Below are 144,179 nucleotides of genomic sequence, written 5' to 3'. Positions count from 1 at the left end.
TCTGTATATCTGGGAAAGATACGGACTATATAAAATACCATCAGTACTAAGGCTTTAAATTTTCTTCATATTTTTGATATGTCATCTTTAAATCATAGTCATGCCAATATAATTCTTTGGATAAGTTATCTCACTTGGGTAGTTTACAATCTGCAACCTTGCAAGGAATGTAGAATACATGCTTCTTTTATCAGAACAACTAGGAAGACAGAACCATGTATGTGCACCCACATACGCACACACGTATGTGGAGCGAGTGTAGCATGCTTTGTCGTATATATCTCAGCATGGCCTCACCACTTGGGGATACATCCCAGAGGATCAGAGTTGAACATCCTGCGTCTGTCTGTCCTGCATCTGTGAGTACTTGCCCCAGTTATCCTCTCCAGTTGTCATGTCAAAGGAGGGGTACTGTGCACCCAAAGGGATACTCGAAGTGATGACTGCGGTGGAGGAAAACAACTTCAGACATTATAGTTTGTAATATTAAAGACTGTAATATTAAAAAAGAGATAGGCACTACTTATAGCTTGTAATATTAAAAAAGATAAATGACACTTTGCTAATATTTAATGTACAGGTTGGCACTAGTCTATATGCCACGTGGGGTAACCGGAGGGAGGAATAGAAGCTTCCTAACCCAGCGAGACTTGCAGGGAGCACCTGTGCTCTGACACTCACAAAGTCTGCAGCTCACACGTGCAAGACTAAGCTGTTTTAGGAGTGACATTAGCCGGTTTTAACAAAACGGACAAGTAGATTAAAAAGAGTCTGGCAAAAAAACAAAACAGGAGAATGCATTGACGATAACACAAATAATGAAATACAAGGGAACAATTAAAGAAAATTTTAAAAAGCAGCTGAGACTTCTGTCCCCAGTAAAAGCTCTTTGGAATCACATCAATAAAAATAATGACAGTCTAATTGGATCTGATAAGAGGACCACCAGCAACACTGGACACAATCAAAACTCAGAAGTATGAGTTTTCATCCACTGTATTGTTCAGTGCCTTTACCCTCAATGTGTTTGATGGGCCCTGAGATATTATTTGATAATGGATTTCAGTCACAATGATTAACAAGGCAATTTAAAACCCGAGCACCAAGAACATGAAATCCAAACTGTGACTCTTTTTTTCGACAATTTTGAAAGACACATAATACTCAATCAGGGCTTTACAAAATGTCTCTGAAATTGAATGGGAAAGGTTTTGAAGTCATTTTTGTGGTTTCTTGTATGATAATGAAAGAGAAGAATGCTTTTCTGGCACAAATACGTCATTTGGGACCAAGACTACAGGGATATTAGTACTCTTGACAGAGAAGGCAATGGCCCCCCACTCCAGCACTCTTGCCTGGAAAATTCCATGGACAGAAGAGCCTGGTGGGCCGCAGTCCATGGGGTCGCTAGGAGTCGGACACGACTAGGCGACTTCACTTTCACTTTCCATTTTCATGCATTGGAGAAGGAAATGGCAACCCACTGCAGTGTTCTTGCCTGGAGAATCCCAGGGATAGGGAAGCCTCATGGGCTGCCGTCTCTGGGGTCGCACAGAGTCGGACAAGACTGAAGCGACTTAGCAGCAGCAGTAGCAGCAGTACGCTTGAAACTCGGACCCGCCCCACTCAGAGCTGTTGCAACAAAGTGAAAGTCAGATGCACACCGAGTTCCCGAGGAAGCCTTTCAAGTGCCTCCTTTTCCAAAAATCAGCACTTTCCTATAACAGAATGGTCATCATGCTTTTCATGAGACAGAGTAACAGTGAAAAGGTTTGGCACCACAGAGGTTTCCTCATTGTCCCTTAATTAAGTAATTTTGAAAGTTTCTCAGTTTAAAAAAGTTATATATATATATATTTTACTACAACACAAATGTTCCAAATTTGTCAACATATTCTGTAATAACTAGAAATTCTCAGTTGCATGTTACCTAGAAGATTTATATCATATTATCTCTATGTATTTCTGTCTACCTGTGTGTATGTATGGACTTCTCAGGTGGCTCAGATGGTAAAGAATCTGCCTGCAATGCAGGAGACCTGAGTTTGATCCTGGAGAATGTAAATGTACATATTTAAATTTCATCTGTTCTTTCAAAGGTGACAGTTCAATAATAATTGGATAATGATATTGCTTTTAGAGAATAATTCAAGCTATGAATTTTAAGCATTTGAAAGCAAAAGTTTAAAAATGTTTTCATTGTTACATGACTTGTGGAAGGAAAAAAAATATGTCACTAAGAAAATTAGGATTTATATACTCAAACCTGGAAGAGAACTTTCTAACCTGGTTCGAAATCTTCCAAATGAGAAACTTCAGAGTTTTTTAAAGTTTGTTAAAAATGTAAAAATTTAGCAATTTTTTATTAATTTGAAAAATATTAAATGACATCAGAGAATACAGATATTTATCAGCCAAATTTCATATTGCATGATTGATGGATGGAATTTAAAAATGAATATCATAGTTTAGAAAGCCCAGCCATGGACGTATGTTTTCTTTTGAATCTGTGCATATTTGAAAGGTTTTTCTTCCAGCTATGAAATCTGTTATAACCAAGGGTCAAAATAAACTGAACTTTGAGATTATTTTTAGATAACTGTTTCATGATATAGTTACCATATTTTCAAAATAATAGAGCATGTTTGATCACATGGCTCTCATTAAAACATAATTAGTATTAACTGAATTAAATATGTTAATAATAATTCTAGTGAGGGCAAAAAGAATAAACTATATAAAATAATGAATAAGATAAGGCTCAAAATTTTATAAAATATAATCTGTTTCTTCTTGAGAACATCCTAAAATGTTTAACTTCCATTATTATATATGTTTTATGATGAACAGAATGTGCGTACATAAAAAAGCAGTATGTAATTTTAGGTAATTTATAAATAAAGTTACTTTATTTACAAATAAGATTACTTTATTTGTAAATAAAGTTACAAATAAAATTACTAATAGGAGTTTAGGTTTAAAAAAAAGGAGAGGTAGATAACCCATTCCAATGAATATTTCTTAAAATGTAGTCCATGACCTACCTGCCTCTGGATCACCTAGGGTGCTCGTTAAAAATTAAAATTCCAGAATTTCACCCCAGAACCGTTGATTCAAAATCCCTAAAGGTGCAGCTCAAGATTTTGCATTTTTAGCAAACTCTTCAGGTGATTCTTGTACATGTTACAGCTTGAAAACCAAGGCCTCTGGGCCAGAAAATATGCCTATCTCTAAGCTACCATATGCACTGCTTGTGCCCAAGACCAAAGAGTGAGTATAAAAGGCCCATCCCCTTTTATAATAAACCCATTAGCCCATTCTCAGACTTACTAAGATTAATTGTCAGGGTAAGTAGCAGCTATATGTCCAGGAAAAAGAGATCACACCATGTATACTCACCTGAAAGAGAAAAGAATTGGCTTTATTAGGAAATTTTTAACTTTTCTAAAACTTATCCTTCCTAGCATTCATGTTAATTCATGGATGTTAACTTCTTCAACCACACAGAATCCTATGGGCTTGTCAGAAGGCAAGACTATGAAATTCTGAACATATTATCTAAAGGATAATATCATAAAGAAATATATATATATTTAAAACAGGCATTTATACTAGTTTATCTCCAAGCAAAATTACAAGGAAATAAAGTGTCTTTTGCATCCAATATCTTGAGAAACTTGTAAATACATATTTCCCCCCATTTTAGAAATAAATTGGACTTTGCTTCAGTAATGCAGAACCAAGCATAGCAATTCCAGTGCTTCCTGAGCGCCTCCCTGGCCTTATAACCACAAAGTCATATGCTTTTGGGATCTTACCTTACAATTTGAAGGAAAATCTCAGTTTTCCTCGTCAAGCAAAGACTTTCTGCATTTTCTTAGTCCTGTTCTGTGTCATCTGCCTGTCAAGAAAGCAGTTGCCTGTTTGATTGTTAATTGCCCTTGTTTTTATTATAGAACACATTTGAATTTTGGTAAGTAACATGTTCTTCTTTGTAATTAGATACAGTAGTTAAAACATCTTTCAATTCACCATGCCATTTTCCTTTAATCAGCACGTCAGCCGGGCTTTATGATGATGGAAGTCTATCTGTATTTTGCCATAGCGGTACAGCTCAAAGAAAATTGTGTTGTGAATACATGTTATAATTGGAATGAAATTCAAAGGTAGGAGTGCTTTTATTTTACAGGCCTGAAATGTGTCAATACATAAAATAAAATGCAGATATTTCAATTATTTATATCTCTAAGATTCAAAGATTTTCTACAGGCCTTAGGACATTGATAGCTATAGTTACCTAGTGACCACGTACAAGGTCCTTCTGAGAGGTAACTTAGTAGAGCAGATAGGCAAGCTGGAAATTCTGGCAGGAGTCTATGCTGCTAAGAGAATTTCTCCTTTTCCAGGAAACCTCAGTTTTTGCCTTTAAGGCCTTCAACTGATTGGAAGAAGCCTGCCTACATTATCAAAGGTGGTCTCCTTTACAAATGTCAATGAGAAATAAGTTTATTTATTCCTGTAGTATAAAAATCTGTACCTTGGGATTTGGTGAACTCTCAGAAAGCATGCTCTGCCTCCTGCTGGGTGTGGAAACGTTTTCCCTGCAAAAAGTTAAGATGCTTGAAGAAGTGGTAGTAAGTTGGCGAGAGCCAAGGTGAATATGGTGGCTGAAGCTTCGTAGCCCAATTCATTCAGTTTTTGAAGCGCTGATTGTGTGATGTGCAGTAGGGCATTGTCATGAAAAAGAATTGGGCCCTTTCTGTTGACTGGCGCTGGCTGCAGGGCTGCAGGGCTTGCAGTTTTTGGTCATTCTTTTTTGCTGAGTATGCTTCTCAGATGTAATGGTTTTGCGAGGATTCAGAAAGCTGTAGTGGGTCAGAAAGGCAGCAGACCACCATACAGTGACCGTGACCATTTTTAGTGCAAGCTTGGCTTTAGGAAGTGCTTGGAACTTCTTCTTAGTCCAGCCACTGAGCCGATCATTGTTGGTTGTCACATAAAATTCACTTTTCGTTGCACATCACAATTGAATAGAGAAGTGGTTCTTTGTTGTTGCATAGAATGAGATAATGACACTTCAAAATGACGATTTTTTTTCTTTTTTTTCTTTTTTTTGGTCGACTTACGAGGCACTCAAGGGCTTCCCTGGTGGCTCAGACAGTAAAGAATTGGCCTGCAATGCAGGATACCTGGTTTCAACCCCTGAGTCAGGAAGATCCGCTGAACAGGAGAATGGGGTCCTGCTCCAGTATTCTTGCCTGGAGAATCCCATGGACCGAGGAGCCTGGCGGGCTACAGTCCATAAGTTCACAAAGAGTTGGACGCGACTGAGCAACTTTCACTCACTCATGAGGCACCCACTTATCAAGCTTTTTTCACCATTCCAACTTGCTTCAAATGCCTGAGGACCATATAATGGTCAACACTGAGTTCTCTTGATGATGCTCTCAGTTGGTCATTAACAACTTCCAGTGGCCTGCCATTATGTACCTCATCTTCAAGCCTCTCAACTCCTTTGCAAAACTCCTTGAACCACCACTACACTGTATATTCATTAGCAGTTCTTGGGCCAAATGCATTGTTATGTGAGTTATCTCCACTGCTTTACGACCCATTTTGAACTTGAATAAGATGATTGCTTAAATTTGCTTTTTATCTAACATCATTTCTACAGTCTAAAATAAATATAAAATACATAGCAAGTAATAAGTCATTAACAAAAAAAATAAATGGAGAAATACACATTAAAATGGTGTATAACATAACCACATTTATTTAAGAATGTATTCCAGTATCAAACAGCAAAGTTCAACAATGCAAAACCGCATCTACCCAAACCTCATAAAAAAAAGATAGTGGGAAGCTGCTGTTTAGCACAGGGAGCTCAGCTTGGGAGGTGCAAGAGCGAGGGGATATGTGTATGCATAGAGCTGATTCACTTTGCTGCACAGTAGAAACTAACACAACATTATAAAGCAATTAAACTCCAACAACAACAACAAAAAAATCTCAGGGTAACAGCCTAGCTAAGCTGACATGGAAAACGAAGCATCACAGAAGATGAGAACGTTTTAAACACTTCTCATTACATTCCTTTTCACAAATATTTTATTAGCTGCATTTTAGAGGTAAAGAAATTGAGGATTAGAGAGGTTAAGTGATTTGTCCAAGATCAACCGCAAAAGGAAAGAATAAGCAAATCAGTCAAGCTTCCCTGAGTCAAGCTCAGGATCCATGGAGCATCCATCTTATGCGGTTCTCTCTCTGTCAATCCAGAAACCATAGGAATGGGACTCTATCACCCTTGCTTCCTGTGTTTATCTCCGAGTGAGCTAGACCCACTTCCTCCCTTTACCTTGGAAGGAACTCGTTCATGAATGATCAATCCTAGTGACAAACTGGAAAATGGGAATCATTGGATACAGGAAGTGACTGAAAAAATTCTGGAGTCAGTTTCCTATAGTTCAAATTTCAGTTTTGCCATTTACTACTTGTGTGATCCTGGGCAAGTAACAGAATCTTTCTAGGACTGAAAAAGCAGGATATTCAGTGCTTAGATGCTAGAGCAGAGACTGCCTGGATTTGATCCCAGCTCTCCCTCTGATCAGCTGAGCAACTCTGGGCAGCTCCCTACTTCTTTTTGCCTCTTTTTGTCTATAAAATGAGGACAGTAATACCAATCACATTCTTTGCATGCATGTTCAGTCATTTTCAACTCTTTGTGACCCTATGGACCGTAGTTCACCAGTCTCGTCTATCCATGAGATTCTTCATACTGGAGTGGGTTGCCATGCCCTCCTCCAGGGGATCTTCCTGACCCAGGGATCAAACCCGCATCTCTCGGTCTCCTGCATTGACAGGTGAATTCTTTACCACTAGTGCCACCTGGGAAGCCCAGGGGTTTTAATGAGAAAATATATGTGAGGCACTTAGATCCAAGTCTTACACAGACTAAGTACCCAGTTATCATTAGCCATTACCTTAAAGTTCTACTTCCAGTCTGTAAAATGAGAATAAAAATAGGACATCGAGGGGTTATTGTAGGAACTAAATATGATGTTGAGAATGGAGTGCTGAACCTAGTCATGGCTCATTGTTAGACGTCAATAGCCAACATTGACTGTCCAGTTGTCCACTGAAACGCAAGTTCCTAAGAGTAATGACGTGTCACCCCTCCTTGCCACTGTATCCCCACCACCTGATATGGGTCAGGCAATTGGAAATGTTGAGAAAGACACGTAATATTATCTGCAACTGAAGGTCACACCTAGCAGAAGGGTGAACTGGGATTAACACTCACTGGAAAAGAAGGGGGCTAGAATGTATTACTGTGAGTAAATACACAGATAATTGTTTTTTTTTTAATTAAAAAACAAAAAAGAATTGGAGACAAACTATAATTTTCCTTCACACATACACATTTTTAAACATGTATATTTCCCTACTTTTTTTATGCCTCTTCAGAAAGCAGAAACAAACACAAACACAGCACTTAGAAAGAAATGCCTAGGATGGGTTCCTTGGTGAAACACCTGAGGACCAAATCCCACCGCCACCTGTTTGCATATGACCCCCTCAGTCAAGAAGAGGTCCTACAAATGAACATTTACAAATGATTTGATGATGAACCGCTAACTTTGAGCCCCAATTAAATGAAATGTTGAGTAGTAGTGGTGGTTTCAGAGAAGGCAATGCCACCCCACTCCAGTCCTCTTGCCTGGAAAATCTCATGGATGGAGGAGCCTGGTGGGCTGCAGTCCATGGGGTCACTAGAGTCAGGCACGACTGAGTGACTTCACTTTCACTTTTCACTTTCATGCATTGGAGAAGAAAATAGCAACCCACTCTAGTATTCTTGCCTGGAGAATCCCAGGGACAGAGGGCTGCCGTCTTTGGGATCACACAGAGTCAGACATGACTGAAGCAACTTAGCAGCAGCAGCAGCAGTTGTGATTTAGTTGCTAAGTTGTATCCAACCCTTGCAACCCCATGGACTGTATCCTGCCAAGCTCACCTCTCCATGGAATTTCTCAGGCAAGAATGCTGGAGTGGATTGCCATTTTCTTCTCCAGGGCATCTTCTCAATCCAGGGATAGAACCCAGGTCTCCTGCATTGCAGACAGTCTGCTGCATTGCAAGCAGATTCTTTACTGACTGATCCACCAGGGAAGCCCACAAATGAAATGCTATCCCACCCCCCAAAAAATACATTCTTCTCATTAGTGGGCCTGCATTACAAAAATTATACACAGTGAGTATTATGATTATTATATTTTTAATCTTGTCAATTAAAAAATCTATGGAAAATGTTTCTGTCTTGTGACATGAGTACCTACATAATATCCCTGATTTTGCCTACTAGCCTGAAAAAATTAAAATGTTTATTCTCTGCCCCTTCACAGAAAAAAATCTGCTGTCAGAGAATCTGCCTCGTGACTTTCTGTTTCCAACAGCTGGTTACCATGAACTGCAAGCTTCTCGCTGAGGAGCACATCTGCTTTGCAATGGGAGAGTATAACAGGGCTTCAGAACACTTCTTAAACCACAGGAAAAAACAAGTTCTATGCCTTGGTATCACTGACTCAATGGAGATGAGTTTGGGTAAACTCCGGGAGTTAGTGATGGACAGGGAGGCCTGGCGTGCTGCAGTCCATGGGGTCGCAAAGAGTCAGACACGACTAAGTGTATGAACTGAACTGATGCCTTGGTAGTTTTAAACTAAGGAAACTTTAAATACCCAGTTCCAGTCCCACGCACTTAGGCGTGAAACATATTTATGAAACCATGTGATCAGAAATACTGTGTAGTGTTTTCTGGTCGTGGGAAACAGGGTTGCCTTGTTGCCTAAATGGACCCATTCTTTGGAAAGAAGTTATCTCATATCACATGGTTAAAAATTAACTTCCAGGAACCTCTATTGAGGTTCAGGAGGCTATCATCCTCTAATTTATTTCATTTATTTATTTCAAATGTCACCTTTTCCCAAGAGCACTTAAAAAGTACACTCTACTTCAGTTTCATGCTGGATTAAGACATTTGGGCTGTTGACATTTCTTAAATGATGAAAGCTCTTCATTTCAACCAGCTTCAAACATTAAAAGTCTGTTAAAGAAAAACATGAGCTGAATCTTCTGTGAGGGAAGACAGCTCTTGCCCAATAGCCAGAAAGTAACAATTTTGGAAATCTGAAGCCTGAAAGGAAGAGAAATTACAGAAACAAAGTCCTTTATCAAGATCCTTATGACCCAAACAAGGTTCTTGCTGGAAATTCAAAAATCAGGATCTACACCAAGTAGAAGAAAAAAGGGACCACCAAAATGAGCTAGAAATTTGTAGCAGTCTCCAGTGAAATTGTATGTATATACATATACTACTTGTTTATATACACACACACACATTATATTAATATACATTAGCAAAATATCCTAAAATATGTCAGAATATGAGAAAAGCAGGAGTGCAGAAGTATAGAAAGAGAAAGGCTGTACCAGATGGGCTTGTCTTGTGTTCCTCAGAAAGTCAGTAAGAAAGTGAGGTTGAATGCTAATTATGACACTCCTCACTGTCAGATGTGCAGATAATAAGAGAACATTGCAAACACTGCTCTCCCAAAATAGAAACTCTTCACTTATAAGAAGGCATAGGTCATGACCTCCAGGGTTTTGGCCCCCTTATGTATCATCCAGTCCTAAAATTACCCTCCACTTCTGCCTGCGGGGTCCATGCTGGGAAAAGAAACAAAGAGGTTTTGATGACTCTTAAAAAGTAGAAAAAGAAAAACAGCAAAGTCTTTGCCTTTTTTTCCCCCCTTTTCACCCATTTGGATAAGGAACGTTAAATTCTATATGTAGATAGTTACAAATAATTTATTAATACATCCAAGTGTTTAAACAGTTTTGGGGGGCTTAACATGTCCTAAGCACCCATACGTCTTTTTAAAAAGGCAAATATGTATAATTTCTCACCACAAAAATTCAAAATATACATTTGAACTAAATAATGTAAACTGTCAAAAGACCTTTAATGGTGCCTTACATTGACTTGAAGTTCTCATAAAAGGGTCTCCATAATTCCATTGCTTCTATAACAAGTTTTACTACAGAAAGAAACAAAATCAAAGAGAAGCCACAGAACCACAAATTGTAAAGATGAAATTGACCTTGAGACATTAATTACTTCCTCCCTCCCTGCTTCTCCTGCCTCCACATTTACCCCACACCACAACCCAAAGAATATCTTTCTGTTTAAGCCTCAAAATATGAGATACCACAAATTTCCAAAACATGCAAATGCCTCTTATAGAAAATTCAACTTACTAGTGACCTATGCATATAAATGGCTGCTTCCTGTTCCCTTTTGATTCCACACTCACAGGTAGCAGTGCTAAACCTTCCTAAGGAAGCCCTCAACCCCCTCACCCTTCCTGAGAAGACTTTCCCCCATCCCACTGCCCTCCTTCAGCCATTCATGTACCAATTCTCATGGCAGCACCTTCCTAGAAGTCACTGGAGTTTCCAGACCCTATTCCCGGTGGACAAATCTCTGCCTCACATCTTCTTCAAGCCTGTACCTGACTACACTTCTATACTACAAGTTTGTCTAAATAGACTAAAAGGAGAATGGGAAAAGCACCAAAATTAAAAGGCATGTATTTATAACCATACAAAAATACAAGTGCACAACATATACATAAATACAAAGATTCATAGGTATATCTTTACATGTGTTATATGCACGTGGAATTTATAGACATAGATAAACATATGTAGAGGAAAGAAAATTTTCTTGATGTGTCAAGCTAGATAAAAGTGTAGTAGACATAACTGGTCCTCCACCAAGATCCTCATTACTGAAGTGATACTCCCCAGCTAGTTGAGATGAGGGCTAACAGTTCAGCTCTGTACCCTTCTCCATCAAATTACCCCTAACTAGAGGAGAGGCAGCTTCCCTGGTGGCTCAGATGGTAAAGAGTCTGCCTGCAATGCAGGAGACCAGAGTTCGATACCTGGGTTGGGAAGATCCTCTGAAAAAGGGAATGGCAACCCACTCCAATATTCTTGCCTGGAGAATTCCACAGACAGAGGAGCCTGGCAGGCTTCTGTCCATGGAGTCACAAAGAATATGCTAAGTTGGTAGAATTCCAAACCAAAGGTCTGCCTCCTTTTCTCAAGATGGGACGACTCTTGGTGTCTTTAACACCCCAGAGGTCCATGTGGGGTCAAACTGAGGTTCGGCTTCAGCTAAAGTCACATTCTGCCTGTCTCCCATCTCACTCTGCTACACTTACTCCCTGCCAGTGTCCACTTGAAAGCACTGCCTCAATAAATCAGTTGCTCAAGAATTACTCTCTCTGGTTTGGCATCTAACAAATCCAATCAAAGCTAGGGAGCTGCAGAGGAAAGAACCAAACATAAAATCAGAAGAAAGATATGTATGTTCATACATACAAAGTCATCTGTTACTTTAGAAGTTTGCTAAAGAACATGTCAACTGGAGAAGAATCACACTGACAGGTATTGCTGCTATTGTTCCCAAGAGGGAACTGAACCCAGGGAGAATTGTAGAAGAAGCACAAGCCCTAGATTGGGGTGAGGGGTGATGGTCGTGGCCTGCTGCGCTGCAGATGACAGATACCCACCCAAAGTGGTTAAAATTAATGCAAGTGGTGGTGGTGGAAATAAAGATGCAGACTTATGAACTCCAAAGGAAAGCTTGACAATCAGCCTCAAAAAGAATAAAGAAAAGGAGAGCACTAGGACCTCAGCAGGATTTTGTGAACTTTTCCTTTCATATGCCACCAAATGTTGTTCCTTTTATTGTTAATAATATCTGATTTAGGCATTTAAAACCTCAAGTAAAACCCCATAGGATTCTAGAGAGATGGCTGAAATGAGAGCAGCAGTTTGGGGATCTTCCTGAATCCCTACACAAAAACTACAGAGCAACTGGAAAGCAAAATCAAAACTCACAGACATTTCAATAAAACGAAGTGACAAGGATGAATGAATAAATAAATCATGATATGTATCTGAAATGGAATATTACCATATTCCATTAAAAGAAATGCAGTAAGAGTACATGCTACAAAGTGGATGAACCTTGAAAACATTATGCTAGGTGAAAGAAGCCAGGCATGAAAGGTCACATAGTGTATGATTCCATTCATATGAAATGTCCAGAGTAGGTAAATTTACAGAGATAGAAGGCAAATTGGTGGTGGCCAGAGGTTGGGGCCCTGGGAGAACAGGGAAAGATTGCTTCATGGCTATGGGATTTTCTTTTGGAGTGATGAAAATGTCTTGGAAGTAGATAGCAGTTGCCCAACATGGTGAGTGAATTAAGTGACATTGGACTGTACACTTTAAAGTAGTTAATTTTAATTTATATGAATTTCACCTCAATTAGAAACAAAACATTCCCAGCCAATGCACTAAATAAATAAACATTTTTTAGAAAGAAACTGAAGAGAAAAACTAAATTATGTGATAAGGCAGTCTTATACCCCAAAATATAAGTAGATGGGGCCAAATTGCCAAAGGCCTCTAGATCTGTATGTTACTGGCTCTGAGTAGATGAAAGCACAGGGAAGCATCAGGGCATCTGATAAACCTGAGAAGAGGAAAATAACACAAAAGTAGACAGATTTCCCTGGGAAATGTGAAGGGTCCATTTGAAGTGCACAACTTGAAAGGGTCATGGCTACCCCAGCACTGGATTCAAAGAAGGAGTTTCCCAAGGATTCTTGAAGAGGCTGGGGCAGGGTAGCCCCTGTGAACTCTCACGACTAGCCTCAGGCTAACTTCCAGAAAAGAGGTCCAGCCTGAAGAGAAACACTAGAAGAAAAACAAAACTGAATAGAGCTGGGACAACAGAGATGAAGAAAAGAGATGGTTCAGATGATGAAGGATGAGAGGAAGAACAGCCAGGAAATCTCAGAAAACAAACCACCATTTTTATTGAATGTGAAAAACGAAAGGAGGAGTTCTGTGAAGTTGAAAAGCTTTCTGAACCCAGTTTCTGTCTAAAGTTCAGGAAAGCTGCATAGGCAGGTAGGTTCTTTGCCATTTGTGCCACCTGGGTAGGGGTTCCCTGGTGGCTCAGACATTAAAAGAATCTGGCTGCAATGGAGGAGACCTGGGTTCCATCCCTGGGTCAGGAAGATCCCCTGGAGAAGGGAATGGCTACCCAATCCACTATTCTCACTATTCTTGCCTGGAGAACTCCGTGGACAGAGGAGCCTGGCGGGCTACAGTCTATGGGTTCACAAAGAGTTGGACATGACGGAGTGACTTTCACTTTCACTTCATTTTGTGGGAAAATGAAACTCTCTTGTTACAGCCCTGGTGATACCGTCCACGGTTCTTTGCCTTCCCCGATCAGTAGAAATTCACACACACACACACACACCCCAAAAAAGAAAGAAATTGGCTAGAAACCAGACAAGAAATTCAGACAAGGCTTTAGTGGTGTTCCTGCTACAGCGGAGGAAAGTGAGAACCAACAACAGGTTTCCTTGCTCACGGAGGAGGGGGTGAGCTTGTGGAATGTCCTTATATGGGATGAGGGTAGGGGTGTGTCCAGGGCTCAGGAGGAGAGGTGGCTTAAGTGGTTTGCCCAGCTCTCTGGTGTTGCTGAGTGCAGGGAACATGCATGGTACCCTACTTTTGCTCCCAACACCCTGCTTGTGCTCCTGGCTCTTCCGAAGTGGCAGTAGGGGGTTTGTTTTTGTATCTTTTGTCCAGAATTTGCCCCAACTGCACATGCATGCAGTTATTTTTAGTTCCATATAGTTTCTTTGTATTTTGTTGCTGGAGGAGAGGCGTGTCCAGGTAGAAGCCCTGCAGCACTGCAGCTTGAGGTCCGAGGTCCCAGCCTGTCTCACTGCCATCCTTGCTGTGCATGCTTTTGAACTGTGGTGCTGGAGAAGACTCTTGAGAGTCCCTTGGACTGCAAGGAGATCCAACCAGTCCATCCTAAAGCAAATCAGTCCTGAATATTCAGTGGAAGGACTGATGCTGAAGCTCCAATACTTTGGCCACCTGATGCAGAGTCGACTCATTGGAAAAGACCCTGGAAAAGATTGAGGGCAGGAGGAGAAGGGGGTCACAGAGGATGAGATGGTTGGATGGCATCACCCACTCAATTGACATGAGTCTGAGCAACCTCTGGGAGATAGCAACAGGGAGGGCCAGGGAGGCAGGTGTGCTGCAGTCCATGAGGTTTCAGAGTCTGACACAGTGACTGAATGACAAATATTTTGTCCTTCATATGTGAAAGATCCAGTGTTTGAATTCTTTGATGTAAACAAATATTTGTTTTTATTTATCAAGGTTATTCCCCCTGTAAAGATCTAACTGGGTGGGTGTCATATTCACATCTGAAGGGCCTGTAGCCCTGTATTGTGGAAGCTTCCCAAGGCCCCCATTTTTATACACCCCTTGATCAACCCATGGTACCGGGCAAGAGAGAGATGCCTTAAAAAGGCACCACAAGCCAAAACATCTCTGAAGATTAAGGATCCGTTGTCATAAAATTCATTTTGTATCTCAGCAGTGCAGGGATTGAGGGTGGGAAAAGTCCCCAGTTTGTGTGTGTGTGTGTGTAAAGTGGATTTTCCTCTGTGATCCAATCACCTAAGTTTATCAGGTGCTTCGCTGAGGAAGCCTAGTTTTTTAACATGATAGCAAAACCATCAGCTCTGTATTTTCTCCTGTTGTTTCATTGCAATAGCTGCTTGCAGGGACTAAGAAAAATTCCTCCAACATATTTTGAGGCCTGAAGTCTTAGCTCCTCATTCTCCCACTTTCATAGATTCTCAAGTATTTCTCACTTGAGCATTACAGATACACATGATTGTTTAAGGAGTTGAATTTAATGAATTTATCTAACATTGTAACCCATCTTGGCTCTAGTAATTTTATCAAGGTGGTGGTTTTAGTTAATATAATGGTGAAGTTAGAGGAAACTAAAGCCTCCTTTTATACTGCTTCTCAACCACAGGGAAAACATGCTGACTGGGTGGTGAGATGATTTTCTTCTCTGTGACTACTTCAGTTCAGCCAGTCGTGTCTGACTCTGCGATATCATGGACTGCAGCACACCAGGCCTCCCTGTCCATCACCAACTCCCGGAGCTTGCTCAAACTCATGTCCATCGAGTCAGTGATGCCATCCAACCATCCTCTGTTGTCCCCTTCTCCTCCTGCCTTCAATCTTCCCCAGCATCAGGGTCTTTTCCAAAGAGTCAGTTCCTCGCATCAGGTGGCCAAACTATTGTAGTTACAGCTTCAGTATCAGTCCTTCCAATGAATATTCAGGACTGATCTCCTTTAAGATGGACTAGTTGGATCTCCTTGCAGTCCAAGTGACTCTCAAGAGTCTTCTCCAACCACAGTTCAAAAGCATCAATACTTCAGCGCTCAGCTTTCTTTATAGTCCAACTCTCACATCGGTTCATGGCTACTGGAAAAACCATAGCCTGGACTAGATGGACCTTTGTTGGCAAAGCAATGGCTCTGCTTTTTAATAGGCTATCTAGATTGGTCACAGCTTTTTGTCCAAGGAGCAAGCGTCTTTTAATTTCATGGCTGCAATCACCATCTGCAGTGATTTTGGCACCCCCAAAATAAAGTCTCTCACTGTTTCTGTTGTTTCCTCGTCTGTTTGCATGAAGTGATGGGACCGGATGCCATGACCTTAGTTTGTTGAATGTTGAGTTTTAAGCCAACTTTTTCACTCTCCTCTTTCACTTTCATCAAGAAGCTGTTTAGTTCTTCGCTTTCTGCCATAAGGGTGGTGTCATCTGCATATCCGAGGTTGTTGATATATCTCCTGGCAATCTTGATTCCAGGTTGTGCTTCATTCAGCCTGGCATTTCTCATGAGGTACTCTGCATATAAGTTAAATAAGCAGGGTGACAATAAACAGCCTTGACATACTCCTTTCCCTTGGAACCAGTCTGTTGTTCCATGTCCAGTTCTAACTGTTGCTTCTTGACCTACATACAGATTTCTCAGAAGGCAGGTCAGGTGGTCTGGTATGGCTCAGATGGTAAAGCGTCTGTCTACAATGTGGGAGACCTGGGTTCAAGTCCTGGGTTGGGAAGATCCCCTAGAGAAGGAAATGGCAATCCACTCCAGTATTATTGTCTGGAAAATCCCATGGACAGAGGAGCCTGGTAGGCTACAGTCAATGGGGTCGCAAAGAGTCGGACATGACATGACTGAGTGACTTCACTTTCACAGAGTCAAAGACTTTGGCATAGTCAATAAAGCAGAAGTAGATGTTTTCATGGAACTCTCTTGATTTTTTTAATGATCCAGCGGATGTTGACAACTTGATCTCTGGTTCCTCTGCCTTTTCTAAATCTAGTTTGAACATCTGAAAGTTCACAGTTCATGTATTGCTGAAGCCTGGCTTGGAGAATTTTGAGCATTACTTTGCTAGCATGTGAGGTGAGTGCAACTGTGCAGTAGTTTGAGCATTCTTTGGCATTGCCTTTCTTTGGGATTGGAATGAAAACTGACCTTTTCCAGTCCTGTGGCCACTGCTGAGTTTTCCAAATTTGCTGGCATATTGAGTGCAGCACTTTCACAGCATCATCTTTTAAGATTTGAGACAGCTCAGCTGGAATTCCATCACTTCCACTAGCTTTGTTTGTAGTGATGCTTCCTAAGGCCCACTTGACTTCACATTCCAGGATGTCTGGCTCTAGATGAGTGATCACACCATCATTATTATCTGGGTCATGAAGATCTTTTTTGTCTAGTTTTCTTTGTATTCTTGCCACCTCTTCTTAATATCTTCTGCTTCTGTTAGGTCCATACCATTTATGTCCTTTATCGAGCCCATCTTTGCGTGAAATATTCCCTTGGTATCTCTAATTTTCTTGAAGAGATCTCTAGTCTTTCCCATTCTATTGTTTTTCTCTATTTGCACTGATCACTGAGGAAGTCTTTCGTATCATTCCTTGCTATTCTTAGGCACTCTGCATTCAAATAGGTATATCTTCCCTTTCCTCCTTTACCTTTCACTTCTCTTCTTTTCTCACCTATTTGTAAGGCCTCCTCAGACAACCATCTTGCCTTTTGGTGACCACTTACAGTGGATATATATCTTTCTTGACCCTTTCATTCCTAGAATGCTGCAGGGGAGGAGGATACCATGTTGAATCTGTGCAGAAGGTCTAAGCACCAGATGTGCCAGCAGAAGCAATCTGTGATTACTTTCGCACTGGTTGGGATTTGAACAGGCCACTTATGACAAATGTATTCTTTCTTTTGAAATGGTGAGGAGGATTGTAAATCAAGACTCCACAATCCACCCCTGTAGCTCAGAGAACCTAGGTATAGTTGAGGCTGATGTGGGAAGCTGCAAACAGCTGAACCTCCTAACATGCATCAGACCTTGCAAGAAACTGAAGGTGAATGCAGAAGACTTGAAATGCCACCCAAAAGCCTTTTAAAAGAAATAGAAGTTTTTAAAATGCTACATAGGGAGTCACTGTGACAGCATGAAAAAAAAAAAAAGACCCAGGACTTCCCTACTGGACCATGGTTAACACTTCACCTTCCAATGATGGGGGTGTGGGTTCCATCCCTGGTCGGGAAGCTAAGATCTACATCCCTTGTGGCCAGGGAAAAAAAAAAAGCACAGGAGCAATATTGTAGCAAATTCAATAAAGGCTTTAAAAATGGCCCATATCAAAAAAAAAAAAAAAATCTTTTAAAAAAGACCCAGTTGGGTGAGGGGCAAGAGTTTACCAAGTAAAAACTTCTGTGGTTGTAAATTACTTCCTCTGTGTACCTTGTTTTGGAACCCTTCATCACCTGTGTCTGCACTGATTACTGATTAGATGGCAGGAAATAGAATGCCAATCTGACAGTTGTGCTGGCAATTACCCTTAAAATTTAGGTAGTTTTTTACTTTGTTTGAGGTGCCCCCGCCTCCCCTTTTAAATTTGAAGCCATAAGTACCCACCCTACCCTTCTTGATTTATTGGTTGTAATTGTATTGTAATTGGTATAAATAAAAATTAACTGTGCTGGAAAGAAGTGGTGACAGGAAGATCTTTAATTTTTTTTAAATAAAAATGTTTAAACAAAACAAAACTAAAACAACATGCCCAGCTCTTCCTCTTAACATTGCCTTCACATTTTCTGGTCCCTTTGCGTAGAATCTTCTTCCCCCAGATCATCACATAGCTAACTCTTTCTTGTCATTCAAATCTCAATATCACCAAAGCTCAAATATCACCTGTTCAGACACACTGGGTCTAACCCCTCCCCTAAAATAGCACCCCCAACCTTAATCACTTATCTTGCTTTATTTTTCTCCTTTCCGTTTTTACTTAACCTCTGATTTATTTATTGTCTGTCTCTTCTCCTAAAAGGTAATCCTCCCTACATCCCCAGCTCCTAGATGTGTGTCTGTCACATAGCAAATAGGTGACCACAACGCAATCACTGTGATGCACTTCTAGACAATGGTAACCATCCTTATTTACTTAAATGTTTGCCACACAATGTTTGTTAATATAGATGATGTTATTATTATTCTTATAATCCTCTTAAGAGTGGCTTTCCCTGACCAACCCAGGAATCTCCTGCATCACCTGCATTGGCAGGCCGATTCTTTACCACTGTGCCAGCTGGGAAATCCGAAATTTCAGATGTTCAAAACAAATACAAAAGGTTTATAAATCTATCTACAATGTCAAAGAAATTGACAAAAAGAGTTAGATAATCTGATACATTGAAAATAAATGTGTATTAAATATACTGTATTTTGCATTAATTTAATCAGTATTTAAAATATATTTTTTAAAAATTCATGGGAATAGCCATGCAGAAATAAATGACCATTAGTGGCTACCAATGAAAATCAGAGGCACACTTGTGTTATAAGATTTATGAATGTTTTCAAGTCATGGAAAGAAAAAAATGTCAGCTTTCAACTCCTAGCTTTCCAGTAAAAGGATATAAAACAGCAGTGTAATTACATTCTGCAGATGTTGTGCTAATAATTTTCCCATTGTATATGAACTCAGCTGAGTAGTGGGGGTGGGGGCATGGAGGGAATTGATATGTTCCCATATTCAGTGGTATTAGTTCATAAAGAAGGGTAAGGCATGTTCTGCAATACTGCTTGTACTCCCAGAGTTAATTTCCAATGAAACCAGAAATTCATGGGCTTTACTACCAGATAATATCATAAGTAACAAATTCCTTCAAACTATTCACCATACTTGAGTCGAGTTGGTTTTTTCTTCTTTTTCTGCCTACCACTTAAAAGAATACAGTCCAAAACGTTCCATTACTGATGCTCCGTGATGAATTAGTGGCATGTTAATACTGATTTATAAAAAGACAGAAAAGCATTACAAGTTATACCTCCTCTTGAAAATTCTTTTGCAAATAAATCAGGGCTTTTTTGTTTGTTTGTTTGTTTGTTTTTAGAAAGTCGGTCTTTTTCCACATTCAGGCAATAATTTGGCTTATCAGGCTGGAATTAGCTGAATAAGGGTGTCTACAGCCCCCCTATGATAGGAGCCTTCTATGAGTATTTAGCACAGTATCCTGATTTCAGTGTTCAAAGAAGACTTTTCGTCTTCAAAGTAATGCTTCTCCACCATCGATGGGTCAAATTCTTGTTTCAGGGCTCACTCTCATTGAACTCCTGGTAAAGATCTTTCTTTGAAATGGCTTTCTTGGAGCAACTATAACCCAACAAGACAGTTAATGCCAAGAAAGAGTAAACCAACATGACAAAGAAAATGAAGAAATAGGCATTGTCATATGGTTTGGATTTTGGATTTTTTTTTCTCTTCTTTAGCATTTTTTACTTCGCTTTCCAGTTTTCTTTCCAGTAGTTGAAAAACCCTGAGAGATGCAAGAACCCAATTCTCTTGATTCACGCTGTAGTTTTTCTCAAAAATGAAAAATGGTAACATCAGCTTGAGGTCAAACTAGCCTCCTGTACATTTACTTCTTTGAAGGTAGTGACCTCTACTTGCTGAGTTCTGGATGAGCTGCCCTAAAACCCTAAGTGTCCTTAGGGTGTCCTAAGAAGAGATCTCATTTTTAAAACTGAAACTAAAAGGCACTTACAGCCTGAATACAAATGTAAATATTCATTACAACTTTAATTAAAATAAGTTTTAACATTAGGGTAACATGCAGACTTGACTTCCCTTTTTTTATTTTTCCTAAGAAAAATAAAGTGAATTGGGAAAGGACACACTGGTTTTCCTTATATTTTTTCTTATATATTTCCTTACATATTTTCTTCAAACAAAAGTCTGAATCAAATTTTTTCTTTCTTATATTTGCCTGTGAACAAAATAAGGTAGAAAAAGCAAACTCTAAAATCTTCAGAATAGGTTCACATTTTCATATTTTCTCTTCAGTTCCTGTACAAACAAAACGGGGTTCTCACTTGACTCCCGAGAAAAGGAAATGCTTTTATAAATTTCTCGGAAACTGAAATCCTGAGCAAGTCAACCACATGGGGATGTTTCAGATATCTTTTTGTGTGGTTTGTCCCAGATCAGTCCCCTTGCTTGATATTAGTGACCTGGGCTTCTGTGGACACCAGCTTCCTATTGAGTTTTATCAGCACAGCCTCCTAAAGTAAATTGTTGTTCTACAAAGTAGTGAAACCCAATCTTGGCTACAAACACGCTCAAACACACACAAGCCTTCCATCTCTGGACAAACGACAATCCCAGCTGTTTCTGCCTGGGATCCGAGTTCTCGTGGCCAAGCACGCCCCCTTTGAAGTGGAGAGCACCTCTGCTGACCTGCATTTTGCAAACTTTGCACTGTTTCTCTAAGCCTGACCCCTGAACTGATTGTCTGATGACTAATTCACATGCTAAGCTCGCAGTATATCAGTATCACTGGTCTGCCTGCATTTGTCATTAAGGGTTTGTAGTAAAAAGAAAGATGAAAGGGAAAGGTGTAATATTAGACCAGCAGCCAAACATCTTATGAGTGTGTTTTGAAAATGTGACTTATAAGAGAAATAGGCAACTCATTTTAAATATGTCTTTCAAGTTAAAAGGAAGGCCTATATATTTTTAAGTTCCCAAGCTTTCATTCCTTTCTTTCCAAACTCTTGGCTACTGTTGAAAGTGTACCTTATGCATAAACAATGTCACTGCTATGTGAGTTTCAAAATTGTGTAAGAAAGTAAAGATTAACTCAATAGTGCTTGCATTTGAAACTAAACTGCCCTTCTGCTCCGTTTGTTGTCACCAAAGTAGTCTAACAGAAATTAAAGACGTATATGGATGCTCCTGATTGAAAAAGCTAAGTGACTTGTGAATTACCAATTTTTCTGAGTTGTTAGGATAACCGTTTGTCTTACATGTGTATTCGGAAGGTGAAAAACAGAATATATTTTAACATTTCATCACAAGAAAATAATTTCATTAAGCATCATTTTGTCCACAAGATTTATGTGCTATTAATACTGTGAAAGATAGTCTGTTGAGACGTCTTGGCAAGTGTTGCAATGAAATTCTTTAGAGAAATAGTAGGGCCTCTAACTGTGGATAATGGTTCTTTGAACAGCCTCTGAAGAACCATTTCCATAGACTGGACCAATTCTTTTAAAGGAGTACATAACGAGAAGTCAAATAAAAGGGGTGGGGCAAAATGAGAAGATTAAAAAGAGAGTAAAAGATTAAAAGAGAGAAAGAATATAAGGAAAATTCAAAAGGAAAAAAGATCAAAAAGAGGATTAACCATGTTACTTGTTGTTTTTCAGAAATTAAAAAAGTATGGTGGATAAGGAATTTGTTTCCTTTTGGCCCAAGAAAAATGCCAATTATGGTAGCTAAACTGCCTGGATCACATATCAGCATGCTTTGGAAATGTGAGAAATGGATGGGAAATATAAACATGGAGCAATAGCTTACAGTTATGTTATGAATTAAGCCAGAAAAATATCAAGATTTAGTCACTGAATCAGCTGCCAACGTTAATTTTCCCTGATGAACTTGAGCAAGATCAGAATAGAAGCGATAGCACTGTAGTTCCATGTTTTGTGCAACACTCCCACTGCCTTCAAGAATCAAGTTCTTCATTTTCTCATCAAACAAACAAACAAAAAATCTCAGGCAAAGAGAACACAGTCAACAATAATGTCATGAAATCCCCTTTCATTTCTTGATTTTTATTTGATCAGTGCCCTAGGTTCTGAGTTGAAATCTCTGATACAGTGAAACCAGGTAGCCAACACTGCCATGTAGAGTCATTTAATAGTGGTCTTTGTATATTATTACCTTTGGGCTTTTTTATTATGTCATTTTGATATCAGGAGTTAATCAATTAAATTTACTTTATAGAAAGTGTTTCAGATTGTATTAATTTTATCAAATTGATTTGACTATCTTAAAATGGAGTATTTAGTTAATCATTAAATATGTATAGGTATAAGACTGGTTGATTTTAGTCCTGGTGAATTCATTGGCAGTTTTTTCATTATGTTTTTCCTGGTCCACATATTTCCTTTGGCTTTTTTGGTGGTTGCTGTTGCTGCTCCTTTAACTTCTATTAACCCAAAACTAAAGATTTTTTAACCACCAAATCCTAATTGCCAAATACTACTTGCTTTAAAAATACAAAAACTAAGTAACTTAGAAGCTCTAAAAGATAAAACTAAGAACTAGTAAATCATGAAAGAGAAACCAGGATAAACAGACAAAATCAAAAAGGTTATTCTATTACCCTAATGCCAACTGAATTCCAATAAAAATACAGATTTAAATACTAAATCATTTGGTGGAATTATTTAAACAACTGTTTATGGCATTTAGGTGCTCTAATGATGTATTTCATATATTCTTTCTCAAACACTCGGGAGCATATATTCCAGCAACACAGCTGAATGGGACTTGAAGCAGCGGCATTTTCCCCTCCTCTTTTATGAATGAACTATGTAAAAATTTTCCAAACTTCCCCATGTATTTAGTTTTATTCAAAGTTCTCTTAAAGGCAGGTAGTACAGAATTACAACCCAGAAAAGCACATGAATTTTATATTAATTGCCCTCTTTGCCAGTGGTCAAAAGGAGCACGCTGCTTCTGAGGTGGGGTCACTATAAACAAACAGCTCAGGTCAGGAGCCACAATAGCTACTTGACCTCCCGCTGTCCCCATCTTATGTGCCCTTCGGTGGGGCCGTTGTGGTGGGAGCCATGATCAAGCTAAGAAAAGAAGCTAAAGGAGGTCGGTCCCGGGTGTTCACTGGAAGGACTGACGCTGAAGCCGAAACTCCAGTACTTTGGCCACCTGATGTGAACAGCTGACATTTGAAAAGACCCTGATAATGGGAAAGATTGAAAGCAGGAGGAGAAGGGGACGACAGAGGATGAGATGGTTGGATGGCATCACCAACTCAATGGACATGGGCTTGGGTGAACTCCGGGACTTGGTGATGGACAGGGAGGCCTGGCATGCTGCAGTTCATGGGGTCGCAGAGTCAGACGCAACCGAGCGACTGAACTGAACTGAAGCTACTGAAGTGTTGGGACACCGACTGAAAATGAAATAGCTTACCACAGCAAGCCCATTTCTGGAAATCCACCCTATAGAAACTAAAGTGCCAACATGGAAAGAGATATAGATAGAGACAGAGATAGAGAGATAAACTTACCCCAGTATATTTGTGTGGAAGCTATGTGCTCAGTCAGCGGCTTCCCTGGTGGCTCAGATGGTAAAAAATCTGCCTGCAATGTGGGAGACCTGGGTTCAATCCCTGGGTAGGGACAATCCCCTGGAGAAGGAAATGGCAACCCACTGCAGTATTCTTGGCCTGAGGAATTCCATGGACAGAGGTGCCTGGTGGGCTACAGTCCATGGCATTGCAAAAAGTTGGACACAACTGAGCAACTAACACATTATGTGAACATGGTATAGTTATATCAGAAAACAGTGTAATTAATTAAGACAGATCCACCCTCTCCAATATTATGCAGCACACACACACAAAGCACAGTAACACACCAGAAACAACTCCATATGTGCAAATATAGGCTTATACATTTGTGTAAGCATAAGGAATAAGATGCAAGGAGATCCAACCAGTCCATTCTGAAGGAGATCAACCCTGGGATTTCTTTGGAAGGAATGATGCTAAAGCTGAAACTTCAGTACTTTGGCCACCTCATGCGAAGAGTTGACTCACTGGAAAAGACTTTGATGCTGGGAGGGATTGGGGGCAGGAGAAGAAGTGGATGACAGAGGATGAGATGGCTGGATGGCATCACTGACTTGATGGACACGAGTCTGAGTGAACTCCGGGAGTTGGTGATGGACAGGGAGACTTGGTGTGCTGCAATTCATGGGGTCACAAAGAGTCGGACACAACTGAGCGACTGAAATGAACTGAACTGAACTGAACTAAAGGAATAAGATTGTCAGGAGAAATACCAATAACCTCAGATACGCAAACGACACCACCCTTATTGGCAGAAAGTGAAGAACTAAAGAGCCTCTTGATGAAAGTGAAAGAAGAGAGTGAAAAAGTTGGCTTAAAGCTCAACATTCAGAAAACTAAGATCCTGGCGTACAGTCCCATCAGTTCAGTTCAGTTCAGTTGCTCAGTCATGTCCGAATCTTTGTGATCCCATGAACCACAACACACCAGGCCTCCCTGTCCATCACCAACTCCCGGAGTCCACCCAAACCCATGTCCATCGAGTCAGTGATGCCATCCAACCATCTCATCCTCTGTTGTCCCCTTCTCCTCCTGCCCTTAACCTTTCCCAGCATCAGGGTCTTTTCAAATGAGTCAGCTCTTCTTATCAGGTGACCAAAGTCTCATCATCTCATGGCAAATAGATGGGGAAACAGTGGAAACAGTGTCACACTTTATTTTTTGGGGTTTCAAAATCACTGCAGATGGTGACTGCAGCCATGAAATTAAAAGACACTTACTCTTGGAAGAAAATTTATGATCAACCTAGATAGCATATTCAAAAGCAGAGACATTACTTTGCTGACTAAGGTCCGTCTAGTCAAGGCTATGGTTTTTCCAGTAGTCATGTATGGATGTGAGAGTTGGACTGTGGAGAAGGCTGAGCACCGAAGAATTGATGCTTTTGAACCATGGTGTTGGAGAAGACTCTTGAGAGTCCCTTGAACTGCAAGAAGATCCAACCAGTCCATCCTAAAGGAAATCAGTCCTGAATATTCATTGGAAGGACCGATGTTGAAGCTAAAACTCCAATACTTTGGCCACCTGATGCGAAGAGCTGACTCGTTTGAAAAGACCCTGATGCTGGGAAAGATTGAAGGCAGGAGGAAAAGGAGACAACAGAGGATGAGATGGTTGGATGGCATCATCGACTCAATGGACCTGAGTTTGAGTAAACTCTGGGAGTTGGTGATGGACAAGGAGGCCTGGCGTGCTGCAGTCCAAGGGGTTGCAAAGAGTTGGACACAATTGAGCAGCTGAACTGAACTGAACTGAAGGAATAAGTGGAAAGATACAGTAATCTGGGGAGCTGGAGGGAGGTAGGCAGATTCTAGACTTTTTATAGAGGTGCCTTTTTCTAGTATGGTTATAAAAGGTATAGAATCTTATATACATATACTAATAGATGATCATAAGAAAAATATATTAGCTTTGCTCTTCATCCATTTTTTTAGATCCTTTGTCCTAGAATCTAACTTTTTGAACCAGCCTTTAGGCTTCTGAAAATGACAAAGAAAATGGAAGGTTTCTAAGGAGGGTTTCTAAGTAGATAAAGGAAACTGAAGCTGCTGAATATCTGGATGATTAATGATCCAACACAAATAAATAGCAAGTGCAAATGTCCTGAGCTAATGGGTGCTTGGAGTGCTAAGAAACAGCGAGAAAGGCAGTGTGATTAGGGCTGTGAAAAGAAGAGAAGTGAAAAGCAAAGGAGAAAAGGAAAGATAAAAGTATCTGAATGCAGAATTCCAAAGAATAGCAAGAAGAGATAAGAAAGCCTTCTTCAGTGATCAATGCAAAGAAATAGAGGAAAAGAACAGAATGGGAAAGACTAGAGATCTCTTCAAGAAAATCAGAGATACCAAGGGAACATTTCATGCAAAGATGGGCTCGATAAAGGACAGAAATGGTATTGACCTAACAGAAGCAGAAGATATTAAGAAGAGGTGGCAAGAATACACAGAACTGTACAAAAAAGATCTTCATGACCAAGATAATCACGATGGTGTGATCACTCATCTAGAGCCAGACATCTTGGAATGTGAAGTCAAGTGGGCCTTAGAAAGCATCACTACGAACAAAGCTAGTGGAAGTGATGGAATTCCAGTAGAGCTATTTCAAATCCTGAAAGATGATGCTGTGAAAGTGCTGCACTCAATATGCCAGCAAATTTGGAAAACTCAGCAGTGGCCACAGGACTGGAAAATGTCAGTGTTCATTGCAATCCCAAAGAAAGGCAATGCCAAAGAATGCTCAAACTACCGCACAATTGCACTCATCTCACATGCTAGTAAAGTAATGCTCAAAAGTCTCCAAGCCAGGCTTCAGCAATACGTGAACCGTGAACTTCCTGATGTTCAAGCTGGTTTTAGAAAAGGCAGAGGAAGCAGAGATCAAATTGCCAACATCCGCTGGATCATGGAAAAAGCAAGAGAGTTCCAGAAAAACATCTATTTCTGCTTTATTGACTATGCCAAAGCCTTTGACTGTGTGGATCACAATAAACTGTGGAAAATTCTGAGAGAGATGGGAATAACAGACTACCTGACCTGCCTCTTGAGAAATCTGTATGCAGGTCAGGAAGCAACAGTTAGAACTGGACATGGAACAACAGACTGGTTCCAAATAGGAAAAGGAGTACACCAAGGCTGTATGTTGTCACCCTGCTTATTTAACTTATATGCAGAGTACATCATGAGAAATGCTGGATTGGAAGAAACACAAGCTGGAATCAAGATTGCCAGAAGAAATATTAATAACCTCAGATATGCAGATGACACTACCCTTATGGCAGAAAGGGAAGAGGAACTAAAAAGCCTCTTGATGAAAGTGAAAGAGGAGAGTGAAAAAGTTGGCTTAAATTTCTACGTTCAGAAAACGAAGATCGTGGCATCCGGTCCCATCACTTCATGGGAAATAGATGGGGAAACAGTGGAAACAGTGTCACACTTTATTTTTGGGGACTCCAAAATCACTGCAGATGGTGACTGCAGCCATGAAATTAAAAGACGCTTACTCTTGGAAGAAAATTTATGATCAACCTAGATAGCATATTCAAAAGCAGAGACATTACTTTGCCGACTAAGGTCCGTCTAGTCAAGGCTATGGTTTTTCCAGTAGTCATGTATGGATGTGAGAGTTGGACTGTGGAGAAGACTGAGCACAGAAGAATTGATGCTTTTGAACTGTGGTGTTGGAGAAGACTTCTGAGAGTCCCTTGGACTGCAAGGAGATCCAACCAGTCCATTCTGAAGGAGATCAGCCCTGGGATTTCTTTGGAATGAATGATGCTAAAGCTGAAACTCCAGTACTTTGGCCACCTCATGCAAAGAGTTGACTCATTGGAAAAGACTCAGATGCTGGGAGGGATTGGGGGCAGGCGGAGAAGGGGACGACAGAGGATGAAATGGCTGGATGGCATCACTGACTCGATGGATGTGAATCTGAGTGAACTCTGGGAGTTGTCGATGGACAGGGAGGCCTGGCGTGCTGCGATTCATGGAGTCGCAGAGTCAGACACAACTGAGCAACTGAACCAACCAATGGGAGAATTAGAACAAGAGGTTGCAAAGAGATCCAGACGCCAGATTATAAAATTGAGTTTATATATTTTTTTCTATTGCAACTCAAAGTAAGAAAAAAGCATCTGCATCAAAAAATAGCACAGGTTTAGATATATGTATCACAAAGAAATAGACACACACACACACAGACTACAAACCAGTCTGAAAAATACTGAACTTTGTTCTAGGTGTGAGAGAATGTCACTAGATTTGACCTGCATTTAAAATAATCACTGTGGCTGCTGTTTGGAAACAGACTAGGGCGGAGTGCTAAGAGTGGAAACAAAGATCACATTTGAAAAGTATTGAGGTAGTGGTCCAGGTACTGAGAGAGAGCAATGACTGCATTCGATTGTTAACAACAGAAATATTAAGAGGTGATTAGATTTGAGATATACTTTTAAAGCTACTACGATGTGCCGATAATTTGGATGTGCAGCATGAGAGAAAAAGAGAAGCCAAAATGACTCCCAATCTGGGGGCATGATCAGCCAGGTAAATAGTGTTGCTGTTTACTTAGATGAGGAGCAGTAACTGTAGATAGACTCAGACTGTAACCAAAGGAGATTAAAAAGTTCGCCTTCAGGTACATTATGTTTGAAGTGAGAAGGACCATGTGACTTGCTTTGGCTAATGAAATATGACCAGAAGTGAAGTGTGTCACTCTGATGAATGTATAAATTCAGGTGGCATCACAATTTACATGGTTGGTAGTGTGTGTGTTAGTCTCTCAGCTGTGTCTGACTCTTTGTGACCCCATGCTAGCAGTAATGCTATGAAACAGAAGGAAGACTTTGAGGGCAGGATTTTCTGAATTGTTAATTGTGGCCATAAAATGAATGTACATTTCTATTGAAACCACGTGGTCTACACAGTTATAAGACATACTTATTAATGGACTGAAACCTCAGATTACATAGCATGGATGTGCTAGATTATTATGAGTTCATATAACAAACTATGCAATTCTGTTTATTCTTGATCAGAAATGCACTTAAGTTAATTGATACATTTTTAATAAAATAAATGAAAACTATTTAAGATTGGGCAAAAAAATTCAGGTTTTATACAATAAAATAGAAAAAATGAATGAGAAAACCTCCACGGTATTTATACATTTGAGTGCTTATTAACTGCTACCTACCATTATAGTACAATTCTGTATGAATAATCCTTTAAATTCAAGTTCAGTGATGAAACTGTCACACGAGATTTTTATTGAAAGGCCATTAGGTTTCAAGAAATTATCTCATTTACTTCTCCCAAGAGTGCTGTAAAGGATGCGTCACTATATCCTTTTCATAGCTGAAAAAACCAAGATGCATGAGGCTTGAGTTGCCTAGTCAGGTAATCAGTGGGATTTGGGGTTGCAAACAAGATCTTTCTGAAGCCAAGACAGGCTTGTTCTTATTACATCACAGTAGTTTCATCGAAGTGCACTGTGAGCACCGTTGTCAAAGGAGGCGATTGGAAACCTCCTACCATCAAAAGGGAAGTGGTTAAATGAAATGGTTGGATGGCATCACTGACTCAATGGACATGAGTTTGAGCAAGCTCCGGGAGTTGGTGATGGACAGGGAAGCCTGCTGTAGTCCATGGGATTGCAAAGAGTCGGACGTGACCGAGCAGCTGAACTGAACTGAACTAAGTGAGGTATGGTACAAACAGCAATGGCCGCTAATGCAGGAGAACTATATGATGTATAGAGAAATATCTTTAAAAATATGTAGAAATAAAACAATCCAATAACCAAGGAAAGAAAACACAGAATAGCATTTATTGAATATTCTTGAGTACCCAAAAAAGGATGCATGCATACATCTATATACACATTACATATATTTTTATATGAAGAGAAAATTTTTGAGCATGATATACCAGAGCCTGTAAATAGTGGAGAGGCTGGAATGAAGGATTGGGAGTCTAGGGTAAGACACGGAATTACTTTTCATCATCTACCAAGTGTGATATTAACCCACATTATCATCACAAGAGCTCTAGTTAGAGTAATTTCTTTCCTCCATCTTTTTTGAGGTTAGTTTGCATGGCTTGCTTTCGTCAATTAAATGTGAGCAGATATAAAACGTGTCTCAACCGAGCAGAAGTTTTAACAGCCAATGTTCAACTTATCTTGGCCCTTCTCCTGCCCCAGGTTTGTAGAAAGTATGTGCAAAGACAAAGCTTCCATCAGTCAGAGCTCCTGAGTGACCAGGATGAGCAGAGCTCATTGGACATGTAGATTAAGTTAGAAATAAATCTTCGTTGTCTTCAGTCATGAAGATTTGAGACTATATGGGCAGCATTGTCCAGCTTCTCTTGGCTGATACGACATCAGAAAGAAATCCTCATGTAAATCTAATAATTACATTAGTTCTTTTTAGTATTTTTAGATGTTTAAGAGAAAAAAAAAGATGTGTTTGAAAATTATAAATCAGTTCATTTATTAAACTAGACAAATATTTATTGAGGACCAAATATATCCCAGGAGGCACAGGAGAAGTACCATTAAGCAGGAGAGACAAAATCCCTACTGTCAAAATTTACACAAACAAACGAGTGAGCAAAAAATTATCAGGTAATGGGGTGCCCTTGGATGAAAATAAACTGCATAGTGTTACTGGGAGGTCCAAGAGGCCTCTGGGAAGAAACCACATCAGCTGATGGTTGCCGTTGTGATGACAGTTCTCGACCCACAAGGAAGTTTTCTTTTCAACATCTTCGTAGTCTCCAGATTTTCTCTGCATTTCATTTCAAATCAGAATAACACCATAAAATAAATAAATAACAGGAAACGGAAGGATGGGGTGATAGAGACGTCAGTGAGGAAGCCTGGGAAGGACAGCCTTTATTGGAAAGTGAAGGACCAGATTTGGTTACACCTGCAGATGGAAGCGATCGAGTCCTAAGTGGATGCAGAAACCAACGTTGGCACCTCTCTAAGTGGAAGAGGCCACCAATGAAAATGTATCCCATAAAACATCAATCAAGATAGCAGTAAAAGGGGTGAAATGTCTACACACGTAAAAACAATTGAAAACATATTTGCCTAATTATGTAGACAAAGATATCAAGATGAGTGCTGAAAGGAGATGAAAACGTAGGAGACACGGAATCTCTGCTCTAATGGAACCCAACTCCAGGGCTGGTAACATGGCCTCAGGGACAAATGCCACCAATTACAACAACATTAAAGAGTTAATAAAGCCTGTGAAGTGTTTCCAAAGAAAGGAGGATCTGAAAGAAGGAAGCCACAAGTCTGCTTTTATCAGCAATTACTCTTTCATATTTTTGTATCAAGCTAACTTTATTAAATCATTCTGCAAAGGTCAAGTGGGATGTGTCTTTCCTGAACTATTTTCATATTTCATGACACAGACTGAGAAACTGGATAACACACACTGTATTTCCAAAGACTGGAAGACATTTACGCCCAAGTGCTGATTTCCTGTGGTGTGATATTGGTCACTTAGACAATAGGGTTTTATGCAATGTTGTGTGTGTAGTAACTCAGCCAATTCCTTTTTTGTGCTTGAAAATCTTCCAGTTACCAGCTGTCAGAAACACAATTTAACTGCTTATCATTACAAAAATGAATTAATTCCAATTCATCTCTGCAGCAGGAGGGCATCAGATCCTCAGGTTGCCATAGTCAACACTTTTTCTTAAATGAAATAAACGATTTACAAGGCATAATATCCATTTAGTTGCTAGGATAATAATTTATGAGATACCAGAGTTTTCTTCCTCAAGATGTCTGCTTTTCCCTGATATTGAAACAAGGCTTGAAGCCCTAAAATACTGACCAGTCCAAAAGAGAACCCCAAAATTTAAATCTTTACAATAATTCTGAAAGTGGCAATTAAACAACAGGGCATTATATCTGTGTAGAATCGTTCATCCAAAATTTTTGAAATTTTCACAAATATCTCAATTTTCTTTCAGCCTTCCTAACAAGTAGACACTGTCTGCCATATTATCCTCAGTGCAAAGAGACTAAGAAAACAAAAATATTACCAGTGATTATGTTTGGCTTCTGTTTCTCAGTTCAGTTCAGTTCAGTTGCTCAGTCATGCCCGACTCTCTGTGACCCCATTGACTACACCATGCCAGTCCCCATCCATCACCAACTCCCGAAGCTTGCTCAAACTTATGTCCACCGAGTCGGTGACACCATCCAACCATCTTATCCTCTGTTGTCCCCTTCTCCTCCTGCCTTCAAAATCTTTCCCAGCATCAGGGTCTTTTCCAGTGTGTCAGTTCTTCACATCAGGTGGCCAAAGTATTGGAGTTTCAGCTTCAGCATCAGTCCTTCCAATGAATATTCAGGACTGATTTCCTTTACCATTGACTGGTTGGATCTCCTTGCAGTCCAAGGGACTCTCAAGAGTGTTCTCCAACACCACAGTTCAAAAGCATCAATTCTTTGGGCTTCAGACTTTCCTGGTAGCTCATCTGGTAAACAATCTGCCTACAATGCAGGAGACCTGGGTTCAATCCCTGGGTTGGGAAGATCACCTGGCGAAGGGAACAACTACCTACTCCAGTATTCTGGCCTGGAGATTCCCATTGACTGTATAGTCTGTGAAGTCGCAAAGAGTCAGACACAACTGAGCAACTTTTACTTTCTATTAATTTAGATGAGCTTTTTTGAAAAATCTTTCTACTTTTCTATGGTTTCTAATTTTTTTTAATGGTCCATTAGTATTTTTACAATGAAAACATAATTTTTAATGTTGTGAATACTAACAGACATTGCTACCCCTATAATAGACCAGGGGCTTCCCAGGTGGCACAGTGGTAAAGAATCTATCTGCCAATAGAGGAGACCCAAGAGACACAGGTTTGATGTCTGGATTGGGAAGATCTCCTGGAGGAGGAAATGGCGACCCACTCTAGTATTCTTGCCTGGAAAATTCCATGGACAGAGAAGTCTGGTGGGCTGCAGTCCACGGGCCCACAAAAATGTTGGACACAGCTGAGCAACTGAGAACACACATGTACAATAGACCAGATAAGGAAAGCAGTAATATCTTTTCTTTGTTTTACTTTCATCAACCCATTGGCCTCAATGCCACACACACACACACACACACATACAACACACACACACACATCTTCAGTAAGAAGTAGAGTATCAGGTCGTTTATCTACTCCCAGTGGGGATGGAAAGAGAATTAAGATTTCTTGGAAGTTCACTTTATGCAAGTCTGTGTTGAAACACATAGAATTAACTCAATTAATCTCACTATCCTATGAATTCTTATTCACTTAATTTTAAGAATGGCAGCTCAGACAAGCTATTGCTTGGAGGGAATAAGTAAATAATTATAGGAGATTGAATCAGTATTGAAATCCACATCTAGGTATTCACAGCCATACTCTTTCCAGGACAACACGTACAAGTCAAGTCTCACTATGTTACCTCCCAGGATCTCCAGTCCTGCATCCCTCCAATACGTCCTCCATGAAGGATGAAAATTAGATACTGTCCTTCCTCTGCTTGAAAGTCCTCAGTCCCTTCCCACTGCATACAGAATCAAATCCAAGCCCCTTACTGTGGCCAATAGGGGCCCTGGCATGACCCAGCCCAGGCCAGCCTCATTTTTCCACTCTGCATACCATATGCAAGGACCTAATTTCAGTACTTCAAACAAGCAAAGTTCATTCTCAACCCCAGGCCATCACAATTGCTGTGCCCTCTGTTTAGAAAATTTTGCTGTTCCCTTCCCAAGAGTCACTGTTTCTCATTTTCTGCCAGGCCTTCCCTAAAGTCTCAGTCTAAGTCGGTCCTGTTAATCTCTCTTTGCATCTTATTCTTTTCCTTCCCAACACGCAGCACGATTTCTAATTATATGTTTGCTTCTTCTTTCATTTATTTATTTATTTCGGCTGCACTTGGTCTTTGTTGCTGCGTGTGGGCTTTCTCTAGTTGTGGCAAGAAGGGGCCACTCTCTAGTTGTGGTGTGCGGGCTTCCCACTGTGGTGGGGTCTCTTGTTTCAGAGCGTGGGCTCCAGGGTGCGTGGGCTTCCGTAGTTGCAGCGATTGGGCTCCATTGCTCTGTGGTATGTGGGATCTTCCCCGAGCAGTGTCCCCTGCATTGACAGAAATGGATTCTTAACCACCGGACTACAAGGGAAGCCCTATGCATTTGCTTCTTTATTCATGTAGATCTACCTTCCCTACATGAGCTTCTGAAGTCAGGAACCACTATTTGTTGAACAAAACATCATAGACAATAAAAATTCCTGGCTGGCAGAAGACTCTCAAAAAGTGTTTACCAAATAAATGAATAAAAGGGTTAGAACTCAGATCTCAATGGCTCCCAGTTCACATTCTAACTGTTAGCATAATATTGAGCATTTGCCTCACTGTCATCTCAAGAGTGTGTCAGTGGTATTGCTAGAACCCAGGGATTCTTCCCTCCCCATCTATGCCCTGGATTTCACTGGGTTCTACTGACCCCAGTATCTGACTGCAACACAATTAAAAGAAGTTGGGGCTCTTTCAGCAAAGAAGAGAGATGGGAACCACCATTTAGGTCGTCAAACAGTAAACCACCTCCTGCCCTGGATCATGAAGTTTAAAGTCCCCAGACTTGTGCCTGCAAAAATTCACTCACTCTTTCTCCCCTGACAAATACACGTTCCTATAAAATCCAAACCCAAAAGAACTAGAAATGCTTCTCCCCCTCAAACCCTGATATCCCCAATAACTGCTCCTCACTGCCATCATACACTGTTAAGTGTCAATCTTGCAATAAGATAGCCCTCTGTGTATAAACATGTATTGGAGACCACTGTCTCTGACTGACCTTTACTGTACTTCCTTTGCATCTTAGAAACATACCTGTTTTACCATGACAAAAACTGCCCTGATAAATGAGCCATCATCAGTAAGAATTTTTTGGAGCAGAGGTCAGCTTATTATTTTCTTGTTTGTGACTTCAGTCTCATTATTTTGGGAACTCTCAGTGATAAGAGAGAATCACTTAAAAACCATGACCATACATGGCAAAGACAAAAAAGAAACTATGAATATGTCTGCTCAGTAAGTTATATCCACATAAAAGAGCTATTTTTTGACTTCTCTATTCATAGTCATTAAAAAATAATTCCTCATCATTTTAGCAACTTGACTAGGTTATTGTGGAAGTTAAAAGTCCAGGAGCACGTTTTATAATCTGCATATTATGACCAAGGTGATTAACTAATAAAATCAATAGCTAAGATTTATTCATTGCCCACCATCTGCCAGGCATATTCAAGATACCATTTAACCCTCTATAGAGTCCAATAAAGAAATCATCACCATTTTTTTGTTCTTTAGAGTAATTTAAATTAGTTTAGAGAAATTAGATGACTTATTAGCAGCACACATTTTTTAACTGCCAATGGAGAATTTAAAACCTAGGTCTAGCATGCTTAAAATCTATAGCATTAGGCTACACTGCCTTCAGAAAACTACTTTTAGAGCAGTATGTCATTCTTAAATACGCGAGGATGCAAAGGGGTGGGAGAATGGTTTTCTCAGAAGATTGTCTCCTATACTTCGTAACCCTGTCAAGTCTAGGAGCTTGGGCTCCATTTGCTATGCATCTCTGAAATCTCTAGGCAGAGAGGCCATCTCTTCTCTGGGGTGCAGTGGATCCCATTTCAGTTCTCATCCCCAGCACTAAAAGACAGTTTCCAAAAGTGATCTTTCCAACAATGTATGTCTGATTGTATTTCCCCCTGCTTTAAAATACTGCCATGTTATTTTATAGGGAAATAGCTATTTTATAGGGAACTTGCACAGGGAGCTCGTGCTCAGTGCTCTGTGGTGACGTAGGGGAGGGAGGTTCAGGAGGGAGGGGAGATAAATATACGTATGGCGATTTACTTCATTGTACAGCAGAAACTAACACACTGCAAAGCAATTATACCTCAGTTAAAAAAAAATCCGAGTCTAGCAGTCTCATAGGTACTAAGGAGGAAGCTCTTAGAATGCAGGCCCCTTCAGGGCCCTGCAAGACTTGGCCTCTTCCATCCTCTCCAGCAGCCTTTCCTAACTGGCGATGCTGCAAATCCCCCTAAAAGAACCAGTCCAGGCTCCAGTCCACTCAGTCCCCGTGCGTGAGCCACCAAGCACAGCTGAACAAAGTCATCGTGCCCTCTCCTGGGTGCTCAAGTTTGCTCCACATCCTGTGTCCCATGACAGGTCCCTCACTGCTCCACAAGGCTGTTGTAAATGTCTGCCTCCTCCCACTGTGCTCAGCTTCAGAAAACACAGAAGCAGCAGAGGTGAACTCCTGCAACTTCGTATCCACCCACCAATATGTCTCTATTCTTCCTTACTTTCCTTATTTAAGTAGAAAATGTTTTAAAAGCTGCTCTTTCTCCTGAATAAAGCCTGTCCCTAACTGATTCCATTCCTACTATAATTCACACACCCTTGAGGTGGAGATCCTCCTTCAGAAGATCACGTTGGGATAGTTTGAGACACTCTTCATTCACTTATTTACTCAACAGGCAGGCACTGAGTACTCATTTGGGGACACACGTGGGACTAGGCACTTGGGTACCTATCAGGAATACCAAGGAGTGGGTCTATGAAAAAGATAGAACTAGCTTATATCACTGGCATTTGGCAAGAGCCCTAAATCGAGTCCTTTATTCCTATCTTCTCGTATATCATCTAACACTGATTGAAGATCCATGAGTGCTTGTCCAAGGCCAAGGCTTGTCCAAGACCTCTGGATCTCCTTGCATAAATATTGCCACTTGTCATTTGTTGATGTCTGATGCCAGCTCTCCTTACTCCCAGGTGGCGCTGGTGGTAAAGAACTTGCTTGCCAATGCAGAAGGCCCAAGAAATGCACGTTATATCTCTGGGTCAGAAAGTTCCCCTGGAGGAGGGCATGGCAATCCTCTCCAATATTCTTGCCTGGGGAATCCCATGGGCAGAGGAACCTGGTGGGCTACAGCCTATAGGGTCGCAAAGAATCTGACACAACTAAAGCGACTCCATGTTCCTTACTCATAAACGATTAAACACCAAAAAACCAGATTCTCAGAATGATTGAGGCCCAAATCTTCACCGGCAAAATGGATTTCCTTCCAAAGACATCTCGGTTCTGGTTCCATACAGCAATTATGTAGTTTGAGGAGTGATTCATCCATGGCATGTCCACACAAAGGGCATTAATTAATCCATCCGGCCCCCATTTAAGTCTCTTTCTAAATTCACAACCAGTAACCTGGTCAATTACACTGGTTCTGTATGCCAACACTAATGAAGATCCCTTCTAACAAAGGATGTTCTCCAAATATCTAAGTGTGTGTGAACATGCATTTTCAAATTGGGCTAATTAAAAGCCTAAAGCAATATGTTTGTTTCCATCACAGGCGCAAAATGTGTCAGTTTCTAGGAAAATTGCTGTCAAGGAATGACTCAGCAGTTAATATTCATATTCCACTGCTTAATAATTTTAAACTCTAAATTTCAGTTTTTACATTTAAGGTTTTTAGATCAAAGTGTATAACTACACGGACAAAGGGGAAGCACTTCACACAAAGCCAAGTTCAAACTCAGTTGAATGCTGAGAGTTCAAAGTCCTGAGGGCTGCCTGTCCCAGAGAGTGAGAATAGGGACCCCAACTAGGGTTAGGACTGGGGGAAATCAGAGCCCCGATACCCTGGAGATGGATTAGATGCCAAAAGAAGTCAGGGAAAAATGATCTATAGAGACTTTCAACATAAGAAATACAAGCAGAGTAACAGATCTCAGAGACATGTAGAAATAAGAGAAGGGCATAAAGAAGTATCAGAAAGAGGTATGAGCCACATATGGCAAATTCTGAGATCAGGAAGGAAGGGAAAGTGATATGTAAGATCAGTTTCTATTAAGTAATCCCACGGCCTAGTAGCATTTCTCTCGTGTGTTGGGAGTGAATGATTTTTCCTTTAAATACTTTGTTTTCAACTTGAGTTTGGCATTAGGATAGGTTGACATAATGAAGTGAGTACTGCAAGCAGGATTTGCAGAGATATAGTAATAAACAGTTCCACCACCAGACTGAATGGAAGTCAAAGTCTGCTTCTGCTGTTTCTGATGGTGTGTGACCTCACCCAAGCTAATGTACAATTCTGGACCTCAGTCCATTTATCTATAAATTGGGGCTTATAATGGCCATCTCACAGGATTTTATGAAGATTAAGCTAGATTACAGGACTAGGCATCCAGTAAGGATTACCTTCCTCTCCTATTATTTTTGGAATAAATAATTGTCAGAAAAGAGGAAACATATTGACTTGGAAGGATGAATGTCCGTGCTTAAAAGACCTTAAGGTATTTAAAAAATTTGGACATTTTTATCTACAGTACTGTGAGTCCTTGGAGTTTTTAACAATGAGCTCAGATGATTTGTTCCCAGGTAGCGCTAGTGGTAAAGAACCTGCCTGTCAATGCAGGAGATATAAGAGGCATGGGTTCGATCCCTGGGTCAGGAAGATTCCCTGGAGAAGGAAATGGCAACCTTCTCCAGTATTCCTGCTTGGAGAATCCCATGGACAGTAGTGGGCTCCACTGTCCATGGGATTCTCCAGGCAGGAATACTGGAAAAGGTTGCCATTTCCTTCTCCAGGGAATCCTCCAGACCATGGACTTTTAAGATCCAGGCCTCATGGTGGGAGGTGAATGGTAGACTAGCAAGCGAAGCTTCTCTGTATTATAGCCACTCCCCACGGCTCACAAGACTGTCTAAGTTCCACCTCCTGTCAGATCAGTGATGGCATTGGATTCTAATAGGAGCATGGACCCAACTGTGAACTGAGCAGGCAAGGCATCTAGGTGTGCACTCCTCAAGAGAATCATCCCAAAACCATGCCCTCTGCCTACCCGGCCCATGGAAAAATTGTCTTCCGTGAAACTAATCCCTGGTGCCAAAAAGGGTGGGGACTGCTGGTTTAATCTAAAAGGAATTACATTAGAAGTGAAGCATGAGCTTTGATGATTCCACATTTCCACATTGTTATTAATACTGCATTCACCAGTTTCCCCCCAAAAAATCAATGTTGAGCAAGTTTTTCATAACTGTTTATTCATTATAAATAGTAAATATTTACTGCACTTTTTTACAGGAAAGACATTTTTACAACACATCGTTGTTGGTTGAGGCTGCAACACGAAGATAGCTCTTCTCTCAATCCATCACCCCCTAAGACCAACGTAGGAACTAAACTCAGTACTATGTCTAGTCTCACTAACTCACTACATCATAGTTCTTAACTCTAAAAGGAATGTATTTGTGCCTACCTCATTCATGGTTCCAAGAATAGAAAGAAATAAATAACACTGCCTTCCACCATCCTGTTCCTCTGAACATCTCAAAAAACAAATTTATTGACATTCTAAAATGTCACCACACAAACATATGTAAACCTCAGTTCCTATCACCTTTCCATATTGGATATTATTGTATAATTTAAAAGTACATGAGAGCCAACATGGACATCAGTATCGCTGCCCTGCCTTTCATAGAAAAGAGAAGAATGTAAACGTAGTCATTTAAAAAGGATTATTCTCAAACATGTTCTCTCATCAAAAGGGGCAAGCTGGGTGTTGGTTGTCCAGCAAATGGCAAACTTCACTGCATTCTACCACAATGAATCATGGGCTGTGAAAAATAAAGCACCTGCAAAAATAGAATTCTGCTTCTGTTTCTAGGGCCCTGGACTTTACCAAAGCATCCGTGAGGTACACAGTATTGCACTCTGATAAGCAGCTGTGGGAATGCGCACCACTTCTTCACCCCACCCCCCACCCCCACCCAAGGTTGGCTTCCGAATGAAAATAAACTGGGCAAATGTCACACACCTCTTCCACACTGAGAAAGAAAACAAGCTTCCCTCCTGGATTTCCCCACCCTCCCATCCTGTTAGCAAGACGTGTCCACCCAGGATGTATATTGACAACCGAATTACAGATGAGGGTAAGATAACAAATAATTTATTGGGGACGTCCTTTACATCTAGTCTAACTTCCTAAAAACGGTGGCACTTATTCTTATATCCATTTCCAGTGTGTCAAAGACTCCTCCGTTCCGGCTTCATGGAGCGAGCAGTTTTAAAGTTGTCGAAGTGTCAACATCGGACGTCAAACTTGTTCTACTTTCTTCTCCGACTATATTTTCAGAATGTTCTGCTTACCCAAACCAGTTAAAATAAATCACACACACACACACACACACACAAATGGAATGTTTTAGCTCCTTGATCATCTGCACTAGAGTTGGGATATTTGATATGTAGCCATGTTAAATCATTGCCTTAAAATGTTGCATTTGTCTTTTATTGTTCCGGATCTTCCTTTTCTCCACTGCTTTTGTTCGACACGTTCAAAAGAATTTGAAACCAACTACTGGAGAAAGAAAATCAATCATTCTCCTTTGTCTCCTGTAGAGACTGCCCCCCCAAGAGGGTAATTTTTTTTCTGAGAAGATTCTTCATGTCTAGGCTGTGGAGACCGGAAACAGGGCCAGTTTACGCTCCAAGCGGACAGTTCACTTATGCGATATCTGGCTTGAGATAATGAAAGGCACCTGTAAGGAAACACACGCAGCTTTTCAGGTCAGGCTGGGACAATTCACAGCAAGGGGCAAAATCAGCTACAGGCTGACAATGTCATATTTAATACCGGGGTATCAAAGGATCGAGACTAATATTTTTATTCCTGAGACAAGTTTGACAGAACTCTGTGTCCTGGGGATTATACCCCATATGATCCTTGAGCTGACCTCATTAAGAACATGTGTTTCTAATGCCAGGGGTTATTTCGTTTGGGCCAACACTTGTGTTTTACCTAGTGGCAATCAGCTTTCACGTCTCAGCAATTAATAACCGCAAGAGGTTGTTGACATCAGTTAAGAAAATAATTATACAAGGAAGCCCTTGCTGGAACAACCAGCTGGCTTTGCCACAAAATTGATACCGGGATGGAAGGCTTAATCATGTTGGCAGCTCCCCTTTCTCCAGAAAGAGTTAAAGTGTTTCACTCTTCCAGGAATAATCACTCCCTAGAAAGTCCAAGGCTTACTTTGTCCATACTGCCCATATTGATAGCCCGTGACAGGGTCCATACTGTAGCCCGTGGTGCTATAGGTGGGTGGACAATAAGACTGAGAAGTCGGCAGACTGTCCAAGCTCTTCATATGATCTAGTCTCTGACTGCAGCTGGCCGACACCGTGGTGGTAGGTTCCAGGCCCCCAGTGAGAGGCGAGAGCGCGTAGTCAGTCTGGGGTTGATGGGGTACCCCGCCGTGGTTGGTCAGAAGTCCCATTACCTAAAATAAACAGGCAGATGGGGAAGAAGTGAGAATGCAGGGAGGACCAGACCTAGCCTGTAGCTGAAGGGATAATTGGAAAAGGCCAAGTTTGATTTCTTTGGAAATCTGCTGTGAGAGGGCCGTCCCAAAGAGGGTAACCTCAATTCAAAGTGGCAGAGCTATTACATCATGCCCAGTGATAACATCGGGCTGCAGTTTCAGAAAGAAGGAGAGAGGGTGGAAGAGAGCGGACACCATGCCCCTAGTGATAAGATCAGGCTGGAAATTCAAGGAAGGAAGGACACAGGGACAGAAGGATGGAAGGAGGGAGAAATTGTAACTGTTCCTTTTGAATAATGTTTAACCATGTTATAACTGGGAGTGTCACGTGTCATTTTAAACAGGCATTTGCTTATACTGTTTTTAAGTGACATGAATCTAAATCAAATTCTTTTTGTGTATTTTGAGATCTTTGTCTTTTTTCATAGCGTTCCCTCTCAAGAAAATTACTCTCCTTACGTTGGCCATCCTTCAGTAGTTAGAAATAAAATACTCCTTCTCTGACATTCCCTTGTGTTTTCCCCATCCTTCTTACTGTGCAATTAACACTTGGTCACCTACTTTGAATTGTGAGTGTTCTGAGGGGAGTGAACTACTGATTCTTATATTCTCAGCCCCTAACAGTTCTTAGCACTTATCAGGCAGATGATTCTTCAAATAACTTCCTCCATTTACCTAATCCTTTCATTTCTTCTCCAAACTAACATTTTCATAAGAAGTGTCAAAAAAAAAAAAAAGCCTGAAATGCAAACATATTATAAGAAGTCCGTTTGGCTTTTTAAATAACCCTGGAGAGCAAGCAAACTTTTAAAAAAACAAAACTGTAATAACAGAACAACTTTCTGATTAGCACGGTGACGAGTTTCACAAACTCAGGCTCGCTGACCCTTACAACACACTGTGATGGAAGCAAGTGGATAATTAATTTTGCAGCTGGAAAACTGCCACCCAAGAACGGAAGTGATTTTTTTCTCAACTTCGTACAAGTCGGTGGCAGGGCTCAAAAAGCAATCGCAGAAGAAATAGACTGCTGGGTAAAGAGCTTCACCTGCTCACAAAGTATTTCAATGCAGGGGCCCACCACGGCACAATACTTCCATCCTAGTCCCTCTGTATTTTAGGAAGTCTGAAGCATATGGAGATGAAAATGCACAAATAAAAGCAAGACGAAAGGGCAGTAATGGAACTCAACCTTGACTAGAGGCCTCTGTTACCCACTAAGGTAATTCAGGCCACAGAATCCTGGATGGAGGTGCAGGAGGGAGGGGTGAATCTTGCATTCCAGAAAGCTGCCTAAATTAGATTCCAAAACCAGTGAGGCCACAATCCCCCTTGGGAAGGGTTTGCATAATCCTCATAGCTAAACAAAATCTTCTTGAAACAAAGCTTTAAACTGATCCATCTTCAATTAGCCCCAAAAGACCAAAAAAGGGGGGGATGGGGTAAGAAAACAAAAGAGAATCTGTTCACCACCTTCTGGGGATCACGCTTTCTTCCTCCAGTTCTCCTCACCTCCCCCTTCCCCACACCCCCAAGTCTCTGTGCTCCCTTTCCTGTCTCCCTTCACTTGAGTTCTTGTGTAAGATGTGTGAGCCGATGGGAAGTGGAGCCAGTGTAGGGCAAGCAACACAGTTGTTCCCAAATTTTAAAAGACATTCCAAGGGATCTAAATTTTCTTAAGCTTGAAAATTTTCAAAGTCTCTAAAATTATATTCAAAAAAAATAATTATATGTTTCACAGTGTAGTTCTGTTTTCTTGGGGATTAGGGAAAATGAGAGTCACAAAGTAAAGTAAGAATCAATAAGATTCCCAGCTCTAGGAGGATGAAAGTCACCAGAACTTGGGCTCTCATATAATGCTATCTACAGTAAGTTGATTACTTCATTTTCTCATTTAAAAAAACCTAAACATAATGCAAAAGGCATTTATTTCCTGAATGTTCTTCCACCTATACTAGTTGGTTGTTTTTTCTTTTCCTTTTTTTTTTTTTTTTTGCCTTTCTTTGAGCTCATATAGGTGATTTTATGGTATTTGTTGGGAAATTTTGTAAAGGTCAGTTGATATACTAATTTATTAAATATTTTCTTTCAGCCCAAATTACTAATGTCTATTAGAAGAAAAAAGTCTTTAAAATAGAAGTTGCTCAGTACCAAACACAATCCTTTCAAATCAGGAGCACCTCCTTGAATGCCAGACTAATAGACAAGAGTGGATAAGGAAAATAAAAATATTAAAAATGTACCATTTTGGGGAACCCTCCTACACTGTTGATGGGGATGTAAACTGGTACAGCCACTATGGAAAACAGTATAGAGATTCCTTAAAAAAAACAGCAATCCCACTCCTGGACATATATCCAGAGAAAACCATAGTTCAAGAAGATACATGCACCCCAGTGTTCATTGCAGCACTATTTACAACAGCCAAGATATGAAAGCAACCTAAATGTGCATAGACAGATGAACAGCTAAAGAAAATGTGGTACATATATACAAAGGAATATTACTCAGCTGTTAAAAAGAATGAAATAATGCCATTTGCAGCAACATGGATAGACCTGGAGATTATCATACTAAGTGAAGTAAGTCAGAGAAAGACAAGTATCAGATGATATGAAGAATCTTAAAAAATGATACAGTGAACTTATTTACAAAATAAAAATAGACTTACAGACTTAGAGAACGATCTTACAGCTACTAGAAGGGAAGTGTGGGCAGGGAGGGATAGACTGAAAGTTTGGGATTGATATATATACACTGCTATATTTAAAATATATAACCAACACAGACCTGCTGTAGAGATCAATACACTGTAATAACCTAAATAGGAAAAGAATTTTTAAAAGAATAAATATAGCTATAGGTATACCTGAATAATTTTGCTATACATCTGAAACTAACACAACATTGTTAATCAACTACACACCAATAAAAAATAAAATTTTAAGTATGATATTTTTAATGAAAGGGGATTTTAACACAGGGCACAAATATTTTACTGTGTAAATAACCTGTGCTAAGTTTTTTGCAAAAAGCACTTAGGAAAGGCAACTTTGTAACTATATCAAATCAGAGAAGAAAAATATACAGTGTTACTGGATAAAAAAGAAGTATATTTTTAATAGTGTTCTTCATGAAGATACTACTTGAAATTCTGTTAATGGTATATCACTTTAAGGAAGAAATGGTACACTCTATGTACCATTACAGTTGAAGAGTAAGAGCAAAATTTTATTCAAAACATGCCCACTCTCCCATGAGCTATATGTACATTTTTGTGATAAACTTTTAAAATCCTCTGCCATATATTTTTTGTTTATAAAATTTTGAAGGCAGTAATAACTTTGTCCATGGGGGAAAATACATGAAGACCCTAAAAGAGAAGAAATGAGTCCTTCTGAGAAGCAAAATTCAACTTATGCTGTTTTTGTAGCAACTTATTGGAGTTGCTGAATTAGAAAATACCTTAGGACAGGAAGACCTTGAAACATTATCTACTGATGGATGGAGAAGATACGGTATTATCTCCAAGGCCATATTCTAGGGCAAGAGAAAGAGAGTTCCTTAAAGGTGCCAGGGCACAGTATCCTGAAGACATCCTGGGTCCTGATCCAATCTGGAGGAGTGGCTGCTGTGTGAATGGAACAAGAAGGATGCTTGTTAGGTCTTCCTGTCACTATTACCAATGTCACACACCCGAAGCTAGTGACAGCTCCTATATCAGCAGCTGCCCTTAGCTCAGCAGCCCAATATTTCCAGAGGCTAATGTGAGGAAATAAAGAGGACCAGAGACCCATTATCCCCTTGACTTCCCTGAGCAAGCCCAAGAGACAGATCGTCTCCCATGAGTTTTTCTTTCCATTGAGACAGTAACACATTGTAACCATGACTTCTTTCTCAGGAATTGTATAAGGATGGAGAAAGAAGCACTAATACAACCCTACATGTGCTCTGAAATGGAAGCTAATGAATGATGATAACTAACACAATTAATTTCAATGTTTCTTGCTGAGAAAACGTGAGATGTATATACATCATTTTACTAACTTCTTATTTAAAAATCAAAAAGGAAATCTGTGTTAGGAAAGAAAAATAACTATATCAATACAAAATGTATTACTTTCCCCTAACATAATTTAAAACCTCAATTCTCTATGGAAGGGTCCTATTACACTTTTATGTACGTTTCTTTGAAAGCAATTTTACTATTCCATGTGGTTCAAGGGAAGCTATGGAAATTTCTTTTTGCTGCACAAAGTTGGGGAACGAACTTCTTAGAACTCCCCCAGTATGGTCACAGAATGTCTTCCAGTCATATTTTAAAGAATATTGTCAGGATCTTTTTCATAAATGCTTTTCCTACAGCAAATTGTAATTCAAAGCCTAAAATAAAATCGTCACTGGTTGCAAAGTGGGGTTTTTTCCTCATAAGCTATCAGTAAGGTATTTCTACTACAGGCCATTTTTGCCTGATTTTATTTTTTAATTTGAGATAGAAGAAACACAATCGCCTGGTTTTCACAAATAATTTCAAAGGAAAAAAAAATACTCAGGGCTACTCAGTTCTGTCAACTGAACACCAGTCATATTCTTATTAAATGTCAGATAAGTCCAGGAACAGCAATGAGCAAGAAAATTATTCCTTTTCTAAAGATATCTGTCTGTCTCCTTGGGAAGGGAGATAGGAGGAGGATTTTTTTTTAACTTTTAGTTGAGTACAACTCTAAGGTGAAGCATATAAAAAAAAATCTATTAAATATATTGGTAAATATTTCCCAGATGTCATTTCTAAATTGTTTTATGGACAACCTTTAAAAATAAATTCAAACCTTAGAATCATCAACCGGGACTTCTGCCGGTTCCTTAGTCATTCCCATTATTAGAAGCTTTTTTGAAGATCCTTTTAAACTCATTCTCAAGTTTCAGAATTCCAAATAGGTTGTTTATATCTTGATTGGAAGATTATATGGTTCAGGAAAAACTAACTTTACAATTGCTTCATGCCGTATTTCTTGAATTAATTTTCCTATTGTAAGATTAAATATAAAAGATTTAAAAAAAACTGTGAGCCAAATTAAGATTTACATTTAAAACAATGTGTCTGGAAAATATTTGTCTTGGCTTACGTGTTATGATTTTGCCATCAGTTAAAAGTGCTTAGAGCTTATCAGAAATCTAAAATGATTTAGCATATTATGGTGTACGTCTAGGCACTTCTTTTTTCCTTAGCAGGAATCCTGGTTCATGTCTTTATTTTCTTTTTTGCTCTTAAGTAATCAGATGTTCTTCTAACTTAACATTTACTAATACACATTTAGTTGCATTTTGGAAAACCACTGTGAGTTACAGCTTTGTATGATACAGAGGTTTTATTTTAATAGCTTCTACACTTTTCTTAAAAATCTAATGATTTTAAACTTTTAAAATCTGGATATAATTTATTTCCAGAACCAAACAAAAATTCCAAATGTTTATGCAAGTGTATTTTTCAATACTGGTGCTACTGAAGTTACCTGATAGTTAAATTTCAGCAACTATATTTTTAAGGCATTACCTAAACCTAAACTTGAACAGTGGAGACTTTTCTGAAAATGTTGTCTTCAGATTCAAATGCCTTAGGAATTATCCTGCAGTTGATTAGCATCTAAATAATTAGATTTTTTTTGCCCTCTCTGTTTGAAAGCTGTAAGAAGGAAGTTGCCTTAAGGCAGAAGTTTCTCTTAAGGTAAGGATGATGACCTTCTCACCCACCCAGAGTTAGGGAAGGGCATGGCTGACCTCTGCCTAACCAGAAAGAAAACTAGTACATGTAAAATATCCAGCCAAATACATACTTATTGTGTTGGCCAAAAAGTTTGTTCAGGTTGTTCTGTACATTTAAAGACCCAAACAGAAAAACTCGAATGAAATTTTTGGCCAACTCAAATTTTTCTTTAATGTTAATCCTTAGCTAACATTTTTAAGTAGCTCGGTTTCATGCATGATGAAAAAGTAAGAGTGCCAGACAAGTGTGGTTCATATGGTACATACATTTCCAAGATTTATTTGAAAAAAGCACTGTAAGTACTGTATAAGCTAAACTTTTAAGTGTTACATGTGCTTTAATCTCCAAGTCTGTGATCAGTTACAGAATGATTTTTACTTTATTAGTTCTTTAGAATATCTCTTTCTCAATAGACCTAAACTGTCAAATGGATAGCAACAGAGACTTCTTTAGACACTGATGACTAAAATATAAATCTAGGCAGAAAATTCAGAGAAGGCAATGGCACCCCACTCCAGTACTCTTGCCTGGAAAATCCCATGGACGGAGGGGCCTGGTGGGCTGCAGTCCATGGGGTTGCTGAGGGTCACACACGACTGAGCCACTTCACTTTCACTTTTCACTTTCATGCATTGGAGAAGGAAATAGCAACCCACTCCAGTGTTCTTGCCTGGAGAATCCCAGGGACGGAGGAGCCTGGTGGGCTGCCGTCTGTGGGGTCTCACAGAGTCGGACACGACTGAAGCGATTTGGCAGCAGCAGCAGCCAGAAAATTAACATAGAAACGGCTTGCAAGAGACATATATACATATACACATACGTATAGAGTGTATTTCTAGACAATGATGGACAATCATATCATGTCCATCTATTATCAATAAAATAAAGCCCATTAAGAAAAAGTTCATTTCACCTAAATGAACACTTATGGTTAATACAATTGCTATTTGACTATGTTAGACCCACCATGGGCTGTAATAAAATTCTCATATGTTTTAATTCATTTACGCATGCCTGCATTTAATATGCTTTGTGACCATGTCTACAATTAATATGATTTATTAGAAAAGAACATGTGTGATATTGAGGGGGGGAGGGGATAGCATACATATTTTTTCTTCTATGAATGAAAAATACAGCAAAACGGCTCAAGGAAAATTGTGAGCTGTTAGCATATTAAGATGGACTGACAGAGCCCTGAGTAAACTTGAGGGAGTTAATGATATCCTCTTATCTGACCCTGACACATTTGCAGCATGTAATTTACAGAAGCTCTGTCCAGGGAATCTTGACAAATGCTCCTAACGATGTCAGGGCAATGTTCCATTCTAATGTAAAACACATGTGGGTCAGATACCCTCATTCATCACTTAGCACAGAGAGTCTCCAACTCTTTCTGGGAGGAATGACATTACCTGCTGTTAACTCTTCTCCTTTCAGGAAATTTCTCACCACCGCAGTAGCCCTCTGAAGAGTAAGTACTCAAACCTATCACTGTTTCAAAAACCTGTCTAAAAAACATGACTGTGGAAAATCAAGCATATATCTTGGTTTAATTTCACGACTACTTCTGGACACGTTTGCTAAATATTAATTGACCTTTTGAGACCTAAGAAACCAAATATAGACAGGAAAAAGCTCTACACCTGGGCATTCCACAGTCCTTCAATGAAATGGCGTTTAAAATTCTAATTGCCTATAAACTATGCTTGCATTCAAGGACATGCAGGGCTGATTCACCCTAATAACCATTCATAAAACGCACACCTTACTGAATCCTAACTGCCCAGTTCTGTTTGAGATTCTCGTACAACCTTACAATAACCTAGCATCCACATTACCTTTTAGAAAGAAGGGCCTCAACACTGCCCCCTCTGAAGCAGGAGGATGCTCGGTTATACTACATCTCCAATCCCCCCACAAACTTGGAAGGCAGACATTCCATTTCCTACTAAGGGAGGAAAAAGTTGCCCAGCTCAACAACGAAATTTCTTCTTTCTTCCAGACCATGTGTGATGTAGGCAAATATTTTTGTGGTTGCCCAAAGCCCATGTCATAAGACTCCATCTACTAAATGCCTAAAGACTACAGAAACGGACCTTCCGATTTGGCCTCAGGACAGAGAAAAGAGCCAAGTGAAAAGATCAAGTGATACTGATTTAACAAGTAGCTATCAGGGAAACTATTTCTATTAACCATGGGAAATGGTTAACAGATCACAGCCTCACAAAAGTCTGAGAATGAACTTACCCTTCAAGAAGAGTTTTCTGGCCTGTTTCACAGGTTTTTGTGTTAAGGCAGAATAAACTTTCATTTAAAATGCTTGGAAACAACTGTATACACATGGGACAACATCTGAGAATGCAGTCTTCTAAGAATTAGAAGCTAAGTTAAAATCCTACCTACTTTAATCCCCCCACCTTCACAATGCCAGAGAAACTGGACCAATAAGGACATGGTGATGCTTTTTCTCCTCTAAACTTATTTGTGTCCTTGATTATAATAGGCAGGGGCTATGTCTCCTATTGCCCAGGCAACCTGAAGTAGCTGGCAAGATTCAGAGCCCATGTACGTAGACAGTTCTTTTATCTACAGAAATGAACTCTGCTCCTAAAGATCCTGACAAAATAGAATCTTTGTAATTTAGTGATAAAGAGTACTCCCCAGTCAGTTAACTCAGAATTACTTAAGATTGTCCTTTACTTTCTAAAACCTTTCCATTGTACCTGTTGTTTTAGCTAATTTTCTCCTTTGTTGGTGAGAGAGAAGTATAGTTCATCAGACTCTCCTGCCTTTGAGGTTATCTAGTATCACAGAAGCAGAACCACTGATTTTTTAAAAATGAGTTCATGTCACTACTGCTTGCTTACTAAGTCACTTCAGTCGTGTCCAATTCTTTGCAACCCTATGGACTGTAGCCTACCAGGGTCCTCTGTTCATGGGAGTCTCAAGGCAAGAATACTGGAGTGGATTGCCATTTCCTTCTCCAGGGATTCTCCCCCGCCAGGGACTGAACCTGCACCTCTTGGGTCTCCTGCATTTGCAGGCAGGTTCTTTACCACTAGTGCCACCTGGGAATGTCAGTATTACATTTCAATAAATCAAAACAAGAATAAGAATAGGAAACAAGAAGACAACCGTGTCCCATCCCTACTCTTAGCCCCATGCAACGAAGGATGGTTGCCTCTTGTTTTCATTATAGTGCATGCTGTCACTGAGTCATGTCCAACTCTTTGAGACCCCATGGACTATAGCCTGCCAGGCTCCTCTGTCCATGGAATTCCTGACAAGAATACTGGAGTGGGCTGCCATCTCCTCCTCCGGGGGGTCTTCCCAACCCGGGGATCGAATCCACATCCCCTGTGTCTCCTGCGTTGGCAGGCGGATTCTTTACCACTAAACCACCTGGGAAGCCACAGGTGATCTGAATTACTCAAACAAAACTAATTTTTGTACAATGTATGTGGGGGCAGTATCATATCCCAGGTATATTCATTACAATGACTGCAATCTGAATGGACGCCACTATGAGTCCTTGGGCCTTTAAAATGTCTAAGGAGAATAACTGAAAATACCCCAGTCACCAAGAAACTGCTTTTCCTTTGATGGTATTCAGCTTCTACATTTGCCTTCTTCCTCAGAGACAAACAAAAGCATGTTTTTTGGTCAGAGGCCCACATGATTTCTTTTTTAAGTAAACAATAATGAAAGCTCTATTGCAACAGACAGTATTATCTCTTTACCAAAATGCATTTAGTTCTTTTAAGTACTATGTTTCTCAGCATAGCTCTATAGGGTGATTCTTTTTCAATACCTTCCAAGTTTAACAAGAGAATGGAACAGAAGATGAGACAGTTTAAGCAGCTTGCCCCAAGACACACAGCTTGTAACTGGCTGTCAAGTATTGCAATCTAGTGCTTTTGACTTTGGCGTTCCTGCTTAGATCAATGAGTTACACCCACATGGCCATCAATTCACTAAACAGGAATTCTCTGTTTTTACTCATTTTCATACCCATCGATATTATTAAGCAGTTTATAGCTTCTTTTCTAAAATTACCCCTTTTTCCCCTAAGGTCACCTACAGAGGATGACAATGTATTCAAGCAGAAGATAATATCAGACATTAACAGAAGAAACATTCACTAGTGAAAAATATAAAAAACAATTCTAGAAATGGACAAATCATGAGTTGGGTCTCTACTCTCCACTGCTTTCATTCAGCACTTCCTAGAAAATGTTCCTCAAAATTTAGTAGTCTGATACTCAACAAAAGGGATCCATAGTCAAATTAGAGAATGCCAAGTTAAACATGTTTTTATACTGCAAGATTTGTCAGAGCCTTTAGTAGGCTAATATGCACTGGGACTCTGAAAGATAAAGGGATATAATTTGAAATATTTACCAGATTTTTGATTCAAAATCTTTTTTCCTCAAACCACCATTCCACAGAGCCCACTTTGGGAACAAGCCTTTATTATGAGACACTGTTTGGTTTCTAGGCATTCAAAGATGATTACAACCTAGTATCATGCCTCTAGAAGCTCATGATCCAAGGGGGGATGGATATATTGTAATACAGTGCGGTATGTGTTTTAACAAGGTATAAACACACTACTGTGGCATCAATAGAGACTAAAGGAATTCTGCCTAGAAGCATCACAAAAGGGATGACACTGAACTAGAAATTTTTCCGTGGAATTGTACATATAGAGGGTCATTTCTTTTGAGGATTTTTACATTTCATCTTAGCCAAAAGGCGGAGAAGTGATACAGAGTGTTTCTTTAATCTGTAAATATCTAATTAGACTTTTTAATGCAAGCAGGGCAAAATGAGACATCAGTATTTCATGGGGGGAAAAAAGACGGTTATTTCTTTAAATAATACCTGCAGTCCTCTCACAGCTAAGAAATACTCCCTACAAAGTAGGAACAACCCTTTGATTCTACAAAATGCACTGTTTCAAAGGGTCTTTATCATCTTTTCCATTGATCAGTGGAGACAACGCAATCACTAATCCCAGAAACTCTAGTTCACTGAACTCTAGCTAAATGTCAAGAGTAATTTTAAAATATTATACTACATATTGAAAAATATACGCCTCTGATGGAACCCAGACTGTTTTGCAGAGACAGATTCTTTTTTTAAAAAAAGAAAAAACAACAAAAAATAGTACACAACTAATGACTGAATCCAGTCTTCTGCGTCTGCAGTACAAAGCATACATTCAACTTCTAATTGAATAAATATGCAAGTATTCAGATTTCTGTAGATATTGCCGTTTTGCAAATGCAGTAATAAATTAAAAGCTTTACGTTGCATTCCAACCACATATAAAGGGTTGATTCAGGCCGTTGGCCTCACACTAGAATCCAGCATGGCTTTCCTATGTTTTACTGATTACAAAGAAAAACTTTTTACTCTAGTAGCTTAATTATAAACCAAGCAATCACACTCAATTTTTTCTCCCTGATGGCTAACGGAATTCAAATGGACCTAAAAACCATGGGGTTGTTACATTTGATTTGTTCAATGTACAAGAGAAAGTAGCTGATAGAATTTCTATTTAAATCAATATAATTCACACACACATACAAATTTAATTCAGCAAGAAAGGTTTTCTCGTGGCTCATTTCAGTGACATGAGTTAAGATTTAGTCACTGGAGTCTGCTGCTCCTTTCTTCTCTTAAAAAGGGAGATTTTGGCCAAGGACTTGTTTCTCTCACAATTCTTCAACTCTGGATAACTAACACAAGAGGCTGTGGCTAGAACTGATATAAACCAGTGCTCTCCTCATACTCTTTAAGGGTAGCAACCACAGCCTTCGGAGAAAAACCAAAGGCACCATGTCAATTACAGCCTGCCTTGATTCAACAAATGGATTAGCAGCAATGTTTTCACCACCAAGCAGGACATCTTGAAAACCTAATGTGGCAAAATGGAAACCTGCAAATGGTCAGCGGCTACTCTGGTATAGCTGAAATGGGCTTACTGATGATCATAAACATCCTTGAGCCTTCATAAACATGTAAGGCTTCTGAACCTCATGAATTGCTTTAGAAATGAAACAGAAAGAGGCTGAAGCTTCAGAGAGGCTGCCACTTTCTCTCTCCAGGCTTTGTTTGACACCCAACCAATCTCTTTAATGAAAAGCACTGTTTTCTGTCCACAGATGAATCTCTGGAAATTGTAAAAAAAAAAAGAAGAAGAAAAGAAGTGCCTCTGTTGGGAAATGAGTTGGTGGCAGGCCACCTGCTTGCCTGCTCCTTCACGATGATAAAGGTAAGTTGAGGGCAGAGGATCTGCAAACTTGTGTGTGAAATGGACAGAACAAATGGCCTGGCATCAAGTAGCTTCTGGATGTGTGCCCAAAATGTCCAGAAAAATAGCTCTCCTGAAACAGGAGCTGCCACGAGGGGAAGTCTTACTGCTTTCACATGCATCAACAGTACAAAAGAAGGTCAAGGAATTGCCATGCCACAATGAAAGGGACATTCTTTCTATAGGAAACAGAAGAGTATCCATCACAAGCATTCTTAAGGACGGTACCCCATTCACATAACAAACTGATCTGTAGTAAACCCTTACACCTTCGATGGACACAGATCCTTCATCTTGCCTTGCAGCTAAGGAATTTGAGATAATTAGGAACACTGTGATCCAAGAAATGACAAGCAAAATCAAAAGCAGTCTTGAGTTTGGTGTATACATATTAACACTTAAATGCATCTCCCTAATAAGTTTCAGGATTAACAAATGTTTGTCAAAAGAAACTGTGCTGAGCAATTGAAATCTGATTTGAAATGGAACCACGACAGTCTAATACATATATGCATGAAATGGAGAAGCTGCCTAACAGGCGTAGCTGACACCAAATATGCAATTTACATACATTACACACTAATAATCTCAATTTTAATATTATTCTTTAAAAGCAACTGGATGGGTGGTGAAGTTAAAGGGTTCCTTTTGTAAAATATGAATAAGAACAAAAGTTGATCCTGGTGTCTTCCGCCATTAACCGCAATCTCGTTAGTATAAAGATCTATCTGCTCTTTCTTGGGTCTGTTTCAGAGACAGCATCTCATCCCCACAAAGCTGTGATGATTCAACCAGACTTAACAGAGGTATGGTCCATAAACTTGATGAGATCTGCAGACCTACTCTTTGTTCCTGAGGTGCTGAGTGGTGAGCAAACATTCAAGCATGTTGAAGCCTGGTACACAAATCTTTATGAGAATTTTTTTTCTTTCCTCAGTAGATTACCCATGAAATAGGACAGGTGTACTGGTTATTCAATTACATCTTACCCAAGACCTGGACAAAATTTGCAGTGAGGTCTGTGAGCGTAGATCTTACCGTGGGGATTTATTAATAACAGTTAAATGTTGTCTAAAACAAAACTTTTTTTTGTAATTTAAGCCTATTTTCTTATTTTATCATTGGTTTCACTCATAAAACCAGAAACAAAAATCACTCCATCTGTTCTAAACATAAAATGTGTTCATAATAATCCAGATTTATACCAAATGTATTTTTAAGTATTGCTGAACTGAGAGAGTACTCAAAATTTATAGCCTCTGAGGTTGCAAAGAGGACTTCCTCTTTTTAAGGAAGAAAATGCTTAAAATGAACACAGCAAAGGCTCAGAAAGCTTCTTGGATATCAAATGGCTCCACAGGAAAAAAAAAATGTCAATGATATAAGACTAAATGAATCAAAACCATATGGATCAAATTTTCCCTAAAATACACAGTTTGAAAAATTAAGGAGGAAAAGTGCTTGGCAAAATGTGTTTTAGGTTTTACCAAACCCAAAACATTTGAAGAATCATTTGCAATGGTTGATGAACTCTAAATGCAGCCAAGTTGGCCCATTTTTGCATACTACATAACAACAACAAAAAAAAGCTTCCTAGAAACCTGTAACCCACTGATACTGTATTTCACTCAAGAAATCATTAGAAGCTGTCACCAAAAACTGTGGAATTTTGTAGGATTTGGGTCGGGGGGGGGGTTGAAATGATATGTTTGTTCATTTTATTGTCCTTGTTTTAGAGGTTTAGCTATGTGTGTTTTGGAGGTGGGGGAGCAGTCAGGGTAGTATTTCTTGCAAAGGAAAGTTAATTAGAAGAACATGGGCCAAATGTTAATTAGTCTCACGTCTCAAGCATCTGGTTGTATTTCCTTGGCTCCATATTCCAGGTCGGCATTCCTTTTTCTCCACTGCACATGCAGGAAGGTGCTGGGAACATACCAGCTGGGTTTGGAGGGAAAATACATGGTCTCTATTTCCCTGTTTTCTTTCTGTGATGTCCCCACACCAAGAACACACAACTTTTCAAAAGAGGGCGCTACTGCAGGGTATAGTGAGTTGAACGGTTTTCTTCTCAAGGGGTGTTTTGTCATTTGTTATAAAAGCCTCAACTTCTAGAATGGTTATGTAGAAATTCAGAGACAGCAGAAAATTTCAAGGAAATTATCCTATTCTCCTTCCATCCAACACTGAGAATCTCAAGATATCTTAACAAATCCAGCTTTGGAGGGAGCGTGAAGCCCAGTCGTTCATCTGTGAAGCCTTTCCATTCTCCCCGCTGGAAAACCAAGGTGAATATCAGTGCTGGAGCCCATGGAAATCTTTCTACGACATCATGCCTCTTTGGCAAATTAAATGTGTAATTTGGTTTATTAAAGAACTAGTGAAACTGGAAAAGAGACTTCTCTGGCTGTCCAGTGGTAAAGAATCTGCCATCCAATGCAGGAAACGTGGGTTCGATCACTGTTCAGGGAACTAAGATCCTGCACCAGAGGGCAACTAACACTGCAAGCCATAACCCAAGAAGCCTGCAGGCCACAACTGGAGAATCCCATGCACTGAAACTAGCGAGGCCCACACACCGCAACTAGGAAAGCCTGTGTGCCGTAATGAAGACCCAGCACAGCCAAAAAAGCCTGGAAGAGCGACAGACTTGGCTTTTACCTCTGCCAGTGACTCTGACTGTGTTGCACCGGCCTCAGCTTTTCCATAAATAAAATGGATACAGTGATGGAGTCCCTCAGAACAAAATACACTTGCCAACAATTCAGTAATGCACAGACACTTTAAGCAACTTGAGAAGGGATATGATCAATGTCTCTAAAAGTTTTCATCAGGATTCTGAGATTCAGAATGTCACACACGTTTGTCAATCTGTTGCTACTCTCATCTGACCAACTGGACAGTGACCTTTTCCTCAGTCACTGCTTCACACCCATCCCTCCGAAAGCTGAGAATTTCTCTGAGGAAAGCAGTAAGGGCATCTGAGAAACACCCTTTGACTCATGGCTCTGATGCCAAGCCTTAAAAGAATCTTTGTTTGAGGGAGCAGATAGATATGTTAGAGGCCCCAGAGGAAAATCAACTAAATCCCACACACAAACCGTAAGGAATAATTTGCTTATCATAATGATGTCTATTAATTCCATTAACTAGAAAGCTGATTTTACAATGGTTCACACACATTCTAACGCGTGATTTCCAAGTCTGAAGGGCAAATGATACATCAACATCAATGCCAGTAGGAAAAAAATCAAATAAGATGCACAAATAAAATGGCATCTACTAAAGAGATCTACAATGAACTGATCATAATGACTCAAAAAACTTTAGATCCAATTTCATTTAAATTAGTAGATAAGAAAAGACCTATGATGAAGTACAAAGGCAGGGAAAAGGCGAGATGGAAGCTTACATATTTTATGATATAGTATATATATATATATATATACTATCTCAATTATGTATGTATTTTTAAAGCATAACACCCAAAAAGAGCTGGAAGGTAAAATGCAAAAATATTAGCAGTGGCTGCCTAGGGGAATTTTTTTCCTACTCCAGAGAAAGGAAATCCTAAAAAAAAAATTTTTCCCCATTTCCTATAATAACCAAAAAGTACTTTTTATTACTAGGGGAAGTTAAAAGATTGATAAGAAAAATGCATAAAGCAAAAAAGCATGTAAAGAGTGCATTAGAAAAGAGTGTTAATTAACCCAAATCCAAAAGTTTAGAAAACTAGCTTCTATAAAATTATTTTAAAATATGAATAAAGTCCCCACCTTTTTTTTTTTTAATCTGTCTTCTCTCCACCCAGCTAGGTGCTGTAAGTAATGAGGTTCTACACAAGGAGCCAGGAATTCTGTCTAGTCCCAGCTCTCTCACTAGCGATATGGCCACAAGTTCTCTGAGCCTCAGTTGACTTGTCTGCGTATCAGACTTTCAGCCAGAGATAGGAAGTGCAAGAGTTGGAAAGAAGAGGAGAAATGGCAGTTGTAGGATTAGTTCCTTTAAGATCTATTTTTGTTTTTTTTTTAATGTGGACTATTTTTAGTGAATTTGTTACAATATTGCTTCTGTTTTGATTTTTTGGCCCTGAGGCATGTAGGATCTTAGCAACCACGGATTAAACTGGCACCTCCTGCATTGGAAGGCAAAGTCTTAACCATTGCACCACCAGGGAAGTTCTCCATATTTAATATTATATGATCCAATATATCAATAAGCACTTCCCTATAACAAGCAAAAAGACTCAGCCATCACCATTCTTTACCCTTTTCTTTAGATAAACAGGTAAACTAGCTGTTAAATGTGGGCTGTTTTCTTCAATTTTCTTTACAATATTTTCTTAAACTTTTTTATTGGAGTATAATTGTATTACAATGTGTTAGTTTCTGCTGTAAAAGGAAGTGAATTGGCTCTATGGATACAATATCCCCTCCCTCTTGGACCTCTGGCCACACCCTGTGTCATGGCAAATCTAGTTTCCCGGCCAGGGATCAAACTCACACCCCCTAGCACTAGAAGGCAGAGTCTTAACCACTGGACTCCCAGGGAAATCCCTATGATATCTTTAATAAAGACAAACAACCAAAAACAGTGAACATATCCCTCTTTGCTTAAATAGAGGCATTCCTGAGAAGCGGTCAGTCTCAAAGACTATAGAAAAGTAAGTCCTAATTCCCAATTCGCCTAATGCTCCTATTCCATCTATTTTGTATATACGTCCGGCAAGATGTTGATTCACTCAGCTATTTTTCTCCAATTTTGCCTAAGGAAATAAGGAGGAACTTCACATTATTCATCTCTCTTCTAACTCACTAGAGATACCACAGCAACTAACACAACTGGTGGTTTGAAGAGGAAATATATGGTAGAAATGCAAAATATTCTGGATATCCACAATATAATAAGTAAGGAGTTAACATAATGTATAAGAACATTGTAAAGAAACACAGAAGTTGCCCGAGGAATTTTCCATTGCTTGATAATGGAATCATTCCTGCCCTACTGCCAACTCTAGAATCATAGCCAGTCTTCTTGAAATCAAGGACTAACAGTTTCAAAGTCAAGTGCTAGTACTTCCACTTAAATAACACAGTATAATACCTGTGTTATAATATTCGACCACTGACATATGCCAAGAGAATCCTGGGTCTCACCTTACAGAGTTGAAGTTTACTTTTATGCAAACTCTCAACCGAATTGTGTTCATAAAAAACTTTTCTGTGGCCTCAAGCTGCTTAACGTTTTAAACTGCAGAGACAACTACTTCTGATGTTATTTGTAAACTGTGGGAGAAGCTTCTATGCTCTAAATACAGCCCTTTAAACATGAATCTATTAATATAAGTCCATGATTTTCATGCAAAACCACATTCACAAAGGCCAGTACTTGGAAATTAAGTCTATTAAAGTCCTGTAGGAAGCACGTCCATTGTTTTCATGTTGCTATTTTGCAGCCAAGGTTTAAAGCCACCTCTTAGTTTTTATCCCAGGATGTGCTATAGGAATCTATGAAACTTAATTACATTTACTGTTACAAAAAAGGATTTATGAACTTTTGCCTTTAGGCAGAAATGTTTATTTCATTGCCTTTGCTATTCATTCTTTTCAACTGCAACAGCTTTGAACTTTTCAGCTGCTCAGAGTTATCACCGTTATGCAGAGCCCAGGAACTCCACTCCCAAGACGCAAACCACAAGTTGAAGAAAACGAAGAAGGCAAAGATATATGAGTCCTTATTTTGGCCACCCTTTGTGCCATTAAAATCTCATTTTCTGCCTATTAGAATGCCCTCTTGGTGCTTAGGCAGTGGTGATAGTCAGTGATTAGTGTGTAATTGAGTATAATTGTCTTTTCACTTTTCATTTGTGTCATTCTGAGCTTCTCTCTGTTTTTCTAACCACCAAGAGGAAAAAGGGGGTTAAGAAAAGATAAAGCTGTTAAAACTCTCACTCTCAGCCCTGAAGAGATTCTTGATTGCAATTATAGATTGCAACCCCTTCGTGACATTTCTCCAAATTTAGCGGGCAGCTCTCCTCGCCACCTGGGCCAAGTGCTCTCTAATAAAATCAAGTGATCTGTATTTAAACAACTGCTAATAATGTCAACCCCAGACAGATGCCACATGTAGGAAATTTAACCAACCCTCTGACATGCAATTATCAAGGCAATTTATTAATATAATCTCTCAAGAAAAGCTCATAGTCCAATGCAAATTAGAAAAACAATTACAACATTCAAATTTCTGTATATTCCCAAGGAGCAGTAATTCTCCTATATTCTGCATTTATAACTCATTTGTCCCAGAGTTCTGCAGCCATCAGATGGGTCATTCTCCACACAACTTGTTAACCTTCTCTCTGAAAATTATAGAAAAGCTGTGGTGTTTTCTTATTAAGCGTTCTTACTCACAACCCTATCAGCTGACCAAATACCATTTTAAAAAATATGTGTGAACTTCTTACCCAAAACCCAGAACTACTACGTGTGGAGCAGATGACACCTTGACAACTAAGTATAAACAGAAAATCTCCCTGATTATGATAAAAGTGGCTTGAATTTTAAGTCTAAGGTCTAACTTTTGATACAGCCCATAAGAAGGGTGGAGAGAAAGGAAACCAGAAAACTGAAATCATGTGGCTTGTATAAAGAATACATTATGGTTTAAATTTGGCAATTCATTATCTGACTGCCTTAGGGAATTGACTATTTGGTTCTGGTATACAGCAACTCGTCTGTCTGGAAACGGGACTGACCTGAGGTGAAAGGCCATTGCCAATGGCGGGGTTCATGGGGTTGGAGGGCCCGGATGGAGGCACAAAGCTGTCTGTATAGCTGGAAAATCCATGCCTGGTGCTGGGGAGGCAGTAGGCAGAGCTGCTGTCCGGGTTGGAAGGAAGAGTGCTTTGGTGTACAGTGCTCGGAGGAAGCGGCTGAGGTCTGTGGACGGTGCTGCTGGGGTCCGACACGGCTGCGGGGAAGAAGGTTATCAGCCATAAATCTCCTTTGAAGGCTGGCAGAGAAGGTTCAGTGCAAAAGTTTGTAGTCACCCACCCATCAGTATATCCACTGGTCAAATCAATGTAAATTTCATACTGTACTTCTTGATATGTAAGTATAGAACCACTCCTAACAAATAGAGCCACCTCTCTTCTACACATATGTACAAGTACATAGTTTACTTATATACTTTCAAGGAACACTTAACCAGAACAGAAATTCAGAAATCACCTTAACAGTGAGAACAAACCTATATTAGTATTGAATCTTACTAACCAACATAAAGATTAACCAATGTAAGAATTGCATCTTAAATTTCTTATCAAATAAACTTCCAAAACACGTAAATATTAGTGTGATAATATAGTTTCAAATGCCCACAATGCTATCTTTTGTAATCCAAAATAATTTAGTCTTCTTATTTATCCAATTCACCTCTATGCAGTAACATTTTTCTGCTGTTGCTAAGCTGTGTCTGACTCTTTGCAACCCTGTGGACTGTAGCCTTCCAGGCTCCTCTGTCCATGGGATTTCCCAGGCAAGAATACTGGAGTGGGTTGCCACTTCCTTCTCCAGGGGATCTTCCTAACCCAGGGATCGAACCCACGTCTCCTACGTGGCAGGCAGATTCTTTAGCACTGAGCCACCTGGAAAGCCCATGCTGTAATATAGAAGGACTTTATCAAAGTTTACCTACCCTCAATTCCTACCCCAGTGAGGAGCCATCAGAACTTCAGTTAATTGCAGACTGGAGTACAAAGGTAGAGGTTTTAACAAAGGAAAAGCCAATTGCGTGCTTATTTTGGGAGATTGTTTTGGTTCATTGTTTGGTTTTGTTTTAAAATCCTGAAACAATATTATATTACAACACAGTTTAACTAGAGAGATTCAGACATGTCATAGAACAAACTATGTTTCTGAAAGGTGACAGGTACTTTCAGGACAGCCCGATATAATGTAACAAACATACAGCCAGCCACAGGGACATCACAGAAGATTTCACTGTATAAAGCAAGCAGCAGGGAACAAGACTGGGAATTACATTTTAACCCCTTGACTGCCTTACTCCATACCTTGTGGAATAGCTGTGGGCTGGTAAGAGGTCTCTGACAGCTGGTACGTTGGTAGGGTCGGCATGGCTGTGGGAGGGAATCCCCCCGGAATGAGATGGTTGAAAGCCATCAGTTGATTGGCCCCAGCCTGCTTCCTCCATCTTGCACGGCGGTTGCTAAACCAGACCTATGGATTTAATTTAAAATTTGAGAATTTCACTGATGAAATAATAATACATTCTTAATGAATTTTTCATGCTAAAACAGATTAAAGGTCCCTTAGTGAAAGGGCAAACAGACACAAGAGTCCTCTACCTTCTGGCTTGTATTGTCAGGGGAGAAAGGAAAGTTAGATCTCAGGGGTCAGTAGAGGGACTTCAAGGGCTTTCTGAGGTCTGGCATGAGCCCCCACATGAACTCTGGGGTGACTATGGGGAGGGATGGCTGAGCAGAGGTGCCATCACCATTGGCACCCTCCCACCATCATGTACTACAGCACTTCAGGGAGGATCCAGGAGTCTCTATGGCCCCCTCCAAGACATGTGTCCTAATTTGGCCTTGCCTACTGCACTAACCCTTGTATTTCATAGTCTTATCAATGTGTCTGTATTTCTATGGACATTATGTGCACAGCTCCTAGAGAGTCTTATAAAATTGACCAGAAGGAAAAGTGGAGCTATTTTTTACCATCTCTTCCAAAATATGAGACATTATACTGATCTTAATAGAAATTAATGTTGAAGAGGTACTTCAAGAAAAAAAAGCATTTTATCTATGAAGATCCCTTACAAAATGAGTTTGTTTTATTATTTCTTTCCATAGCAGCTGTAAGCACCTATCTTTTTATCAGAGGAAAAAAGGAGTAGATAAGATAGGATCCCTGAGCTCAAGGAGCTTACTGTCTTTTCTTCAAGGAATTCACAGAGTGGTCAAGGTCACCAAACTAATTGCTCACTAGAGGTAGAAGTTCCATTTTGGAAATGCAGAGAATCGGGAAAACTTTAGATGAGAGACAGAATGTCAACTCATTTTAAGTTTGGATATGATTTCAAAAAGCGATCAGTCCAGATGGAAGAGATGATACAAGAGACCAGCATGCTTAAGAAAAGATGACTTGATTTCCCCACAGAACAAAGTTAACACTTAAACAACTTAATTCTAAATTTTAAGTCACAGAATTTTAAAAGAGTGGAGAGAGGAATGTCTCCCTCCCTCCGTTCTTAAACAAGAAAGCCCAGTTTAATAAACATTTTACCAAGGCATCTGCTTAAGCTTTTGCTATTCACTCAAGCATCTGTCTGAAAAGGAGTCTGGTCTTCTCTACCCATGCTGCAAGATACTAGTAAGGAAAGCTGTTTGAACTTCCTCAGAACACTAACATTTAATACTCCTTAAGTATCCCACAGGAAAAGAAGGTAAGTCAATATTTTCTCAAGTTGATACATAATTGAATTAGAGTTTTACTTAACTTAATAAATTGCCACCTGGGATAATAGAACCAGGAACGGCATTCAATTTCGGTTCTGGATCAATTGTGTTTTCTCACTGAAAGTCTAAGTGTCTGTTACCATGACTCCCAGAGGCATCAGGGCAAAAAAACTGTTTTCAGGGAAGTGTTTGGAACAAGCTGGTTAGCCTGAGGAGGCTGAGGGTAAGGAATGAGGGTTGTGTTCATGCCTGAGTGTACTGTACTATCCCACGCACTGTGGTCATATTTCATAGTATATAACCTCAAGATCAATGAGGCACCCCTGGCTCAAGTGACGGGTCCTCACACTTATCTTGACCAACCCATGTGAAATGCATCTTCAGCTGCCTAGGCAGGGATGAAGCTGAATTTCCAAAAGTTATGATGTGACTTCACTCATTCAGACTTACTGTCACAAAACCTACTGGTGAGATTCATTATGAAGATCTCAGAAGCTTGCCCTTCTGACATTATCAGAGCATGTCTCCAATCTCTCTGTGCCAACTTCCTGCTGTAACCTTTAGATAAGTAAACCAAATTTGATTTATCCAGTGGGTGGGCTCTGCCTGGTTACTCCATCAATCCCAACCTACTTTTGATTTATGTTCATGGTAACTCCTCCATAACCCAATTTTTACAATAAAAAATGTCTTCATTCAGATAATAAATTAGAAGGAACATCATGACTTTCTACAAATCCCTTCAAAAGATAAAACCCAAAAGGCTAGGTGTACAAGGTAGTTTGGTTTTGTTTCATTTTTCCACAATGATACAAGTAAACATTGATGACATGGAATAAACCCACCAGGAGGTGGATTTATGAGTTCTTATATTTACCATACAGTATATGGTAAAAGACAAGGAATAGTTGGAAAGTAAATCTTTACTGAAAAACAAACCTTTAACAGGAGGTTTAAGAGTTTCCCAAAGGAAGGAATTTAAATGTTGTTTAAATTCTGGCTAAATAAATCCAGAGGGCTATTTCTGAGAGACCAGGGCTTCTTGAGGACTGAGCTGCCTGTCTCTGGTTAACTCAGTTAACTAGAGTTTTCTATCATCTTGCCCCTGGCAGCCTCTGCATCTCCAAGAAGCAGCTGAAACTGCCAGAAGCAGAACTGAAGTAAAAATACACTGAAGTTACAAACTGGGAAATGGTCCTTGCCTTCTTTAGGCTTTGAAAGTCATAAAACACACATCTATTTTTAATAGGAAAAAGGTGCCCTTGAAATCACCTTCATTTTAAATACCCAAGCCAAGCACAATGATTCTGGGGTGCTGTTATTACCCCCATCTGCGACTGAAAGACATTCCCCTGGCACTCAGAAGTTCTACCTAACTCTTCCAATATTCTATCACCTAGTTCCTAACAGACAAACCCCATGGACTGTCGCCTTTGAGGTTCTAGAGGAGAGTATGAGTGTTCCACCCATTTCTTAGCCAGTAGGGCAGAAAGAACAAGTTTACAAAGTCAGCTTGTGGTGGTTGTTATTCAGTCAGTAAGTCATGTCTGACTCTTTGCGACCCCATGGACTGTAGCCTGCACGTGTAAGTGCATAAGACTGAAAAAAAAAAAATCACTTAAAATGGGTGGAGAGTGAAAGTGTGAGTCGCTCAGTCATGTCTGACTCTTTGCAACCCCATGGACTATAGAACACCAGGGTGCTCTGTCCATGGGATTCTCCAGGCAAGAATACTGGAGTGGGTTGCCATTCCCTTCTCCAGGGGATCTTCCCAATCCAGGGATTGAACCTAGGTCTCTGGCATTGCAGGGAGATTCTTTACCGCCTGAGCCACCAGGGAAGTCCCAAAATCGGTAGAAGGTATTTATGATTTGGTTTTTACAATGACTAGAAACTTTTCTTTGTTTTGAAAAGAGTAACAATAGCAACAATCTGGCCTTTGAGGTTCTAGAGGAGAGTATGAGTGTTCCACCAATTTCTTAGCCAGTAGGGCAGAAAGAACAAGTTTACAAAGTCAGCTTGTGGTGGTTGTTGTTCAGTCAGTAAGTCATGTCTGACTCTTTGCGACCCCATGGACTGTAGCCTGCCAGGCTCCTCTGTCCTTCACTATCTGCCAGGGTTTGCTCAGATTTATGTCCATTAAGTTGGTGATGCTATCTAACAATCTCATACTCTGCTGCCCCTTCTCCTTTTGCCTTCAGTCTTTTCCATCTCAGAGTCTGCTACTTTCCTGTTAAATGTCACTTTACAATCTCTAATTCAGTGTGATTTCACTCTCCCCAGCATTACCTGGCCTTCCACATCACATTTCGCATAGTAAGGAAGTGGGGCAGGAGGCATATACCAGTGGATAACTACTATCAGGCACAGTTGTTTATAATTGTCTGTGCAATATCACACAACATCAGAACCTTCTCTTGCAGCAAGTTTTTATTTCGTTTGATGAACTACAGCCTGGTTCAATTTCACCTGCTCCCTGAATCTTTCCATGCTTGTATGTCTCTCTTCATGCTTTTGGAAATGATCTTCAGGTCCATTCTGGAGTAACATAACATCCGATGATTTTTTGAAGCAAAATTGAAACTGACTGAAAGATCACTATTATATCACAATAACTAGGAGGAAAAGATAATCACAAAAGAATAGGTTTTTATAAATTTTCCTCTTCCTGAATAAAATAAGTGACCAATTTGTTCTCAGCAATAAAAGCTGGATAAAAACTCAGTATTTTAAAAAATACAGTCATACTTTACATTCACATGGGAGCAATGCAGGCAAGAGTTGAATCCCAGCTTTTCCTGTCCCTCACTACCTCTGTAACCTTGAAAATTTTGCTTAACATCTGTGGGCCTCTGTTTTCTCATCTACTAAATGGGAGGAAAAAAACTCCTTCACAGGATTAAATGAGACAACATAAACAATTAAATGAGACAATACAAACAAAGCTTGTAAAAGAATACTGTAAAAAAAAAAAGTGTGTTCAGTAAATGTTAGTTATTAAGCAAAAATGTCACATTGAGAAATCCAAGAATTAAAGCCTTTGTTTTCTGAGTTCTGTCTATAGCCAAAGCCTTTCATGCCCCTGAGCAAGCAGGAAAGTGCCCAAATAACACCTCAAATAATTGAAAGCCAGTCTGGCTTGAACGGAGGCTTAGGTCCAAATTGTTTCCAAGTTTCATGGATTAGTGCTAATTGTCCCATGGTGTAAGCCTAATTTTGCTCTCAATAAATTACTGGTTCACATTTTTGGTGTGGTCCTCAAAAGCAATCTAACCTACATTATTCCAGATGGGTTATTTCAAATACAGTTTGAAAAATGGGAAGAGAGTGTAATCGTTAACCCTTAGAATTTACAACAAGATTACAAAATGTTTCATTAACTACCAGAGGTGATACTAAAGTGTCAATTACAGTACTTTCCAAGTAGGTAAATTCAGTGTCCTGACAATCTGCTTGTTCCCTGGAACTTCTTACTCACTCCACTCGCCCAGCCCTCCTACCACAGCTGCTACCCAGCCTTGACCACCATGTAGAGAGCAGGCTGGGGAGAGGACGGTCCAGGCTGACAAGAAGAAATGCCATGCTGCCGTGAATATCACACATGAGGGCATACAGAACTTTATACATCACAAAAGCAAACTGCGGCAGAGAATGGTAGGATGACCACATTTTTGCTTCCTTATGGAGTTCAGGGCCAAATATTTCATACCTATCTTAACTTCTGAACTACAAAGATCTGTTAGATAGTTTTAAACCATCACTGGGCTTCCATGAGAATCCCAAATTATCAGTGTTAAAGGGTCCTGAGAGATCATGCATCTTAGGGGCTTTTAATTAATGAAATGATCAAGGGGTGGTAACTTGTAAGAATATGAGGAAAGCTAGCGGCCCTCTCCCTACCTCACACTTGTGTGCACACACACACAGGCAAAAGCAGAACATCTGTGTACAAATGTCAAGTTTCCCAGGTCTCCTGAAGTCCATTCATGATTATCCTAGTCATTCATGGACCCAGCCTAAGGTCATCTGATCTAAATCCCATATTTTAAAAATTAAATTAAAAAAAATGAAGCCCAGTAGGATTAGAGCAAAATTAAGTGACTTGCTCGACAAAACCCTTTGGATAAAGCTGAGACCAAAACCCACATCTTCTGACTCCTAGTTAAATCCTTTTTTCCACAAGCAGCTTCCTTTCCTGTCTTCCATTACCTGGGTGGCAAGAATACTTGCCTGCTTCGTACAGTTCTTGGATGGAATATTTACTAAAACTTTTACACATCATAAGTGTTTGCAAGTCATTCCTTACAAAACTGTAGTTTTTGCCATTATTTTCATAATAACAGCTACCAGGGAGATGAATTAAGCGAATTAGGCCTTTGCTGTACAGTAATTCTTAGATTGTGTACTCAGATTCAGCCCTGATAAACATAACATAGTTATTGTTCAAAGAAATTTTTTCAAATACTGACAAAGGTCTACGTTATTAAAGCTTTAATCTCATCTTTATCCACAAGAGCTTAGAAATTTTCTTCCATGGAGGGAGGGGAATGTAGACACATTTGTTGTTGTTTTTTTTTTTTTTTTTTGATTTGGTGTTGGGTTTTCCCAGGTGCCCCAAATTAAACTAACACACTCTCTGGCTATCACTCAACCTGAACTGACGCTGCTACTGCTTTCCCAGATCCTTCTAAAAACTAAAGGATTTTGTTCTGGCATTTTAATCAGTGATTAACTACTCCCTTCTTTTTCCTGCTGAGTTAAGTAAAAGATCCATATGCCGGGTGTTGTAGGGAATTTGTTAGGCTGTAGATCATAGCTGTGGTGCAAGACATGATGCGTCTCAAGGGAACTAATGAAACCATAAGGAATGTAAAGAGTCACCGGGTTAAAGCCACATTAGGACAGCTGTTAGGTTAATGAGGGCCCTGCTTTGGAGAGGAGGTCACTGTACAGAAAAATATGAACCACTCTTTATTGGTTTGATCCCTTGTCCTCTGGAAGTTAATGAGCCATTCTTACTCTCCTCCACATTTCCTGAACCAGATGCGAGTGTCCGGCGCTGTACAAGCTGCGCGCGGTTGAGATGAATTCTGTCCCCACATACTTGTCTTTGGCGAATGCAACAAGGAAACAGAGACACAGGGAACACTCTTCTCAGTTTTCCATCACTCTCTTTGTTTGATTTCTTTAAATCCAAAGTTTATTTTTTGACTCTTGAGTTCAGAACTGATCTCTAGTCTGTCTTAAGGACAGACCCAGTATGTGGGCTTGGCCAGCCTGGGGAGATAAGGACCAGACCCTGGGATATAGAGGGCATTCAATAAAGGTTTGCCGAAAGAAAGGAAGAATGAATGGACCTCAACTTCACATTTAAACTGGGTGATCACAGAACTATAATAAAAGCAAACATTTGATAATACATTATAAATAATACATATAGTGTTGTTATATAATTATAATATGTACACTATATGTTACTATACATAATATATTATGATCATACATTATATATACTATATAAATATGATATATGAGTATATGTTACTATAAATAATATGTGATATATACATACATCATGATTTGTGGCTGAAAAAGTGTTAGTCATTGACTCTTTGAGACACCATGTACTGTAATCTGCCAGGCTCCTCTGTCCATGGGATTCTCCAGGCAAGAGTACTGGAGTGGGTTACCATTCCTTTCTCCAGGGGATCTTCCCAACCCAGGAATCAAATTCAAGTCTCCTGTATAGCAGGCAGATTCTTTACCATCTGAGCCACCAGGGAAGCCCAGTTTGTGGTTAGAGGTGGTCATTTCTGGGAAGGAGCACTATATCTCAATGTATTAAATACAGGGATTGAATAGGTCCAGCTGTAAAACATTTGTGCTATAAATCCCAGCATGTCTGGGACTCTTCGCTGCATGTACCTCCAGCTCACACAATCAGATGCCTACATTCCACCTTTCACAGCAGTTCTCTCCTTTCCATTCCCACTGCCGCTGATCTATTTCATGTCCACCACCTTCAGTGCCCTTTGCATTAAGTTTAGCTGCCTTGCCTGAAACCCAAGCTCTCCACAAAATGTATGTAAGCACTCAAAATTTCACTATTTTTTATGGACCACCCCTACAGTCCACAGAGTGCCTGGTACATAACAAGAATCCCTGAAGTGGTGAGTGAATAACAAGAATTGACACACATCTCTATATGTTATGTCTGATAGAATCATATTCTGCCCAGAATGATAACTGAAGTTAAGAATGCACATTTCCTAAGTACCAAAAAATAAACACTAAGAAAGGACCCTGATGCTGGGAAAAATTGAAGGCAAGAGGAGAAGCGGGCGACAGAGGATGAGATGGTTGGATGGCATCCCTGATTCAATGAACGTGATTTTGAGCAAACTCCAGGAGCTAGTGAAGAACTGGCATGCTGTAGTTCATGGGGTTGCAAAGAGTCAGACAAGACAGTGACTGAACAAAAACAGCAAGAATACAAAGAAACCAAACAGATTTCCAATCAGCTTCCTTCCTGCCACCCTACCACTCCCTCTATTTAACCAAACTGAACTATTCACTGTTTCTTCAACATGACTAGAGTGAAAATGAAAGTTCATCTGACATGTAACTTGTGTGCATCCAACCCTCTGTGCTTCTGCTCATTATTCTGTGTTACTAAAATGCTCTCCCACCTGCCCTGCCCACTGAATATCTATCTAGACCCAGAAGTCCATCTGAACCCTCCCTTCTTCATGAGCCCCCCTTTTTTACCCCAACAAGATCTCACACCTTTCCTCCTCTCAGCTCTCACTGCACTTCATCTCTCTCTAATATACTTATCATATCAGCTTTGCTTTCAAATTATTTGTGTGTTTTTATTACCCCATTAAACACTAGTTACTTGAGAAATTTGTCCTCATTCTTCTTGGTGTTCCTTGACTTTCCAGCACTGTGATGATCAGATAGAAAGTCAAGCTGAGAAAAGCAATCTGACTTGGCTCTGCAGACTATAAGAGGCTATTCCAGAACAATCTGTGATGGGAGAGATAGATGCATAGGGGAAGGTGTCAATCAATCTAGAGACCACAACAACTGCCTAGTTCGCTGCTGAGTCCTCAGTCTCACTCTGACTATGAAAGTCAAGTATCTGGGAATAACATGACATTTCCGGATAAGGTGACTTTAACTCCTGGGTGAGTAAAGAATTCCAGGATACCCTGAAGCACTTATAATCTTTCCAGCAGTGCTTTTCTTCCTTGGGGAGACTGTTCATCATTCATAATGAAATATTATTTGATCACTCAATAGAAACAAATTACACCAAACTAGCCTTTCTCCAGGGTTCAGAACACTTCTAAGTTGAAAAGGTAATTTTACATGTTCTTAAAATAGTACAGTTACTTGAAGACTTAAAGAAAAGGATTTTACCTTATACAACTTTGCACTTCTTCATGACTGAATGGCTACAGAGAGGAAATATATGGGATCCAGTTACTGTGATCACTTACTAGCTACATGACTTTGGGTAGTTACTTAAATGCTCTGAGTCTGTTTCCTCATCTATAAATTGGGGATATTCATAATACCAACCTAGGGTCTTAATGATAAGTAAATGAGTTAATCCACACAAAGCATTTAGAACAGTGCCTGGCACACAACAACCACTCAAAACTTCGCTGTCGTCCATGTACCACCCCCCAAATCTATGCATTCCCTGGTACATAACAAGGATATCGGAAATGATGCGTGAGTAACACGAATTGACATTCTTCTCTGTATTACATCTGATACGATTATTAACACATTCTCCTCGTAATGACGACCAAAGTCTAAAATAAGAACGTACATTTTCATAAATACAAAATATACTAAGAATAGAAAGAAAGCTAATTAAATAGATCACAGTTTTAAATCAATACATACAAAATACTCGTATCAAACAATGTGACAGAAAAGCCAAATATAGCCATCATATCAATAATTGGACTTACCGAACTAGTAAGAGGAAAAAGAACATTTTCTGACTTACTGGTTAGCATAGTAAAATGTTGCTGTATCCCACAGACATACCTTGAGGTAGGGGGCAGGGGGGGGTGGGGGGGCAGAGGGGGGGGGAGGGGGAGGAGCAGTGGTGGGAGGTGGTTGGACCACACAAGTGCAAATAAAAAGAAAAAAGAGATCATGATATTGTTATCATGACAAGGCAAAATGTAAAGGAAAGAAATCAGAAAGGGAGAACTTTAGAATGTGAGAGGCTACCATTCACAATGAAGGACCATTCCTAGCATAGTTGCTTTCTTGGTTTGAAGTACACCTTAGAGAGGAAGATGCTCTTGTTCCCTGTCTGGGTTTACGCAGCACGCGATGTTGGGACGTTGGTACCTGTACTCGGGCCTCCGTAAGCTTTGCCCTCTGGGCCAGTTCCTCCCTGGTGTAAATATCAGGATAGTGGGTTCTCTCAAAAGCCCGCTCCAGTTCTTCAAGCTGTTCTGCAGTGAAGGTGGTGCGGCTCCGGCGCTGTTTCCTCTTGAGGGGCAAGTCTGGTTCAGAGTCGATGTCAGAGCCTTCATCTGATTGGGGTGCCGAGGCTAAAAAGCACAGGAGAAAAGAAGTGATCTAATGTGTGTCAACAAACAAGTCGACGGAGTTCCCTGCTAGCCTAATGGTTAGGATTCTGGACTGTCACTGCCAGGGCCCAGGTTTGATCCCTGGTCAGGCAACTGAGATCCTGAAAGCCGCTTGCTGGGGCCAAAACATGGGGGGGAAAAAAAGTATGACCAAGATATAATGACTCAAATCCTAGTCTAAAGTACACTGCCAAAGTCAACCCATGGACACCAAGCCCCTCCTTGCAGGAGTACATTAAATAGTATTTAATCTCTTTCGCAACCCCATCTCCAGGCTCCCCCAGGCAGAAATAATTGCTCTCTGCATCTGTCATTCTAAGTGCATTACAAGCTCTTAAAAAGCAAGGAGAGGCTGCCTCCATTTTTTCTGCCCCTCAGCCTTAGCATTTAATGGATACTTGGTTCTTGTCCAATATGAATCACATTTAATTTGGTTCCTGATAAATTTCACCAGCTTTTAGACCAGGAGAAAATTTGTCAAAGAGTGATTTTTAAAAATAAATATTCCAAAACTGACTTTGTATCTAAAAAGGCAATAACAGTAAACTATCACAAGAATCCTATAAATTTGTGGACTGTACCAGTCTTATTGACATTGTACAGGAGACAGGAATCAAGACCATCCCCAAGAAAAAGAAATACAAAAAAGAAAAATGGCTGTCTGAGGAGGCCTTACAAATAGCTGTGAAAAGAAGGGAAGCAAAAAGCAAAGGGGAAAGCGAAAGATATATCCATCTGAATGCAGAGTTCCAAAGAATAGCAAGGAGAGATAAGAAAGCCTTCCTCAGAGATCAATGCAAATAGAGGAAAAGAACAGAATGGGAAAGACTAGAGATCTCTTCAAGAAAATTAGAGATACAAAGGGAATATTTTATGCAAAGATGGGCTCAATAAAGGACAGAAATGATAGGGACCTAACCTAAGAAGAAGATACTAAGAAGAGATGGCAAGATTACACAGAAGAACTGTACAAAAAAGATCTTCATGACCCAGATAATAATGATGGTGTGATCACTCACCTAGAGCCAGACACCCTGAAATGTGAAGTCAAGTGGGCCTTGGAAAGCATCACTATGAACAAAGCTAGTGGAGGTGATGGAATTCCAGTTGAGCTGTTTCAAATCCTGAAAGATGATGCTGTGAAAGTGCTGCTCTCAATATGCCAGCTAATTTGGAAAACTCAGCAGTGGCCACAGGACTGGAAAAGGTCAGTTTTCATTCCAATCTCAAAGAAAGGCAATGCCAAAGAATGCTCAAACTACCACACAATTGCACTCATCTTACACGCTAGTAAAGTAATGCTCAAAATTCTCCAAGCCAGGCTTTCGCAATATGTGAACCATGAACTTCCAGATGTTCAAGCTGGTTTTAGAAAAGGCAGAGGAACCAGAAATAAAATTGCCAACATCCACTGGATCATTGAGAAAGAGAGTTCCAGAAAAACATCTATTTCTGCTTTCTTGACTATGCCAAAGCCTTTGACTGTGTGGATCACAATAAGCTGTGAAAAATTCTGAGAGAGATGGGAATACCAGACCACCTGACCTGCCTCCTGAGGAATCTGTATGCAGGTCAGGAAGCAACAGTTAGGACTGGACATGGAACAACAGACTGGTTCCAAGTAGGAAAAGGAGTACGTCAAGGCTGTATATTGTCACCCTGCTTATTTAACTTCTATGCAGAGTAAGTACATCATGAGAAACGCTGGGCTGGAGGAAGCACAAGCTGGAATCAAGATTGCCAGGAGAAATATCAATCACCTCAGATATGCAGATGACACCACTCTTATGGCAGAAAATGAAGAAGAACTAAAGAGCCTCTTGATGAAGATGAAAGAGGAGAGTGAAAAAGTTGGCTTAAAGTTCAACATTCAGAAAACGAAGATCATGGCATCTGGTCCCATCACTTCATGGCAAATAGATGGGGAAACAGTGGATACAGTGTCAGACTTTATTTTTGGGGGCTCCAAAATCACTGCAGATGGTGATTGCATCCATGAAATTAAAAGACACTTACTCCTTGGAAGGAAAGTTATGACCAACTTAGACAGCATATTAAAAAGCAGAGACATTACTTTGCCAACAAAGGTCTGTCTAGTCAAGGCTATGGTTTTTCCAGTGGTCATGTATGGATGTGAGAGTTGGACTACAAAGAAAGCTGAGCGCCAAAGAATTGATGCTTCTTAACTGTGGTGTTGGAGAAGACTCTTGAGAGTCCCTTGGACTGCAAGGAGATCCAACCAGTCCATTCTAAAGGAGATCAGTCTTGGGTGTTCATTGGAAGGACTAATGTTGAAGCTGAAACTCCAGTACTTTGGCCACCTCATGCAAAGAGCTGACTCATTTGAAAAGACCCTGATGCTGGGAAAGATTGAAGGCAGGAGGAGAAGGGGGAGGAGAAGGGGATGCCAGAGGATGAGATGGCTGGATGGCATCTCCGACTCGATGGACATGTGTTTGGGTGGACTCCGAGAGTTGGTGATGGACAGGGAGGCCTGGCATGCTGCGATTCATGGGGTCGCAAAGAGTTGGACACAACTGAGTGACTGAACTGAACTAAACTGACCACTCCTTATAAGAAAAACCATGTTAAATTTACTATCTCATTACCAGATATTAAGAAATGCTTTAAGGGGAGTTTAGATGTTCTTAATGTAAGTCTCAAGAACAGATGCAGGAAGAAACAGGCAGAGTCTAGTGAATTGTTTCTAAACAGAGATTCAGAATCTGGATGTCTGCTGACTGGATAGACAGCTGCTCAGAACGGCTGCCTAATTTGAGGCATAAACTGACAGTAAAGGATCTGCCTGTAGTGCAGAGATGGGTTCTATCTCTGGGTCAGGAAGATCCCCTGGAGAAGGGAACGGCAACTCAGTCCAGTATTCTTGCCTGGAGAACCCCATGGACAGAGGAGCCTGGCAGCCTATACTGCCCACGGGGTCGCAAAAAGTCAGATATGACTGAGAGACTTAGTGGATAAACCAGTAAACAATCCACCAGCCAAGTTTAAAAAAATTTTTAAAAATAGAGTGATACCAGTACTCTAACTTGAGGAATCCAGTGCAAAAATGGGACAGGACCCTAAAGTCACATCAGTCATGTCTGACTCTGTGTGACCCCATAGACAGCAGCCCACCAGGCTCCCCCGTCCCTGGGATTCTCCTGGCAAGAACACTGGAGTGGGTTGCCATTTCCTTCTCCAATGCATGAAAGTGAAAAGTGAAAGTGAAGTCACTCAGTCGTGTCTGACTCTTCACAACCCCAAGGACTGCAGCCTACCAGACTCCTCCGCCCATGGGATTTTCCAGGCAAGAGTACTGGAGTGGGGTGCCATTGCCTTCTCTGATGTTCAAAAGTTAATCATGAATTTCAAGATGGCAACAACAGAGCATAAAACTAAGCACAGGGCCCCTCTCTGCACAGGGGGCCCTGGGTGATTGAATAGATCACATGGCCCTGAAACCAGCCTTGCTGCAGCCCCCTCCACCAAAGCTTGAATTTGTCTGTGTGTGAGCATGTTCAGGGAAGACCTTCCAAACTGAGTATGCAGATGCCTAAGAAAGAGGAGCAGGAGCTGGGAAATTAAGTATAAATTCGTATTTGTGATACAATTTGGTGTGTGTGACATGTAACAGTAACCGAGCACCTGTTGGCCAACAGCAGGTTCTGCAGTTTGAGGACACATCACAGAGCGGTTCTCAGTACAATAGCAGTCCTCCTTCAGAGTCCTGGGCCTCAGGGCAGTGGCAGAGGCCGTCAGGGGGCTGTCAGGCCATAAACTCTGAGCACAGCGCAGGAGCTGGAGCCACCGTGCTCCTGAACATATCCAAATGCACTCAGAAAATGCCCCAAACAACTGGGGGATCATCCGGGGAAAGGGCCTATGTTTGCTGCCAGCCAGAAAATTGTAGATTACTAATGGGCTTCCCAGGTGGCACAGTGGTAAAGAATCCACCTGCCAATGCAGGAGATGAAAAAGACGTGGATTTGATCCCTGGGTCAGGAAGATTCCCTGGAGAAGGAAATGGCAACCCACTCCAGTATTCTAGAGGGAAAATCCCATGGACACAGAAGCCTGGTGGGCCACAGTTCATGGAGTTGCAAACAGCTGGACGTGACTGAGTAGCCATACACAATGTCAAGATATTTCATTTGCCCCCTCAGGCCGGAGGACTTGGGGAAATGCAAGGGGCGCTAGAAGCGATCTTAAAATGTAGTATCTCCTACAATACTCTTGAGCTCAAAACTTAATTCTGCCCCATGGAAATTTTAAATTTCATTCAAATTTAGAATAAGCTATAATCTGCCCCAAAATAGTACCCATACAAAAGAACTGATAAATATAATTCTAAGCTTTCTTTTATTTTAATACTTCTACATTTTATTCACATTCAAATACTGTGAAATTAAGAAAGTAAATCAATAATATATATGACAAATTAAAGAAAACCAATTCTGGTATATAAAAGCAAAAGGTAATTATATAATGCTCTACTGTATGTTGGCCATTATGCTTGGTTTTTCAATTATGTTATCTAATTTAATATAAAATGGTTTAATTTAATATAAATCTTATTTTAGGATATTTTTGCATTAACTGAAAGAAAGAAAAATAGACTTTCTTTAAGTATGGGAATATTTTACAGGAGTATTAACATGCTGACTGCATGCCGCAGTCCATGGGGTCGCAAAGAGTCGGACTCAACTTAGCAACTGAACGACAAACATTAACTTGCTAAAAAATACGTTGTACATTGCGTGCTAAACTTAAAAAGCAGCCAATACAACTTACACGTGTCTACCTTTAATAAATGTGGACCAAATTAAAATAATAATAATTTGCGCATAATTGTAGGGCTGCTGCTGCTAAGTCGCTTCAGTCGTGTCCGACTCTGTGCAATCCCATGGATGGCAGCTCACCAGGCTCCGCCGTCCCTGGGATTCTCCAGGCAAGAACACTGGAGTGGGTTGCCATTTCCTTCTCCAAATTGTAGGGCAGTGGTTCTCAAACCTCTGGAGCATCAGAACCACTGGATAAACTTATTAAAACTCAGATGGCTGTCCCTTCCTCTGATTTCATTGGTACAGAATGGGCTCTGAGAAGTCACATTTCTAAGACATTCCCTAGTGACTGATGCTGATTTTACTGATCCTGGACTCACACTTTGAGAACCATCTCTATAGAATATTCCAGACTAGTTATTTTCTTCCCCCGCAAAATTCCCGAGTATATAAAATATTTTCCACCACAATTTACCCCAAAACTTGCCCCTACTTGCCCCTTCAATTATAAATAATATACTCAAGAAACAAATTACTCATCCCCCTAAGAAGAAAATAAATTTTTATAAAATGTATTCCTTCCATGCTTTCAGTTTTTGTTGCCTTGACTTTTTTGTCTAACGTGAATTCAAGTAAAAAACTCGAGAGCATTTAAGAACTGACCTAAATCTCTCCTCTGCCTGTGAGAACTTTAAATCTTTGCTTGCACTTTCTCTTACTCTGATCCCATTAGGATAATAGTATATGGAAATTTTCATGTTTCCTTTGGGAGTCTCTGGGGCTATTAAATCCTCCCAAGTAAATATGATGTGCCATGCACTGTCAGGTCAATTAATCAAAATCATCTCTAGTTTCTGGAGAAAAATGGCTACTTAGATGTATAAGAACCAGCCAGAGTTAATTGTGAGGGTCAAGACCACTGTTTCAACTTAACAATTAATACTTGCCCACCTCTACCCTCTCAGAATATAAACTCTGTGAGCTCAAGTCCCTTCCTTTGCCTTGTTCATTGCTAGAACTACTGCTGAAACATAATATGTGCTCAATAAATACATGCTGAATGGCTACAAGTACAGGAGAAAAATTAAGTTTTGAACTAAAATTTACTTCTCTGCCATCATTTTAGATCTTTAAAATGGAAATTCTGCTCTTATGAATCACCCACCATTTAGATGAGCTTTGAGGGTGGAGGTTTTGAATCCTTAAAAAGTACTTGAAAATTGTTGCAAGCATTTGAATGCAATTGAATTTTTTTCTGAGGAATAATTATCAATTCAGAGAGGATTTTTTTTAAAAAAAGGTGAGGAACTATCAACAGCCAGTGATGAAAAAGACTCAGAATATCAAAGCGTTCAATAGGACAGCCTTCACCACCAAAAATAAATTTTTCTTTAACAAGTTAGCAAATTACTACTTTTATTTCTAGACTAGTTATTCAAAAGCAATCGAAAGGTTCCATCTAACTAGGAAAAACTCCAAACAGCATAATTTCAAAGGCACTGAGGAAACAATTTGCCTGATTTTTCTGCTGGAAAACTATCCAAACAAACTGATCATTTTTGACACTGTGAAGCCACAGTCTTACAAGCTAATTCTAACTTTTCCCCATCTGTGAATTCCAGAGGGATGTGGGCTTTAAAAAATGTTCAGTGAACCACCCTAGGTTAATCTACAAGCTAGGAAATACTAGCTCTTTCTAAAGACAGAAATACTACCATTTTTTGTATCACTCAACAGAATTAAAATGTATTAGTCTCACAGGACATGGTTCGCAATAATGTCCTGAATTTGAATCAGTTTTTACCAAAAACAAGTCTAAAACTTAAATCCCATTTTGATAGCACAAGTTAAATCATTCCATTGAAGTTCTAGTTTACATATTTAACTTTGTTCAAAACTGGAACAAATTAGATACTAGACACCAAGTTTCTAACCTTGCTAAATATTACAGCAAAGTAAAAACAAGACTTTTTTTCAGACAGCTTGACAGAAAGAAATTATATATTTTTTTTTCTGTGTAGAATACTTAAGCTATGACTTTGAAACTACAAGCAGCATTAACAAGATGTTTATCTAAATGTTCATAAATTGCCAGGATATAGCAACTAGATTAAATATAATTTCTTCAGTCTACTTCTACTGTCTGGCCTTAATACTGAAGGGAGATGTTCATACATTTAAGTTGCTCTATCACATTCTATACCTGCCTTCACAAAGTTTGTTTTATCATTCATTAGAGATACTGTCCCCCAGTTGGAAATTCCACAATGGTTCTCATAAGAAAATCCGTATCAATACATAATGTTTTTTAAGTGGAAATTTTATTATTTTAAATTGCATAAAAATTCTCAGATTTTATCCCAATCCATGTTATCAGACTTTGAGTTTTGACCCTATTACCAAAACCTCTTCACAATCCATTCTCTGATTTATACATTAGTTTAACTCAATGTCACCAACGAACCTGGAACAAATCTTACCAAGAGGTTGAGAATTTCTCTCCATTCCTTATGTAACTAGACAAACATCCTGTAAAGTAAATACTCACCCCATTGCACAGGAAATGGAAAGACTCAGAGAGGTTATTCAGGTCACACAGCTGGGAAACTAGGACTTGACCTAGGTTTATAGGACTTCAGAGAACTCTCCCTTGTAGCCTGGAACATCCTACATAGGTGTTGAGTTCCTTTCTCTCTCTCTCTCTCTCACACACACACACACACACGCATAACACACAGTCCTTTTGAAGAGGAATACCAGAAACACATGAAGTCAGGAATTCCAATATAAATCATTTAGCTGATTGCCACCACTATCCTCATTTGTCTCAAATATTCAAAACTGAGACTCAAGCAAAAATCGACAGAAATGCAATAGTTTGAAAGTGAAAGTGTGAAAATCTTAGTCATTCAGTCATGCCTGACTCTTTGCGACCCCATGGACTATATACAGCCTGCCAGGCTCCTCTGTCCTTGGAATTCCACAGGCGAGAATACCGGAGTGGGTTGCCATTCCCTTCTCCAGGGGATCTTCCCAACCCAGGGATTGAAAGCAAATTATCTGCACTGCAGGCAGATTCTTTACCATCTGAGCTACCAGGGAAGCCCCCATACTTTGAATATACAAAGAATTCAATAAATATTTGTTGAATTAAATTCAATTGGGAAATTGATATATCAATTGAATTCAACAAATATTCATTGAGTTCTTTGTATATTCAAATAAAGCACTAAAAAACTAATCAATTTTCCAAGATATTGAATCAATTTAAGAAATTTAAATTGTCTGACCATTTGCAGTCTCCATTAATAATCATCATAGACCCTTGGTCCTAAGATCGAGGATCAAGCTGGAAAATATTATTGATTACAAGCAGTTGAACTGATCACTCAGTTTATATCTGTATTAAAGCCTTCTTTTTTTATATATTAAAGGCACCCTGATGAAAGGATATCAAGAGCTATAAGGTAACCTCAAATTCTTTTAAGACAAAAAGGACAGGAATAAAAATTTGAAATCTGTTGGGATATTCACAAGTTATTCAGCAGAAACCTCAGTGTGATTGCTGGGAAAATGTCACCTTTCACCAGGTGCCTAAGTATTTCAACTTTGTGTTTTATTCTTAATTTTGAAAGAAGTTCATTTCTTCTTTTTCTATGTCAAGCTAATTCTAAGTGTTAGGAGCAAAAATTTGTTATCCCAACGATCTCACACTAACTCCCAAAAACAACCTTGGGAAAATGGGTATTTTCAGCTTAAAAAAATTAAAAAGGTCAAGCATAGGCAACAATCATACTCCACAGGATTACAAATTCTTCCTTCAGAAACAAACTGGGAGGAGAAGGCAAAAGTCTTACCACCAGTGGACCGACCATGAAGTTTAATTAAAGAAGGAATTACAGAATTAGAGAGTATGTCTTTGTCCGTTAACCCCTTGTGACCTCTTCTGTAGCCTCAGGAGATATTTCATCCTAGTTAACGCTATTATACATGAGATCTTACCTCAATTTTACAGGGATTTAGTCACGTGGGGTTCTATAATTACTGGTTTCCAGACCAGTATAATTCAGAGATGGGAGACAGGCAAAAACTGGAGAAACAAAATAACTCACAAGAATGTGTTTGGCACACTGTCTTTCTTCTCAGCAAGACCTTTCATTTGAATAATTAAGGAATCAAAACATGACAACCATTTAAACTCTATGTTTGCCCCTGATATAAAACAACGCGATTTACAGGCATGGGAGGAGGCCCTGCAGGTTTTGAGGGTGAACTTCCTTGGTCATCGGTCATTTCTTCTTAGACAGCCTCAGACTGAATCACACGGTCCCGGTATCTGTACTAACCTTTTGGAGCTAAACCTGTCAGCACCCGTCCTCAAATCTGTGTTTCACTGACGGAAGAAGAAGAGAAAAATAAAAATGGCTCCTGAAAGCCCCACGAGGTGGTTTCACCTTGTGTTGGACACTGAACGGGTATTTCAGAGGGTATATCCCATGAGATCTTTAACGGGTCAATTTGAAGTTGGATGCACTTACTTGGCATCCAATGGTACCTCTCGTGTGTTTGTGAGTTTCACCATTCAACACAGGAGGAGACAATGGGACAACTAACTGTTTTCTGATCTGAAGTGGTCCTTTTTACACTGAGAGATGTGAATGACCTCTCTCGTGTTTACACGGGTGAAAGCCAGGAAGAGTCTGATATTCCCTCACAGCCCCAGAGTAAATGACAAATGACATTTTCCCTTTGTGATCTTTGGGATTTTTGTTGACTTATTTGGAGGCTTTTGTTGGATGCCCAGAAATGGCCTGTGGCCGAGGCCTATTCTACCGATTTCCACGCTCCATCTGTGGAATCCATCAGCGGAGCGTTTACCCTCATTCAGGGCTCTGACACCTGCCTGGCAGGGAGCAGCAGACACAAAGAAAGCCGGAGTGGATGAGAAAGGGGAGGTTGGGTACTTTTTTTTTTTTTTTCCAGAGGCGGGAGGAGGGGGAGGTTGAAATGGATGCACAGTAGGGGTTAATCCAAGCCAGTTGAGAGACTCCAGCACCTGGAAGCTTCTCTTCCACATTAATTCACAAGCTAAAAAGTAATTGACGATTTTATTTAATTTTTAAAATTGTATATACGTCGAGAGAAAAACTCCGCTGAAAAGAACCAAAGTTTTACAATAAAATCCTGAGGTATCTAAGATCTAGCCAGTGTATGTGACCTAACAAATTCTCGAACTTTCTAGAATTCCTAATTCAGAACTAGAATTTGAGTAATTCTGACTGTGTTCGTTGATAAACTAGGAGAGACGGTTTGGTTTATAACCTGATCAGCGGCCTCGTGGGGTAGATGGGCGGGTAGGGGTCTTGTTTTGGTTTTACAGCCACTACAATTTCTCCCGCAAAATGTGCCAGCCAGCCCAAAAATCTTTAGCAATTACCAAAAAAAAAAAAAAAAGGCAGGACAGTTTATGGGAAGGATATTCTGGGCTCTCTCGGAAAGGTTCTTTTAGAAACTCTCAATATAATTAAGACCCTCCAGCCCTTCACCCACCCTTGTTCCCGCAGAGCAGCGCCCCCCACCCCCACTTGGGGGCTGCAGAAACGTAATGCCGGTCCCCTCCCCTCTGACCCAAGCCCTTCCCTCGGAAGCTGCCTTCTCACAGCACGGGGTCATTAGAAGGAAAATAAGCTCCTGCCAGGTTGGTGCTAATCAAAATAGCGCAAATAAACCCTGACACTCAACAACTCCCGGAGTCCCCGCTGCCCTGGGAGGAGTGTACAGATTGGTTATGAATATGGCCGGCCGCGGGGGCAGCCCAGAAGGGCCGCGTGTGCTCCGGACCCAGGAGTGACTTGAAAAGGACAACGTGAACCATTGGGTGTTTGTGTAAGATAAGGACTGCGAAGCAGAGGCTGGCTGTACAGCCTAGTTGTCTCCGAAACATTGAGCTGCATGGCCCCCAAGACCCCCTCCCCACCCATCCTGAGGTTCCAATAACACTGAATTTCATGTGAGCGTGAGGTCTCCATCCACTTTACACTAAGGAAACGTATTGGGGGTGGAGCTCTCTTCTCACAGCCACTACCTGACCATGAGTCGCTTAAAAGTCCTCTTTTGTAAAAACACAGGTTTATTTATCTCTCATCCATCTCAGCCCTGCTAGTGATTATTTTTAGGAACATTAGAAATGATTATTTTGTATTCCTTGATATGTTGAAGTAAAAACAGGCTTCTGCCCTTTCTTTTCCCCTGACACAAGCAACATTTTGCTTAAGGGAGCCACAAAACTCCAAAGGAACTGTTTCAGCATCTCCTTCCAAAGGTATAAAAAGGAAGAAGGAGTCCTTAACTGGTTTGGGGGGACTCTGACAGTGACTCAGATGAACCCAGTGGCTTCTTAAACCCTTTATTTTGAGACTTACCTGGAACAAGAATTCTGGAAGGAAATGAATCTCTCTCATGGAACAAAGATGAAATCACACCTATCTGCCCCTGCAAATGATTTCTACTGGCACATTTTGGTTTTATTAATAAATTGCTTCTTTAAATTCTGTGGTAACCAGAGTATTTCAGCCACCAGAGTATTTCAAAGAGGAAAAGAGATAAAAGCCCCAAGAAAATGTGTTGCTATTCAATTAGGAAAACTGATTAGTTAACTAATTAATCAGCTAACAGCTTTCTAAGAATAGTCTCCCTTGATAAGAACTTTCCTCCCTCAAGAGCTTAAAAGTCAGTCATAATTAAAATTAAGAGCCAGAACTCCCTCTCTGCTGAAGTCTCTGAGTCTCAAAAAACAGTAAACTAGGTTTTGCTTTACTGGGATTGGATTGCAGGGAGCAAAGAAAGGTAATTTGCACACTGAAGGGGAACAGGAAAACAGTAGTTCTGGTGAAAGGAAAAGGGCCAAGTGACTTTTATTTACAATTGCCAAGAGAGAGGCCATTATTGACCATATGTGCCACAATTGCCCTCTTATCACGGGCTGGCCATCGTGTCCTTTGGGAGCTGTTAATGAACTGGGTAATTGAGCTGCTGACATGTGTTACCAAAACAAAACAATAGGAAGAAGAGACAAATGAACATTTTATTTGCCAATCAGAGTAGGTTCAGCTTTTCACAGAGCCGCAGCTAAGTAACTGACTGAATACATAAAACAGTGCATTGAAAGCAAGCAGATGCAGACACAATAATAGTTAACTGACAGCTTATGGCCCATCTGTGCTTAACATTTTGTTAAAGAAATTACTTGACTTGCTAAAGAGACAAATCATACAGCTGCCCCAAGTGCTGCATTATAAGAGATAAATCATTGGCTAAACTGTTTCATGCTTAAAATGACAATGCTTATTAACAGTTATGTTGGGATATTTTGTCATCACAGCTTGACACAGTTATTACTTACTAAAAATGTGACAACTCGTAAGTATTCAACAGAATTGAGTCAGGAAAGAAAAGCTGGACACAGCAAACAATTCGAAAGAACAATAGGCATTTTTCATCTCTCAGGGTTAACGATGCATTTCTAAGATGTCATGAATGGAAAAAAAAATAAACCCAATGAAACAGAAGATTGTGTTCCCTATGGTAATTATATCTCTTTCTTCCACTTACACCTTATTCATTCAGAATTGTAAAATATTAGAAATGCTCTCATTCTGGGTTGCTTACTATTAATATCACCAGTAATATCAGTTTAAGAAATAATTGTGTCAAGCCCCTTTACTCTCCCAAACATACTCACCTTCGTTTCCTCCTATGGAAAAATATTTCTTTAATAGGGAAAGAAAAACCATGTCACAAAACACTATCTTTATGAGGAGATTTAGGTTATGTTTTTGTTCCTGTATCTGAATTGAAACCACATTTTTTGGTCCAAGTGTGGTTCATCCACTGCAATGTAGAACAATTTAATTCTGAAATCATTTCTGTGTAAACTGGTTAACTAGAGGCAGAATATGGATCTCTCAAAGACCTTCTTGTGATCGTTTCTTCAACGTTCTGGGCAAAACCAACAATAATAATAATAAGGATATTTTTTAAAAGCTGTTATTCACTGATTTGCTGACATCTCTGCTTCTGGCATTCTTTATATGCATATTCTTTCAAAGTTCCCGAAATCCCATATGAGTACTGTCACCCCCATCCTATAGATGAGAAAAAACGACATCTCAAGAGTCCTGTAACCTACCTGATCCATGAGAACTAAGAGAAGCTGCCTAAATGTTAGATCTTATATATCAAATATATGGTTTTATTAGCACTGTCTTTTAAGGAGTACGTTGGTTCAACCAATGAGGTGGGCTGAGAAAAAGACTGGCCAATATCGACACATTTTTTCCTTCCTGGTCACAGTCAACTCTATAAATTCGTTGTGAAAACATGACCATAAAAGGTGAGTGATATTTTCCATGGTGGTTGGTGTATGTGAAATTATGTTACGTGCAGTCACTAAGAAAGAATTCTGCCTATGAAACCCAAACCTTAGCCATATTTACAGAGCTTTAAATAAAGCACAATTGACAAAGAATCACCCTGCCTTTATTTTCCACGATTGAATATTTTTGCTATAATGTGCATTGGTCATTTAAAAGTCAACAAATAAACTAAGGTTGAATATATAAAAGAGGTGACAAGTTACACAGAGAGCCTTTGAGAGGGCAGAAAACAAAAGAACGCTTTTGCCACTCTTATTAAGACAAGATAACCTAGACATACACAAAACCTAAACAACCAAACTTTGTCAAGATTAGTATGACTGGAGATGTTTGGAAAAGAGAAGAAAGGCAGGTTTAAGAAGAAAGTTAAATGCTGCACTTTTGGTGCCAGAAACCTACCAAAGGAGGTATAAGAAGATAAATGACTAAGAGATTTCAAATACAGAACAAAACACTTACAGAATTACAGAATCATCGGAAGAAACTTTAGGACAATCCTTTCATCCTGCAGCTGAAGCTCAGAGAGAGCAAGAGGGGTTGCCTCAAATCACACATCTTTCAGTAAACATTTACTGAAAGCCTAAGATTTGAAAGGCTGATACTGTCCTTGGCACTGGGGATGCAAGTATGGTGCTTAAACTCAGAAAGTAAAACTTAAATCACCTAACTCCCACTCCAGTGCTCTTTCCACTGAATCCAAGTCCTGTATCAGTATATACGGAAGGTAATCCAGCCATGCCCCAAGGCAACAGAAAGATTAAGTGGTCTCTCAAGGCTGAAAAACCCAGATACATTATTTACTAAATAACAGAGCCATAGATTCTGTGCGCCTGTGATCTTTAATATAGAGATCAAATTAATACATAAATGCTTTAAGTGACACCTCCCATATGGCATTTCAAGATTGTTTCTTTGCTTTTCGTTTTCTGCCGGCTTCCATAATGAAGAAAAGAGCGCAGGAAGCTTGTTTAGAAAATCCAAATCTTATCTGGGTCAATTACTGCTTGTTGGAAGATAGGAAGAGGTAATAACTGAATATAAATGAAAGAGGAAACTTTTCCTGGAGGCAAAAGAGGGAGGCTGAGCTTAATTCTCGCTGGCAAAAGCATTAGTAGCAACATCAAGGTCACCATCAGAAAGCACTCATGAGAAACCTACAGTGCAAGTAGTACTTTGCCAGAGGCTGGGACGAAAGGGATAATAAAGAAGAGAGTGGGGTTTCTCTCCTTCATCCTGCAAAGGTATGATGCTCAGCCTTGGAAGGTTGGTTTCCAGATTGGTGTCCTATCCCACCAAAACCCCAGGAGGAACTGGCAAACCAAGTCAAGATGATTAAGTAGATAATGTGAATGATTTATCACTATCCTTAGTTAGATAGGGATGGCTGGTTTATGAAATTTTTCTTTACATCTAAGCAACAGTCAGCACTGAGTTCAGAAGAGATGATACCAAAGGTTTGAGCAAACAAAGTGGGGGAAAAAAAAAAAAAAAGCTATGGTAAAAGACCTCCAGTTCTAGAGAAAAGTCAGTCTGCTTCAAACGCCCACCTGGCCACTTCCTCTCTGATTTGGGGCCAGCTGCTTAAGCCTCTGATTCAGTTCTTTCATTAGTAAATGTGGTTTTTAAATGCCTGCTTCAAAGGAAAGAAGAGTTTTAAGGAAAGAAGAGTTTGCAAAGCACACAACAGCTCCCAATGCCCAATAGATCCTCCAAACATGCAGCCCTCTGCATACCTTCACCTTCATATTATCCAACCCCCACCGAGCATTAAAAAAAAAAAAATTAGCATGAGAAAAATACTATGTTCTAAGACTGAAGGAGAAAAATGATCACCAAAACTTCGAAGATGTTTGTAGAATTTCCTGAGTTTATGATATAAGATCATCATCCAGTCTCCCATCTGCTTCTCTTCTGAAGATCCTGCCCACAACCAGCTAGTATATATGTATCTGCTTTAAAAGGATGTTCAGCTCTGAATGAGAACCTACTATATAGCACAGGGAACTCTGCTTAATGCACTAAATGACCTGAATGGGATGGAAATCCGGAAGAGAGGGCCTATATGTATAGGTATGGCCGATTCATTTTGCGATAACAGTAGAAACTAATACAACACTGTAACACAACTGTACTCTGGTAAAAATTAATTTTTAAAATATCTAAAATGTAACCCAGTGCACTCTGCTCCTCCTGGCCCAGGACATGCATCTGTGCTGTGGAATTAAGGTAGCTATGACAGTAAATAAATTCTGTGCTCCCAAATACCTCAGGGCTTAAGCAAGAGGGCTGATCTTAATAAACATCCAGCAAACAGCCTAAAATAAATGAAGGACACTTGGCCTCTACTCTGTGCCAACATTCATTTTGGTTTCCATGGGGAAGAATTTCCATAGGCAAATTCTCTTCTTCATTTTTGTCTATTGATATGAATCAACATAGGTAAAATGAAGTATAGCTTTGAGCAATTCTCTATCTGCTCATTTTAGTGTCCCTGGCCAATGTGAAATAGGTCAGGCTCCCATCTCCAGGAGAAATAAAATGAAGAACTCCTTCAAAAGCAGGCTTCCAGGTGAATTTTTGGGCAACTGCATTTCCTCTCGACATTCTCTTTCCAGGAATTATCTTGCAGAGCTGAAAGGGAAAGAATGGAAGTACTAGGTAGGACAGAGTAAGGGAGGGGAGGAGAGAAGAGGAAAGAACAGAAGAGGGTCCCCTTTCTTCCAAAGAGTAATAACACAATAAGTGATTTTAGAATTAGAGGGCTGACCCCAGGCACTCCTTTCTCCAATGGCTCTGATGACATGTCTTGTTGAGTTAGGAATGCCTGATCTGAGGGGTTCAGTGTTAAGGGTCTAAATATGTGTCTTTATCTTTGGCAGCTTTGAATAAATTAAGGACCCTGCATGACCTGGATGGACCAAAGATAGTCGTACTCATCCTTCCTACCCACACCAACCAATAATGTAACCAAAAATTATCCCATTGACATGTCAGTATAATGCCAACATCTAAAAACTATGTAGCCAATTTAGTTCAAACTGAACCTAAATAGCATATTAAAAAGCAGAGACATTACTTTGCCAACAAAGGTCCGTCTAGTCAAGGCTATGGTTTTCCCAGTAGTCATGTATGGATGTGAGAGTTGGACTGTGAAGAAAGCTGGGTCCAAAGAATTGATGTTTTTGAACTGTGGTGTTGAAGAAGACTCTTGAGAGCCCCTTGGACTGCAAGGAGATCCAACCAGTCCATTCTAAAGGAGATCATCCCTGGGTGTTCTTTGGAAGGAATGATGCTAAAGGTGAAACTCCAGTACCCTGGCTACCTCATGTGAAGAGTTGACTCATTGGAAAAGACCCTGATGCTGGGAGGGATTAGGGGCAGGAGGAAAAGGGGATGACCAAGGATGAGATGGCTGGATGGCATCACCGACTCGATGGATGTGAGTCTGAGTGAACTCCAGGAGTTGGTAATGGACAGGGAGGCCTGGCATGCTGCAGTTCATGGGGTCGCAAAGAGTCAGACACGACTAAGCGATTGAACTGAACTGAACTGAACTGAAGCCCTACTCCTCATCACCCAATTCTAAGTTTATTCTTAAAAAGTGTTTCCTGGACAAAATACATTTCTTATTTTGTTGTATATTTTTGTCTTTACATTATAAAAACACATTACAAACTAAAATTTGAGCAGTATATAAAAATAAAAAAACAACTATAGTTCCAGAATTCAAAATAATCACTATTGACTTTAAATTAGGGAATAGATTATATAAATGGATGGATGGATGCATGGATGCATAGATGGATAGATGGATCAAGAGAGAGAGATGAATTAGTCAAACTCCTTTATGGTGTTTCTTTCCATTCTTTTGTCCCATGTATACTATTAACAAAATATAAGTTTTAAAAACCTTTCTCTTGATTAGCTACACAATTAAAAAGTAAATAAAATTCTTTCCTCCAGCAAGTATTCAAGTGAATTTGTCTCTGTTGTTTTAGTAATAACAACAAAACTGTTTGGTAGTACTGCTGATAAATGAAAATTTCAATTCAGCTCTGAGATTACATAGGGTTCTTCCAATGTGCTCATCTATGCTGCTACTGCTGCTAAGTCACTTCAGTCGTGTCCGACTCTGTGTGACCCCACAGACAGCAGCCCACCAGGCTCCCCCGTCCCTGAGATTCTCCAGGCAAGAACACTGGAGTGGGTTGCCATTTTCTTCTCCAATGCATGAAAGTGAAAGTGAAAGGGAAATTGCTCAGTCATGTCTGACTCTTCGCAACCCCAAGGACCGCAGCCTACCAGGCTCCTCTGTCCATGAGACTTTCCAGACAAGGAGTGGGGTGCCATCGCCTTCTCCATTGCTCATCTATACTTGTATATATATTTGAATGTACAAATACAAGCATCTGCCCATCTCTATATATGAAGATCGAGATAAATGACATGTACTCACATTGCATTCACATAAAGCAGTGATATAATTAATTCAAACAAGCACAGAAGCCACTCTCATACATCTCTCTACTCTCATAACAAATAAACCACAGTTTTAAGAAAGTCTGAGACATCAGAGATGGTTGTCCTTACTAACCAGCCTCCCAAATCCTCATTTCTAATCATGATTCAATTAAGTAAGAGGAGGCCCTTAAAATGCTTTCTTCTTCCTGGTAGAAGAAGCCAGAGCAGGATCCGTGTGTGAATGTCTAAGTATAATAAGATAGGCATAAGGAGAGACAGTGGCTACAGAAGAAAACCAGCTGATACAGGAAGGTGATGTTCCAAGTAACTAATCGTGTAAACTACAGGAGGAAAATATCAGGAATATTGTTTATTTTTTCAATTATTTGCTAGAGACGTTCATGTGTGTGTTGTGTGCATGCTCAATCACCCAGTCATGTCTGACTCTTTATGACCTCAAGGACTGTAGCCCACCAGGCTCCTCTGTCCATGGGATTTTCCAGATAAGGATACTAGAGCAGTTTGGCATTTCCTTCTCCAGGGATTTTCCAACCCAGGGATCAAACCTGCATCTCCTGCTTGGCAGGTGGATTCTTTACCACAGAGCCACATGGGAAGCCCAGAGATGCTCCTGTTTTGTATTAAAATGTGCTGCTGAACACAGAAATTTAAAAGCTGGAAATCACTTTAAAAATCATCAGACCATGCTTTACCTTACATATAAAATAATAACTGAGCTTCAAATGGATGAAATGATCCATCTATCATCTGCCATTTTAGTGGCAGAGTTAAATCTCAAATCTAGATTTTCAAATTCTAAATTATTCTTGTTTTTCAAATGAAGATGATATTCAGAATGTTTAAAAGGACCCAAAGTCTCAGGAAGCCAATGAAGTGTCAGTACTAAGAAGATAATCACCAGTCTTCACTCTAAAAATGCATTTAAGTGATTTCTAGATCATCTATTTCTTAGTATCATTCTCAAATTTCTTTGCTCAAGTAATGTGATTATTCAAATACCAAGCACTAATAACCAATTTTTATAAGAAATAATGATTCATATATTCCTGAGTAAATCAGCTTTAAAAATTAGAAAACTATTCATTAACATGAAATTGAATGTGTACATGAGTATCTGTGAAGAGTTCACTGAGTGGAGTTTAAAGGTTTCATTCGACTGAAACCTACTTCCCCAAATCCCATGTACTTGCCAAAATGGACCAAGGATTGGCCATATCTTCACCTTTCCACCTTAACCCACTATCTGTTCTACCTAGAATGCCCTTTCTGCCCATGTCAAAGGACTCAAAACCCCATTCCACAAACCTTCCCTGAACCTTCCAATCCTATACACCTCTCCTTTCTCTGCACTCAAGAGCACTTCATCTTTTTCATTCTGCCAGCACTTTCCCTTCTTAACTGAACTACTGACTAAACTTCCAGATCAACTTTTTCACAATCACACATTTCTCTGATTGAGCACACCCTTGAATGTGTATAAATTTAATTATGTGTCCCAGTGGTGCTTTTTCATTTAAAAGGTCAAACAGTCAGAGGTCAGTAGTATGTTTTTACAGACAAAGCTGATGAATGCAAATACTGCCTTACTAAGAGTAGGTTTTGAGGGAACTGAGTTCTTTGCTTGCCAGCTGAGCAGTTTTGCAAGCAAAAATTAGAAGCCACTTGAAGAGAAGCAAACAGCTTTGTGTGTCAAAGTTCAATGGTTATTTTGACTGTCCCAATGCTGAAGAATTCACAAAAGAAGAGAAACTGACAGGTGTCATGGTTTTTATCACAAAATAAGGAAAGAATAGGTGCTTGCCTAGTGGCTCAGTGGAAAATAATCTGCCTGTAATGCAGGAGATGTGGTTCAGTCCCTGGGTCAGGAAGATCCCTGGAGAAGGAAACGGCAACCCGCTCCAGTAGTCTCACCAGGGACTCCAGTAGTCTCCACTGAGACAGGAGCCCGGTGGGCTGCAGTCCATGGGGTCGCAGAGAGTTGAACACAACTGAACACCTGGGCACACATGCACACAAGTAGAGAATAATTAAAAGGCCCATAGAGAACATTCCATCTCACTTTTGCACAGGATCCCAGTTAATTCTGGAGGCATCCAAAGACCATAAATAAAGAGATGCTTTCTTGGCCTCAGTGGTTACCAATGAGAGAAAGTATGTCAAAGTGTTTTATAAATGGTAACATTCATGTAACGTATGTATTTTTATCATCATCATTACCAGCACTTCATCATCATTATTATAGCAAATAATGCAGCATTAAACATTATCAGCCAGTATCAAATTAGACAATATATGAAGCATTTTAAAATGTTGAGTATATGACGTTCTTTTCTGATCAGCTTAAGACACCTGCCCTTCTTTTTCTCAAACATCCTGATTTTTCTTTTTTTCTGGAGGTGGTGGTGTGAGGAACACAGGAGAACACCAACAATGTCATTCCTCTCTCAGTTTCATGCCCTTTTCCCTAAGAAAATCTTCTACGTTTTCTTCAGTCTGAGGCCTTAAGGAAGATTTACTCACAAATCCCAGAATCCTCCTTATCTACCAACAAAGGTGTTTTTCTTCTCACCTTCCAAAAAAGTGTAAGTCAGTCCCAGCCTGCAAATACAGAGCCTGAAGCAGATCCAGGTTTCGTGGAGTCTAAAGCTTTTACAGCTTAGAAGGGCGGAATTCTTTAGAAATAACCCACAAAACTAGGTTATTTTGCACATTTCACAAAGTTGCAAGGCCACATGACACAGATTGGGGGCCCTTTGCAAGGATTTGGAAGAGGGGTTCTGAAGTTAGCTTCACTGTAAATCTACTTTTGCTCATGAACCCCTGATGAAACCAGAGTCCTTAAGTGCAATGAACAAAGAAAGACACTCTCTTTCCACACTTCTTACCATGAATACAGTGCAAACATCCCTAAACAACAGCAATGAAGCCCAGTTTACCCCCAAAACAGCAGGGACAGACAAGTCAATATTCATGATTGTGAACTTCCTTGAGTCTTTCATGGGGACATAGGGTTTCTTCCTCAATCCCAGTAAAATCACCCTTCAGGGGCAGCCACTTCCCCCACCTATGAGCAAAACCCATTCTATAAACTATGATAACTGAGTTATAAGGTCACAGAGAATGCAGAGAAACTCATGGCAAACAGAGAATGCCATTTTGCTTTGTTTTCAAACCTTAAAGAAATATCTTGGGAACCTGGGACATGTCCCTACCCAAGAAATGCATGTTTGCATTTAAAGGACCACTTAGTCCATCACTTCAATTGTCTCTTAGAAGTGTTCCACATGGTGGCTATAACCAGTCTCCAGTGAATGAGGAAGTACTGTTGACACCCCATCACATGCTTTGCAGCAGAACCAGAAGCGGCCAACAGAACTCTAATAATGGGCATCTCCACAAGCACAGAGGTGGCCCTGTGCTGTGCTGTGCTCAGTCGCTCAGTCATGTCCAACTCTGTGCAACCCCATGGACTATAGCCCGCCAGGCTCCTCTGTCCACAGGGATTCTCCAAGCAAGAATACTGGAGGGAGTTGCCACGCTCTCCTCCAAGGGATCTTCCCAACCCAGGGATCAAACTCAGGTATCCTGCATCACAAGCAGATTCTTTACCATCTGAGCCACCAGGGAAGCTTACTAGGCAAATAAGACTTCCAAACTGAAGATGTGAAGGTCTATAGCAGAGGTCAGCTAAACATGACCCACTGCCTGTCCTTGTATGTCCTGTGACCTGGGGGTGGTGTTTACACTCTTAAATAGTTGAAAAAAATTATAAAACGAATAACATCAGTACATGAAAACTAAATGAAATATTCAGTTCAGTTGCTCAGTCGTGTCTGACACTTTGAGACCCCATGGACTGCAGCACACCAGCCTTCCGTGTCCAACACCAACTCCCAAGCTTGCTCAAACTTATGTCCATCAAGTCAGTGATGCCATCCAACCACCTCATTCTCTGTCATACCCTTCTCCTCCTGCCTTCAATGTTTCCCAGCATCAGGGTCTTTTCTAAAGAGTCAGTTTTCCCCATCAGGTAACCAAAAGTATTAGAGCTTCAGCTTCAACATCAGTCCTTCCAACGAACACCCAGGACTGATCTCCTTTAGGATGGACTGGTTGGATCTCCTTGCAGTCCAAGGAACTCTCAAGAGTCTTCTCCAACACCACAGTTCAAAAGCATCAATTCTTCAGCACTCACCTTTCTTTATAGTCCAACTCATATCCATACATGACTACTGGAAGAACCATAGCTTTGACTATGTGGACCTTGTCTGCAAAGTAATGTCTCTGCTTTTTAATATGCTGTCTAAGTTTGTCATAGCTTTTCTTCCAAGGACCAAGTGTCTTTTAATTTCATGGCTGCAGTCACCATCTACAGTGACTTTGGAGACCAAGAAAATAAATGAAATATTAGTGTCCATAAATAAAGCTTATTGGCACATCAGTTCAGTTCAGTTCAGTCGCTCAGTCGTGTCCGACTCTTTCCGACCCCATGAATCACAGCACGTCAGGCCTCCCTGTCCATCACCAACTCCGGGAGTTCACTCAGACTCACATCCATTGAGTCAGTGATGCCATCCAGCCATCTCATCCTCTGTCGTCCCCTTCTCCTCCCACCCCCAATCCCTCCCAGCATCAGAGTCTTTTCCAATGAGTCAACTCTTCGCATGAGGTGGCCAAAGTACTGGAGTTTCAGCTTTAGAATCATTCCTTCTAAAGAAATCCCAGGGCTGATCTCCTTCAGAATGGATTGGTTGGATCTCCTTGCAGTCCAAGGGACTCTCAAGAGTCTCCTCCAACAGCACAGTTCAAAAGCATCAATTCTTCGGCACTCAGCCTTCTTCACAGTCCAACTCTCACATCCATACATGATCACAGGAAAAACCATAGCCTTGACTAGACGGACCTTAGTCGGCAAAGTAATGTCTCTGCTTTTGAACATACTATCTAGGTTGGTCATAACTTTTCTTCCAAGGAGTAAGCGTCTTTTAATTTCATGGCTGCAATCACCATCTGCAGTGATTTTGGAGCCCCCAAAAATAAAGTCAGCCACTGTTTCCACTGTTTCCCCATCTATTTCCCATGAAGTGATGGGACCAGATGCCATGATCTTCGTTTTCTGAATGTTCAGCTTTAAGCCAACTTTTTCACTCTCCACTTTCATGAAGAGGCTTTTTAGTTCCTCTTCACTTTCTGCCACAAGGGTGGTGTCATCTGCATATCTGAGGTGATTGATATTTCTCCCGGCAATCTTGATTCCAGCTTGTGCTTCCTCCAGCCCAGCGTTTCTCATGATGTACTCTGCATAGAAGTTAAATAAGCAGGGTGACAATATATAGCCTTGACGTTCTCCTTTTCCTATTTGGAACCAGTCTGTTGTTCCATGTCCAGTCCTAACTGTTGCTTCCTGACCTGCATACAGATTTCTCAAGAGCCAGATCAGGTGGTCTGGTATTCCCATCTCTCTCAGAATTTTCTACAGTTTATTGTGATCCACACAGTCAAAGGCTTTGGCATAGTCAATAAAGCAGAAATAGATGTTTTTCTGGAACTCTCTTGCTTTTTCCATGATCCAGTGGATGTTGGCAATTTGATCTCTGGTTCCTCTGCCTTTTCTAAAACCAGCTTGAACATCAAGCAGTTCAAAATTCATGTATTGCTGAAGCCTGGCTTGGAGACTTTTGAGCAATACTTTACTAGCATGTGAGATGAGTGCAATTGTGCGGTAGTTTGAGCATTCTTTGGCATTGCCTTTCTTTGAGATTGGAATGAAAACTGACCTTTTCCAGTCCTGTGGCCACTGCTGAGTTTTCCAACTGGCATATTGAGTGCAGCACTTTCACAGCATCATCTTTCAGGATTTGAAACAGCTCAACTGAAGTTCCATCACCTCCACTAGCTTTGTTCATAGTGATGCTTTCTAAGGCCCACTTGACTTCACATTCCAGGATGTCTGGCTCTAGATTAGTGATCACATCATCATGATTATCTGGGTCGTGAAGATCTTTTTTGTACAGTTCTTCTGTGTATTCTTGCCACCTCTTCGTAATATCTTCTGCTTCTGTTAGGTCCATACCATTTCTGTCCTTTATCGAGCCCATCTTTGCATGAAATGTTCCCTTGGTATCTCTAATTTTCTTGAAGAGATCTCTAGTCTTTCCCATTCTGTTGTTTTCCTCTATTTCTTTGCATTGATCGCTGAAGAAGGCATTCTTATCTCTTCTTGCTATTCTTTGGAACTCTGCATTCAGATGCTTATATCTTTCCTTTTCTCCTTTTCTTTTCGCCTCTCTTCTTCGGCACATACCCACATCTATTCATTTATGTATTTTTATGGCTACATGCTTGGAGAAGAAAGTGGCTCCCATGGACAAAGGAGCCTGGAGGGCTATAGTGGGGTCACAAAGAGTCAGACATGACTGAAGTGACTTAGCACAGAGAACATGGCTACATGCTACAAAGTTGTGACAGAGACCAGTAGTCCACAGAACCAAAAATATTCACTATACAATCTTTTATTAGATAAAGGTCTATACAACAGTACCTGATCTAGGCAATAGCCAACATTTTATGAGTACTTACTATGCTCCAAGTACTGTGTAAAACATTTTTACTTGCTTTTGTTCATCTAATCTGCAAATGAAGACTATTCTGCACTTTATGGGTGAAAAATCTGAAGCACAGAAAGAGTTACTTAAGTAGTATGGAGTGGAAGTAGGTTTGATATAATAATTTTCTCATACAGATGCTCATATTTATGAATTCTGTGCCAAATTTCTTCTTCACATGCCCTATTACCATCCAAACCCACCGCCACTCTCATTTCCCAGGGGTAGGCAAAATACAAAGCCCACACTCTCATTTTTCCATAGCCTGATTCAAGTCCCACTCCCTTTGCACTGTGGGTGGAGGGCTTCTCATCCTGTCTCCCACTGCTGTCATTCCCCTATCTCCAGGCATGAATGAAGCCAGAGTTGCAGCAGATTTTTTTCCCCATGAAAGCCCAGGTCTCATGTGATGTTACTCAGCTTTACAGAGTTGAGTGCCAAACCTAATTCATGAATTAATTACACCCAAAACCAAAGTTATTACTCCATTTACAAAGAGATAGAAAATGGAGAAATTCTTTTAATTGGACAACAGTTTCCCAGGTGGTCTCAAGTCTTGCTGCTATGGTTACTTTAGCTTAATGTTCGCCTTGGCTTTGACTTTAGATTTGTGCCATGAACTCAGTGACCTAGAACCATACTTGTCGCCTGACTCCCCAGTACTATGCCCTGATGCCCCACACACCACTCTCATCTTTTTTATCTTAGTGGCCACCACCAAAGCAGCAAATTTACCTATTTGGTAAACAAGGAAGTTAAAAATAACATAAAAGAAAGAACTAGTATTCTACCTCTAGGATTGTATTCTCAATCCAGACCTTCAGTTGGACAAACAGTTGCCTAAATTGTATCATTCTTAGATATGCCATCTGTTAAGGAGTCATAAAAAGTCCACAGATTTACAGAAGTATGAACAAGAAAAAAACAGATTTACAGAAGTATGAATAAACCTTGAAAAATGTAGAGGACTGTAGAAACGTAAAATAAAAGTTATCATTTTCAAGTATAAACTATGTATCCTGGTTTACATTAGTGTGCTAACTTTCTCAAACACTAAAGACATTCTAGGCTGTGATTCAGGATCCAAATTTTAATGCTAATCAAGGCCTTATTTATACAAATAACCCTAAATGATGCACCACCAGAAATAGCAATAAAACAAGTTGGCAAAGATATAACCAGAGTCCAGACAATAGGACATAATCTACCCATACACACGTTTGGACATATGTTTTCCTTTCCAGTAAAAAGAGACTGAAATTTTAAATAACCTCATCACAAATTTTTTCTCTAATTCCTCATTTATTTATTCACCAAATGTTTATTTAGTGCCTACTCTAGGTCCAGGTCTATGCAAAGCAGTACATGCAGAAAAGTGAACAGAACAAAGCTCAGAGTTTAAGCAAATATCAAATTTTTAAGAATCTGACATCCAACCTCCAGGAAATGTCAACTGCAATTTTTTTTATTGGAGTTTTACTTTAAGTTTTCAGTCAGATATATTAGATGGTTTACCAAATAATAGTTGGACTTCTAATCCCACTTTGTGTTCAATGGATATATTATTTGCCTGGTTGGGGGTGGTGGTGTGGTAAGTAGCTGTCACGGTCTTTTTTCACTTTATATTTTGTCAGTCTTTTCTCATCTTACATTTCAATTTTGTTGTACTGAAATATGTTTGTCTCTTCTGACATACATCGCCCCACCATAAGTACTGTCAATACTTCAGACATATATGGTTACTCAGAAGGTCTGAAAGTCAGGGTCTCTTAGATATCCCAGAAGACCTTTGGAAATCTGGGTTTCCCATAGTCTCAGTGTATTATTTTATCATGAAGGCATCTCTGAGACCCATCTCAGGGTCTGCCCTCAAACTTATGTCTCCATCAAGGCCATGTTTATTTAGGATGTAAGAAAGTATTGTGGCTGGCTGAGACCACTTGGAGATCTCCGAGATCTTTTTTCATATTATTTTCATGTCACTTTACAGTGTATGCATGTCAAACATCTCAGTTTATATCAACATGCATTTATCATATACTTAAGATTTACTATTAAACTTCCTATTCTCAATTTAGCCAGTTGGGCAAATTGCAACATTAACAGAATTAGAGATTTTGTTCAATAGCCAAACTCACAAATTTCACTGAGGAAAGAGGGAATGTGTGGTGTTCAAACATGTAAGTCATGGGATCTGATTTTAATACTGAAAATGAGTTAGCTTGTGTGATGGGAACCTAGTCTTGAGGTTATGAGATAGGAAGTGCCTGCCCTGCCTAAATATGGTCAAGGAAGATAGAAGGAGGACCTCCTAGCTGGAGAGGCCCCATTAGGTAATTAAGCCTTAATGCTCAGTTGCTCAGTTGTGTCTGACTCTGCAACCCCATGGACTGTGACCCACCAGGCTCCTCTGTCCATGGAATTTTCCAGGCAAGAATACTGGAGTGGGTTGCCTCTTCCTACTCCAGATAAAGTCTCAGCACTGCTATTAAATGGGGACATCGTGCACGTCATCTACCAGTATAAGCATCAGAATCACCAGACATGTTTGTTAAAAATGATGATTTCTGAGCTCCACTCCACATATGCAAAATCAAAATCACTTGAAGATGGTCCCAGAAATATTCTCTTATGCAAGAAGCCCAGAAATCAATTATAATAATATTAACACTTATCTAGCACTTACCGTACCAGTCAAAGTTCTGAGAATTTTTTTTTAAGTATTAACTCATGTTCTCTATGTATGACTCTTAGTTTTTGTGAAGTTAGACCACCAGGCTAGGTTTCAGAGTAAAACGCACATGGAGTTAAATCCTGAAACTGCCATTTTCCCAGCAGTGTGGCTGCCAGCAGTTATTTAACCTCCCCCGCCGCCACCTCACGGAACTCAAGTGTAAAACAGGGGCAATAATTCCTATTTTGCAGGGTGTTGTGATGATGGAATTTCTAATTACACATAAAGCACCCAACAGGAGCGCCCTAGAACTCTGCCGAGAGCTGATCAGGAGCGTGGGGTCTCCCAAGGCGCACAAGTACCCTTAAGGAAAGTTCCAGCCTTGAGCAGCAATAACAAGGCCAGTCTGTTGCACTCTTTGCTGGTGGCTGTGAGATCCCACCTTGAGAATGAGCAACTTCTTCTCTATGGTTTGAGCCCGACCCTGCCCTGGGAAGCCTCTGAGCTCCTGGGCTTTCTTTCTTTTTTTTTTTTTCTTCTGGGATTAGGAGTGTGCTGGAATCAATCACATTCCAGGAGGCAGTGCTCTTAAGTGTTTTTGGAGTTTCCACGAAGTACTTTTCTCTGCTCACAGAAAACCATTCTTTCCCTTCAACCAGCCCCGGAGAACTTTGCTCATCGTTGCCTGGAAGATGCCTTGATCCGAGCAGGACCTCCTCGAGCAGCTAATACTCAGAGCCCCCTGCGGTCCCTCCTTGATCCCTCGGGCTCGCACCGAGGCAGGCACTTCCTGATCTCTCCCTCTCCCCCTCTACTCCCACTGAGACAATCCCCCGGGCACAAAGACCCCCTAACCTCCTCCAGGCCCTCCGGCCCGGGAGAATCGGAAACTGCGCTTTGATTTCTCTACTGCAAGGAATTAACTTTTCTTTTCTAGTAGCCTGGAAGTCTCATTTTTCTCATGAATACAAAATTAAATACTGTATGCAACGGCGCTGTTTAAACGAATTATCTTTTAAATTTCCTTTTCCTAAAAAATCATAAAGTGAATATGAATATGGAACTCTTTAAGTTGGGCTTCAACGAGGTAACTTGTTTCAGGGAACGTAACTTGACTCCACCTCGGAAAACAGGCGTGGAATTTGATGGATTGGTTCCCTCTCCATTGTGAAATGCTGCACGATCCCTAGACGGACTCCACCTTGAAAGGTACAGATGTGGCCACACAGCTCTAAACTTCAGTTCAGTCTGAAAGGGAGAAGTGGACTCTGCAATTGTGAGGTAGTTTTGTTTAATGAGGCAAACTGGAAGCAGTATAAATAACTACTGATAGTTGAATATTAGGTATGGCCTGCTGGTTAAATCTAGAGAATATTCACAGAATGGACACACACAGGTACATCATAACACAGGCTCCTTTTTTTGGTGCGCAAAAACTACCAAATGGGGGGGGAAAAAAACTCCCATGTAGATATATATTTTGCTTCATCTGTCTACATGTGCTTTCTCTTAACAAGAAAACACAAAAAAGTTTGTTGACTAAAGGGCTCAGCATTTTTAGACCTTGAGATAATATCTAATTCCTCACACTCTCTGCCTGACTATTGATGCTATGAGGTCATGGTAATTCAAGGTGTACACTGTTTCCCTTTACTTTTTACTTATACAACTAAACAGCCAATTAATAATAGGCTTTTATGTTTTAAGCATTAGTAATTTGCTAGAACAATTGCTTTCCGCCTCCACAGCTACCAGAAAAATTAAAACCAGCTTAGTCTGTGAATTGTTTTAATTACTATTGTAGGTTTTACCACTCTAATTATGGAGACTTCTGCTCTCAGTAGCTTCCACTGGGAAACTATTTCCCAGACATTGGTTCAAAAACATCCTTCCTTTAGTGAAGAAAAAAAATAATCATTATCAACTAACTGTCTTGGTTGATCTTTTTGAATGCTGATCAGATTGCCTGTAATCACTGGTCCAAATACCCTCCCGAAATATTTTTCTAAACCAAACAAGAAGGGCTCCTGAGGGGCGAAGGGCCATGAGCATCTGCGAGCAGCACAGACGTTGGGAGGCCGGGCCTCCAGAGGCTTTTGTGTCCGTGGGGCCTCCCTGCTCTGTTGCCGGTGCGGGCCGCCACCACTGCCGGCCGCCGCCACTGCCGGCATCCCTGTGCGATCCCGGCTCAGAGTCACCACCAGAACTGGCCGGGCAATGTCCAGGCAGAGGGCAAAAGGGGCTTTGGACCGATATGGACAGCAAACCCTTCTAGAGAAATGAGAAGAAAAAAAGAACCGCTTCAAGGAAGAGGAATATTTGAGAAACATTTTCCCTCCTAAAACCAAGTGCGCTCAAGAACATTTGTATTTTATGATGAATCAAATTAGGACTAAATCAATATCACACCATTCAGTTTTGGGGGGAGAACTACAGTGGCGGAAAGAACAGTATATTTACATGCCCCTATGACCTTGGGGCTTTCCTGGTGGCTCAGACAGTAAAGAATCTGCCTGCAATGCAGGAAACCTGAGTTTGATCCCTGAGTTGGGAAGATCCCCTGGAGAAGGGAATGGTTACCCACTCCAGGATTCTTGCCTGGAGAATCCCATAGGCAGAGGAACCTGGCAGGCTACAGTCCATGGGGTTGCAAAGAGTCGGACACAACTGAGTGACTCTTAACATAAATGACCTTAGAAGAAGTGTTTCAATTATTTCATCTACAAAGTGGGAATAATAATATATACCTCATAGCATTCTTTTGATGATTAAATTATATAATGTACGTGAGGCTTATTATTATTACTTCATATTTATTATGAGAACAATTTTTCTGATTTCATTATTAAATGACATTTAATAAACCAAATAGGTTAATTTTGTAAAATATTGAATAGCCTGTCACAAATTTAAATACAAAGCTTATATTCAGAATCTGAATGATGACCCTCCCCCCACCCTTTTCATTGACCTAGAGATAAACTTTGACCTGTTGTTTGATAATCACACTTTTTCTGAAGATGCCTTGTTCCTTTTAGGTACAATAGCTTGACCCCAGAATCTGGAAACTGACATGCATCAATATACCTCTTTCCTCCCTCTTTCACTTGCCAGCAAGAACCTTTAACCTTTGGACTTGATTCCTAACCCTTGCATATTGTTTGCAATTAGAGAATATTTGGGGCAGATGGAGGATTCTTTTTAATCTGTTTTACTGGGTACCGACCCTATCTTTCTGAAGTGTGGATCTGCAATTTAGTTCTTAAAAAAAAAAAAAAAAGTAGTTCTCTTATTGGTAATGCTGAGATATTTTCCCCCTGGGTCTTATTCTCTTGGGTCAGATCTAGGATTGAGTGCATGGCACTGATTTTATACACACTATAAAAATCTCAAACCCTGAGGCATTCTGTGAAGTGAGCCACTAGACTGACCTCAACAAGGAAACTAGAATGAGAAAAATTCTTCCTGCAGATTTGCACCTCAATGGGTTCCTTTTTCAAAACATTTATCTTAAAGTTTTAAATTTTCCTAAACCTAATTTATTCTATATTTTATCTCATCTACAGCTGCTGAGATCTACCTTCCAAGAATGGCTTATTGGAAAAGGAAGAACCTATTCTTACTGTTTCTAAATGAATACTCACACGTGTGCACAAGCACACACACAGGGCAGCAACCAACACAATGTATCCAACACAACATCATTGTTGAATAAGCCCATTCCCCACTTCCTGATACATTCTAAAATGGACATTGCTGATTCCTGTCATCATATTACATTAAAGGCAGGAATTACATTGCTTCTGCCTGTTTTATATCTAGATCAAAAGGTTAAGACCAAAAGACTGTACAAAACAAATAAGCAGTTTGCAGGTACTATGTGATATATCAAATATAAAGACCTGGCATAGCATTATACCAATCAACATCTATTAAGAATATCAAAATACAAGGGTTTATAACTACTAGTCCAAACAGAGAAATTCCACTGGGAAGTAACACTGATTGTGTTTAGAGAAAGAAAAATACAAATGCCTATGTTTTTTAAAATACTTCAAAGCCAGAGCTGGTGCTACAGAATTCAGCATTTTTGTCCTTTTAGTTTTAATGGAAAAACTCAAAAGATATCAAATAACTTTTGCCATAGAATCTGAACTGCAGTATTCTGGAGTCATTCTCTCCCTTTTCTCACAGATATACAATAGGAATTTATCTAAAAGTAAAACGGCCTCAGGAGAATGAGGTTTTCAGGCTGATTCTGCTACGTACTCCTAGCTCAATGACTTCAGATCAACCAATTCTCTGAGGCTCACTTTCATCTCTGAGGGGGGGAAAGCCATGCCATTCTGCAGCACATCACAATATGAAGTAGCAAACAAAAACTACACGTAAAAGAACTGCAGAGAAATAAAGCATTATAATTATTTGCTGAACTGTGTTAGTTTCACTGAACTACATGCCTATCTCGTCTTTAACTAAGAAATCAAAGAACTAATGTTCATTTACCTGTAGCTATGTTTCAACACAATAAGGTCTTGGTTGAGGAACGAAAAAAGTATTTCTGGAAACACAAAATTTAAAAATGATGCTCTCAATGTAAGAGACCATTAGCAAGAGCCACCTAGACTTGGTATGATTAGAATGACACAAGTAGCCACATCCCTCACTTCTCAATGTAAAATTTCTAAAATTACTTAACTGATAAAATTTAACCTTGGATATTCATCTCAATATACAGTTTTTAAAGAGTAACTTGAAATAAGCAGACTTTAACACAAAGCTTCCAAAATTTAGATCAACAAACTGAACTATTTTGGCAGACCTGGTATGCACATAATGAGCTGCCAAGAGTTTCAAGATAATTGATTTTAACAGCATCCCTCAAAAAACCAACCTTCTACCTGTACGCCAGGTATTAGTGTGTTGAATCCTTAATTATAAAGCTCACTTTCATAATGCTCACATTAACTTTATAAGTGTTAAATGTTCATTTTATTCTAAGTGTTAGAAAATGGATAGGACAAACACACTAATACCTGGCATACATATCATTCTGTATAAAACATAAGGACATGGCAATCAAAGTTCACCGGAATTTTGCAATGAAGTTCTAGACTCTAAGGAAAAGTCGCCAAGAAGATTGTGACATCTTTCTAAGAATCCTCTTCTAAAATGGGGCGGGGGGTGAATTTCTTTCTTCCTTCAAAGCAGAAAAAGAAAACAAAACTTCCTAGCTTCTACTTCCCTTCCTGAGTTCCTGGTGTTCTAGTTTTTAATTCACGGGAAGAACACTTGCCTGGAAACCCTATAATGTTGCACATTTGCAAATGTTTTGAAAGGACCCAAAGGCCTAAAACTGTATAAATTAAATAAATGATACACAAGCCAAGGGCAGGTTGACCTGTTCTTCATGAACATATATTAAATGTTTTACGTATGCTTTCCTTGAGACTGAAACTGATTCTGAGTGTTGCGTGACCAATTCAAAAAGCAGGTTAAACATATGTGGTGTTTCAAAGTTTATCTCTCATGTAGACATAACTCTGCTCAATTTCTCTGACTTACAGCCAACCATTTCACTAAAACTGAGCACTTTACATAGAGGAAGAATTTGTAATAGAATGAAATCTCCAATCTAATAATTTCATTAATTTTGTGTGAAACAAAAACAGACTTATTTTATTTTCACTCTCTCCTTTCCAAAACTATTCAAAACCAAAACAAATGCCTTTCAAAAATTAATTTGCTCCCAGGAGGAATTTTCATAGCTATAAGATTAGCTATAGTGAAAGTGTATGTGGAAAATCATTAGAATAGCTAAAAGCAATTTTGAAAAGTTTGGAGGAATCATATCACTGAATTTAAAGAATTACTACAAAACTATAGTGATGAAGATATTGTGGTACTGGCAAAGGAACTGGTTTATAAATCAATGGAACAGAATAGAGAGTTCAGAAAGAGACCCACACAAACACCACCAGTTGATTTTGACAAAAGTGCAAGCACAATTCAACAGAGAAAAAAAAAATCTTTTCAATAAATGGTGTTGAAACATTTGGACATCCATATGCAAAAACAAATAACCTTTGCCCTAAACATAAAACCACGTGCAAAAATTAACTGAAAATGGACCACAGGCCTAAATGCAAAATCTGCTATATAGGAGAGAATCTTCATAACCAGGGCTATGCACAAGGTTCTTACACATGATACTAAAAAAGCCCAACCATAAAATTTTAAATCGACAAACTGGACTTCACTGAAATCAAAGTATTCTGCTCTGTAAAAGACACTGTTGGAAGAATGAACAAACAAGCTAAGATCAAGAGCAAATCACATATTTGACAAAGGAGTTGAATCCAGAATAACAAGAACTCTCAAAATTTAACAATAAGAAAACAATATAATTTTAAAATGAGCAAAACACTTGAACAGATATTTCACCCAAGAGAATATAGGGATGATAAGTAAACACATTCAAAGGTGTTCAGTATCATTAGTCATTAGGGAAATGTGAATTAAACCATGATTAGATATCTCTAGACATCTATTCAGAATAGGTAAATTTTTAAATACTGACAATATTAAGGCTAGCACCAACACAGAGCAGCCAGACCTCTTATCCATTGCTGGTGGAATGCAGAACGGTATAGCCATTGCAGAAAATGGTTTGGCAGTTTCTTATAAAGTTAAACATACATTTAATATATAACCTAGCAATCCCACACCCAGGCATTTACTCAAGAGAAATGAAATTCTGTGTTCGAACAAAACTTTTACACAAACATGTATGCCAGCTCTATTTATAATGAACAAAAACTGGACATAATCTAAATGTTCCTCAACAGGTAAATAAATAAACAAACTAGCACAACCAGTCAGTAGGATACTATTCATCTATATGGTTCGAAAGGATACATGCACCCCCATGTTCATTACAGTGCTTGGCTACGTCGGTAGCCAAGACATGAAAGCAACCTCAATGTCCACTGACAGGTGAATGGATAAAGAAGATGTGGTACATATATACAATGGGGTACTACTCAGCCATTAAAAAAGAATGAAATAATGCCATTTGCAGCACCATGGATGGGCCTGGCAATTACACATAATAAGTGAAGTAAGTCAGAGACAGACAGAGAAAGAGAAAGACAAATATTATATGATATTGCTTATATGCAGAATCTTAAAAATGATATAAATGAACTTATTTATAAAACAGAAACAGATTCACAGACTTACAGAACAAACTTATACATATTAGGGGGGAAAGGGGAGGGATAAATTAGGAATTTGGGATGGACATGTACGCACTGCTATATTAAAAATAACCAACTAAGACCTACTGTATGGCACAGGGAACTCTGCTCAATATTCTGTAATAACCTAAACAGGAAAAAATTTGAAAAAGAATACATACATGTATATGTATAACTGAATCACTTTAGCTACATATCATATCTGAAACTAACACAACACTGTTAATCAACTCCAAACTAAATAAAATAAATACTTCAAACTAAATACTAATTCCAAACTAAACTAAAACAAATATGTCCATTTTTTAAAAGAAATGAAATATTGACACATTCAATGGCTTGGATGAATCTCAGAATAATTATACTGAGTAAAGGAAACCAGTCTGAAAGAGTTAAATACTGTATGATTCCGTTTATAGGATATTCTTAAAAGGACAAAACTGGAGAACATACCAGTGGTTGCCAGGAGCTGGGAGTGGAAGGAGGGTGTCCATTCAAAGGGAGAGCATGAAGGGATCTTGGAGGATGAAGGAACTATACTGTATACTGATTGTGATGGTCGTTATATGAATATATACATGTGTTAAAATTTTTTAAAAGAATAAACGTATGTATATACAAGTTCATAGAAGTACTATTCATAATAGCCAAAAGGTGGAAACAGCCCAAAGGCCCACCAGTGGATGATTAGATACACAAGCAGTGGTTTATACATACAAATGGAGTATTATTCAGCCGTAAAAAGGAATGAAGCTCTGACACACGCTACAGTGTGAATGAACCCCTGAAACATGATGCTAAGTGACAGAAGACAGACACAAAAGGTCATATGATTCTGTTTGCATTAAATAATCAGAATATTTAAATCTACAGAGATAGAACACAGACTGGTAGTTGCTGGGGGATGAAGGAAATGGGGAGCAACTACTTACTGGGTACAGGGTCTCTTTTCGGGGTGATGAAATGTTTTACAGCTAGGCTGAACTGGTGGTTGCATTACATTGTGAATGTACTAAATGCCACTGAATTGTTCACTTTAAAATGGCTTGTATGAATCTCACCTCAATGCAAAAAAACACTTAAGTCTATTTTATTATATGACCATTTCAAAATATAAATTTAAGTCACAAAAAGAAGGAATCTAGAAAAAAATAGAATTTGTAACTCCAAACTCAGATCACCTCTTTGAACAAAGTGTAAAGGAAGAGTTTGAGTTAGGCTGTTACATTCCCAGGACCTCACTTCTGTACATCAGGCTCTGTTCTTCCCAAAAATGCTTGTCAAAGTGGTCACTCAGAGTGGGAGAATTTTTTGGTTCCATTAAAAAAAAAAAATGCTCCTCAAAGTGGTCAGTTATAATGAGAAAATTTTTGTCCCATTAAAAAAAAAAAAGAACTGAAGTATATGAAATCCGTTTTCTTTTCAGACAACACTTAACAATAAATGTTAAAGAGACATATTTTGATATGGATGGACATGTGAAAGATTCATGCTAAGTGAAATAAGTCAGACAGAGAAAGACAAGTTTAAACTCTCCTTTATATGTGGAACCTAGACCCAAATGGTAGTTAGCAGGGGCTGTAATGTGGGGGGAAAAGGGAGATCTTGGTTAAAGGGTGCAAACCTTCATTTATAAGAATAAGTTCTGGAAACCTAATGTACAGCACAGTGATTATAGTTCAGTTCAGTTCAGTTGCTCAGTCGTGTCCGACTCTTTGCGACCCCATGAATTGCAGCACACCAGGCCTCCCTGTCCATCACCAACTCCCGGAGTTCACTCAAACTCATGTCCATCGAGTCAGTGATGCCATCCAGCCATCTCATCCTCTGTCGTCCCCTTCTCCTCCTGCCCCCAATCCCTCCCAGCATCAGGGTCTTTTCCAATGAGTCAACTCTTAGCATCAGGTGGCCAAAGTACTGGAGTTTCAGCTTTAGCATCAGTCCTTTCAATGAACACCCAGGACTGATCTCCTTTAGAATGGACTGGTTGGATCTCCTTGCAGTCCAAGGGACTCTCAAGAGTCTTCTCCAACACCACAGTTCAAAAGCATCAATTCTTCGGTGCTCAGCTTTCTTCACAGTCCAACTCTCACATCCATACATGACCACTGGAAAAACCATAGCCTTGACTAGATGGACCTTTGCTGGCAAGGTAATGTCTCTGCTTTTCAATATGCTATCTAGGTTGGTCATAACTTTCCTTCCAAGGAGTAAGCATCTTTTAATTTCATGGCTGCAATCACCATCTGCAGTGATTTTGGAGCCCAGAAAAATAGTCTGACACTGTTTCCACTCTTTCCCCATCTATTTCCCATGAAGTGACTGGACCGGATGCCATAATCTTAGTTTTCTGAATGTTGAGCTTTAAGCCAACTTTTTCACTCTCCTCTTTCACTTTCATCAAGAGGCTTTTTAGTTCTTCTTCACTTTCTGCCATAAGGATGGTGTCATCTGCATATCTGAGGTGATTGATATTTCTCCCGGCAATCTTGATTCCAGCTTATGCCTCTTCCAGCCAGCGTTTCTCATGATGTACTCTGCATAGAAGTTAAATAAGCAGGGTGACAATATACAGCCTTGACGGACTCCTTGTCCTATTTGGAACCAGTCTGTTGTTCCCTGTCCAGTTGTAACTGGTGCTTCCTGACCTGCATATAGGTTTCTCAAGAGGCAGGTCAGGTGGTCTGGTATTCCCATCTCACTCAGAATTTTCCACAGTTTATTGTGATCCACACAGTCAAAGGCTTTGGCATAGTCAATAAAGCAGAAATAGATGTTTTTCTGGAACTCTCTTGCTGTTTCGATGATCCAGTGGATGTTGGCAATTTGATCTCTGGTTCCTCTGCCTTTTCTAAAACCAGCTTGAACATCTGGAAGTTCACGGTTCACGTATTACTGAAGCCTGGCTTGGAGAATTTTAACCATTACTTTACTAGCGTGTAAGATGAGGGCCATTGTGTGGTAGTCTGAGCATTCTTTGGCATTGCCTTTCTTTGGGATTGAAATGAAAACTGACCTTTTCCAGTCCTGTGGCCACTGCTGAGTTTTCCAAATTTGCTGGCATATTGAGAGCAGCACTTTCACAGCATCATCTTTCAGGATTTGAAATAGCTCAACTGGAATTCCATCACCTCCACTAGCTTTGTTTGTAGTGATGCTTTCTAAGGCCCACTTGACTTCACATTCCAGGATATCTGGCTCTAGGTGAGTGATCACACCATCATGATTATCTGGGTCATGAAGCTCTTTTTGTACAGTTCTTCTGTGTATTCTTGCCACCTTTTCTTAATATCTTCTGCTTCTGTTAATTCCATACCATTTCTGTCCTTTATCGAGCCCATCTTTGCTAAGAGAGTAGATCTTCAATGCTCTCACAGCAAAAGAAGAAATACTCATTATGTGATGTGATGCAGGTATTAGCTTGCTAACATGCAGTTACAAGTGTATGTTCTGGTAGTCACTGTGCAATATACAAGTGTATCAAATCAACACACAGAACATCTTACACTCACACCATGTTATATGTGAATTAAATCTCAGAAAAGCTGTGGGTAGGGAGAAAGCAATCTATCTAGCCTTTTGAGAATGAGGTTGTGTTACAGAGTATCACTTGTTCACTTTCAACAGTGGAAAGATGAAAGGGGGTGCTTATTTTGCCTTTTAAGACTGAGTGGGTCTGGCAACAGGACCCCTTGTTGCCTTCAGCTGCTCCCCAGTCCCCAGGTACTCCGTGGGTCTGACTGCTCCATGCCTTTGTCGTCCATGCTGTTCCCTCTGCCTGTAACGCCTTTCCTCTAGTTCTTGTGCTGATCAACTCCTGGTCATCCTCTAATGCTCAGCTCTCACATCTTCTCTTCCAGGAAGCATCTCTGAACCTGGAGATGGCCAGATGAACCTTCCCCACATTTCCTTGGTGCCCTGGACTTTTAAAGTATAGTTGATTGGTGCTGATTGTTGTATATTTCTCATAAAATAGTCTGAATTGGTTTCTGAACAAGTGCTGTTATCTCCTTATTCACACAGGATCTGTTACTCTTGCTTTAAAATGACTTCTAATTCCCTAGGTTCTATACTTTCCCAGTTGTTTTGAGCTAGCCTCCTATGGAGTCTTCATCCCGACAGCAAGATTTTTGCTCCATCTCTCTCAGGATACTGAGAACTAGAACATTAAGCTAACCATACTTCAAACAATTCCAGAGTAGGACGGTGGTTTTGACATCTTAGTGCATGTACATAGAGTCTGATGGAACAGATAGAATTCTCAGTTAATGCCTCTGAATAAATCAAACTCTTAACTAACCCATCAGTAAAGTAACCATTTCCCACTCATGCCATAACCTGGCTCACTGGTGCCTGGAGAGGATATCTCTCCAAGGGCCAGCCCAATAGTACGGCCATACCCAGTAGCTGATCCAGGTTTGGCGGGACCTTCTTAAGAATATAAATTCACAACTACAAAAGCCAGGTACAAAGTGAGTATTTATTTTGAATGGGAGAAAATTTTCAGTAAGTTATTACTGGAGTTACCTGTTATGTTTACCTCTCAAGGCAGTTTAGTAGGAATTCTTACACAAAAAGTCATCCTGATTTCCTGTCCCCACCCAGGACTCTAGCACCTTCAGGGACTCGTGGACCTAAAAGCCCTATACTTGAAGCTTTATTTGCTTCCTGGGAACTCACCTCTGAGCCACATCCCACAAATAAGATTAACAAAGACGGTACTTGACACTTATTGAGGGGCACTTGTATCCCTGTGTAGTCTCTCATATAATTTTTTTTTCTCATATAATTTTTATCACAATTTTGTAAGGCAAATATTATTACTGGCCGCACTTCATAGACTTACCAGCTGCCAGAGTTGCCAGGCATGCTCCCTGTAAACAGACCCCCTTCTCAGTACTTTCTTATTGTCACCTGCCTTCCCAGAAGCCACAAGCCAGTTACACAGTGGCAGTTCTGGAGTCCAGCGAACCTAGACCAGCTGGTCCAAGCCCAGCTCTGCCTTTACAAGCGGTGTTACTCTCCCACCTCTGTATCCTTAGACAGAAAATAGGAATACATTTATATTGCTGCTTTCTCATTACCTGTCTGGCCCCTGGAGAACTGACTGTTGATCCAAGGATAGGGATAAATTCTGATTTGGGGGAAATCATTAAAACCACGAGATCCAAAAGATCATACAGATACTAGGAATTCCTCATGTATCTCTAGGAAGCAGCCGAGGGGATGACAGAATGGAGTTCTTTGCATTACAGACCTATGAACGGATGTGGAATTGAACCTGAATGTAGCCGAGGCTATAAGTGCAGTAACTGCAACTGATGCTCTGTAAGCTAGACTCATCCATTTCAATTCAAATTCTCCACAGGTATAAGAGCAAATGATAAAATGTATCTTCTCTCAATTCCTCCCACCCTCTCCTTCCATCTCGCTATGTCAAAAGTCTGTTCTCTATGTCTGTCTCCATGTTTCTATTCCTGTCCTGTAAACAGGTTCAGCAGTACCATTTTTCTAGATTCCATATATATGCATTAATACATGAAATTTGTTTTTCTGACTTACTTCACTCTATGTAACAGGTTCTAGGTTCATCTACCTCACTAGAACTGACTCAAATGTGTTCCTTTTTATGGCTAAGTAATATCTCACTGTATATATGTACCATAACTTCTTTATACATTCATCTGTCATTGGACAGCTAGGTATACATTACCATATGTAAAACAGATAGCTAATAGGAAGTTGTTGTATTACACAGGGAGCTCAATCCAAGTGCTCTGTGACAACCCAGAGGGGTGGGATGGGGTGGGGGCTTGGGGGGAGGTTCAAGAGGGAGGGGATATATGTATACTTATGGTAGATTCACAGTGTTGTATAGCAGAAGCCAACACAATATTGTAAATCGACTGTCCTCCAATTAAAAATTAAAAAATGTTTAAATGTGTCTTGTCTTCAGAACCAGTCTCCTAGAGACTGCACAGGATTCTGAGTTCAGGAAGGGTGGGCAAGCTTAACACAGGAGACAAAAGGGAACCCAAATTGTTCTTCTTCACCACTATTCCCCAGCCTTCACTTCTGGCAGCAAAACTGGGGATTTGCGTGGGGAAAAGAGCTAGAAAGGTAAAAGTTTGTGAAAATCTACAAATCACCCAGGATTAGGAAAAAGACAAAGAATAACAAAGATGCTCCCAGTCTTTCTTCCCACTTTGAGCTGATTTTGATCTGAAAGTTATATCAGTTTTTAGCATTCTAAGATGATGGACATTTCCTAATATTTCCAGATACTGTGATTTTTTTTAAATCATCCTGAAAAACATAAAATTGAGCTCTAAATTGAGTGATTTTAAAACTAAAATAAAACAATTTTCCCAAATCTGTCTAAAAAAAATTTCTCTAAGTGGAAAAGTTTCCACAATTTTTTATTGGTGAAAATGTCCTAGATTATTCTATTTCTATTGCCTGAGTTTCCTCTTCTGGCTTCGCTGGTGGGCCAGAGGGTGAAGAATCTGCAAGCAGGTCACCTAAGGAAATTTGTAAATTCACTGAATTCCAGTTTCTTAAGCAGCTACTGCTCTCCATTTGAACTTTGTTTCCAAGTAGAAAAAACCCTTAGGCTCCCAAACATTGTTCCATCCTATGTAGCATTACACAGGGCAAGAGAGAATTTGTGTTGACACTACTGAATAGCTGAAGTTATTAATATATTAAAAAACTGACCATATAATTTGTTCTCCTAGCTCTGTTTACAATTCACCCTGGGTGACCTTCAAATCAGATTTTAAGAAGGCAGTTTTCAAGTGCCAGGACTGGTGTGTTAAAATGCCGAGCAATTGAGTACTTAGTTCAGTAATGGACTTTTTACAAAGGCAGAAACTTTTATATTAATAGATACATTCTGGAACAATATGTCAAAAAGCTGCATAACAGACCCTTTAGATCTATTACTGTCCCTCCAAACAAAACCCATTATGCACAAAGCCAACATCAAACAGCAATCCGCAACAGCCCCTGTTAGGAAGGATCCGAATACAGTCCTCAGCGGCCCCTTTAAAAGGCGGCCGCGTTTTACAATTGGGAGATCAGTTCGACCTATCTGCAGACATTCCAACGGGGGCTTGGGGTTTCCCCCTCTCTTACCCAGACACCCCTGACGGAGTTGGAAATCTTTCTAAAATCAAGTTTGTTCACACCATTCAAAGAAGCGGTTGATGCTCTTTTGTTTTTTTACAATGACCCCATAAAAGTGGAATCCAAAAATATCGTTCCTAACCCTAGGAACAGAAACCCATTCTGCCTCCGATCAGTCCTCCAGTCCTACCTCCTCCCCTCGACCGTCTACTAAGGTTAGGGGCTTATTCTGGACTTTTCTTGCAAGAAAGTGTCTCAACAGCCAGGCACGGTGGGAAGAGCTAGGGTCCCAATGGCGGCTTCACTCAGTTTCCACGGAGGCAGCGGGAACGCTCAGCCCAATCCTTCATATAATTTGAGCACAGCTTTTGCAGGTTAAGTTTTTTGGTTGTTTTCTGTCTCCCCGCGAAAGAACTTTTCTTGGATGGCTCAACGTGTTTGTCTTTAAGGGTTGTGAAAGGAGAAATCATGCATATTTCAGCCAGCTCCAGATGAAATGAGTTAAGTGATTCTCCAGCATGCTAATGTTTGAAAATGCCATATTTGTGCCATATTTGGTCCTTTGACTAGGAACACAACTTCAATGCGACCTCCTCCCCCATGCAGCCCCCTTCCACCTCCTCCCACCCCCTCCTACCCCTTTATGTATATATGTTGCATAATTATGGAGCAGTGAGTATTTATCACCTTTTCTGGGCAGTAAGCAGAAAGAAATACAATACCATTACTTCCAGTTACTGCCTTTCCCAAGATAATTAGGTAACACAGTCGATGGAGCTCCGATCGCCTAACGCTGTTCAAGTTAAGTGATTGACATGGCTCTGTCTGGCTGCTCTATTAACTGTTTCATTTTGTTGCTATTTGCAGTTTGCTTGGCTAATACTCCGAACAAATACAGACTGTTTCTTTAGCCCTTTTTTTCTCTTTGACCTTCTCCTGCCCATTTTCTTTGACTCACTTCAAACTGTCTTGAAAAGGCCTGTTGAATACACACAGTCCATCAGAGGCCCAGGTTCATCCCTACCCCTGCCCTGAATGCCTTACTTCAAAGATGGGCCGCATTCTTTAATTGCCCTTTGAATTAATATCAAAGGGTCACAATGCGAGTGCCAAAAGAGAAAGGGGCTTTAATGAAGCAAAGAGCTACCATTCATTTGCAGATAAGCACGTTTTTATGCCTGAACGGTCACCGAAGCTACAGGCTTCAGGAAGAGGAGGCTGTCCGTCCTGAGAGGACTTTCTTAAGTAGTGATTAGTTCAAACAAACAAGAGTAAACAAATAAAAGAAAAAGTCTACAGACAGCGACAACATACAATAAATAATAAGATGAAAATCAGGAGTTGCACATCCCCCTCCCGTACTTCCCTTAAAAAGAAAAAAAGCTGCACCTAATTAGCAAATCCATTCACCATTTTTAATCCCATATTTCAACACTGAAATTCCAAGGACGAGGGTTCAGTCACATGCCTGAGATGAAATATTTTCAGTCTGAAATTTTGCACCATGGGTAACACAGAGGGACAAGTGTATGACTTTAAAATGTATGTATTTTTATCTTTCAAAATACGTCCCAGTGCTCAAGACATAATTACTTTCAAAGTGAATGCTTAAATAATTGATTCTTCATGAACACTTTCAGTACAGACACTGTCGTTTGCATCTAAAATAGGAAAATACCTCTGTGTATCTTTTTATGCATGAAGGTCATATTTTCCAACTCTCTCCAATAAATCACCATTTAGTGGCCATTGTCTTCATGGTGGTCCCTATAATACTGTAGCAGCAAGTCTAGAATGATCCACTAACAGAACCAGAGGTCACTGTAAGGTAAAATACAGCTCAAATCATAAATGATTACAGAGTGAAACAGTAAGCTATGCTTCCCCTCGTCATCACTCGCCTTTTGGAGAGCTTGGTGATTAAGGAAGGATTTCAGTCCTGGTGAATTATCATCCCAGCTGAAACTCAGACAACATTCTTGGTGCCCAGCTACAAGTACATGGCTAGCTTCTGGTAGACATAACATTTGGACCATTGCCTGGACATTTCTCTTCCATGGATGCCTTGGTAAACAGAGTTTATGTTACTCTCAATGACGTAACAAGGAAAGTCCTTGTTCAAATGTTCCAATCAGTCTCCAAAAGTGATTTGCCAGTTTTGATCTGTGCACACACACAAAAAAAAAATTGCCATGGCTATGTTAAAAGAAAGAGAGAAAGAAAGTGTTCTCCCTTATCTTTGAAGAAATCAAAAGCATCTTCTCTTCACTGGCCTTCATTTCCATGGGCTTGTCCATCTGGTTCAGAGTTGCCAAAACAGAGTGAGAAAAGGACAGCAAATAAATGTCAGAGAGGCAGCCAATCTGCATAAATCTCCAACTCCTTCCAGAAAGACTCCTTCCTGGCCTGCTGGGCCTTCCAATTTTGTGACATGAGCCAACGGGCATCGGAACAATATGGAAATCAAAAAGACTTATTTTGCACAAATCCAAGCCTTTAAAGCAGCTTCTCCCATACCACTTTTCCACTAGATGTACACCAGTGTGCCGCTCTGCAATAAAGCAGTATCATCCCAGCAACCAGGTCCCACATGTCCTGGATATAGAATTATTTCAGGGTATTCTGGACTGACCACAGGAAGACCCACTTAATTCTTATTAAACTGTACTCTAAGAAAGCACATTAAGGCAAACAGGACACCAAATCTTGTTTTGCTGAACACAAAAGCGATGGGTAGATTATAAACAAGTAATTCTTTATACTTGCCCAGAACTTGAAATGTATTCAGGGCCACTAACACATCATAACAATTCTTGGAGACAGCAGAGCATCTTACTGTCCGCCTCACTTCAGAGGAATCCAACTCGGAATGGCTACTGAGTTTCCCTTCATCACTCAGCTAGCTATAGAGACTGAACTGGGACCTAAAGCAAAATCTTTTAACAACAACAACAAAAGAAAATCCTTCATAAAAACCATGGTTACATCTGGTGCAGAACTAGATCAGCAGTCCAACTGTGTGGGTTTTTGGTTTGTTTTTTTTTTTTTTTTTTACCAAAATCCACAAGTGGAATAAACTTCAAGACACTGCAGATCCAGCTTCATGAGCCACAAGAAAATTGTTTGGACCATGTATTTCAATACTTCCTCAGGATGCTACAGTCAGACAAATACAACCACTGAGAGGCTCCATTCAAACATGGTACTGATACTGATGATAAAGGTACTGATGATCACGATGAAGTCTTGCATTCCTCCAGAGCTTTAACTCTTTCATATCCACTATCGGATGGAATTAAATAATTCTTTGACATGAGAAAACAAATTTTTTTCACTCTCATTTCAAGTGCCAAGGAATACAGTAATGTAAGTCTCTAATATGTCAGGTGAAGTAAAGCAACGTGAAGTTTTTAAATCGAAACAGCTTAGTCACTGAAGCTACCCCAGTCATAGATTTCTTATCGTCTCTGTTACTCTCAACAAAACTAAGGGGCACTTGGTACTTAAGTAAAATTTGTATCCCCAAGAGACAAATCGTTCACAATAGAGTTCTCTTTTCCAGCCACCTACTCTTTTGCAGCTTCTGAAATTCAGGGTCACGGAAAAGACCCTTATCTGAAGCTTAATTTGCAAGCTGAATAAATGCAACAGGAAAGGTACTGCAACTTCACAGATAGCTGTTTTATTAAAGGGGCTTTCTAGACTTAAAGCCTTGTCCAGATGCAAGCTACATCTCCCTCCCAAAGTATTCCACTTTCTCTGCGTCACCAAGTCTCAACTAACAGCACTGCTGGTTTTGCATGCAACCTTCTAGGCACACAATGTTGACCTGAGAGCGGATGATGACTGTTAGTAGTTTAGGAAAAACCGCATACCAGTCTCCACTGTTTATCCCCATCAGGCATTGAAAGCACACTTGCAAGACTCTCTCACCTTGAAGAAAAAGCAGAGTAGGCTGTCCTGAAATCTGGAGACTTACAAAAGTGGTATTAGCTTGACTTCTTTTAAAATGTCAGTCTACCTCTTCTGTTCTTGCTGCCACTTCTCCCAAGAAGCAGCACGGTGCCCAAGCAAGGAATAAGTGTTATGTCAACTAAAGAGGCTTAAAGGGGAAGAAAATGTGATCTAAACAAACCTCCCTGAGCAGACATCCTGCTGTAGTCTTCAATGGGAAACATTTGTTATGAAGTAATAAGAATTTGCATAATTTTGGGGAAGACTTTGTTTTCAAAGTAATTCTCTTTTTCACCTGCTTAGCCCTTTGCCGTGTATGGCTTTGGTTAAGTTTTGTTGATGGAGGCTCATGTTTAACCAACTGTTTTTAATTTACAAATTAAACTTGTCAGAAGTAGAAATCCTTCCCTTGGAACTCTTCCAATATGTCAAGAATTAATTCTAATGAAAACGGCATTGCCTAAATGCAGGATGGCCAGTCACTTATTTTATTTACACAAAGTCCTTCTCAGTTTCTTTGATAAAAGCAGCTAAATCTTTTTCCTCTTTCATGTTTTGTCAGCACTTGATTCCTTTTGTCCCTTGGCTATTTGCCTAGCTGTGGACAATAAGGCAGGAAGAATAGAAGCAGATTGTTGGAATGGCCCTCAATAAACCTAATTATGACATGTTGACTGCCCTCACCATGACACAGTCAAGGGACCCAGGCTTATTCAATTACCCTTGCCAGGTTTCTCTTTCAGACCTAAAGTTATCCTTTGACTGTTTGTATTTCTGAACAGTATTCATGTTCATTGTGAAAGAAAATCCCCTGGACTTTGAGGGGTTTTTAAGTTGATGCTGTTATTGTAGCTAATTTTTATTAACTGAATGATAACATGATAAAGAAATAGACTTTTGTTATGTAATAAGAACAAATCAGTGTGTGCTTAAAAGTTACACCTCACTTTCCCCTCTCTTCCAGCCAGCCTGGCAGGACATGTAACCTGAATTAATAAACAAAATAATTTCTCCAACCTGCATGTCCCTTTCAACGTGATACTGAGTTGAGCTCCACAGATAGGCACTGTTGCTTCAGAAAGTCCTCTTAAGTTAAAAAATAATAATCACATGATTGAGGGTAGCTTGGAGTTCTGTTTTTTTGTTTTTTTTAAACCACCAAGAAGGCTCCTTGCCGTATTAACCACAGAGAACATAAGTTCATGGGTACCTTTATGCCAACAGCGATTTCTTCAGCTGTTGAGATAGACGGGATACACAGTATTTAATTAAAACTCTGGCTGCTGGTTGGAGGAGCCCTTTCCTCCTCCGACAGATTGTTCAGAGATCATGCCAGTGGTTCCTCCAAAGCCAGTGTATAAAAGCTGCGTGTCAAGTGAACAAAAGAGTGGGAAAATGAAGGAATGCCAAAAATCAGCTCCTGATCCATCCTAGCTTTTAAGTCAACTAGGTCTGATAGAATCAATAGTCAATTGCATTTAAAGCTATAGGAAGCCTAGCAGGAGTGACTGTTTTGTAAGTTGCAGCATCTCTGGGTAATTTCTTTTTCTTTTTCCTTTTTGTTTTCTCTTGAGAAACTCATTGTTCTCTTTAGGTAATTTGACAGCTCTTGGGACTATAATAGAGTAAAAAAAAAATCAACCACAATATAAAAAAGTTGGTGCTATAATTTCTTGAATTTGTTCCTCAGTTCACTTTCCTTCATTAAAAAACTCCCGTCATTCGAGTAAAAGCAAATCTAAACTGTTATCCATCCTACAAGTGAATTTTTGGAGTTTGGTGGGGTTTTGTTTTTCACTTTCTAGGGAAATTATCTTTTTAATCTTAATGTGAGAAATCAACTTCAGGAAGGAATCTTCTTTCTGTATATAAAGATACAAAATCCTTAGCCTCTGAAGAAGAAGTTTAAATATTCCTTTTACTTCCCTAGAACGTTTTTTCCTCTGTGGGTCCCTTTCCTCGCAAACAGCAACAGTTTCAATTTCTCCAAATCCTAAAGGGATATTTTTCCTCTCGAACATTCCAACGGAATTGTACAACAGTCTTTATAAGTATTATTAATATAAATATGTAATGTATATATTATTATTTGGCAGTTATATTTACTTTATAGAATGTCATCTTACTGTTTAGTTTTAGCATTTGTTGATTTCGTTTTCTTTCATTCGTATACATTTGCATTCACATTGACTTTTAAGAATTGTCCTTCTGAACAATTACAAAAATGATCATAATGGTACTCTATCTATAAATAAATAGTAGCATGGAAAACAGTAAAAAGTCTTACCACTAGAAAGTTGAGTGTCCTTCCAAAGTGTTCAAATTACTTTAATCAGCAAATGTAACCTCATGTATAAAGTTTTAAAAAGTCTGCTTTTGCTAGAGTGGAAATGTTATTAAAATATCCAAGATGTCTCAATATTTTAACCTGAAGCATATGTATTTTTGCATTCCCTAAAATGTTTTAATGTTTTTATATAGTTAAATAGAATAACAAGTCTTCTTCGATTCTCAACTAGCACTTCCCTAAGAAAACATGAAAAAAAAATAAGTACAAGAAATCAAATACTCAGATCGAATACTGCTCACCACCCCAAACTTGGCATTATAAATGCCTGCCGTTTTAAAAGTTATAGTTATCTGGCTATTCAAGCTATGTTAAACAAATGAATGCCATAACTCTCACAAATTCGACTTCTTCAAAGCTGATGGAACTCAATTCACGTGGCAGTATAAGTCAGAAGTTTGCTTATGGATACAGAAAAGGGAGTCAATAATTTGAATTGTTTTGATTGGTATGGAGTTACTCAACAAAAATTCTAATGTTGACTAAAAGTAGCTGAGATCAGATTTCTTCTTTAATCTATAGGTCAAGTAGTGACTTTCTCTCCTATCAAATAAAAATTTTAATTTGTGATTCAAAGTTCAAAATTGCAAAACATTTGATCTGAGTACAGGATAATCACTAAGAAAAACAGAAACAAGCTCTTTCATATGGTAAACAATAGTACTTATTATTCTGAATGTATAAAGGGGTACAGTTTCTCTTCCTGATATTCTAATTTTATAATGTTCTGCTTCTGTTTTTAAAGATTGGTATATACGTTGTAGTGGTATTCGCTTACAAAATCTATTTGCTCAAGATAAAACTACAACAAAATTAGAGCCACATATTTCAGATACATAAGAAAAGTTATAAATGCAAATATTAGATTGGCTATTTTATATACTCTTAAAATTCCTCAAATAAAAAATGACTTTTCACAACACATTTTACATTGTTAATTTTATCATTTGGTCTTTGTAATTAAAGGCTGTAGCATTTGAATGAACCATTGTCTATTTTCAGAATATATATTAAAAAGTTGATAAGTAGTATGTGTTGACTTTTGAAATAATTATCCTCCACAAACATAAAAGTTAAAAAGTGAGGGGGAAAATTTTATTGAAATCTTCCCTTGTTAGGCTAGGACATCTTGCTTTGAACTGTTTTCAATGTAACAAAAAAATACTTCTCACATCCTCTCCAAGTTTCTAAAACGCTTCATAGCAAAGTTCTCAAAAAAATGATAAAAGTTTTTAGATGCGAACTGCTGCTGCTGCTGGTAAGTCACTTCCAGTCGTGTCTGACTCTGTGCAACCCCGTAGACGACAGCCCACTAGGCTGCTCCATCCATGGGATTTTCCAGGCAAGAGTACTGGAGTGGGGTGCCATTGCCTTCTCCGGTATTATAACTCAGAAACAAAAAAACAAATCTTGTTTATCCGACTGAGTTTCTGAGAACTACAAGTGAGGAAGCTAATTTAAGTTTAAGAAATGACAGCAGAATTCGATGAAGTGAACGCACCATTGTCTTGATTCTCTCCTCAAGCCCAGGCAGTTTCTAGCTTTGATCTTGTCGGCTGCCAGAAATCTGTGCCCCTCTCTGGGTGTCAGGGAAAATGTCCAGGCACAGATGATGTGAAAGAAGGAAAGCTACCGTCCTGCTTAAGCAACTCTAACTTAAAGCAAAGTTCTCTAACCAATTCCCCCAGGCCTTTCCAGCCTCATCTGGAAGCTGCAGCTATGAAAGGAGGACCAAGAAAGCAAGCGTTTCCCCACATGGATGGGGAAAAGCCAGGGTGTCCACCTGCTCAACAGTACAGCAAGGCCCCACTGCCACTATCCTTCCCCTGAGGCAAACAACAGGCAGGAGCTGCTCACCGTCCAAGACACTGAGGGGCCACAGGCCTCTCCATTCTTGCGCGGATTCCCTGACTGCCTGAGGCCCCACTGTTTCCTGAAACAGCTGTCCGGGCCTTCCCAAAGTCTATCAAGAGCTTCATGTGACCGCAGCTGCCACAACCTGCCAGGCTGGGAAAGACCATCACCTTTACCTAGTTGTAAAGACCTACAATAAATGTCTAAAAATTGCCAAATACACCTTAACAGCTGAGGGCACCAAGCCCCCACTCCCACCCCCAGAATTACAGTCATACCCACCGACCTGTACACAGTGAGTGGATGGAGGTTCCTCCAGATTGATGGAGCTGGTGGTCTATGATCCCTGTAAGGGTCTCCACACAAGGACTGAGAATACTGTGCAGTAGAAGGGCCATGTGGGTGAATTCTCAGCACCTTTGGATTGCTAGACACAGACTTTGGCTCCATAAGTAAATAAGGTAGGGCATAAGAAACAAGGAAGCATCCTGGAAACTTTTAAAGTCAAAGATACAAGTGGAGGGTAACTGAGTATCAGAATTATTATTATCATTGCTTTGCTCTCAAACACAGCTGTGCCAGGCCTATACTGTATGTACAGGCCGCCTCTACCTTTCCCACACTAAACTGAACAAGGACAAGGGTAGATGCAGTTTCATGGGACCCGAAGCTTTTATAATTCAGAGAGCCCCTGGAAGGGACACCCGCAGGTGAGGGGCTCTGGAATTGAAGGTTCATCAGCTCTGCAGTAAACCCACCTCTGCCCAGGACTCCTCTCTCATTCTTCACTTGAGAGGGCCGAGGAGAGATGGGGGCTGTTTCTAGGTGCTCATATGCACTGTTGTTAATACTTGCAAAACATTAATCAAGTCTAAGTGTCAACTTTGGGGGCCCAGCAGTAAGCCAAGATCATCAGAGTCAACAAACCCAGCAGGCTGTTTCTGAACCCCACATATCACAGGTGGACCAAATGCCAGGGGTCCCTCTGGGACCCTAGTGGCTTACATCCTCCAAAGCCACATGTTTCTGAGCTCTCCAGAATGCCAGCACTGAGACTTTAGGAAGCTCTTGCATTCCGGAAGACTCCTGGAAGTGCTTCAGAATACTTTCCAGAAGCTCTCCTAGCCAGTGGATCCATCATAAATGCCCCTTGGGCCCTATCTGTTTTGAGGAGGAGAACCTCACTTCTTCTGACCACTGACAACTATCCAGGCACCACTGGAAGCACGGATACCCAAATCAGATATCTGCTTCCTTGGAGGATTGTGAGCACAGAGGCAGGATGGGCTCCAAAGTGCCCTCCCTGGCTCCAAGCCAGAACAGACGCTGCATGTCCTTCCTCTGGCCCTGCTTTTTGCCGGAAAGCCCAAAGGACACAAGCCAAGGCCCTTCCCTGGCATCCTGGATGTATTGGAAATCCACCTGCAGGGGAGAATGCTCTTGAGCCCCACCTGGCCCTGCCGCCCTGTGAGTACTCAGTGGGGTACCATGCCCTGGAAAGCCACACTCACCAGCAAAGAGCTTCCTTGGAGCAGAACTAATCCTGCCCATCCACAGTGAAGCTGGTATCTGCTGGGGTGTGACCTGAGGGGCATCAGAAACCTGCCCCTTGCCTCCATCAAAAAGCTGTCCTACATGGGTACCTGGAATTCTGCCACTGGGAGTTCATTCCTCTATGCCAGGAAACCAGCTCCCAGGGGCCTTTTAGAAACTGCAAACATCCTTAGGAAGGGTAACAGTTGAGTCTTCATGTGAATGAGGTAAAATAAAGCTCAGTGGAAGCAATGGTAGGTGTGTGCGTGGAATCAGGGTACACAAGGGGAGAGTAAACCAGGCAGAAAGAAGCAGGATGGCAGGGAGACAGGAAAGGAGAGGGAACAGCAGCTAAGACTGACCTCCCCCTTGTTACCCAAGGTCAGCCCATAAAGCCCTTTGTGAAGGGCAAGTGAAAAAAACATTTTCAAGGAGTTTGGGAACAGATGATTGAGGGCAAGGAGATTATCAAACATCCCTGTAAAAAACCCAAACTTGGGACTTCCCTGGTGGTCCAGTGGCTAAGACTCTGAATTCCCAATGCAGGGGATCCAGGTTTGATCCCTGGTCAAGGAACTAGAGTCCATATGCCACAACTAAGAAATGGTGCAGCCAAATAAATGATCTTTTAAAAAAACCAAACTTGTTCCAGTAACATCACTTCTTATTAAACCATGGTCTGAGTGACCATCTTCTAAAGTTTTTCCAAAAGGATTTTCCAAGAACCAGAAATGTCAATGTGAAAGATAATAATTATCTTCCCAAATGAATTTAATTTGAGCTTTCAATTTTAAAAATAAATTAAAAGGATTCATTTCAGGGGAAAAATCGTTACTTTTAAACGAGTAACATTAAATTACAGTAATTCAATAAAATGATGAAAGTTCGCCAACCAGCAAAATGAAGACCAAATTCGGCTCTCTCTGTCATTTGTATTTTGTAATAAGGAAATTGTTCCTCTCCTTATCTACCCAAGGTATCTGCTAGGACTCCACTGGGAATAAAAGCTTGTGCAGTGGCTGTTGGTTTCAATTTTTCTAAAAAGACAAACCACATGACACAAAGGTGTGCCAGGGAATGAGTACTTGACCTGAACACGATTTGTTTGTTTCCACATCCACTTATTGAACCTCTGATGAAAACAAAATGAGGCAGCCTTCCCAGCCCCCAAAGAGCTTTATGCTCATGACGACCCAAGAAAACCCACTTTCCACAGGCAGGATGAAGGCAGAGGTTAAGGCTCAAAAAGTTCAGACAAAAGCCCAGGAGCTAAATCCAAAATAAGCCAGGGCTTGAGTTACCATCCGGGCCCTCTACCTGGAACTGATTCCCTGTAGAATGGGACAAATTCCCCGAACCAGGCATCACGCCTCACCCCTGCACTCTTAGCCAGCCAGGTTCTTCACAGATTCTGATCCGATGCTAAGTCCGCAGTCCTTCATTTCTTCTCTTCTTTCAGACAAAACTTCAGCGCGGTTTCCGAGCTTGGCAGGGCTAGCCAGTCACCACAAGCAGACATTGGCTTCTGGTAAGAGACTACACAATTTGCTTTCCTACAGGCCCCTGATAAATACGTGTTGCGTGCACACGAGCCCCAGATGTGTCCTGTAGGAATAAAGTTAGGGCAAATCTACAACCCGGACAGTTTCCATCCTGGTTAGCTTCCCAAATCCTATTCGGCACTGGCGTCTTGCAGGTTCCCCGAATGCATCGAGGAGACCCGGATGCACTGTGTAGCCAGGACGGCAGGTTCCCCGGATGCACTGTGAGGAGACCCGGATGCACTGTGTAGGCAGGACTGCAAGTTCCCAGGATGCACTGGGAGAGACCCCATTTATCTGCTCAACCTCCTGACATGGGCTATCATTACCCTTTAGAAATAGTCTAAGAGGATATAATAAGTTCTAAAAGTTTCCAAAATATATCCAGTAATTCCAGGCACTGAGATCCCAGTCACTTGGGAATCTTGCAATGGAAAGTTGAAGCGTTTCTCCAGGTGAATTCATGGGTCTCTTTTTAAAAAGTTATAAATCCAAAATTCAGAGGGGGCAGCTCTCCCAACGAACTCCCTGCTCCCTAATAGTAAGCCAATTCCCCAGAGAACGCCTCAGCCTGCTACTTTCTTTACCTCTGTGATCAGAACAACGTGAGGATATGTGGAGAATCTGAAGTATGGTTACTCTGCTGACATGGCCCAAAAACCACTGATTTTATATGGCCTAAATTTCTGTTGAGAGCGTCACAGCAAGCTGACAAACAGGTCAACAATTTTCCTCCTTGGGATTAACCTTCCCAATATCCTCCTTCCTACATGGAGGCCTGCATACTTTTGCAGGTAGTAATCAGATGTCACAAATTATGGGCCTGACTCAATCCAAATTATGCACAGAGCTGGGAGAGGGGAAAAAAGCTGCTTTTGATTCTTCTCAGCTCTTTGCAGATGCTCTAAATGCCAGGCCTGTTTACATCCCCAACTGACTCCTTTGGAGTTCCATAAGCCAGTTGGAGGGGAAGCAGGAAGACAACGAAGGCACCCAGATAGCCATTTCTATCAAAGCACAAACAAAAGCTCTAGCGTTAGGAAAACCCACTTTCCTGCCTCCTGTCTAGTAGAACACTGCTACATGCTGTGGGGCTGGCTGCAGGAACAGTCAAGAAAGAAGACCTGTGTTTGTTTTTCTGTTATTTTTAAAAACCGAATCAAGATTTTGATTTTCAAAAATAAATCCTTAACATTTAACTTGTTCTCCTGTTTCTGAAAGGCTCAGTCCTAAGAAGGAATGACTTGAAATATTGACCTTAAAATATTTATTGGCATTCACATCTCCAGCTTTCTCTGGGGGCTTTGGAGAGGGTTGTTTTTCTCATGCAGTTGGAACACAGTACTTTCTGGCTCATTCTGCAGATTCGAACTTCCAGCTTAGGTAAGCCAGGTACTCAGCAGCATCAAAAACTGAATTCCTGAGCATCAGATTTAAGGGAAAATGGGCTGAAATGATTTGAGGGAGGCAAGGTATGTGCAAAAATATAAAAAGTCTTTTGTGCCTAGAAGGGAATGGATACATACCCCCTTAAAAGTTCATAAAATTAAAAAAAAGCCTTTATCAAACTCAAGAAAACCCTAGAGAATCAGGCCAGCACTTTTTCAAAAATGAGAAATAGAAGACTGCTTTATTATTCATAACCTGCTGTCTTACCAGTTCAAATCTAATTTGGTAACCGTGAGAGACAATTCCTCTTATAACTGAACAATCAGAATAAGTTGTCTCTGAATTGTTCTAAAAACTACCAATAGTTTTTCCAGTATAGAAAAAAAAAAAATAAGTGCTTAACATATGTGTACTAGTTTCGATGGAGGCAGAGTGAAATAAACAGTAGATAAAAATAGAATAAAAAGAGGCACTAATAAGTCAAGGAAAAAAACCTTTCCTTGGATTTAGAGAATGTTCCATTTGGAGAAATACCAAAATACTGGAGGAATTTCCAAGCAGAAATTTCGAAACCTATGTTCCTACCTACATACAGTGGTAGAAGGAAGCGTCTCTTTTTTCTCGTACAAGTGGCCACAGCCAAACCTGCACACACTCCATGTTGACTAAACATTCCTTCACCATTTGTTCTCAACGCAGAACCCAAATTCCACCAAAGCTATCAAAATCACTAATGTTGTACCCTTTGTCCCTACCATGGAGCAATTATTTTACAAATAAACTCACACATGTGCCAAATGGTGCTGTGGAGTTGGAAACACTCTAAATGCTGGTAAATAAATCATTTGCCAACAGGATGGAATACTATGCAGGTATACAAACAGGCTGAGGAGACCCTCAGCCTCTGATGAGGAGTGATGGCAGAGATATATTCGAAGGTGGGGCAGGGGGAAAGCAAAGCGCAGAAAAGTTTCTACAGTGGGCTACCATTTGTGCAAACAAAGGAGGAAAGAAGATTTTTAAGAGAGAAAGAAATACAATTGCTTGTTTATACAGCCTCTCTAGAAAGACAATCAAGTTACTGAGTGACTTGGGTGAGAGGAAACTTGTCCCTGTACACCCATTTCTATCTTTTGAATTATGTACAGAGTGAAAGGTTTACTCAGTCAAAAATAAATATGGTTTAAAAATCTGGGGACTTCCCTGGTAATCCAGTGGTTAAGATTTCATGCTTCTGATACAGGGGACGGGGGTTCGATCCCTGGTCGGGGAACAAAGATCCCACATGCCACGTGGTGCAGCCAAAAAATAAACAATTAAAAATTAAAATGCCATCTGACAAAGCATGTATTTCACTTGAGTGTTCAGATGGACAAGAGGGCAATCCTTGGAATAAAAGATCGCTTCCCTTTTGAGGCTGAGCGTTGGCCCCCATAATCCTGGAGTCCTCTTGCCTCTAAAAGCCTTCAGGGGGCCAGCACAGTCCAGAAGGAAGGCCCAGGGCTCACCAGCGAATTTTTTATCAGTTCACTGGGGGCCGACTGGCCAAGGAGCCGGGCTGCCTGCTGAGACGCCTAAGCCGTGACAGCTGCATAAACTGGCGGTGCCCCAGCCTGACCTATTTCAGAGACAGGTCAGCTCAGTGCATGCGGGGATAAGAAAACAACCTTCCTTCTCTCCAGTGGCTGCATTGGCAAGCTGCTCCAGCGGGGGAACCACAGGGCAGGAGCTCTCCAGCCGAGCCCCTAACCCCAGTCTTACAAACCAGGCTACTTTCTTTTCACCCTCACATAACACCCCAGTCACATAGAAGTCCCCAGCTTTGGGGACTAGACAGAGTAAAACTGAATAGCGAGGTCACTGAAATGTATCCCACCACCCCACCCCCACCCCCGCCCCAGCTTAACAAATGCTATTTTGGAAAATTTCCTTAATATTTCTGAACTCAAATTTTAAAGGAGGGAGATTAAGAAGAATCATGCAGAAAGCTTTAAGAATGCGGAGCCATAAAGACATTTTAGAACAAGGAAGCAGGCTGAAGAAGGGACACGATGAGGAATTATACAAACACAAACAAAGGATTGCGCCAAGATTTCAGGAGTAAGAACGTATAGACATAGATGAGATCCATTTTCAAAAAGCAACTTATTTGTCAGTTAGTAAGGGGAGTGAGGGAAGACTTGTGCAAATACACAAAGAAAACAAAGTTTGACTTGGAAGAGTTTTCAACAACCAAGTTAGTCTAAGAGAGAAAAATAAACTTTCAGATCAGGAGAAAAAAGTAGTTAAGAAATATGTTTGACATCCCAGCAAATGGTTTCTGAATTTTGCTATTTTCCGTATCTATTAAATCAATACAGACTATTCTATTAAAGAGTTTCTTATAAACTCAATTTTTTCTAACTCAGTGAAAGGGGAGTTTGTGGCGTGCGTGTGTGCATGTATGTGTGTTGGTCTTCATTGTTGCTCCTAAGCCGGAATTAAGCTTTTATCTGCCCTTGGGCAGAGCCCATCTGCCAGCAGACTAGTCACTTTCTGTAAGTTCAGAGGTTTTTCCCTCTACAAGGTTTTGAGTTTTCCTATGAGATAGGTATAACTTGCACCTTCTCGTTTCATTCTCATACCACTCAGGGAAATTGGTACAGTATAATATGCCCCCGTCTTACCAGCTGTCAAAACTGAAGTTCAAGGGATCACACCCAAAATGTGCTTGGTCTCAATTTTCGAGCAAAATTAGTGATGTAAGATAGACTACTTTTACCTTGGGTGCTATGCTCTTAAAGGCAAGCAAAGACATGATAAAGGACTTTGGGGTGTGTTTAAGTCAGACAAGAAACACTCAGTTGTATTAGTGAACCTCAGTTAGGAAACCAGCCAAGTGGGGATTCACAAAGAAGGAACCTGTTGCTTTTTTTTTTTTTAATAATAAAATGAATTGGACCAATTAATTTTCTTTAGTTCAGGTTAAGCTTAACCATGGTAATTGGAAGACACACACACCCTGTGGCCAAGATTTTCTTAATCATAATAATATATTTGAATACTGGAAGAATTTTTTAATATGTGTTTGAAAATAGATTCTATGGGTCTATATAAAATAAGATTTTTTTTCAAAAAAAAAAAAAAAAGATAAACCCTATAAAAGAAACAAAACTATGCTAATACCCCCAGACAATGCCTAAGTGCCTGTTGACTGGGTAAGTTGATGCTTATACTAGGGCTTGCCAAAAAAAAAGATATAAGTATGGTGGCTGTACTTCTACTTTATCTGTGTACTTGTAAAAATCATAAGCCAGGCTCTCTGTTAAAAATGTAAATTTGTACATGACCATGTAAGCATTGACTGTGAAAGTATACAAAAACCAATTCCATAAGGTAAATTGCACAAAGCCATTAACTTTGCTTTCTTAGCTATTCTATCCTAACATACTTATTGTTTCCATCTAATGACATAAGGCCAAGCACACCGAATTATGAAGTTGTTTCCAGAAATATGCCTACCATCTGATTATAAAATCTTTTTAAATTTCCACTTAAGCCTCCTTAGCTGTACTATTTGAATTCCAATATGATCCTGAAAATTTTTAATGCTGAAAGTCTGGTATTTCCTCTCCCCCAAACCTATGTTAGTCGGCCAAGAAGAATCTCCCACTCTTGTCACAAAGCATTTTGATCAGCTATTTTAAAACAGATCTAATGGAATCAGATCCAGAATGAGTGGGGAATTGGTTCCTAGAATCAAAAGTTTATATTAATATAATACTGTAGATACAGTAAAGCTGGCCAAATAAAAGTACATAAGAATCAAGAAATCACTAAGTGGGTTGAAGGAGATAAACACGGCCGGTTTGCTATTGCCTGTCATGAGTTCCAATTTGTTTTATGAAGGAAGATTCATTTCCCAGCCACTGCAGTAAAAACTCAGTCTACCTATTTTGATTGAGTTGCTTCATCACAGAGAGAAGGGGTTCTTTGTTGTTTGGGTTGTTTTTTTTTTTTTTAAACTTAAAATCCTGCAGCTAAAATTTAAATGTTACGAACTTTGTTATATACAACATCTAAGGTAAAACTCTTCCTCAGGAATTTTTTTCTAGGACAAATGTACACCAAATCAAATTCTAAATTTTACACCATTATCCTTTATTAAGATGCAATTACTTCTTTAAAGGGAAGTGGCCATTGCCGTGGCAGAAATTATGTCAGTCTCCTTGGTCTTTATCAGAAAGGAAGAAAAACTGACTTTGACGATAAAAATTCATAAAGCCTTTTATTCCTCAACTGTCTCCAACAACTATTTTCCATGGTTTTCATAATTCCCTTTGACAATGGTGAAACTTCTAACTCATCTGTTTTAAATAAAGATTTTATAATCCTAATGGGCATTTTGATAACTGCATGTTCCAGATACAAACTGGAAAGTATATTCTGTTCATTTGAGGGCATAATTCCATCACAGACAATGTGAGAGGATGCTTTCTTAGGAAAGAGACGACCCCATTCCAGCAAAACTTCAACACTATTGGAGTTCAGCATTTGGCCCAATACCACAACATAAAGCTGAAAGCTGAACTGTGCTACTCTCCACCCAAGACTGGGACGAATGGGGTGAGGAAACCTTTCCCAGCAGAGTAGAGAACGGTCCTCTGTCCCCACTTTGGTGTGTATCTTCCAAGAGAATAGCAACTTCTGAAATTCTCTTTCACTTTCTTCAATCACAATTCTCCAGCTAAGGTAGCCAGCACTTTTCTATTTCAACAATAACATCAAATATTTTTTCTAACCTTATTGAGATATAATTAACATAAGCCCACTGTCAAGTCAGTAATTCTGCCTTGGTACTGAGGTCAGGCCCCACTCAGAGTAAGACTCTGTGTCCCCCTGGCAGTATATGAACACATAGCCTGATATCCAAGAGGGGACAGTCACTTTCACTCCACATGTATGTGAAACATGAAATACACATATACGTGAAAAATGCAGCAAAGAATTCTCTAGCACTGCATCTGGACCCAGGACAAGGCAGTCATAATCAATCTGCACTGACTCACACTTCCAGCTTAATCTATTTCAGGCAGTTGTCCCAATGCGCAATGATTGGGACTATTTCAAAGGACATTTGAGCACAGATTATTAATTAATTGGGAATTATAATAGAAAATGTTAGAAAATACTCATAATGATTCTGACTCTGTATGTCAAGATTCATCTTGCTCAAGGGTGAATGACATAGTAAAATAAAATCAAATGAAATAAAAATAAGTCTCTAAGCACAATTATTTAGTAGAGAAGTGAACAGAGAAAGGGCTTCAGAAAATCCCCCCCACAGGCAGATCCATGATGCTCAGTTGAATATTCAAAGCCGAATCTGGCATAAATTTCACAACCTCAGTTAGAGTGATTTGTTGGAATTTGCAAATTAAGCACAGAGATGGTATTTCCAAAAGAGCCTTTGCAGGAATTTTAGCTCTCATAATAAAAGAAAAATCTTTCCAAATATATTGAATTCTTAAACCAAAAAAAAAAAAAAAAGTCTAGCAGTTCATCGAAACATCAACAGTCCAAAAAAGTCACAAAATTATTCAGGGAAATATTTTTCCTAGCATTCAACAGCAGTGCTGAGTATGAATTGGGAAGCTGTGCTGTTACTTCAAATTCTGATGACTCTAGAAAGTGTAATCCACAGGACAAATAAACCTTTCTGTGTGTGTGTGCAACTGGGTATAGTTTACTGCCAGCATAATTCATAGTGACCGACTTATAAATAAACTCTAACGATGCACAAACTACACACACAAACAAACATATCTGCTCCTACATTGTAGGAGGTTTAAAAATATACATGGGACTCATCTAACCATTCATAAACAGAAAAATTGTGGAAACATATGTAGGGAAATGCAGTTAATCTAACTCCCAGTTTCCTGTGTATTTAATTATTCCCCACCTAGTTTTACATAAAACTCTGACATCTTGCCTTTACATCATTCCAGCTTGGAAAGCAACTTCAGTAAAACTTCCATATTTAGAAATTTAGTGGACACTAGGATCTTAGCTTCCATGCCTCCCACCACCTCCCGGCCAAGGAGAATCTATTTGATGATAAATTCACCATCTTAGCTTCAGTTTTAAACAAGAAATCACCATAGGATAATTAAAAACACCCCATGAATCTCTTCTCTACAAACCTAGGACATGTAACTGGTTTCGGTTCCTATTTCTTAAAGAGAATTCGGTCAATCCTCCTTAGAGGTTTCAGAGGAAAAGGGGGATTTTCCAAGACAGATAAGTTGAAATGATCCCGCTTTGATCTCAGTGGTTAAGAATCCTTCACAATGGAAGATGGCCACTGAGAGGCCGCGATCCTGGCCTTTTAATGCGTAACAATGGTATCAACAAACAGCTACTTAATCAATATTTGGCCAGAGCTGCTGAAAACTTCCTTTTCAGATTTTAATTCCTTGTTGTAAAACAACCCCAGAGCAGCCAGTGAGATAAGGCATTAAACTGACTGCTTAATTGCCTTTTACTGTCTTGTTAGTTATATATGTACATTCTTAATGGTTCTTTAATCTTTATTTACCCGCCTAAATAAATTACCTGGGGTAGGACCCCACCAAACAGAACCTTCTCTGCCCCAAGCCTGGCGAAACTCTCACCATTTGTTTGTTGCTGTTGTTGAAGCTTTTAACATTCATTGACTATCTATGTACGTTAACATTTAACCTCGTGGTTACGAAGGATTTTTGTTGTTGTTCTCAAAAATACATATACTCGTGAACGTTGAACCTGAGTTCGGTGGCAACACTGCTATTCACCTGATGAATTTCCGTATATTCCACCCCTTGAACCCAGGCGCACTTGCTGGTTCCACCTCGCCGCGCGGATGGGTTTTATTGCATAGCCCTGGGGACTCTTAAATGACCCTTCAGTAATTATTACGCACTTGAAGCACCAACGTCCCCGTTCCGGTGCTATCACCCAGCAAATCAAACTTCAAAATAAACATACAATTTCAAGCATTAATTAGAAAATCTGCATGTTTTCAATAAAGCTATAAAGTAAGCCGACAGCAGTCAACCAGACAGAACCAACCAGCGAAAAAGAAAGCTACAATCTGATCTCGGTTGCTTCCTTTCAAATCGGTCCAACGGGAAAGTCGTTACCGTTACCTCCTCGAAAAGAACACAGCGTGCTGTTTCAATTTAATTCAAGTTCTGGTATTTCCCATAGATTTTTTAATGGGTGATATTTCCTTGTTGAGTATTTTAGGCGCTTCAGAAAACATTAAATTTACCCGCCGCGCCCCCCCCCCCCCGCCAAGACAAGACACGACATTGGGGTCAAATTCGTGATTCTGACAAATGGAGACCTGGCTGTCCACTTTAATAAAGGTTCCGATGCCACAAACTTAAGATCTTATAGCTCATGATTTTAATCTGTGGGAAAGATTTCCCCCCTCCCCACCCGCCCCCGCCTGACCCCCGCCCTTTGCCTCGCGCCCAAAAGTCCTTCCCTGCTAACTGGTGGGGTGGGGTAGAGAGGGGGCAGACACGAAACTGCCTTCAGTTCCCCCTCGATTTCAACAGTGCTCCCGTTAATGATAAAATGTTCATGATCCCACAGGAAACGAAATCGTTCCAGAACCTTTAAAACGTCAGTACGTGTTTGTTTTATCGTATGCCCAGCTGAAAAGATGACGTCGTCTTCGTTAATTTTAGAAAAGCTCACAAGTTTGCAAACTCGCGCAAAGCTTTTGTCACTTTTACTTTCTCAAATCCAAAAAAAAAAAAAAGGCAAAACAAAACAACTGCTTTTCATAAATGCCAAATTGAAAGGGATCGATATAAAAGGAGGGTAAGCTCCAACCGACCTACGCTTGGGTCTCTTGGCTCAAACTTTGAAACTGTTGCAAACCTCCCACGCTAGCTGGTGATTCTTAAAAAGGGTTAGGGTCCTGTGAAAGTGTATCTCCAGCCCCAATCAAAACATCAATTTGGCAATCTGGCCTCTTTCCCCCTGCACCCCCGAGCTGCCACTTCAAAGCTGCTGCAACAAGTCAGTAATTGTAACTTTGCATCTAAATATTTAAGCGAGAGTCTTGCAGTCGCGTGTCCATTTACAGTCCTCATCTGTCCTCTAATTCCATTACGGCACAAAGCAAAAATGTTTCCCAAAACTCACAAACAGGAAAAGCGTCACCCTGCCGCTGGTGGAGGAGGAGGAGGAGGCTGGGGGGAGGAGCTGATGAAGGAGCAGTTTCTATTGATTAGTCACCGCTTTTGTGTTAAGGGCTTTCTTTAAAATAAGAGGGGGAAAAAGTGGGGGGAGGTTGCAGAAATTTCACTAATGTGAGCCTCAGGCAAGGAAGGGGAAAAAAGAGGAGAAGAAGGAGGGGGAGGCGGGTTGTGCCTAGATGAAAGTGAGAAGGACATAAAGGAGGCGATTGAGTCGGCTGCAGCCCGGCGAGCTAAGCTTCGAGCCGGCCGGAGCGCAGGGGAGGGGGCGGCGCGGCGCGGCGCTTTGGCTCAGGGCGCAAGAGTGGGGGCCGTGCCCATTGTGGCGGCGCCCGCGGGCCCGCTCCGCCGCGCCGGGGGAGGAACAGAGGCACCCATTGAGTGGCCGGGCGCGGGCCTTGCCCACAGCCCCCCGTTGCCGCGACCGGGGCTGGGTTTCTCCGGCTGCGCCCGGCCGGCTCTCGGTGCCGAATGGGGAGGGGAAGGAAGGGGAGTGAAGAAGGTCCTGGGAAGGGTGGGGGATTCCTGGCCGCCCAACCCTCTCCTTCCACCCTGGCAAAACAGCTGGAAGTGCAGATCGCAGGAGGGGCGCGCAGTCTGTTCCGTGCCAGGGCGCACGGGCCTGCGCGCACCGGGTCGGTCAGCCACGGTCTTCTTGGCTGGGGCGACGCACAAGGCAAAGTTGGGAAAGTGAATGGGGCCATCTAGAACGAGACCCTGGGGAGAAAAACGAAAGCTGTTCTGACCTCTTTCAGGGTGCCTCTCACCCTATGTCCTAGTCTCTGACAAGTAGAAAGATGCACCCGAGAAGAGCCAGTCAGCAACAGCCGGCAGGCCGAAAAGGCATCTGGAACCTTCAGAAAGCGCGCGCCGCCCTGCTCAGGACGCCCAAACGGCCTTCCTTAGGCCCGCCTGGGAGCTCAGACCCCTTTATCAACATTCATTCTATTTTCCAAGCCAGGCAGCCTGAAACTTTTGCTGCCCAAACGACCGGGAATCTTTTTTTTTTTTTTTTCCTTTTTGAGATCTTTAAACTTCCCTTCCAACTCCATTCCCCTCTGTCCTTTCTCTGGGCCCCTCTTGCCCTCCAGGGCTCATCTGGAAAAGGAGCTAGAGGCGCTGAAGAGACTGACACTGCCTCTTGCTTGACAACTCCAAATTAAATTAGACTTCAGCCTCCGCGTTGTGTGTATGTGTGTGTTTTCAACGGTTCAGCCCCGCTGGGGAGAATACTCCGCTTTTAAAAATGGTAGCAATTGCCCTTGAATGGCAGCAGCCCCAGCTAGACAGCCCGAAAGACTAGAAACATTTTGTAGGTGAAATGGCCACTTTTTCCACGGCTGGAGAGTCCATAAAACTTCCTGGCGCAGCAGCTCTTGGGGCTCATTGAATAATTCATCCCTCATTGCAAGCCCATAATGTCTATTCTCGGCCCTTTGTGGGGCTGTTTTCTCTTCTTTTCTCCTTGAATTATAAAAAGGTTGCCTTCCTTTGTTCACATCAAGCTGCTGCGAGCGGGAGCTTTGTCTGGGCCGAGCTAAAGTGTGAGTTTCAATGGACTCTCCCGGCTTTGTCTCCCAAGTTCATCTCCAAGTGTAGATTGTGTAGAGAAGGCCTTCTTTGTAAAAGCTGGAAAAGTTGTACAAATGTTTGACCAGCTCATTTGGGGCGTTTTGTCTCCTGGGCCCTCGGTTGCCGGTGCGGCGATGGAGCTGCGGCGCAGGCGCCTCTAGCAACAAGTAGCAAAGCCTGGCCACCTCCACCCTCCTTCCCAAGCCTCCTTCTGGGTTCAGTGCCTGTAGGGGCCTGTTGGGTTTGGGGTTGGCTGGCTTCTCGCCTTCTTCCCTCCCCAGCATCTCCAATACAGCATCTAGACCAGGACTAAAAGCCAGGCATCCTCTCAGAGACCAGGGCAGAAAGGCACCCCTTCAAAAAGAAGGGCTTACACTGAGTCTGTGTGAGACCTCTGCTTCAAAGGAGGGAAGCCACAGGGTATGTGTCTTCTTCACTCAACCTGCCCTGGGTTTTTATGTCTTGATTGCCTGTGTGTGCCAGAGCACCTAGGCATCAGTTTAGCCCTACAAACTGTGGTTTGGATTTGTAACATCTAAGTCTGTGTCTCTTCGAAGTTGTGTACAGATTTGGTATTGATTTGTAAAGCTGCCGGCTCCGGAGGGCCAGTGGCCTGAGCTGGAGTTGAGCAATGAAAGTTAAAAAAGCGACAGTTTCCCAAACCACAGTCCTACCCAGGACACCACTGGTGGAGGGCTCAGATCCAGTAGGTGACTGACCACTCCAAGCCCACCTGGAGAGCCGCCTGCCCTTCTAGGTCAACTCAAAAGTCCATTCAGCCTCAGGAGTCTCAGCCCCTAGCAAGGGAAGGCCATGCATGGGTGGGAACACCGGGCAACTCCCGACCCTTTGGGCCTCGAAAGAGGTGCAACCATCCCCCAGGCAAAAAGTGCTGAGAGGCAGAACTGCAGAGACTCTCCTTGTGCCAGGATCCCTTCCCAGTTCAACTCCCACGGGGTTGACTTTTTCTGTGGGGCTCTGAAGATAACCCCAAGCCTACATGTAAGGCTCCACAGGGGAGGTTTTTCTCTTGAGGCTGACAGATCACAGCCAAGGAGAAGACACCCCTGGGAAGAGAAAGTGCGCCCACACTGTGAACCCAGAGCCCCTTGCTTGTAACTAGATCTTAAGCTTGTTTTTCTTCCCAGGCACACACAGTTCAAACCCTACCGCACTTGAAGACCAATTTAAAACAAAGGAAAAACCACCGACGTACACGTATACATTTATAAGGCAATCAGTGTGACGCAACTTTGAGAACCTACTGCCTTCAAGAGTTTTGAGTCTCTCTTCCTCTCCCCTGCCTACCCACCTCCTCAACCAAGGAAGCTCTTTGGAGACTCTGGGCCTTTCCTAAGGGCGCAAAAAGTTCCTTTAACCTCAGGAGGCTCAAAGACTGCCCCCCAGGCCCCAAACTGCTCACATTCAGTCTTGCAAGCCTGCGGGCAAGAGGATAGCCCCTCAGCCAGACCGCAATTTGTAGTTCTAGATTCCGAGAGACTGTGAGTGGTGCGGAACAAAGATTTATGAAACAGAGAAGAGAGAGAGAGAAAAGATTTTTGTATTCAATGAAAGTGCATCTCGGGTCTTTTTCTTCAATGCTCTTACCCGGGTGCAGTGGATACGAGTGAGGAGGGACGGTGACATGAGCCGGGGAGGCGCAGCCCTCGAGCCTCCAAGGTCAGAGCGCGGAGTCCGAGAGGCGCTGGCCCGCAGGGCGCCGCTCAGAGCGCCGCCGCTTACCTCGCTCGCTCAGAATGCCGTCAATGCTGTGTTTCGCTTTCTTCTCACTCTCCTCTGCCTCCTTCCTCTCCAGGTCGGCCTCCTCCTCTTCGCCTTTCCCGAATTTACTCCTCAGGATGCGGCTGATGGAACTCACTGGGGGCGGGAGGAAGAAGGGGGCGCAAACGACTGAGATTTGCAGGATCATGCTGGAAGGGGCTCCCAGCTCCTAATCGGAGTGGGAGTGAAGAAGGCCTGCCCTGCAGAGTTTGCTTCCGTCCCCTCCTGCATCTTTGGGCATCCTTGTCCTTCTACACCCCGCCTCACCCTCCCACTCAACCTACCCCCACCCCACCCCCATTGTATGAGCGTCTTCTAGGATCACGGAGACCGCAGCCTGGAAAGCTCACACCTCCGGGTTAGGGGCTGGGAACAGCCATACGGGTCCTTCTCCCCAGTAGGAAGCCTCCCTCCTGACTCCACAGACGGGTCTCTAGATCTCCAGTCTCAGAGAATTCTCCCGCCAGCCCACCCGGCACACCCCCAACCCAAGCTGAAGGCATTGCGCCCCGCGGTTCGCGGTATGGCAGGAAGAAGGAGAGCGGCCCCATCCCCTGCAATTCGACTTTTTTCTTTTGCGACCATAAAGGGTTTAAATTTCAACTGCAGAATCGTTTCCTATTGTAAAAATCAAAAGAAAATGCACTCTTCCCCGTTTATTTTTTCCAGATTCCAGTCTGGTAAACAAATCCATCCTCTGAAATATCTCGTTCTCGCAGGGCGGGGGGAAAGGGAGTTTCCTTCTAATTAAAAACAAACCCGTGCGCCCTCGCGCTCGCCCTGCTCTCGCCCCTATTCTCCCTTCGCCTCCCCCTGGCCGCCGGGGGCGCCGGATGGTCCCTGGGACTCTCCCGGAAAAAAATCTCCCGGCCGTTGCCGAAGCCTCCCCTCCCGTGCGCGCACGGAGAAGCCTCGGCTGGCGCGGCCCCATCTCCCTTCGGTTAGGGTTACCAAAACATTTGTTTCTCTTTAAAAGGGAACATCAATATTAATAAACGCTTGGCCTCCGCCTCGCGTTTCCTGCCCTACCCCTTCGACAGAAACCCTCTTTGGGGAGCCCTAAGCGGCGGTCTCTCAACCTCAGGACAAGCAGCTGATCACTCCCTCCATAAAACGGCTAGTTCGTAAATATTTCAGAGCCCCGGGAGGGACCGCCTCCCGATCATCCAGATCGATCACTGGGGGTGATTATGGTTCAGATTGCCCGCCCGCGTAATAGCGACTGACGCCTAGCCTTGGGAAGACGCAGATGAGCCTGGTACCTGAGGGTACGGTGTTTCGATCACAGACCGCGTCCTTGAGTAATTTGTCTCGAATTTCCCAGCTGAACATACCGGGGTTCTCTCTTTTGTATTCCTCTATTTTCTTCTCCACGTCAGGCGTTGTCACCTGCTTTAAGAGAACCGGCAGACCGGCGTTGGTACCCAGTTCTCTGGGCCAGATGTGGCGGCCTCACCGCCTCTGGGCCTGGCGGGATGCTCCTTCTTGTGCCCCATGGCAAGTTTCCCCTGGTTAGCAAAAGGACCCCAACTCTCTGAGCAGTGTACCTTAGAAAAGGGCAGAGAGAAAACCATCCCAAACCTTTCCTCCCCAGATCAGCTCTCACAGTTGGGATAAAATAAAAAGAGGTATGACCTCTTGGAAGGGGTGTACTTTCTGATCCGTGGGAATAAAGAAAGGCAACCCTTTACGCTGAATCAACAGGAAAATGAAACTAAAAAAGGAAGTCTTGAAAGAGGAGAAGAAAAAATCAGGTTAGATCTGTAACTTGGGCCTTTTCAAAGGAATTCAAGGTTTTAGCTCAAGTGAAGAGCAAAATGAAATGCAAAAGTTGAGTGTCCATTAAAAATCAGAGTGGCAGCAAATATGATTAATTGGAAAGACAGGCTCTTTATTCCACCACCCCCCTCCCCAAGAAAAAGAGTTTCCAGAGATTCTTAGAGAGGTTGCAAAGCGGGCTGGCATGCAAGGAAAGGCAGTTGTCTGGAAATTTTCAGTTTACCAGAATCCTCCTTTTGGTTTTGCCCTGTGGCAACCAGAAAATTATATTGGATTTTCCCCAGAAAAAAGGGCAGCTGTAGGCAGTCCCCTCCCACTCAGCCATAGCGAGTGTGATTCTCTTTCCTTTTGTAAGGAGAACCAAAATAATTTGAGGATAGCACCAAACTGCCTTTTAAAAGCCAAGTCATCGGCTCATTACAAAGAAAGCAAATCACCCTAGCTTTTGATTCCTTGAAGACAATTTGGACTGGAGGCAATTGGGGAGAAGAGTTGGGAGTGAAACCATTCAAAAACCCAAAGTGGCTCCTTGGATTAAATTTGGAATGGGCAGTGTAGTCACTGGGAGCTTGAGAGATACTTGGAGAAGAAACCAGCAACAGGTGAGTACAGCTTGGACGCTTTGGGTGTCTGCCTATTAAAACAATTTGATGAAAATTCCAGGATTCTGAAGCATACAAAATAAATGCTTTATCTCCTTTGCAAAAAGACTAGAGTTTTTCCTTAGCATTTATCAAGAAGTACTAGCTCAAACAGCACTGTAGACCCTTCTCTTCACCACCACCGCCCCCCCTCAACATACACACATACACACACCTTCCCAGACTTGGAAAAAAACACCTCAGAAAGTCCCAGCTGGCAGTCCTTTCCCACTGCCCACCCTGCCCTAACTCCAGACAGGAGCCCCCAGGGCCAGGCCTGTGAGCTCACCTTGGGCTTGCTGCCACCAATGGCACCAGGGCGGATGGAGCCGGTCTCCTGATACCTGCATAGGATCTTAGAGACACAGCCGTGGGACACACGCAGCTGGCGGGAGATGACGCAGGGCCGGATGCCATGGTGGGCCATCTCCACGATCTTGTGGCGGATGTGGTTGGGTAGTGGCCTGCCGTTGATAAAAACACCTCCAAGCTGGTTGACCCGGCCCTGGCCGAGGGGAGTGGACACTGGGAACAGAAGTCAAGAAGAGAGACAAGTGGAAGATCATTTGGGGAGAGAGGAGAGCAGCCCAAAAGATGAACCCCAATTTCACACTCTTCTGGCCAATCGGTATGTTACAGCCTTAGCACTGAAATTGCTCCATTTGGGCTCCCAACCTGACACCCTGCTTCAACCACACTTGTTCAAACTATTAAGCAATTCAAGGGCACATAATCTTGTGTGAAAGGAGCAACCATGGCAAAATAAACTCGCTATAGTGAATCTGTCTTCCCTTTGGACCCAAGAAAGGGGACAATTTGCAGGGGTAGGGGGTGGGGTGGGGAGACCTAGAGGCTGGTGAAAGAACGGCCTCCCTGCAGAGAGAAGTTCACCCAGGACTTCTGCGGCTGGCATTAAACCCTGTCTAATTGGGGGGCCTTTCTTTCTAAGAAACTTGGAGGAGTTGACAACCCTTTGGGTTTTGGGCTAGGAGTGCTGCAGGCAAAGGTCAAAGAGGGTACTGAAAGCAAGCCGCAGGTGTCATCGCGAGTCACCTGTTACACCTCGGGCCAGAGATGACAGTCCAGTCTGCTCATAGGCCCCTCGGCTCCAAGGGTGCTCTGGTTATTATTAATAATACATCCTATTTCAGACTAAGGGCCAAGCCCAGGCACCGGCAAGGTCAGCATCCCGGCTCAGGCTCCCCAACCTCGCAAACTGTCTAGAAAGTCCGAAAAAGGACTTGCAAGGTCTCCTGCCTCCCTGGAGTCCAGAACCTTCAGACTAACTGAAAGGCGGTCCGCCAAATGGGTTGTGGAAACTTCCAGATGAAGCTGGAGATAAACGAGGCCCTAATTAAGGAATCAATTAATACTAAAAATTCCCCAGCACGATTCTGCACGGGCATGTGCCACCACAACTTCTCACCCCCTAAGAAAATCCTTCCAGAATTAACAAGAGTTTAGCGAATACAGGAACAGCCGAGGTAGTTTTGAGATGCCTTCGGGGGCACAAAGTGCTGAGAAGTTGCTTGCTGGTGCTCAAAAGCCGGTTGACCCCTGCCCCACCAAGGCATTTCCAAAACAACAGGGGAAAGCATACCCGCCCAGGAGCAGGCCTGGCCGCCAAGCTCCGGCAGGAGTTACAGAGAAAAGGACGCTTCGCCTACCCAGAGAAAATCGAGAGGGAATCTCGCCCGACTGTTCCCTCCTGATATGGGGGTAGCCCGGGAATAGGCTCCTGGACGCGTCGAAGGAGCCCGTGGAGACCCCGGCTGGGTGGAGCAGCCTGGCCGCGGACCCACCATCTGGGCGGCGCTGAGGCCCTTTCTTACCTTCCAGCGGGAACCCGCTGCGCGGGTAGTTCTGCCCCGGGCCCGGCCGCATCATCCTGGGCACAGCTCCGGCCAGTGTGGTCATCCTGGGGGCAGCTTCGCTTGGAAATTATATCCAGGTGAAGGCGAAATAGACGAGACAGGCACTGGGGACCCCAGGCAACTCCCCCGAGCGTGGAGAGTCCCTCCCCGAAAAGGCTGGAGAGAAAGGAGGGACCCGGGAAAGGGGGTTTGCTCGCTCTTAGTCCAAAAAGAGGCTCGAGGTGGAACCGGGGAAAGGGGGTGGGCAGGGAGGCCCCGGAGTCCAGGATCCCGAGCCCAGGGCGGAAAAGTTTGGTGCGAGTCTGGGCCGGCGGCCCCGCGGCTGGGAGCGCTGGGGAGGGGGCTCGGAGCTCGGCAACGAGCCGGGGAGGGGGGGTGGGGGCGGGAGCGTGGCCGGCCTGAGAGTCTCCTCCCGTCGTGACACCGAGTGCGGGGATCTGGGCTCGGGAGCATTTATTAGTTCTTTCACCCAAAGCTTGGTCAGGAGCCCTGAGCTGCGATTGGCCGACGGGGAGACCGTCCCGGGTGGCGGAGATACGCGCTGATTGGGCGACAGCGGCCACTTTCTCTTCCCATCCCCGGCGGTGCCCAAGCCTCGACCGGCCCCGAGAGGGACCCGCGCTGCGCCTCTAACCTGGGGAAAGAAGGGTAGACCCACGGAAGCCCGGAGAGACAGTACGGAGGAGATGCCGAGACTGAAGAGGGGTCCGTGCCTCTCTGTCACTCCATGTATGCCTCTCTCCTTGACTTTCTCTGTCTGTCTCCTCGTCTCTCTGTGTGTCTCTGTATGTCCTTCTGTCTCTGACTCGACCTCTCATTCTGTCTCTCTGTGTCCCTATGTCTCTGTTTTTCTACCTGTGGCTCTCCCTCTCGCCCATTTTTCTTGGCTTACTGCCAATGAAGGGGGCGCAGTTCCAATAAGGCGGCTTTGGAGCCCCCAGACCCCTTTAGTCTTCCTTTCTCTGGCCCATGCCCCTTGGCCTAGGCTTATTATGAGGGTCTTCCCTATGGGGTTCCTCCCTGAAAGAGTCCAGGATGTGCTGATAAGTTCTTTTGTCTTCACCGTCTGGCAGCCAGGACACTGAAGCTTACTTAGGTTAGTGGCGGGAGGCCCCAGTCCTGGTTACCCGAAGCCTGGGAAGGGGAAGAGAAAGAAAATTGTCTCCTCTTCTTGATTAAAAAAACCTTCTCTCAGAAGCCCCAGCTCTAAATCTAGAGGTACAGATCCTCCCGCAGCGCTTCGGCAGAGATTCATCTATATGTTAAAGTTTTGCCCGGCTGCAGCGTTTGTTCTCAGGAATTTATTATGGTATTCAGACTAAACTGCTGGAAAAATAAAAGGAGCAAAGTCTTGGCTAGGAGCTGAAGTGTCCCCAGCAGGATATGACGCCAGGAGTGTTGTAAAGACTGTCTGTCCTTAGAGAAGGTGCTATTGTGCATAGGCTTTTATTTATAACTTGGTAAGTGCCAGCGAACTCGCCTCCTTCACACCCCCGAGTGCCAGCCCCGCGCTCTGCACTGCGCTTTATTCGCTCGAGTCTATTCAGAGACTGTCACTCTGGGCCTGCGAGGTATTCAGGGCCTTAATCAATCAAAAGGATGAGAATCAGGCAGGTTTTTCCCTTTGAAATAAAGGAAACAATGACTTCTCGGCTTCAAGTTCCCCCTTTTACTTTTACGATTTTTGAATTTTTTCTGTGTTGGAGTTCTCCACCCTCTCTCATCCTTTCCCCCCTCAACTCATTTGACAGTTTTTACGTGAACTCAGCCCCCCCAACCCCAACTCTCCACCCCCTAATTAAGTCAAACTAAGAAGGCAAGATGGGGGCTTGGGGGGAGTATAGCTGCTCAACTGTGTGGGAGCCGGCTTTTTAAAACTCCACTCGCAAGTGGGAAAAGCAGGCAGCTTTCATCTCAGCCCAAAGCCAAAAGGTTTGGTTGACCCTCTGAGCAATGAGAGATGGGCAATGGAGACACCAGAAAAAGTCTGGACACCCCCTCACCCACCCGAGGGGGGAGGCTCCGTGCATTCACATTACACTGGAGGGATGCTGCTTAGCATGCAGCCCTGTTTAACTTGGTTTTACACAAAATGATTCAGTTTGTCAGGGGGAAAACGTTCTCATTTCCTTCTTGCACACTTGAGGGCCACCAAAGCCTGTGTCCTGTTCCCTACACTACTTCTCAAGAGCTGGGCTTTTTCCAAGTTTTCTGCCACTAAAGCTTGAGTGGAGCAGCCAGAGCACCTTCTAGGGTCCCTCGTTCTTGTTGGAGGAGGGAGGTACCCAATGTGCGTTTCACAGGAGCAAATGCAAACTCAACTCGCAGTTAAAAGGAACCTGGGAGCCACTCCCCACCGCCGGCAATGACGGTGTAAAAAACTTAATGGCCAGGGCTGTGTCTCATTTGTTGCAGAGCCGAGGGGCTCGGGCTTCAAGCTCTTCCCGTAGACCCAATGCTCTCTCCCCAGGACCCGTGGATCCGTGAAGGGACACAAAGCCAAAGACTCAGTCTCCCAGCTTTTGCATCCTCCTTGCAACCATAGAGCCGGCAGGACCGTTGAATGGGGATACTGCCAATTGAAATTGATTTCGAGTGCCCATAGGTGCCTGGCCAGCACGCGCATCCATAAACCGACCACCCCTTTCTATGAAAATGTACAAATGGAAACCAGAGAGGGTGGAGTGGAGACCTGCGGCCCAGGAGCCTCTCTTTCCCAGACTCCCCCACCCCCGCCCGCCAGATCGCTCTGGCGTTTATACGCCACCAGTTAACTCGACTGTTCCCCACCCTGGCAACAGCTAGAGGAACCTGAAGACCCAGAGATGGGTGGGAGGACATCCTAAGGTGCTTGGACCGGTAAGGTTGCGGGATCACTTCCAAATTCCCCAGAGTCCAAATTCTATGAGGTTGGTAGACCCGAAGTCTGACTCAGGAGGGCCAGGACAGCAATGTTGCTTGAGACTCCCTGGCTGGTGGTGCCCACTGCAACCAAGTCAGACAG

At 41.0% G+C, this 144,179-nt stretch overlaps 2 protein-coding genes across 2 annotated transcripts; both read right to left on the bottom strand.

Annotated features, from left to right (window-relative positions):
* Positions 1-38,822: 38,822 nt before the first annotated feature.
* On the bottom strand, positions 38,823-120,955 carry LOC120854094 (paired box protein Pax-3-like). Its single transcript, XM_040227915.1, has 7 exons — positions 120,834-120,955; positions 100,277-100,559; positions 71,067-71,300; positions 61,281-61,446; positions 59,964-60,178; positions 40,838-41,084; positions 38,823-40,343 (listed from the first exon to the last, which is right to left on the bottom strand). Exons 1-7 carry the CDS (start codon positions 120,953-120,955, stop codon positions 40,309-40,311), a joined length of 1,302 nt encoding a protein of 433 aa, XP_040083849.1. The 3' UTR covers positions 38,823-40,308.
* A 15,825-nt stretch (positions 120,956-136,780) lies between these two features.
* Positions 136,781-141,475, bottom strand: LOC120854093 (paired box protein Pax-3). The gene is made up of 4 exons (XM_040227914.1): positions 141,134-141,475; positions 139,591-139,826; positions 138,144-138,273; positions 136,781-136,977 (listed from the first exon to the last, which is right to left on the bottom strand). The coding sequence occupies exons 1-4, from the start codon at positions 141,216-141,218 to the stop codon at positions 136,781-136,783; spliced, it is 648 nt and encodes a 215-aa protein (XP_040083848.1). The 5' UTR covers positions 141,219-141,475.
* Between the last annotated feature and the right edge of the window lie 2,704 nt (positions 141,476-144,179).

Source organism: Oryx dammah, unplaced genomic scaffold (assembly GCF_014754425.2).
Source record: "Oryx dammah isolate SB20612 unplaced genomic scaffold, SCBI_Odam_1.1 HiC_scaffold_27, whole genome shotgun sequence".
In the NCBI taxonomy this organism is placed as follows: Eukaryota; Metazoa; Chordata; class Mammalia; order Artiodactyla; family Bovidae; genus Oryx; species Oryx dammah.
This window is presented reverse-complemented; position numbering and strand designations above follow the sequence as displayed.

Excerpts from the sequence above, each read along its gene's own strand:
- LOC120854094 (XM_040227915.1), bottom strand. The coding sequence starts at position 120,955 with ATGAAGCTCTTGATAGACTTTGGGAAGGCCCGGACAGCTGTTTCAGGA. Across the intron at positions 61,447-71,066 it reads TTACGGAGGCCCGAGTACAG|GTCTGGTTTAGCAACCGCCG; the intron begins GTACCAACGTCC and ends TTAAATCCATAG. Across the intron at positions 60,179-61,280 it reads GCCCACAGCTATTCCACAAG|CCGTGTCGGACCCCAGCAGC; the intron begins GTATGGAGTAAG and ends TCTTCCCCGCAG.
- LOC120854093 (XM_040227914.1), bottom strand. The coding sequence starts at position 141,218 with ATGACCACACTGGCCGGAGCTGTGCCCAGGATGATGCGGCCGGGCCCG. Across the intron at positions 139,827-141,133 it reads CAGCGGGTTCCCGCTGGAAG|TGTCCACTCCCCTCGGCCAG; the intron begins GTAAGAAAGGGC and ends TTCTGTTCCCAG. Across the intron at positions 138,274-139,590 it reads TTGGTGGCAGCAAGCCCAAG|CAGGTGACAACGCCTGACGT; the intron begins GTGAGCTCACAG and ends GTTCTCTTAAAG.